At 44.7% G+C, this 125,558-nt stretch overlaps 3 protein-coding genes and 1 long non-coding RNA gene across 9 annotated transcripts; 2 read left to right on the forward strand and 2 right to left on the reverse strand.

The window, feature by feature from the left end:
* The first annotated feature begins 10,307 nt into the window (after positions 1–10,307).
* On the forward strand, positions 10,308–25,732 carry PPP2CA (protein phosphatase 2 catalytic subunit alpha). The gene is made up of 7 exons (XM_056502694.1): positions 10,308–10,640; positions 21,765–21,974; positions 22,476–22,649; positions 22,786–22,875; positions 23,163–23,324; positions 24,049–24,167; positions 24,908–25,732. The coding sequence occupies exons 1-7, from the start codon at positions 10,539–10,541 to the stop codon at positions 24,978–24,980; spliced, it is 930 nt and encodes a 309-aa protein (XP_056358669.1). The 5' UTR covers positions 10,308–10,538; the 3' UTR covers positions 24,981–25,732.
* LOC130258943 (uncharacterized) lies at positions 25,433–35,249 on the reverse strand. Its single transcript, XR_008841556.1, has 2 exons — positions 34,841–35,249; positions 25,433–33,277 (listed from the first exon to the last, which is right to left on the reverse strand). It is a non-coding gene; the product is annotated as an uncharacterized LOC130258943 (long non-coding RNA).
* Positions 35,250–35,262: 13 nt separating this feature from the next.
* SKP1 (S-phase kinase associated protein 1) lies at positions 35,263–44,637 on the forward strand. Of its 2 annotated transcripts, none has more exons than XM_056502695.1 (6): positions 35,263–35,572; positions 38,163–38,259; positions 40,511–40,584; positions 41,759–41,902; positions 42,558–42,698; positions 43,431–44,637. In XM_056502695.1, the coding sequence occupies exons 2-6, from the start codon at positions 38,163–38,165 to the stop codon at positions 43,464–43,466; spliced, it is 492 nt and encodes a 163-aa protein (XP_056358670.1). In that variant the 5' UTR covers positions 35,263–35,572; the 3' UTR covers positions 43,467–44,637. The 2 variants fall into 2 exon arrangements, with proteins under 2 accessions (XP_056358670.1, XP_056358671.1); XM_056502696.1 differs by lacking the exon at positions 35,263–35,572 and adding an exon at positions 35,749–35,976.
* Positions 44,638–46,368: 1,731 nt separating this feature from the next.
* On the reverse strand, positions 46,369–116,796 carry TCF7 (transcription factor 7). 5 transcript variants are annotated; one of them, XM_056502693.1, is made up of 12 exons: positions 116,051–116,796; positions 115,883–115,949; positions 115,389–115,495; positions 68,123–68,255; positions 65,015–65,105; positions 60,473–60,559; positions 58,682–58,792; positions 58,308–58,470; positions 57,931–58,038; positions 55,404–55,452; positions 53,813–53,885; positions 46,369–50,078 (listed from the first exon to the last, which is right to left on the reverse strand). In XM_056502693.1, exons 1-12 carry the CDS (start codon positions 116,246–116,248, stop codon positions 49,787–49,789), a joined length of 1,479 nt encoding a protein of 492 aa, XP_056358668.1. In that variant the 5' UTR covers positions 116,249–116,796; the 3' UTR covers positions 46,369–49,786. The 5 variants fall into 5 exon arrangements, with proteins under 5 accessions (XP_056358668.1, XP_056358667.1, XP_056358666.1 ...); XM_056502688.1 differs by lacking the exon at positions 53,813–53,885 and having other exon boundaries at positions 49,494–50,078; positions 115,389–115,498; positions 116,051–116,794; XM_056502689.1 differs by lacking the exon at positions 53,813–53,885 and having other exon boundaries at positions 49,590–50,078; positions 116,051–116,794.
* Between the last annotated feature and the right edge of the window lie 8,762 nt (positions 116,797–125,558).

Genomic DNA, 125,558 nt, shown 5'->3' on the forward strand with positions numbered 1-125,558 from the left:
GAGGGAAAATGCTGCACCAGCTGTTGGAAAGAAAATAGTTATTTTCCTCGTGTAAGGCTTTTGGACTCATTGGTTAATTCTGTCCTTTGTTCTGTTGCATAGGGAGCTTACACAGGCTGTGATGAGACAAAATTACATCAGATATACAAACATTCTGTTAAAATTCAGACTTGCATCTCCCCTGGAGTGCCCTGAACACAGCTGCTAATTATCTCATGGAATGTTTTCTGCTGTGGTTTGAAGAGCAACAAATTATGCCAAAGGAGAGACTGCTCACTAAAACCATAGGTTCGCTTAAATGGTGTGAATATTTCTCCAAACCAGAAGTGCTTTTCAAGGGGAGGAAGGATGAGGTTATAGTTAAAAGTAGGGAAGTGAGAAAGAGCCAGATCAAGAGCCATTCCTCAGCTGAGAGCTACAGAAGTAATAAATAAAGGAAAGCAGGAGAAAGGAAGTGACATATCCAGTGAAGATCTGGGCACCACATAGCAGGTTTCCTGACAAAGCCTGCTGCCATTTAAAGCAATGCTCTGCTTTGTTCTGAGGGAAGGTGAGGTGTGTTCTGTTCTGAAATCATTAACCATTTTCAGTTCCTTACACCAGGCAGAGAAGCTTCAGTACATTCAGTAGTTGAATACTGAAAATTTGAGATCTTGGTGACAGATAAATATGCACAGTTAAAAACCATATTGTTCTTTCAAGGCCTATGGGCAAATGCAGCATTACTGAAGATGGAAACAATTTGGTTGATATCAATGGAGCTGAACACACCTACGACAGAATGCAACATAAATGCTCATATAATCCCTTGTGACCTCTCAAGTATTCCCATGCAGCCTAACAGTGATTTCACAGATCACACTGATGGGAAATATAATTTAAACTTTCTGTGCTATGTGTGCTTGTCCCATTAACTTCCTTACTCAGTAGTCACCAAGAGCAAGTTAATCTGTAGGATAGTTTAGTTGGAGTTAAGGGCTGCAGCAGAGACACTTGAGCCCATAGTGAGCCTTTGTGCTCATTCTAGTACTATTTTGCCTGATGATTTCATCCCTATCCTAGTGACTGATTATCAGAGGAGTAGCCTTTGTCTGCAGGAGACAATGTATTGATTGCTAGCCATGGTGAGCTGTGTGGGAGATGGGCATTATGCATCAGCAGCTGGAGCTTGCTGAGTAAAGAATCACTAGCACAAGACATTTGCTGTAGCTTTCCATAGATAAAAAACATTTCAGGAATAAAACAGAAATTTCCCAAAGTGTAGCTAACACAAGTTTCACTCAAATATTTGCAGTTAAATATAAATATTTTACTAGATTTAAGGAAATCTAGCAGTGTCCACTGCTGCATATAAAACTCATTAATCTACTTTTGGATTTTCTTTTTCTGTCTTAACTGTAGAAATTAAAACCCCTGTCTCAACAGAAATAAGGAAGTTTGTTCTCTGAATTTTTGAAATTGTTTGTTATCTCCTGGGTAGCATCCTGATTCCTGGAACTGGCAAGATATTCACTGCTTTTTACCAGAATGTTTGGTTTGGATTGTCTGCCTTAAATCTACTTACGAAATCATGTCAAACCCAACCCCTCTTGTAACACTATTCTTAATACTAGACCAGCTGGCTTGTGCTTCTTGGTATCTACTCCTTTTTTAAACACATGCAGACAGATTATATTGTCCCCCTTTGCTGCCACATAAAATCCACAGGTGAACAGCCAAAAAAAGGCTCAGTGTAGGGTGGCATGTGAAATGTACTGGACATGAAGAAACACCCTTATCTAGCTGGCTTGGTCATATGATTGGTATTTGGCAGAGAGTCATAGCATGACTCAGTGAAATCTTTTCAACAGTGAAGCTGCTCATATAGTAAACATTCCCAAGCACTACACTGTAGAGTTTTATTGCACTCAAGTAAAATCCCATTATAAATTATAACATAGAGAAATTCTCTACATTAAATTAATGGATGCAGCTCTTCTAGTTCTCTCCATCTAATCTACCCTTTAATTACAAAAGCAAAAAAGTACAATTCACAATCCCATGATAAAAAAGGGAAGTAGAAAGGATTTGGATGCATAGGGGCTACCAGCATCTGCTACATACATGGTCTCACTTCACAATAAGCTGCACTTTGCTGGTAGCACCCCACTTTAAAAATATTTATTAGTAGTTTCACGTGGATACATTCAGTCACTCCCTCACCTAGAAATCTTACTGTCCAGTGCTGTGATTGTGCCATCTTATACAGAGCTGCTTTTCAGACTAAGTGAAATTTTGTGTCTGCAAGACACTGAACACTGCAGAATTTCCTGAGACAAGTGAAAAGCCATGTTACACATACCCTCTGTCAGTATTTTTTAGAGAAGCTACCATCTCTACAAGGAATGTGTATATGTGTATATATATTTCTTCTGGATTATATGTAGAAAGCATTAACATTGGAGCAGATGAACAAAATGCAAGTATTTGCATTCAGTACACTGCCCAGAGGCTTTTTCATAGACTTAATAACAAATTTGTTTTCCAAATATGACTTTACTCTTTAAGATACCTTATACTTTAGAAAATCTGTTCATATAACTAGCAAAATTAATAGTAGGTATAACACTTCACAGAAGTGGAAGTGGGAATTGAAATGGCCTTGAAGATCCTTAAACAGATACAAGAGACATCTCCTGTCTCCTGATTTGTTCACCAGCCTCCTGCTAACTGGTTTCATAGTACAGAGTGAGAAGAAGAGTTATTTTCCTTAGCACAGAAGTGCATTAAATAGTCCCATAAAACCAGAAGAACTTGTTTTGGAATAAGTCAGCCCTATCTCAAGGCTACTGTAATGTACACACCTTTATTGTGGAAATTCTTTCACTTGGTATATTAATTACACATGAGTAATTCCTGGTAGATTTTGGTACATTTCCTGACTGTCTTCAGCTGGACACTGTCAAAAAGTAGAGCTGTAGGAACTATGCCAGTGAACTTTTTCTGCCTACTAGAAAAAAAAATAGAAATGATTTTCTGTTGAAAAGATAACATTTGTTAAAGGAAATGTAACTACAATCAGGACAGAGAGGGCCATTTAAGAAAAGTTACATTGAGAGTCTTCATATAGGAACAGCTCCATCACAAGAATGGTCAATTTAAGTGTCATATTGTTGAGAATGACTTGTAATGGATCTGAGGACTGGAAGGTGATGATGTTTCTGGAATAAATGTTCTTCTGAGGAGGTTCAGATGAATTTTTTTAAGATTATTTTTGATAGTAAATCAAGATTAAACTTGCTGGGCAGTGCCCCACAGCATGAGCCCAGTGATTCTGTGCTGGGGAGCCTCCCTTGGGGAGGTGGAAACTCCCTCTCATTCTGCATGGCTGAGATCAATCACTGCTGTGACAGGCCCTGAGTGCCTCTCATTCATTCAGTCCTGATACAGATGCATTCACTGTGGAACTGAAAAATTGTAATTGCTCAAGTTAATGAAAGTTTTCTGAAACCAATTCTTCTCTCTGATAATACACCTGATAAACGGCCTTAGCTACTAAAAATGGATATAATACTTTGTGAATGAACACCGTGTTACTAATGTCACTAATGAGAAAGCTCAGGTTTATCAAGTTCAGTTCTATCCATCTGGAGTTACTCTCTTTCTAAGTAATTTACCATTGTTATTACATTTTGCATGTTTATATATTTACTATTATTACACTCACAAATATTACACTATCATTGAGTTGGAATGACCAGCAGCTTCTGCTTAGGCAATTTATCTAAGGATGCTTGTGACAGACAACACCAGATTTTGTAATTCCAAAGCTCAGGCAGTCTACACATTTTGACATTAATTAATATCTTTATTTTGATTAATATTAAAATGGCTCCTCAAAAAAAGAAGAGACAGTTCTATCTAGACTCTATATAACCCAGCTACCCAGTATTGCAAATAATTTCAGGTTGCTACAGCATGTTCTTCCACCCCACACTTAAAATAAACGTCTTGGTGAGAACACTGTTATGTAAGGCTGCAAATGAGATTTGGAACAATAGGAAATATCCAAATTGCCACCTATTTTTAATACCTAAGATGGAAGGCACTGAAGTTCTGAATGAGATTCTTCAAAGAGCAAAGCACAGCAGTGAACCCACCTATTACAATTAGATCTGATTCAGTATTAGGTTAAAAATAAGGTCAGGTTCTTATTTGTAACTATCTATTACTAATAATATACTTGTTAACCACAGTGAAGTGAAATCAGGATCGAAGTGTGCCTGTGCAGTGAACTTTTCCTTAGTCCTTTAGCACGTACAAGAGATTTCAGAAGAAAATTTCCCTCCCCAGGCTCTCTCTTCAGAGGAAGCATGAAAGCAGCAGCTAGCACTGGAACTGGGCTTGAGAGCTGACGCTGAGCTGGAGGGCAAGGCAGCAGTTTAGCCAAGCCATCCTTAGCAGGTTGTGTTTGTTTTGTCACACAAGACACCTACAACATCTCCAAACCTACATGGATATCTTATTAACTTGCACTAGAACCCACAGGTGAGTTTATGCTTCCTTCACTGCAAGACAGTGGCAGTGCTATGAAAGAAACATACATTCACTGGGCAAGAAAGTAAGGGAGCAATAACTCAAATTTTCTTGCTGCAATTCTTTTTGCAGCCTTTCTGTAGCTTAACTGCTAGGCCCAGCCCAAGGTCATTATGAGAGTAACTGTAATATTGTATTAACTGATGAGTAAATACCGATATAGGAAAAAAAAGAAGACAAAAAAAGGAAAAAAAAAAGGAAGAAAAAAGAAAAAAAAAAAAAAGAAAGAAAGAAAGGAAAAAAAAAAAAAGAAGCAACACTTATAGTATGCAGAGAATCTCCTTTATTCACCCAAGTAAACAGGGTAAACAGGTACAGAATGGCTCCAACAGTCAGATTGCCCAGCTAAAGTGTAACAGAATCTCCAGTACTAGACAGAATAAAGGTAAGAATGGTTGAACTACACAGTGAACTACTTTTCAAGGGCACAGTTAAAGGGTAGAAATGTTATGATAATCCTAAACAAAATGTCACCTGAATTTATAGACATTTAATAGGATAGCAGTCTCATTCTAAGGGAAACTATCCTCATTATGGCCCAGAAGCCTCCCCAGCTACATTAGCCAGCTGCCTTCTTTTGGATTAATTGCTACATTTTGGCAGAATTCCGTGGACCAAGATGAGGAAAGAAAATACATCCTGCGAGGTTTTAGCCATAATTTGGATGTTGCATTGTGTTTGAGATTTCACAGAAGTGAGCAGTCTAGCCCATTGCTAAGATTTTTGCAGCTTAAAAAACCCCATGTCTAAGAAGTCCTACATTTTTCATATTCCTAAAGCCAGCCATCTGAAAGCCAGAAGCAGTGGCTTCTCCATTGGGTGTGGGCACAAAAAGCACAGATATATATCTATCCCATATATATCTAACACAGGAAACATTATAGAAATTGTCCATAGAAGGCATGTGTGGTGTGCCAGGTTTGTGCCACTTACAAAAAACGCACTTGGGAATCACATTATCTCCATGACAACTGTTGTACATATTAATAATTTGTTGTGTACTTAGACATAGCTTATGGAAAGGAATAATAGGAGTTTTTCCAAAGAAAGCACTTGTAACACAAGCTGTGCTGATCAGAGCATTACACCAGCAACCAACAAGCCTAAAGCCTCCCAGCATGAGCTGACAGGACATTTCACAGATGCTTATGTTATCTGTTTAAAAGGAAGGAATTTAAGGATGGGCCAAAGTATCTATTGAACTGGTGTCTCTACTCTCGACTCTCAATGCTTCTGTCATGTTTGGAAAGTGAGTTAATTTCAGTATCTGTTTCCTTATCGGGCTGAAATCACCTATTTGTCCATCTGGCAATAAAGAGATAGTATTTGTCCTGGCAGAGATGGTGTTTGTCAAGTATTCTAGGGATTAAAGCTGGTAGATGATAGGTAGGAGGAACGTGGCCACGTGCTCAGGTGCACAAGGATGTACCCACTGCCCCAGAACTCCTATCCAGCCAGGCTGGACACAGAGAGTTCAGTGCCATGCTCACAGAGAGAGAGCAGGACATAAAATATTTGCAAAATATTAAGCTCCTAACATTGGAGAATCAGGACTCAATTCCTAGCTTTTAAAAGACTCTTGACTATGAAATATCTGTAACCATAGTGATTTGAAATGTGATTTTCATGGTTACTCTGTAATTTCTTCTTTCAGTAAGACACTGCACTTCCTGCTTTATCTACAACACGAGGGTGAATGATGAACTAGCAGATTTCAGTAATATGTTTTGTGATATACATGGTGATTAATGAGATTCCATCTTTTACAGAAGCCATTCAGTTGAAGTGAGTGGGCCTCTGTTGATAGAAGTATTACTGGTGTCACTGATTTTGTCATGTACTATTTGGATTCTGAAATCAGTCAAATACACAGAAATAGTATTTGTGGTGATGTAACATATCTGTTGTAAGTGTGTTCTGTTTTTCTTTCGGTCTTTTGCAATGGTTCTTAAGCTGACAGGCTTATCTGATTTAATGGGACTATTAAGACACAAAACATATATTTCACCCAGTAGTGACCAGTATCTGAATTTGCATGAGATTACATGATGTGTACTTCTGAATTTACTTGATCAGAAGTCCTTTTCCTCATATAGGCAGTTGACTGCCACACAAATGTACCAGTGTCTATATTCTTTGCTTGCAGAAATACATGTATTAACCAAAGTTGGCAGCCCTTCTTCTAAAGGTGACAGCTCATTGTTACACTATTGTATAGCCTTTAAATCATATAGTATATTCTTTATATGGTATTGCATAGCCCTTTAATTCTGCATTTAGTATTAAAACACCATAGCAACAGACACTTTGGACATGCATTGATGGATAATTTAGAATCACTAAAATATTCACAGAGAGTGAAGTGTGAAGAAAACTAATTTACGTGTTCCTTACTCCACAATGCTAAGTTGATATTACGTTGTATAGCTGGATGGTGTGATATAAATCTGCATAAATCTCCATTTAAATATTGATGTCTCATAGTACAATTGAGATGTTGGTGCTACTGCTTAGATTATTGCAGTTGCTAACATGCTCATCCACGAGTATGAGATTAATTTCAGACTAGTACAGAATTAGTTGGCACTATAGGCTAACAGCTGAATAACCTACAGTTGGATGTGTATAAGTGCAGTCAGCCTGACCAGTTCACCTCTCTCCAGAATGCCACACAGGTGACACATGGGTCCCTGACTCAGGTGTCAGCACATGGTGTGGCCTCCATTCCCCTGACTCATAGGGGCAGCCACACCCAGACAGCTCCTTAGCTACAAACCATACACACATCTGGCATATATTCACATAATAAATACAGTTTATTACTGCCATCTCACAGGTTACAGTTTAATCTTACTGTGTATCTGAAGTCCTGACAAACACCCAACTTATGCAACACTGGACATTATTACCTTTCATTATTACATTCTCCTTTGAAGGCTCAGATAAATATCTAAGAAGACAAAAGCAACTGTGATTCTCTAAACTATTGATTGTCATACTCAAGTCAGAGGAAGATCTGATTTCTGATCCACATATAGACAATGCACAAGTGTATGAGGATAAAATACAGAGCTAATGCTTGGAATGGAGATGGAAACCAAAGCTTCCCCCTTCTCTTTGAGTGTCCAGATAAATCAATCCTGAATTTCCTTTGCAGAGTCCTGGAATCTCCTATAATGAGTGGCCCAGCTTTAGCTTTCAGCAGCAAGCAGGGAGTGCTGAATCACCTACCCCTTCCCAAGTGGAGTTTGTCTGAAAAAAAAGCTATGACTGAGTCTTTTCAACCATTTCTTTCTTTGCCATTATGCTCCTGGGAACCAACAGTGGGGTTGGGAACCATCACAATTGCTCTGAAAACAACAGTGAATTTTGATCTGTGAAGTCTGATCCACAGTAGCAGTAAGAAACTATTAACCTGGCTTGTTTCCCTACAAAACTGCAACTGAAATCCTGCCATGTTTTATCTGGAAGGTGTGAGGAAATCTGGAAGGTGTGAGGTGTACAGCTTGTGTAGATGGTTTACAGTGTGATCCTCAAACATGTAACTATGCCAAAAAGTCAACAGTTATTAAAGAAAATGAACTTTAGCTTGGCAAATTACACAAGAGTTATTGCTTCATATTTTTTGCATATATTTGCTCAAGACTATTTTGGGAAGATGTGCTACAGAGTGAATTCTCAAACCCTATCACTTCTCAATGAATGGTATTTTTCCTTCTACAACTTTAAGCACAAAACTAAGGTCATCTGAAGATGGGAACCTGTGTAAGAACAGCAAAATTATTTTGGAAGATAAACAAAACCTAAGTTAGGCAATTCAAACCAAATGACATCTAGCAGGAGAGTATGACAACAAGAAACCGAGACTGACCCATGAAAGCAAACATTCCTTACCCCTTGCTCACTATGGAATTTCTAATATCCTTCAATAGTAGGCAAAGAATTTAACAAGTCAGGCTCCGCATTAGGCAAGTGATGACGAAGACAATTAACACTAATTAACTAGGAAAAGTCATTGTGCTCTCTTGAAATTAACAAATGTATATTTTATCAACATTTTGACCCATTTAAGTGAAAAAACTTTTTCAAACTGATAATTTAATGCCTTTTCTAAGTTATTTAAGGGAAATCTTCATCTATAATGTAAGATGTAGATTGCAATAAAATATAATTGCAATTCATTACAAATTGGTTCTGAATATTTCCGACATTTTTAAAATTGCAACTTATCTGTATCTCACTGATGTATTTTCCCTTATGTAGCAAGTGTCTGAGTACAATAAGGTAGCTGAGGTCACCACTTAGTTTCCTGAAAAATACTGCCTTCCTGAAAGGTCCACCACTAATTTCCTTTACTGAACACTTACACTGCACTTCATGCATTACTTCTGTCTAAAAATGTCACTATAAACTCCGGACTTCCAAGAACTCTTCCAGTATAAATTAAGAAATACACCACAGCCTTTTTAAGCTAAGCACTACGAGATGGTACAATTTAGATGGTATTTAATGCTCATGATTTAGAACTGAAAAGCTTTATTTCAATATACCCAACACCAGTAAGCACTCTTCACTTTCCTCTTCTCTGCCGGACACAGTAATTGGGCTCAGGACCTCAGAACTGATGGGGTTGGAACAGATCTCTGGGGATCACCCAGCCCGACCGTGTCACCTGCAGCAATGACACAGGAACGTGTCCGGGGCGGGTTTTGAAGACTCCTCCCCGGGCAGCCCCTTCCAGTGCTCTGCTACCCACAACGTTAAGTTCCTTCTCGTGCAGAGGTAGAACGTTTTGTGTTTTAGTTTACAGCGAGCGCTCGTCGCTCCGTCACTGCAAAGACCCCGGCACAGTCTCTGGCACTCCTCTCAGAGATACGTATAGGCACCAATTGCAGGGAGAAGCACAAACACTGGGGAGCCGCACACAGCGCTCGGAAACATCGCCTCCCTCCCCACCCCAGACAGGAGCCTGGCGGGCGGGGACCCTGCCCAGCCCGCGCCCCGCGAGGAGCCGGCGCTCAGCACCCGGCACAGAAGGGCTGTGACCGGGCGAGGCTGCGCTGCGCCCCTCAAACGGCCCCCGCCATGGGTGAGGCCAGCGCCGGGAGCCCAGGCCAGCCCAGGGAGCGGGACCGGGCCGCAGCACACACACACCCGCGGCCCGCCGGGAGCCCAGGCCAGCCCCGGGAGCGGGACCGGGCCGCAGCACACACACCCACGGCCCGCCGGGAGCCCAGGCCAGCCCGGGAGCGGGACCGGCCGCAGCACACACACCCACGGCCCGGCCAGCCCCGGGAGCGGGACCGGGCCGCAGCACACACACCCGCGGCCCGCCGGGAGCCCAGGCCAGCCCCGGGAGCGGGACCGGGCAGCAGCACACACACCCACGGCCCGCCGGGGCCCGCCGGGAGCGGGACCGGGCCGCAGCACACACACCCGCGGCCCGCCGGGAGCGGGACCGGGCCGCAGCACACACACCCGCGGCCCGCCGGGAGCGGGACCGGGCCGCAGCACACACACCCGCGGCCCGCCGGGAGCGGGACCGGGCCGCAGACACACACACCCACGGCCCGCCGGGAGCGGGACCGGGCCGCAGCACACACACCCACGGCCCGCCGGGCGGGCGCGCGCGGTCACTGCCCTCACCCACCCCCTCCCCTCAGCGCGCACTCGCGGCCCCGCCCGGGCCCCGCGCACGCGCTCTCGGCTCCCGCGGCGCCCCCTCCCCGCGGTGGGACGGTGACGTCAGCAGCGGCGGCCATTACACGGTGCGGAGCGAGGAGCGGCAGCGCTGCCGCAGCCGGAGCGCCCCGGGCCGCCCTCTCCCCGTGCCCGCCCGCCCGCCCTGACGCTCTGCGGCCGCCGCCGCTGTGGGGAGCGCGGATCGCAGGGGCCCGCGGGGCGGTGCGGCAGCAGCAGCAGCCGGTGAGGAGGAGGCGGAGGAGGAGGAGGGGGAGAGCGGGATGGAGGAGAAGGTCTTCACCAAGGAGCTCGACCAGTGGGTGGAGCAGCTCAACGAGTGCAAGCAGCTGTCCGAGGGGCAGGTGAAGAGCCTGTGCGAGAAGGTGAGGAGCAGAGGGGCTGCGGGGCGGCGGCGGGGCCGGGCAGGGCGCTGCCGGCGGGGGCGGCGCCCTCGGGCGGGCCGGGGGCTCGGCGCGGCCGGGCGGGGGCAGCGGCCCGGGAGCCGGGCCCGGGGCCGGGGCCGGGGCCGGGGCCGGGCGAGCCGCGGCCCCTCGGCTGTGCCGGAGCCTCGGCTCCGCCTCCCGCTCGCTCAGCGCCTCCTAAAATGGCGCCGCGGCCGCGATGGATCCTTGGGAGAGACCCCCGAGAGACCCCCCCTCCTCCCCCAGTTAAAATGCTAAATCAAACCCCAAAAGCCTGAGTTAGTACTGAATGAATTAATGAAAATAAAAGCTTGTGGTAAGCACTTGGAAATTACACGCGGTAAAGAGCTGGTGCTTTGATTTTTTTTTTTTTTTTATTTTTCATGATATGAATAAGCAGACATGTTTATAGCTAATTAAAGGGTAAATTAGCTTTGAGGTTTTGGTTTTCCAGAGTTTCTGAGTTTCATGGAATTCACAGATTAAGCAGTCGAGATCCTATGTAACAGCATATTTTTGTGGTGATGGCTTGCAAATGTTGAGACGTGGATGTTACAGAGCAGTGTGTTGATTGAGACGTTCATAGCCTAGAAAGGTTCTAAGCTTTCTGCAACCCAGGACAGATTGCGTTTTGGAAATTCAGGAAGATTTTGTTCTGGTACCATCCAGAGGCATTTTCCAGTTGAATTCTAATTCTGGATGTGGCTTAATAGCTGAGGGTTGTTGGTGTTTTTTGTGGCTTTTTTGTGTGTGGGATTTTTTTTTTTTTTTTAATTATTGTTATTTACTGGGTTTTTGTATTTTTGTTTTTAATTACTGATATTCCTGTATTTCTAGACTGAAAGATGGAATATTAGTGAATTTTTTGGGAACTGGATATTAAGGAGTACATGAAGTTACGGATGTACTGGCTTCTAAAGAAGCTTATGTACTTGCCACAGGAAGTACCTAGAATATTTTAAAATTGGGGTCATGCTTTCAAATACTTCATCAGGTTGTTTTGAAACAAAATTGTTTCGAGAGGATTGTCTGTGAATAAAGAACTTGCAGTGCTTTTGGCCAGACCAGCTCTTGCTCCAGTACAGATTTTAGTTCACTGGTAATTCAGCAACTCAACACTGTTTCCATTTGATCTGGGCTGTGTATTTTACAGGATGTTGCAAGTGAGTGACAGTGTCACTGCCTCCCTATTTCCATGTGTGTTTCCAGTGACAGCTTCTTTGTTTTGCTTTATGTGAGAGGCAAGTATTTCACTTGCCGTCGTTTATAAATTAATGGGTACTGGGCCCTGAATCCCAGGGTGCACCCAGAGTAGTGAGTGCATCTGGCTCCATTTTGTGGGGTTGTGTGGTAACTTGCAGGACCATGAGGGATATATAATGTACAAAAAGCTTTCAGTGTACTGGGTGTTTGGTTCAGTGAGAAGTAGGCATACCACTAGAAGTTCCTTACAGAAGATACAAATAGTCCCAGTCGTCAGTGTTGCACAAAATGACATTTTTGTTTTTTCGCAGTGAAGAATAGAAATCAGCTGTATTTGTGGATAAATGTGTAATGCTCATCACCAAGATAATGGTAAAGAAGAAAACTGTGTCTGACTACTGTGTGCTGAGATGAGAAACCATGAGAATGTGGAAGAGAAATCTGCTAATCACAGTATTATTTAGTAGCAGCATGTTGTGTGTGGTCAGCACTGTGCAGAGTCCAGCCACAGGGCTGGTGATGTTAGGGAAAGTTGATTTGTTGCTGATAACTACGGTGGATTTACTTGGAATTTCTAAGAGTAGTTAAGTTTCTTCATGGTTGCTGATGTAAGGAATTGGAAGTAGACTCTGAGGCTTGGAATAGGTCTGAGTTTCCCATTTTCTTGTTTCTGCTGTGTTCATGGAAGTGGGGTGAGAACTCAGTTCTGCACCTTCCTGCTGAGGGACAGCACTTACTTTAATGTGTTTCCATGTTCCCAGCACTGACTCTCAGAAACCTCATTGGGTTGTGCTTTGTTTGGACTGTTTAAGTAGTTTTGTGCATGTGATGACATCAAAAGGCTGTTTTTCCATCAATAGTTTAAGGACAGTGTCAAATACAGCTCTTGTTCCAAAGGACAGATAAAGACCGTACTAGGTATAAACTGTTGTTCTTCACCACATTGAGTTGCAGCTAGGGCTAGTTAAAATAAACAATTTTGAAAAAAATGAGGGCTTTTTCCTGCTAAGACTGATTGGATTATTTCCTTGATGAGTATTTCTTGATCTTCTGGGGTTTCATGTGTGCAGAACTGGTGCCTGTCTAACAAGAATAAGCTTAAAGACTCTCTTTTATTTCAGTATTGATACCTGAAGAACATAACAGCTTTTTTATAAACATGATAATTGTGCAGCCATTTGTGCATCCCAGTTTCTTTCTTTGTGTGTCTGTCACTAAGCCTGGTTACCTGGGTGATGGTGGTGGTGGGAACTGGGCAGAAACCTCTTCGAAGTCTAGAAGTAATTTGTAGCCATGAATAATACATTATACTTAGACAAATCATTTGAAATAATCAACCTCTGAGTGACAGTTAAATTGTTCTAGGCTTAGTACGTGCTGTGTGTTTAGTGTTACATCAGTTGAGTGACCAATTACGTGTGCTTTGCTTCAGCATTTGAGAAGTGCAAGTTCTAAAAAATGGTCAAAATATACCCAGTCCAGTTACTGTTACATTTCAGCACTGTTTGTCCCCTTAGTGCTGAATTTCTTATTGGCAGAGGTGAAAGGAAGGCCTTTAATGCCAGGTGAGAGTTTTTCCACTGGCCATTTTGAATAAAGGTTTAGAGTTTCTTTCCCATACATTATGAGGATGGAGGGAAATGGTCTTGTCTCCTCTGTGTATAAATGCCCTTTATCACAGGAGCTGGGGGTGTGGTACATTGCTGAGAAAGGTGGGATGGCAGTCTAAAATTGCACAAAGGAATGAGGTAAATTTTTGGATAGAGTTTACTTTGGTTAATGCAGAAAGTATCTAGTGCAGGTGGAGGCAGAGGTGTCAAGAGTTGCTCCCCCCAAAACACTACTCCATAATTTAGTGAGTTTCACTGTGGCATCTCCAGTTTTTGGAGAGAGAGAAGATTTTTTGGTCATATATACTGTATAGAGTGTTCAGGATTCTTCAATTGCTAGTAAAAGACCTTTGAATGGATAGTGCAGTTAATCAAAATATTTTAAACTAAGTGAAGGGTTGATACTGGTAAAGGCATTCAGGAAACCTTGATTCAAGTTTTGACTGCACCTTTTGATCTGTAACAATGATGTTGTTTACATTTGTTCTTTGATTTGTCACCATTGCTAATTTTTATTCTGGGCCAGACTGGCCTCTGGTATGGACCTTGTTCATGGTGTATATTTCTCTTTTTTTTTCCTGTTGTAGAATTTTCACTTTAGCTCCTGATCTTCCAAGTCAGATGCTTATACCTACTTCATCTGTGTGGGTTGCACAAACTTAATTAGCTTACATTAAGTGACTTAATTTTGAGAGGACAAGTATATTTCTGATGTAGCTTTATTTTGGGTCAGAAAACCCCTGTGCAATCCAAGTTCAGTTCCTCTAATGCATAGGACTTGCATGTTCTGTGGATCTCACTCCTGTGTTTTAAGCTGAGTTGTCTGCCCAATTTCTTTTTCAGACACAGAGGCACATGTTCCCTTCTGCTTCCTATGCTGTCCAGGAGTTGCCTTTCTTAGCTGCTTATTTTTGGCCAGAAGTGGATTTTTAAATTGTTTCCAGCTGCATTTGCAAGGACTTTTCCATTTGCTAGCTTTTGCATTCTCATATCCATCATGTATAACTAACTATTCTTCAGACTAAGATGATTGTGAAAATTAATATTCCTGTCTGAACTTGCTGTAAATCAGCCAAGAAACCTGCCCCAACAGAATTGGCAAGTAGTAAAAGTATGGTGTGCCCTATGTGGTGGGCTGTGCATTGGGCAGGTTTTGTGTCCCTCCACCCCAGCCCTGGCAGAAGAGGAATGTGCAGCATTGCAGTTCTGCCTTGCCACTGCACTGGCTTCTGGATTCTGTAGCAAGGGAACTGCTGCCAATGGTGGGAGGGCCCCTGAGTAGCTGTTCCAGGGGCTCTGGGAGACCGGAGGGTGGTTTAGGGCTCCTTTGCTGCTTTGTTGAACTACTCAGGGGTCAGGTCATTGACGGGGCCATGTAGTTACACCTTCTCTCTCTGAAGAGTTACAAGTGTAGTGACAAAGCCTTTTGTAACATTTAAATGACTGTATTTTAGATTATTCTGGAACACTTAAAAAATCGTTTCATGCCCAGTGTTCTGATTTGTTGTGGTTTGTTTTTTTTTTTTTTTGTTTTTTTTTTTGTTTTTTGGGGTTTTTTTGTGGTGGTTTATTTCATTTTGTTTGTTTCCTTTTGGTTTTTGTTATGGTTGATCATGAAGAATGGAAATTGTTTCTTTCCACAGAAGGCATTTGAAGTGTCAACCTCGCCAGCCTTCTCACCTCGTCCAGATTTACATACAACATCTTGATGTACATATAAAAATTTAGTCTTGAACGTGCCAGTGAGTGTAGCATCAGCAATTTTCTGTTTTTTGGGGTTTTATTTTTTTTGTGTGTGTTTTTTTTTGTTGTTGCTTTTTGGTATTTTGGGTTTTTTTGGTTTTTTGGCTTTTGGTTTTTTTCTGTTTTGTTTTTTGTTTTGTTTGGGGTTGTTTTTTTTTTTTTCTTTTTTGTTGTTTTGCCTTTTTTTGTTTTTGTTTTGATTTTTTGTTTATTGGTTTTTTGATATTTTTTTCCCATTATAGTAAGTTCTGTAAAAGCTGAGTTGTGCTTGCAGTGAGATGTTTGGTTTTGGTTTTTTGCTTTTTAGTTGCAACATTAATTGTGTTCAAGTAGGAGTGAAAGATGCTTGTGCTGTTTTGAGCATAGCTTAAGCTAACAGCAGGAAGCACTCCTAAGTCAGAGCAGTTCCTCTTTGAGTTCTGCTAGTTTGAGACTAAAGACACATATGAGGCTGCAAGACTGATGTTCTTTCCAAATGTACCTGTGCTGAGGCTGTTGCCTCCTCAGGTTTCATGACGGTGCTGCTCTGTGATCGCTTCTGAGCCATTTTCAGTTACTCACCTGGGTTGCGTTGCCCAGCACAAAACCCAAACTTGTCTGGCAGGAGTTCATACAACAGAACTGTGTGAGGGGAATCACAGGAGCAGGGATCGAATTTTCACTCTTGCTTAGGGACCCTTGAACACTACACCTGTATTCAGTAATGCTATTAAGTTTTTTTTTCTTCAGATAGTATATATTAAGCTGGAAAAAGTTTATTCCTGACTAAAGAATAAATACTGGAGCTCAGTTACTCAGTAGCCAGGTCTCCAATATTTCTGCTGAATATTTTGAACATGCCTTCCAATACAGATGTTTCTTGCTTGCTGGTTGGTTCTAAACTCTTTCTTGAGTTTTGACATGCCATCCTCCAACTGGTGTCCTGACCTGTAGCATGACTGTGCCAAGCTGTGTTGAAGTTACTGGAACAAAAGGTTTGAGAACTTTTTGAGTTAATTGCACGAAGCTGGACGTGTTTATATGAGGCACAACTAGTTTGAGAATAGGTTTAGGCTATTTCTTTTTTTAACATCTTAAATGATTCAAAATAAATACAGCTTGTTCTACAGAGAGGACTGAAAAACATCCTTGTAAGTGGTCAGCCTTACTGCACTGCTGTCACTGCTGTTTCTTGGAACTTCCATGAGGCAAGGAAGGCCAAAAGGGTTCCTGACTTTTTATGTTTTTGACTTTTTATGTTTTTTAAAAAAGCTTTTTCTTGTTTATTTTTCTTCAATTTAAAGTTAAAGATACTAAGATCTTTTGTATGAAGCAAAATAATGACACAGTTCTTTCAGAAGACCCTCTTCCTATCCCCCCTATTCCTGCTCTTGTCAGCTACTGACTGATAAATAGCCTTTCCCCTTCTCCCAGATTTGCCTCTGAGGGCAAGAGCACTTATCAGTTACTCTGAATGTGTTATACCACTACTGATCTTTTCAAATGGAAATGTTGAGGTCGCTATCAAGGTTTCGAATGGTGTCAGTCCTTACTTTTGTAATACAAAGGAAGAAAGGGTTATTTTGCAGGAGTTTGCTGCTTGCATGCTTTCTTGTAGACCTAGAACTTACAGGCAATAAGGGAAAGTGGTTGTCTTATTTTAACCTTGCAGCAGCCCTGGCATCGGGGTTGCTCTTTTGATTGGGTAATATCTTGTATTTAAACTGGTCTCTCACTGAACAGCAGAGATTAGAAATAAAGGTTCACAAATCACAGAGAAAGCAGATGCATTATCTAATGTCCTGGCAAAAGAGTATTTTGCTGCTCAATATTTCTATGTGGATGGAAATCCTGGTTTTACTTACTTTGGAATACTAAATAATTAAATGTCAGTGGGGACCTTTGAATTTTAATTTTGTTCCTGCTTATACATTCACACCGAACTCCTTAGTGCATTGCAGAGTTCAGCATAAATCAGTTTCCCATTTGTATGTGTAGTCTGACTGCCATGCCTCCTTCATAGAAGGGTGTTATTGGAGGCTTCATTTATCTAGTTTTGTTTAAAATGTCAGACAGTGAATGAAAACACCTTTTGCTTAAAAAAATAAGCCCATCTTTTGTCTGACCCTGCTCTCTTCTTCCCAATGTAAGGAGTGGGGGAAACTCTGTAGAAGAATTGCTGACTGTAATGGATGACTTTGCTTGGAACTGGAATCTTTTCCAGGTCATGGTGTTTGAACAGCTAAAACCAGTATTCATTCCAATTAGCTGATCACTGTGCCTTTAGTCACATCCTGTGCACCTTGGTGACAGGAAATTATGGGTGTGGTTGAAGTCTTCAATCTCATCAAAATATATTTATGGTAACTACAAACAGCTATTTCTTGGTTACAGTGGATGCTTCTCATTACACACTTTACTAGACAGCATGGTGGGCTGCAGGTGTGAATTCTGTCTGCCAAGAATGACATGTTACCATCTGCAGCCATGACTTTGGGGCTGTGTTGTCTAATTAAAATAATGGTTGTATTTTTTTTACTGAGTTAGTAGTGGTAATCATTTGATGAGTCCTTCATAGTGCTGCTTCAAGCATTGATTTACAATTCTACACAGACACAGTGATGTTTACAGTTGGATTGGGTCTTACTGTTTTCTTTTATGTGCCCCAGAGCTTTTCAGGGTAGATAATTGGGCTGAGTTTTCAGAGCTGATGCTAGAATGTAGAAACCTAAGAATGGGTTGGAGTAATTACAGAATATCTGGTATATTCTAGAAACACTGAGTAATTTGGGTACAGATTAATTCAGAGGATTTTGCAGAAATGGACCACTGGAAATTATTTCTTTGAGACAAGGTTGATGATGTACACTGCTCATGGGGAAAAATTGCTTATCCTCAGAACAGAGTAAGTTGAGGGAGTAAAATGGATTATGGCTTTTACGGCTTTGACTCTGAGCCTTAATTTGTGGCATGTAGGATAAAAATATTTGGAGGGAGCAGGGGAAATAAGAGATATATCTGCATGCATACAACCCATGCATCTCATTAAATAAACTGAGGATCTGAGAATCATATGGTAGTGACTTTAATAGTCATCTTTTCAAAATTCTTATCCATGGCAGTTAATCCACTTGGATCTTGTACTGTCCTAAAACAACAAAACTTATCTTTGTGTTTTGAGAACAGCGTTTTGCAGAGATGTGCTTTGTAAACAGAGCCACCAAAGCAGCTTGGTACTGTTCAGCTGGGCCTTTGAATGGTGTGCAGCAGGCCAGGAATCGTTTAATTCTTAAGTACTAGGTTGTGGTTTTACGCAGTGCTTCTCTTTTTATAGTAAAGTGACAACTGTTTATTTTCTTGTGTGTTTAAACCAATATTAGTTTTATTCTTGTTGGGTTTTGGGATTCTACAAGTTTTCTCTTTATAGTGACTGAGTAAGCCAGTATAAAGTCAGAGTGAGTTTCAGTCACTATGACTAAGCTGAAATGTATTTGATATGTGCTTATTGTTTGAACTTTGATATTGTTCTGAGTAAAATACGTGACTTTCCACCTCAGCAGTAGTGTTTATGACAGCATTGCACTTGGTTTTTCTTGTATTCTTCTTGTGTAACTGTGTCTCACAGCTGTTTTTTCTGTCTTTGACTTCATTGGTAATTGGCTGTAAAATTAGCATTTATGAACTTGAAGTAACATGTTCTTTGCAGTCTTATTTTGTGTGTGTTTGCGCTGTATTTTGAAATCTGAGAGTGTAGTGCTGAAAAAATAAACTGATTCAGAGGCAGTTTTGCAACTGTAGGTTGTTGATAACAAGTTTTTGCTCAAGTACCACGGAAGTTTGATTTGAGATGGTATTCTACTATGTAAAAAACATTAATTGGGTGTTGCAGGTGTAAAGAAGTTCAGGGCTGTCTTAATAGTAGGAATTGTTAAGAACTGAAAAAAGGCAGAGATACAAAAGAATTAATAGGTGCTTAAGAAAATCTGTTTCTGAATTTTATCATTGTTTGTCCTGATGATAGGCAGTGAAGGCTGGATGTTTCAAAATGTTGATATCAAAATACTTTATTGTTGCACTATTATCCTTTTTGGCAATAGGTCCCAGGGTGTTTGAAGTTCAGGGGGTGGTGTGTGTGTGTCTTACCTAGTTCTCCTTTGTTAGATTGGATCAAGGAGTTTTCTGCCTTCTGCTGAAGGATGCTGAAGAATGCTCTACTGCTTCCTCTTTCTGTCTCTGAAGTGTAGGAGAGCTGCTGGTGGGAAGTCCATTTGTTGGAGGGGAGGATGGGTATGGGGGATGGAGTTGTGTGACTTGGCAAGTTAGCAGCACCATCAAGAATCAATAAAAAGAGGGAGTGGAACCAGGTGGAGTTGCTGTGTGTGATCCAGTACAAGGTCAGGGGCACAGATACTGCAGGAGGAGTATTAGTGATCACTTACCTTTGTGAAGTTGCAGTATTAAATGTGCTGTTGTCTCTCGAGCTTGTGTTTATTGTGTTACAGTATATTGAAAATACTTTTTTTCTTTACCTTTTTATAGGAGTTTATTGTGAAATTTGGGATATAGTAGACTGCTTGTTGGTGACTTGTTTTCAGGATGTTATTTTTATCTACTGTCAGCTCTGCTGAAGTTCTTTTATAGAGCCATATAGAGTGTTTAAGCACTTGAGTATGTGCTGCTGCTAATACTGTGGGACATAGGACTGTAAACTAACTAAACAGTTCATAACACAGTGTTGCATGAAACTGGTTTTAGAACATGGAAATGCACCAGCATTCCTCCACTGCAGGATTTAAACAGAGGTTGCTGGTTTTGCAAGTTGACCTGGAACAGTCTTTTTCCATCAGAGTAGCTGTCTGGCTTGTCTACGTGTTTGGTCATGTGCGTATCTGTGTGATTTAATATTTAAGAAACTGAGGAAGCAACAACTCAGTTGCTGAAAACTGCCATTCTCAGCACAAATGCTGCATACTTTTTGATGAAAAATGAATGTTGCATTATTTGTGCAGTGCTTCAGGTGTGTTAAGAAAATCCATTGGTAGTAGAAACATTCTTATTAAAGAGCAGGTTTTTTTATATCCAAGTGCCATAAGCATCTGTGATGTTCTCTGTCAAAAGGAGAATTAAGCTGGCTAATGCTTCTGAATGTAAGACAGTATTAGAAGAGGCTAAGGCTGTTAAAACACCTTCAAAACATCCGGTGAGTATCACTGCATTAAAATTAACTCACGTTGGGCTATCTTAAAATAAATCTGCACTTTTAGCATCGACCACAAGCTAGGAATGACCTATCTTTAGTACTGGGCACAGTGCAAGTGGAAACTGTTATATGAGACTGACTTTTGATGTAAATCTGTCTGCAGAGTGACATCTAAAGCTTTGTGTTGTGCAGGGTGCTTAGCCATGCTGTATTTTTTGCATTTCTTTGCAGTGAAACATTGAATTTCATTAATTTTCATCATTAAACTTTTGTGTTGCTTCTGTTTGAAGTGGTGACCATGGTGGTCAGCCAGGATGATGTGTGGGACAGTGACACCACTTTTGGGTGGGAGTGTCAGCCACTGTCTTGTAGACAACTTGGGTTGTAGACTAGAATATAGTTTTTATATATTCTCTTGTCATTTAGGTAATGAGGTGAAAAAGGATCCTTTTTGAATAGGAGCATTGACCCTTGGAAAAACAGGGAAATCTTAGTAGGTGGTAACTAGTAAACTTGTTACTATTTATATTTCTAATACCTTCTTGGTTTCACAGATCATTGTGGCATGTATCTGGTGACTGTTTTGAGAACAAACTGTAACAACTGTCTTGCATTATTTCAAAATTACCTTTTTGGTGCTATATTTAGCCTATGCTTCGTCAGACAAATTACCTTTGTCTGCAACTTCTATATACACTTTTTTTTTTTTTTAAAAAATGGTGATGGCAAAGATCTTAGCCAGCTTTGGTTTGTGAAGACACAACTTGGTGTTGTTCGTCTGTATTTAATCACAAAACTTCCTGAAAAAACTTGTGCAGGTAATGACCTGCTCTGTAATTGCTGGTAGCAGTGGATGTTTGGTCTCATTCTGCTTCATGCAGGACTCCCTGCCTTTGCAGGTCAGTTGAAGGTATTTCTACAGGTGAGTGCCAAAGTGTTGGTAGTATTTGACTGTGTCTGAGTTTGGGCTTTTGGAGGTAAGATGTCAGGACTTTTAATATTTCAAAATATTTAAAAACTTTTTAAGTTCCAGTAGTGATGATCATTGCTCTATGCTTTGCAGAACCATTTTTGTAGAAAGTCTGAAGTTTTACTTAAGATACTGTCCTCAAGGGGGAAAAAAAGCCATATAAGTAATTACTAATACGGGGTTTCATAAAGTGAAATGCTGTTTTAAGATAAACAGCATTTAAGTAAAGATAAAATTTTACCTCAGGTACTTCAGAGAAGGAAGGGACAGGAGCTCCTGAAGAGAGCAGGTAGTAGAGTTGGAAGTGGTATAGAGTGTGCTTTGAATAAAACTGCTCTTCATAGACAAACTCATATTTTATGTGCTTTTTTGCTTTATAGGCTAAAGAAATTTTGACAAAAGAATCCAACGTACAAGAAGTGCGATGTCCAGTCACAGTCTGTGGAGATGTCCACGGACAATTTCACGACCTCATGGAACTTTTCAGAATTGGAGGCAAATCACCAGACACAAACTATTTGTTTATGGGGGACTATGTTGACAGAGGATATTATTCAGTTGAAACAGTCACATTGCTTGTAGCTCTTAAGGTAACTTTTCTTCTCCACTTTAGTTTTGTATAAAATATGTCATTACTATCCTGACTCAATATCTATTACGATTTTCACTGCATTGGTATCAGAGGTACTGAAACTGACTTCTTGGCTGTCTTAGTTTTCTAAGTCACTTCTTAAAAAAAAAAAATAAAAATGTTCAGGTGCAAGCCTGAGCTTTATCTAAAATGACTGTTCATTTTTTTTTACTTGCCTAAGTAGCAATCTTTAAGAATTTGCTTGGAGAGTTTAGCTTAATGCACAGGTGTAGTGAAGTCCACTAGTAATAATAAATACAACTTGTAATTAATCTCAAAAGTATTCAGCAGTTGAAGATTGAAAAAATCATTCCTTTCTTTTACCTCAAAGGTTATAATTAAATCTTCAGAATGTTTGGTTTTAATTGCTTTATTGATGTATGGCAGGGATTGAGGAGTGCAGATTCTGTTCTGGGGAAGAGTTGCTCACTGATGTGCTAAAATAAACTGTCCTGTTTAGGTCCGTTACCGTGAACGTATCACAATTCTTCGAGGGAACCACGAAAGCAGGCAAATCACACAAGTTTATGGTTTCTATGATGAATGTTTAAGGAAATATGGAAATGCAAATGTTTGGAAATACTTTACAGACCTTTTTGATTACTTGCCTCTAACTGCCTTGGTGGATGGCCAGGTATGTTGACATTTGATGAAGTTGAATGTTTTGGATTGAAGGAATCTCATGCAGATTTTTCTCATAATCATTTATTCCAAACAGTTCCAGCTGCACTGATGATGCAAATAAACTTCATATTTCTTAACTTTTGCAGATTTTTTGTCTACATGGTGGCCTCTCTCCATCTATAGATACACTGGATCACATCAGAGCACTTGATCGCTTGCAGGAAGTTCCCCACGAGGTACTGAAAAATAATTTTCTAAGCCAATGAGATTGATTCAGCATGTATTGGGGGGTAAAGTTGTCAGGCTGAAAATGAAATTCAAATCAACTTAGCAGTGTTAAAGTGCGTGTCTTCCTGTTTTGTATTTTTTTAAAGGAAAAATGGGGGGCATGTCCTTGCTTAAGGAAAGAAACATATTAAATCTCAGAGTTGTGCAGGGATGGTGTGAGTGCAAGTTTTTTGGGTTTTGTTTGGTTTTGATTCTTTGTACTTCACCTCTGAAACATCATCTACATGTCTTACAGGGTCCAATGTGTGACTTGCTATGGTCAGATCCAGATGATCGTGGTGGCTGGGGAATTTCTCCTCGAGGTGCAGGTTACACATTTGGACAGGATATTTCAGAAACCTTTAACCATGCTAATGGCCTTACATTGGTTTCAAGAGCTCATCAGTTGGTAATGGAGGTGAGCAGGACAGCCTGTGTGTTCAAACTTTGGATTGTGTCCTTGGCCCATTTATTCCATTCTCTGTGTGTCAGAGATGTGCATATGCTGCTGTGACAGGTGATCTGGCTGAGACTCTTCCAGAAACTTGATCTTGACAGTATTCACATGCTATTAAGGAGTTTGACAGTGGAGTAACCTTTATTTTGGCCTTGTTTTCTGGAAAATTTACAGTAATATCCCAAATCGAGTGTTGATACTGGATATAGTATTGCATTTCTTTGTAGATAAAAAGGTTTTTAAATATGTGTAATTTTTCTTTTTAGCTTGGATGTGTGCTTTTGTTCTTGGTGTCTAGGTATTCCTAGCAGTTCAGATTTTTAAGTGTATGTCTGGACTCTGGTTTTGGTAGTCACAGTTGAAAGTTCAGAGTAGATTGTGTACTTCAGAATTGCTGTTTTAACTATTAAATGCGAATGCAATGGAGAAATCTTGCTCAGGTGGTTTGTTTTGTTTTTCCAGTATCTAGCTCATATTTGCTAGTAGGAAGCAACCTTTGAAGGCCAAAATTCTTTTTTACCCTTTTTTTTTCTAGAAGAGAAAAAAGATACAGCCTTAAGCTTATTTAAAGTAACCCTACAAATGCCACTTAGGGCTGTGTGCATTAAAAGGTCGGTTTGTAGTCAGGCTGTTACATGGGGTACATTAACTTGGTTGTCATAATTATTTGTTCATTCCTCTCCAGGGGTACAACTGGTGCCATGATCGGAATGTAGTAACAATTTTCAGTGCTCCAAATTATTGTTACCGTTGTGGCAACCAGGCTGCAATTATGGAACTTGATGATACTCTAAAATACTCCTTGTAAGTATGTTTAAAAATGAGAATTACGTTGCCCATGATTTTAAGATACCACTTAATTGTGTTGAAGTATAAGCTTTTTCCCCTTCTCTAAGCTTTTGGGAGGTGGAGTGAGTGTGGAATTGTTGGGGTAGTCACATTTAAAGTCTTGGAGTCAAGCCTCTGGAACAGTTGCTATTGAGTTCTTCTCTGTCAGATTGAAGTGAGACTCCTCATTTTTGTTTTGTATAACTACCTGGATTTTAATGACTTACTGTGTAGGAATGTGATTTGAGAGCAGGAGTAGTGTCACATCTAATGCCTTCCTGTCGGTCTCGGGCAGGAGACTTTTGGAATCTTTGAATTCTTCAGGTGTTGGGATGTGAGCTTTTTGAATGAGATTTCTAATTAACTATTGCAGCAAAAACTTTACTAGTAAATGAGGCAAAAGTACTGTGCAAACTGCCTCTAATAATAACTGGAGACTAACTTTTCTAATCGATACTAATCTTTGACTAGTTTGAATCTTAAAGCTAAAATTAATTTATCTCCGCATCTTTATGGTAAGAGGAATTTAAAATGTCATGGTTTCAGTACATACTAATAGAAGTGGAAGAGATGGAACATTTGTAGAATACTTAACTTGGTTGATAAACCTTGCAGAGACTGACCTGTGTTAAACCACTGCTCCTGTAATTCATGCCTAGAACATACCTGAATGTAAGCTGAGCTCTTGTGTTTTCATTGATGTCTGTGCTCTTCAGTTTGCAGTTTGACCCAGCACCACGTAGAGGCGAACCGCATGTTACTCGTCGCACCCCAGACTACTTCCTGTAAAGAGATTTTAGACCTGTACAGTATTGCCATGAACCATATGTTGACCTAAAGAAAATGGGAAGAGCAACAGTAACTCCAAAGTGTCAGAAAAATATTTAACATTCAAACTTTGTTTTCACATGGACCAAAAGACGTGCCATACTCAATACAAAGCCTCTTGTCATCAACAACTGTGACCACTTTAGAATGAACCAGTTCATTGCATGCTGAAGCAACATTGTTGGTCAAGAAACCAGTTTCTGGCATAGCGCTATTTGTAGTTACTTTTGCTTTCTCGGAGAGACTGCAAATAATAAGATGTAGACATTAACACCTCGTGAATACATTTAACTTTCCATTTAGCTATAGCTTTATTCAGCATGACTGTAGATAAGGGTAGCAGCAAACAATCATTGAAGCTTAAAGAACATTTTTAAAATAAGTACCAAGGCCTCATATTTGTTCTGAAACTGTTTGTTTTATTTTCAGGGAATACTGTTTAATTTAATTGTATTGATTTTTTTTTTTTTTTTTTTTTTTTTGTCTGCACTCAGTTCCCTTTTCCACTCTGCCCTACCATATTGTCCCTTGTAATTGTCCAAGGATAGTGAATTACTTTGAACAGAACTGTTTTTTTTCTGTAAAACAATGTTACTGCAGGAGAGAGCTGCAGTGTTTTTCATAATAAACTTGTGAACTAAGTATGGAAAAATGTCAAAATTGTAATTGCATCTCAGGTCAACTGTGGTTTAATAAACTAACATGTAGCTGGATGGGTTTTATAAACTTGCATAGAAGTTTCCACTCTATAAATAACTAAAACTGAGGTGATTTGGAGTGTGCTGGAAAACTGACCTTTAGAATCCTGTCCCAGGAAGGTGCCTGGGCCTGTGTCTCACAGCTGAGAACAGCTTGCTGGTTACTCACATGTTGCTCTTTCCCTCTTGGTGCTCTACTGAAATACTCAGAAATGGGAGAATATAGGTTCACTTAACTGATTGTGTGTTGCTTTATTTCAAGTGTAAATCTAAGTCATTTACAATGTAGGTGCTAATACTTAAAATAATTTTTCTGAAAAACTAAGAATAAAACCAGTTTTGTAAATATTAAAGGAAACAACTTTACGTTTAGTGCTACGTGTATTTGCCCAGGCTTCCATTCTGAAAAACAGTGGTGTGTGGTTTATATTAACTTCTGTTTAAGTATTTCCTTTCTGCTAACATCTTCAAAATTTGAACCCAAATTTGATGATTTGGTTCAAAGCCAAAATTCATATATTATTCCGCCTTACGGCTTGTGCGTGAAACTTCTTGAGTACATCTAAATGATGTACCTGGCTATTGACTTAATAGAAGGACTCGTAATATTCATATTGTTTGAGACTTGAAGTTTCTTGGGCACAGTGTGGATTCTGTAATAATGTGGAGGTTTGTTTTTTACACTGTTTCTAAGGGAACACACAGAAATTTTACAAATGTCCAACTCACCTGGAGCTTTAGTCCTAGACATGCATTTTGGTACTTTCTTGCTTTTCTGAAAAGCTGGAGGACCACTTAATTCTTTAACTTGCAAAGAAGAGTCTGCATTTCATCAAGCATTACTTCATCCCCTTTCAGAAGGGCTCAAGTGATTGCTTTTCCTTCAGCAAAATTTGAGCCTTGTCCTGTAGGTTGGGTTCCAGATGGCTTCTGGAGAGCTCAGTCTGCTGTAGTTTCATCTCTTACAGGAAGAAGTGCATGCTAAAAATAAGTGCATCTGAAGTGGCTTTTTTAAATTATATTGGGAGCTTTTGCTTTGATCACTATTAAAAAAATCCTTTGCTGAGAGCAGTTCATGTTCCATTCCTGTCGCTTGTCTTTCTCTTGTGTTTGTGTAGATGGGACTTTGTGCTTTCATTGACACCATTCCTTCAAGAGGAATGACTTTGCCCTATTTTCTGCTTTCCTTGTTGCTTTAATTGGTGTGATTCATCTGCTCTGGTGAGGAGCAGTTCTTTCCTTGCTTCAGTTTCTGTACATAAATCCAAGTGGTTGTTAGTAAAGTCCATGGACAATGTTGGAGTCACTCCAGTTTTTGTGCTTTCCTCTATAATTATGTTGTGATGGTCTGTGTGAAGATTCCAGTGAGAAAACCACACTGAAGGAAAAAAATCAGTTGCTCTTATGAAGCACTAACCAGCTGAACCCATGTTTGGAAGATGCAAGAGAAGAAACAAAGATACAGATAATTGGAGTTTGATTTATTGGTAGCTGATTGATTAGTTTACCTGCACAAAATGTGTTTTACTTCAGCCTCTGACCATGGTGTCTGCAGAGAACTGAGTGGGTTTTGGAGATTACTGGCAATTCCTCCATCTCTACAATGCCTGCTACATTCCATGAAATACAAAATAGAGGCAGAGCTGAAAATTCCATATTGTTTAAGTGGAAATATCACACCCAGCTCTTAGTGGGGAGGGCTGACATTAGGGTTTAGGTTATCAGAAGCAGTTGGGAATGAAATGGTACTTTTCCATGTTATTTCTCTTTTTTTCTTCTCAAAGCCAGTAAAAAAAAATACACATGCATACATACAGAGGTGTATGGATTTGCTAGATTTTTTTCCCCCTTCGCCCTCATTCTACAGCTTTCTTCTCATTTGCACCCTCTGCTTTGTCCCTCTGCTTATGGCGCCCTCTTCACAGATCCCTGGAGCTTGGGGCTGGCTGCTGCCCCTGTCCCTGCTCCATTGTCTCTGACCAAGCTGCTGCTGTAGATGGATGTTTGTCCAAGGTAACCAACGTGTGTGACTGTCACCTGGTGCTCATTTTGGATTGTTTCTAGCTGCTGATCCTTCTGTACACACTCAGTATCCCTGCTCCAAGTGCTTGGGCAATGGTACCTTGTTTAGGTCTTCTGATAATACCCTGGCAAGAAAACTGGATGCATGGGAGAGCGCAGATAGAGCCTTAACTCCTTACCCATGTGTCTGGATGGTAACAAATTCTGTCCTGAGTAAAAGGTGATGAGGGACATCCTGCCAGTGGAAATTGTGACATTTCACCTGCCTGTGTCTTGGTCCAGTTCCTGTCAAAAGCTCCTCTAGTAACAGAAAAAACGGCTGACAGGTGCCAATACCTACCAATCCATGTTGTGTGGGATTTATTTTGATTTTATAGTAGTAAACTGAAGCACTGAGCCCTTTTTAGGAAGCAATTGTGTTTCAAGGGCCTTGGGACAAAGTCTTTGACAATTTAAAAATTTATCCCGACTCCTAAAGGATTTCGTCCTGTACAAGACAAAACCAAACCTGCTATGATAGTGCTGGGTATATTTTGGGTCTTTTTTCATAGTTCAATAAATATTCATTTTCCCCTCTCACCTCTTTGTTTCCTTAGTATTACTGGAGTGCAGTTCCTGCTCTTGCAGGAGCTGTGACCTTGGGAGGGGCTGAAGAATAAGTACTCTTGTTCATTCAGGAAAAAGAGTTGTAAGAAGATGCAAGTGTGATCGCAGTTTTGAATTTCAAATTAAGAGATGCTCCAAATTCAGTGAGTTGAAGGCGTGGCTGCACTCTCATTACCTCCTTACACACCTCTTCCACACTCATTTATTGCTCTAATTGCTACTTTCGTCTGGATGCAGAGCACTCCTGGAAACTATTAATATGTTTTAAGGGTTCCTATGTAGGTTAGACCAAATTTTGCCTGAGAAATGGCTTTTTACGTGTTCCATGTTTTTTGCAACCGTACTAATGGTTTGTATGAGCTCGGATTTTTGGAGCAAAATGTCTACAAGCAGTGATTTTTGAAGCCTTGTAGAAGGCATTGGATGCCTTATGTGTGCTACAGCAGTCATAACAGAGTATTGGTGTTCTGCAAGTTCTTCTCGGAGAAGGTTGGAAACAGGTAAAGTGTTAAATAAAAATCATACTGGGCGGTGTAGAAATCTTTCAGTACCCATGAACCCACCAATAAAACCCTGCAGAGTCAGCAGTTCATGAGTCAGCCTTTTGTAGTTTTACAAAAAGTTATTTTGGTGCTCTAATTCATTTAGCTGTACTCCTTTTGGATGGGAATAAAGGCAGGCTGCTTTCTTGAACAAGCTTTGGCATATGGACAGGAAAAAAAGGCTGAAGCAACACTTTTGGTTTTAAATTAAACAGTGCTGCATGTTTTAGCCTTCTAAAACCTGTGCTGGAGCTTAAAAGCTTTATTCTTTAAAATGGGCTGAACTACTGACCTCTTAATTACTCTCTGGTAAACAGAACTTTGGGATGGAGACAAATAATTGCTGCTGGAATAAATAATGTTTAAAACATCAGTTGCTAATAGTACCTGGACTGGTGATGGAAGAGGAGCAGTGATCAGGATGACATCCTGCATGAGAACTTGCAGGACAGTGATTTTGAGAACACTCCACTTTGCTGCTACGTGTATCATTGCACAAGGTTGTATAAATTAAACTAAATCTTTGCTTTTGGTTGTCTTAACTTCTGTATATATCTTCCTCAGTAAATTTCCCCCAAACGCATCTGGGTTTTTGGAGGTTAGGTTCTTTTGGTTTGTTTTGTTGCTTTAGTTTGTTTTTTAATTTCAATAAATCTATAAGCTGTTTTCCAGATTATGCATCTAAAACCGAAAGTGCTGAACTGTAAAAGAGGAGTGTCCTGTTTACATTGATAATTGCATGATCGATTGGGCTGAAAGGCTTCAGCCTGGCTCTCAACTGCCTTTATTTTTCAGGAGTTTGAGAAAACACCCCCCCAACCCTAAACCTTGCTTTGAAAAGCCTTCTTTATCGTGGCCGTCAGTGCAGGAGTCGGCAGTGATGGCTACTCTTTTCTGCTTCTTTATTTTATTAGGAAAATGCGGGGTGGGGGGCCGCGAGAAGCCCTGCCTGGGAGTACCCTCTGGTGGGTGTTTCGTTCCATGCTTGACCCACTTTCCAGGCAGCTCCGCTCCTTTTCCACTGCTGTGTTTGTCCTCGGGGAAGAGGAACACAGCCGGCTGCTGCTGGAGCAGGGACAATGCCCAGGGGAGGGGGTGTCACTGCTTCCTGGGAGAGAGGAGCTAGTGATGGGTTCTGTTTGTCTGCTCATGAGCTTTTGCTCAGCCATCTCAAAATGTTACTGGACTGTCCCTTTCCCCCCTGGAATCTCTTTGTAAAATGCTTTGAATGCATTTTAAAATGCTGACTTCTAAAACACACATTTATTCCCATGGACTTTGAAACCTCAAAGTAACTACTCATCATTATTTGTGGCATCAGAGCCCAAAATCTGCTTTTTGGACTTCGAACGGCTCCAGCATTGGAGACCAGTGCCAGGGACCCTTGTAAAGTTAACCCAGTTCCCTTCCCCTCGTACTTATATCAAGGATATTTACAGTTTTATACGGTACCACTGAAGGTCGTTCTCAATACCATCTACAGAAAGCGTGCACTTTCCATTCTCTTGGAATGCCCGGGACCGCATCTCTCCGGCGCTGAGCTCGCTGGCGGCTCCCGTCCCTCGGAGCGAGCCCCGGCGCCACCGCGTGACGCTGCCCCGCCTGCCGGGACCGGCAGGGCCGGCAGCTGCTCTGCTCTCGGCAAAGCTAAGGGGGCTGCAGGTGCGTGACCCTCACCCTCAGCAGGCAGAGGATCAGGGCTTGGCTCCTCCAGAGTGCTCCAGATGATTTCAGAGGATGCCAGGGCAGAACTGGTACAAAAATCACTGTTTAAATATGGGGAGGTGGAGTGAGGGTAAGATTAGGAAATAGGTGCTGCAAATAGGTTTGAGGTAGGTATTTCTATTTTCAATCTTCTTTCTCTTCATTTTTTTAAACTATCTTGAATCCCTGCTGTTATGTAAGGGAGTGTATGTGTATGAGAGTGCTGTTGGAGGAAGAAATAGAAGCTGATAAAAAATCTCACTTGGTGTCTGCTTGACAGGACTTGGTTACTGGATTTTGTCAGTCCATTCGTGTCTGCTCCACTCTGAGAGTCCCCACCTGCTATGCTGTGTCTAGCTCTGGGATCCCTAATATCAGAAGGATATTGTGGACCTGCTGGAGCAAGACAGAGGAAGCCATGGAGATGCTCCAAGGGCTGCAGCCCCTCTGCTCTGGAGCCAGGCTGCGAGAGCTGGGGGTGTTCACCTGGAGAAGATTCTGGGGAGACCTGGGAGCCCCTTCAGTGCCTAAAGGGATTACAAAAGAACTGGAGATGGTGTTGGGACAGGGACCTGGAGTGACAGGACAAGGGGAATAGCTTTAAATTGAGAGAGAGCGTTTATCAGACTTGTACTGAGAACAAGAATTTTCTTCTGCTGCTGCATTATTCCAAGACTGCTTTAAAAAACAGTGGCTCAGGCCTTTGAGCTTGGCAGTGTCTTTCTACCATCTCTCTCACATTAATAATTCTGATGTTTTCTGGTCTTACACTAAACCAATCAGTTCAATTATTTTCATTGTTCCATTTTGATGTGGCTGCTTGTTTTAAAAAATGTTCCTCATGTTTTTTATTCCTGAAAAAAAAAGGGATGGTTTTTGCAGCAAGTCTCATTCTCCCCCACATGTAGATTAGGTTCTTTTTCAGATTCCATGGTCATACCTGGCTCTCTCTCTGTCTTGGTCTCCCTAATTCATCCAGGAGTGAATCCAGGATGAGTTCTATGAATTTTTCCAACTTGTCAATGGAGCAAAGCTGAGCTCTTTCAGCCTGTCATTGACTTTGACAATCCCACATCACATTCATATTCAAAAATGATCAGTGTGTTATCTCCATAGTCTCTAAATCACCACCAGCAGCTAAAAAAAAAATCCCATTGCTCTATCAAAGTGGAATGTTGAGGTGCTCTGAAGAGTGGGGGGCACATTTTTTTGCCTGAAACATCCAAGGAGGGAATGTGAGGCTGTGGAGCAGACACAGGGCTGTGTCCAGGCGGCTGCTCCCTCGGGTTCAGCACGTTAAACCCTCTTCCCCCGCGGCTGTATGGCTGCTCAACTGGCTGTGCCTGCAGCCCAGGGATGCTGTGAGTATGTAGGTCAGAGCTCTTCTGGATCTGATTAAGCATTAAATCAAGCTCAGTTGCTCCAATCTTTTCAGGTATTTGCTTTGGTGTTAAGCTGATCCCTTCCTCCTCCACGTTCTCAGTGGTCAAAGGCCCTTAATTGTAATTTACCCGTGGTTAATACATGGTGTGATTCTCTGCACTCAGGGGAGCAATGCTCAGCTTTAGGATTATTTGCAGTGCAATCATTACCTATGTGCAGAACAATTGAAATTAGGCCACCCCTTTTTTAAGCAGTCTTGTTCTTTGACTCACAGTTTTAGCCAGGGATGGGGGTTTTGTGCCATTAATACTGACTGACTCACAGTACCTGGGCTATCGCTGCTGCAGCAGCTGCTTTTTCACAACAGATAATGGGAAGCATCTGGAGTGGCTGGGGAGGTTCGTTGAGCGATATGTAGGGCACAGTGGGAGGTGCTGTTGTGTGATTATAGCATATCTGTGACAGCCATCTGCCTCTTTTCGGGGTGTGGGGTGCTTTTGCTGTTTTAACTTTCCCAGACTTCTAATTCAACAGTAGAATTCAAAGTCCACTGAGGATGGAATTTTCTCCTTTGAAAAGCTGTAGAGAGCTGTACCAAGTTTAAAGCTCATCCACAGTACAATTTTTAATTAAATTTATCCACAATTATAATTAAGCATGGAATTTAGCTTTCTGCCTGTTCCTAGATTCCATTAGATTTGTCTTGTGTTGAGAGCAAACCCCATTCCTCCTCTGCTCAGCCTGATTTGCAGTCTGTGAGCTTGTGCATGCTGGTCACGAGCCAGATCAGAAACCTTGGTCTTTGGCAACACTGGGAAAGGGGATTTAGAATTTGTAGATATGTTTTCTGTTGGCCACCTTCTGTTATTGTCTGATTCTCTAAACCAAGGAGTTTTAATATAAATAAAAAATAATAATTTAAGGAAAATAAAGGCAGTGGTTTAGTTTAGTGCACTGAATGTGGTTCTCAGCACTGGAGTATGAGATGGTGTGACTGAGGAAGAAAGAGGTAAATGCAATGCTGATAAATCAAAAAGTCACACTAGATGTAGTTTGGAGGCTTCACACTATATGAGACATATAAATTAAAAATGAAAATTAGGTCCCAATGGTGAACAAAGAGCTTATGTGGTTATCAATACCAGGATCTCCTAGAACTTCTGTTAGTGTCCAAGTCTGCTGCCAAGCATCACCTGGCCCCCCCGGCTGCTCACTCACTGTTAGAAAGAGTTGCAGGGGAGCACGTTACAGAAGCACACAGTAATCCAGGCTGGAAGGGACCACAGAGGTGACCTGGATCCACCTGCAAAGTCAGATCAGGTTGCTCAGGGTTGTATTCAAGTCTGCTCTGACTAACAAGCTGCTCAGCATCCTACAGCCCATGGAACAAGCTTCCCAAGTCAGGCAGTCACCTCCCACAGTTCTTTGGAATTTTATAGAGAAGCCTGTTCTAAGTGATAGGCTCTGATGTAGAACAGGCTGGCTATCAGCTGAGCTCTAGGAGGTCCTTCCTGGCTGAGAATCTATTCACATCATCCATATCTCCAGAGAATCAACCCCAAACAAAAAGGTCTTTAATATTAAATACTTTTCTAATTGTAGTCTCACTTGTTATGTGAGATAGATACTGGCAAAGACTGCCCAAAGAATCTGTGGCTGCCCCAGCCCTGGAAGTGTCCAAGGCCAGGTTGGATGGGGCCCTGAGAAATCTGATCTAGTGGAAGGTGTCCCTGCCCATGGCAGGGTAGGTGGGACCAGAGGAGCTTTAAGGTCTCTTCCAACCCTTCTATGATTCTATGTCTACTCTCAGATGGAAGGAAGTGAGCAAAGGAGAGATGAGTAAGGAGTTCTTAACACTTTACTGGCTTGGCTGCTGAACTGAGGAAAACAAGATTCTCAACTAAGAAATTCTGAATCCTGGGAAAATTCTTCATGTTAGAAGATATTTTCAAGTGGATCTGGCTGTCATTTGTTCCTTAATGTGTGGGGTGCACAGCCTGAGACTCTCTGGGACCCCAAGGGAAGGGAAACCTGTGGCTTATCACAGAATCATTAAGGTTGAAAACATCTCCAAGACTACCAATTCCAACCCTCAACTGATCAGCACCTTGTCAACCAGAGCAGAGCACTCTGCTCTGAACACCCCAAGGGATGGTGACTCCACCACCATGCCAGTGCCTGACAACCCTTCCAGGGAAGAAATCCTTGCTGATGTCCAACCTGAACCTCCCCTGATGCTACCTGAGGCTATAAATGATGCTGTACTCTGCAGTGTGGTGCTGTTGCAGGTATCAGTGTGCTTACAGGCACCCTGGCAGTGTCTGCATTGGAGTGATATAAAAACATATTTTTTGGTTCTCAAAACATTTTTATTTTGGATTGGAAGAAAAGCAAATTGTCAGAATCCTGCACTGTCACTGTGTAAATATCTTGCCTACTTGAAAGCCATTTTGCCACGGAGAGTTGATGCAAAACTGGGTTCAGCAGCAGAGCATGGAGTGCGTGCTGTGACAGCACAACAGTGTTCCAGACACCTCACAGCAATGTGAGGGGTCATAGCCTGCCCTTCCTCATGATGCAAAACCCTTCACATACTCTTTTTCTCCTCTGAAAACCCCAGTACCTGTCGCTTTCTAGCATGCACTGGTGCAGTGCTCAGGTGGGGCTGCGCTAACACCAAGGCCTGGGCTGTGTCTGGGTGCCCAGCTCTGCTCTGCTCCTCGGCCGGGGGCTCCTCGCAGAGCTGGTGTCTGCAGATGCCGAGCTAGAGCTGCCTGAAATTCTTGACGGCACCTAGTGTAGATGTTCTGTGAGCACCACTCAGAGCCAAATCCATTCCCAGATCCAAGGAAGGTCCCGCACGTACTTCCACTTGAGGAAGGCTGTCTGATGTTGGAACAATTTCAAACTAGCCGGTTGTTCAATGCTGTTTTTCCTCTTCCGCACTGGAGCAACCCCTGACGACGGGGTTTCACCGTGTTTACCTGCGGGACGCCTCCACAGATACTCGCAGCATCACCTCGCTCACCCGGGGGCCTCGTGAAGCAAAACGCGCACCGTGGGCGTTCTGGGGCGAGCCCGGGTTACCCTGAACGACCGATTTCATCACACGACCTGCCAGCCGGGCGGGCTGGAGGGCACCGAGCCAGCCCCCGACACGGGTCCCTCCGCCGTCACGGGAGCCCCGCGCTGCCCTCAGGGCCCGCAGGCCGCTCCCCCCTCACCGGGCCGGGCCAGGCCCGCGGCGCGCCTCACCCGCGGGGAGGGGCCCTGCCCTCCGTCTATTGTGCGGCTTCTGGCGCGGCTCCGGCGCTGCCTGAAAAATCCTCCACCGGCCGCTCCTTCCCCTCAAACTCGTTTCGGCTCCGCTCCCCGCTCTGCACCTCGCGGAAGGGACGCGACTATCGGTTTTCACCGTTTGGGAGCCCCCGCGGGGTGTTTTGCTCAGGCGTTCGTGGCGGGCAGCCCTGGCGTTGCGAGGCGGTGAGGGGCGGGTCCTTCCCCCGCCCCCGCCCGGTATAAAAGCGCCGCCGCAGTCGGGCCTGAACGCCGCCACCGCCTCCTCACGGTCTGTCCGCGAAGCCATCGCAGCCTCACGGTGAGGGCTGAGCGGGGCGCGGGGGCAACAGCAGGAGCTGTGTGGGGGCGGCGGGCCCGGCCTGCCGCGGACGGAGGGCTGGGAGGCCATGGGGTGATGGCGGGGGCCGGGCCGAGGCGGGCGGAAAGATGAGCGCTCCTGGGCCGTGCGGGGCCGGAGCTCCCAGGGTTCGTTGGGGCCGAGCCCTCCCGGGCCGTGCGGAGATAAACCCTCGGGGCGGTGTGCGGAGCGGTGCCCGCGGGGGCGGTGAGTGCAGCCTCGCCCCCGCGGTTCGGGCGCTGTGCCTCCGCTCCCGGCCCGCCCAGGTGTGCGTTCGCTACCTGGCTCCTGGTTACCGGCGCTGACGCGGGAGGCGAGGGGGAAGCAGCGGGCACACATCCGGAGTGGTGCTGGGAGGCGCAGCTGTAGGTAGCTGAGCTTGGCCTTTCAGGCTCAGACATGGAAATTACCGCTGTAATTCAGGTTTGGCTTCAGCCCGGCTCCCAGCCTGTTGTGCTGTTGTCAGATAAAGCTTTTAGGACTCGTTTGCTTAGTCACCCAGTGGTGCTGCTGCCCAGGACTGTCACCTGCCAGAGCTGCACTGTAACTTGCTAAAAATTACTTTTTTTTTTTTTTCTTCCCCTCCCCCCCCCCGCTATTTTCTAGGAAACCGAGTTCTGTGGTATAAAAAAATAATGATATTTGGGTGAAATTCTGATGTGTTGTAAATGATAAGGCAGTAGTTTAACTTCATTCTACCTGTTTCAGACCCTCAGCAATAACTAAAGGTCTTGTTAGAAGTGAGTTTGGGTGATAGGAGGGAAATATCCTTGCTGGGGCTCCCCTGACTAAGGCAGCATCCCTGGCTGGCTCTGCTCTGTGCAGCATTATGTAAGCCTAGGCACAGGGAGACTGGAGATAGATCTGAGTTTGTTCTGGAGTGCTCCCAGGCAGTCACTGCAAGAACACATGCATTAAATTTAAAATGTGTGCCTATAGCACTTTTCCCAGAACATAATTCAAACTGCTAACCCAGAACTGTGCTTTAATCCAGATTTTGGTTTTGTGTGTGTATATATATATATGTATATAGATATATATATATGCATATACTTGTTCCTTTGGAACAATCATGGCTGTGTTCCTCCAGAACACCCATCTTAATTAGAAGTAGCACTGTCATGTAGGGTTACATTGCTGTGTAAACATTAACTAGCTGCTCAGTGCCAAATGGAAATTAAAGCAATGAGGTGAGCTGCTTAATAACACGTGTTGGCCAAGCCTCCCTTGGCCTGGGTTTGCAAAGGGCTGTCAGGCTCAGCTACACTGCACTGGTGGGCTTTCAGAAAGAAGTAATGCAAGTTTGCTTCAAGTGATCCAGTTAATTAACTGTTGATAGCTCATGTACTACTGTGAGGAGCTAGTGTCTGACGTTTATAAGTTGGTGGGGGAAGAACACTCAAAATTTAATTGAAATTCTTTGTTTCCAGAGCTGTTCACAGTAATTGCAGGCTGTGCAAACACATGCTTCAGTGATCTTGAAGCAGGTAACTTGAGGACCAAAAAGAAAAGGAAATTGTTGCAATGGTTTGCTGCTAACATATTTTGAGTGGTAAAGGAACTTACAACACATCCTATTAGCTGATTGCGAACAAATTTATGAAATTTGTGTGGCTAGATAGTTGTGTTTATAGTGTCCTTTAGTTGCCTCAAGAGCAGTGATACCCTCCACAGTCTGCATGTGTAGTTTCAGACAGAAGTAGTCATTTCCTGGCTACTGTGTTATGTGCCTTACTTCTGGGTTTGAGTTGTTTCATATCTGGAATAATGTGTTCTTGTAAAATTTGATTGTGTTTTGGCTGATGAGATCTTTCAAGCCCGTTGCCTCTTTTTTGTAGGTGTTACTACAGTTTGTTTGAGGAACTTTGTTAAAATGCATGGTCATCTCAGATGCTAACAAGTACTGGTCTTGCTTCCAGCTTTGCAAGGGCAATAGTGAGTGCTGAAGGCCATCCTTGTAGGAGTTCATTGTTTTTTAATCTCTTCAGAAAACCAAACACTTTTCTGGAGGAAAGCCTTTGATCTCAAGTAACCTAGTCTATTTATCTGTGTTTGGAGCAAGGGAGGACTAGACTCTTTCTAGGGGAATTCCTTCCAACCTGTTATGATTCTGTTCCAGAGGCTATAATTTGAAAACTGCTTTTGAGATCTGACATCATTTGAGCAGCTGAAGTGAGTAGCAGTTTGGCTGTGAAGGCAAGTGGTGTCTTGGAAGTCTCAATTTTTTCAAGAGACAGATATCTGTAGTGTTGCACTGGGAAAAAAAGGCACTATTGACTAATCTGTCTATTTTATGCTTTCAAATTAGAAAAAACCCCACAGAAATTAGTGTTAGACTTCAGTCAGTCATTGTTTCTTAAACATGAGGATTAATGAATTTAGGGCTGTTGATTCAAGGAGTGAATGATCTGAGTGCACCTTAAAGTTATCTGAGGCTATCTGCTGTGGGGTAGAAACAATTTCAGCAGTAAAGGTGATGCACATCTTTGAGTCAGCTGAACTTGTAACAGCTGCTGAATATTGTGTGGAAATAACTGTCCTTCTCTTGTAGATGCCTTCAATTAAACTGCAGAGCTCAGATGGAGAAATCTTTGAAGTTGATGTGGAAATTGCAAAACAGTCTGTGACTATAAAAACAATGCTGGAAGGTAAGAGTGTGAGATCCTGAGGAAGACTCTTGGACAGTAATTGAGACAAGCTGGTACTATTCTGAAAAAGGGTTCCCAGGTCTATGGAGCAGCTTGCTGTCTCCTGCCCAAACACCTGGAACTCCTGCTGTTGTAGCTGAAACTGTTTAGGATGGATGTGCTCTTGTAAAAAGCTGTGGTTAAGAGTACTTGTAGAGAGGCCAGTAAAATACAAGCAGCCCACTGCCTTGCTTACAGTCTGTTTCAGTTTTTTCAGAGTTAAGCAAACAGAACATCAATAATATTTAAAACTTGAGTTTATTGAATCACACAAACCAGTCTTAGAATGTAAATATCACTTGTATGGAGTGGGAGATAATAAATCACTGCAATAAGGAGCTGAAGTTAAACCTGTATTGTGAGCTTGTGAATACTGTTAAATTATTTCAGCTAAATACTTAGATCTGATCTCCTGCTGACATAAATGTGAAACAAAAGGACTCGTGGCGGGGGAGGGGAAATCTGCCAGATGGCTGGGATACAGAGCAAACTGATCCCTCTAGTGCAAATCCTCATTGTTTACTGGTGTTTTTTTCTAGTTTTTGGATGTATTCATGAACTAACTTAGCAACAATTATTTCTCTACATGTAGTTAATATTATATTCTTGCATGTAAATCTGTTTGGCTGTGACACCTTGTAAAAACAGTAAAAATAAGGCTGAATTATGTCAGGCATTGAACACTTCTGCTAATAAAGTGCTGTTTGAACATGGCTGGAAACACAAACAGGAAATGGAATGCATTAGGGTGCACAATTCTCAGTTTTCTCCTGCAGGAGCTGTGTCACTGCTGGTGTTCAGTGGCACTCAGCTGGAGATCAGGGAAGTTACTCATGGGAAGTGTGTAAGCTGGCCACCATAAACTTGCCTCTTTCTAACCTGGGAGAGAACCAGTCTGCTAGTACAGGTGAAATGCATTTTCAGTGCAGGTGGCTGAGCATCAGTTAATGTTTTGTGTTTTGGGTGCTGCAGCTGAGAGGGGAGGAGCTGAATGTTTGGGCTGTACTGAGCACCACGGGACCACCAATGAAATATCAGTTTTCTGCTAACAGATGAACTTGCTGGTTCAGAGGTGATGGTGACAAGTCAAGCAGAGTTAACCAAACTTCAGATATTGCTTTAATTATTTCAGTATGTTTTAATGGCAGTGTTTCAGTTCTGAATCTGTGGAGTAATTTCAAACAAAATAGTAGTGTTAATTAGCATCCCACTGATAACAGTAACGAACTTGTCTAAATACAGAAGTACATTATTTTTATAATGTACAAATTTGAGGAGTGATGATGGTCATATTTTCTTAAAAATTAAGTTCCTTGGTGATGTTGAATTGGCTCATCTGCATGTAATGAGTGGAGGTCTGCATTGCTACTCAATTACATAACTGATTGCAAGATGTCTTTGACAGCTAGGGTGTCATCCAACTGTTAGCATTTGGTAACAAAAAAACACATTCTCTAATCAAAGATGGCTAACATGGTATTTGTTCTGTGTATCAGGTTGAAACTTTATTTATATTTTTCTCTTAATTTTTACATTGATTCCTTGATCATATCAAGGGGACAAATCCAAATCTGTCTGGAGCATGGTGATTAGTTTTTAAAACGGGAGTGTTGGAAACATGCTTTATAAGTGGGTTTTTTTTTTCCCTTTTTGGTGGAAGGATTTGTGCTGCTATCTTACCATGTGAACTTCTTCAGCTGATACAGGATCAGTTACAAGTGGTTCAGAGCATGAGCACTTCTAGAGTATTTCCTGCTCATGCAGAGGACAAGACACTGTATCTATTTACAAGGGTAGATTCGAATTTTTGTTTAATCATAAGTGGAATGGGAGCCCTCAGTGAGAACTTGTTGGTAGAAACTGTAAGTGGTAAAAATACACAAATGTTTGTCATGAATTCAGATCCTGAACATTCTATGCAGATTCAGAACAGTTAGTTAGCAAGTGACTGCTTAGCTGATGGTTTGTAAATGCTCTCATTGGATGAGGCAAGCCTTATCATCCACTTAACCTCAACTTGATACAACCTAGGATGTATAATGCAGCCATAGCTCCACAAAGCCTTTCAAAAGCTCCTGACTTCACAGTTTAGAGATCCTTTGTTACCAATCATTCAGCCTCAGTGTTGTCAAAATAGTGAAAAATTGATGAAGCATCCCAGTTCAGTACATAGTTTTGTCTGCCAATTGCTCAGTCATCTTTCCAATTTTAGATTTGGGAATGGATGATGAAGGTGATGATGACCCAGTCCCTCTTCCAAATGTTAATGCAGCCATTTTAAAAAAGGTAAGATGATGAAAGTGGTTGTGCTGCATGGCAGTAAAGAATTGTGAAATTTATCTTGGAGTTGGATATTATGAACAATTAGTTAAAAATATTTTTCATGTGCTACAAACCTAACCAAATCAAGGTGCATGAACATGGGCACGTGGGTTGAGGCTGGCAGGCCAGTAGTGGCAGAGTATGTACAGGGGTGACCTGGAACAGCAGTTGGAAGCCAGACAGGCTCCCAGTGGGCATCTGTGCACACTGGCATTTCATGGTGTTAAAGCACTGATTTTAATTGGATTCTGTGAACTGAGGTGGCTGTTCATGAGATGCAAATGTTTGGAGAGAGGATTAAGGGACTGGCAGTGGTGAGAGTGATGTGCAGTGACAGTGCTTAAGAGACACTGTGTGCACTTGCTGGTATTAAATTCATTAACAGACCTGGTCATTGGGTCAAGGGAGAAAAGTGTAGTCATGTGGTGTCCAAGATTCTTTATGCTTTCAAATAGAAAAAGTAGTGCCCAAGCAAGCACCAAACTGTTGTGCCTGTTGGGGGGTAAATACAGGGTTAGGAATTGTTTCCTAGTGAACAGACCCATACCTTAAACTCGTGAAGTCTCTCAGGTTGGTGAAATGGAGCAGGGCTTTGCTTGCAGTAGATCCCTGTTCCTTTTATTTGTCTGGGTCATGAGATTGCATGTTTCCAAACTAAAAAAAAAAACAAACCAAACCCCAAACCACCACTAATCTTGCTGGCTGAACTTTGTACTGGGGTGAATGTGACCTGCTGGTAGCTATTACCACTCTGCACTCTTCCCCTGTGTAGTGGTCTGTTTAATACAAAGTATGTTTCTGCAGACAGATTAAATAGAGTAAAATGAGGTTTAGGTTTTCTTTGTTCAGCCCATATATGTTAGCACAGGGACTAATAACTTCATAGCACCAGCAGCTGGCTTTTAATATTAAGTAACATGCTACTAACTCAGTTGGGATTTCTGAAAGCTGTTGTATTCTGGGATTTGGGATCAATTGTTCTAAAATGAAAATATTGGGGATTTGAGCATGTTCATGTTCATACAGGATTTTAATATTAGTCTAGAGAAAAAGGTACATTTCTTCCAAAATTAGGTTGTAATTGAGGTTTAATGGGAGAATCACTTGGATAAAACTCTAATATCAAAACCATAATTAGGTGATTCAGTGGTGCACCCATCACAAGGATGATCCACCTCCTCCTGAGGATGATGAGAACAAAGAAAAGAGAACAGATGACATCCCTGTGTGGGATCAAGAGTTTCTGAAAGTAGACCAAGGAACACTTTTTGAACTTATCCTGGTGAGTGTCCTCAAGAAGTGCAAAGGCTGTGCCTCTGAAGTGAAGCTCTGCTATGCACTTGAGAAATAAAGCCTTTATGCTTCTTGAGTTACTTCTTCATTGGAAGGAGGGAGGGCAGGTGGTTCTGCAAGTATTGGCTGAAATTGCTGAGTTGGAATGCTTATTAGCCTAATGCTGGCATTAATCTATACTCACTTATCAGTCAATATCCTTTTCTGAATAGCACTGTCTTTTATTTTTGTGTCTCTCAAGTCCAAGTTGAGGGCTTATTACTAGCTATAGAGTTCTGCATAAAAATGAAAATCTGACTTTGACTGTGAACTTTGTACTTTGTATGGACCTGCAAGTGAACACTGTCTGCCTTGGTTAGTTAACAGTAATGCAGCACTGAAGATCTTGGATGTTGGCAGACTTCTGAAAGCTATTTGTAAAAGCCAGAGCAGGAGCAGTGTTTCTCATGGTACAAATGACTACCTTGTGTTTGACAAGCAAGTTTTAGGTACTGTACCTTGAAGGTTCTAGCTAGAAGCTTCCCAAAGTGGAGATGATTTGTTTGCATACAGTATTCTAACATTTCAGTAAAATATAACTTCTGTAGTGGATCTACAGAGGCAGAATATTGATATGGAGGCTTTAAATCTGAAAACTTTTACAGGCTGCAAATTACTTGGACATCAAAGGTTTGCTGGATGTCACATGCAAGACAGTGGCAAACATGATCAAGGGGAAGACTCCAGAAGAAATTCGCAAGACATTCAATATTAAGAATGACTTCACTGAAGAGGAAGAAGCACAGGTACTTGAGCTAGGTTTAATTATAATTTAGCTGGCTATTTGTGGCTGAATTACAGTGTGGTGCTTCATAACTCAATTTGTGATGCAACAGACTTGTTACCAGTAAGTGTAAACTAAAGCATCAACTCCTCATAACTGGGGTGCTACTAGAAAACTTTTTGGTATCTATCATGCTTGCAGCCCATTACCTGAAAAGGTCAAAAAGTATATTGATTTTTCTAGTTCCAACATGTCTAATAAGAAAGCATGTAGGATTGTTTGTGGCAGTCTTAGTTTACTGGTCTGGGGCTTTGGTAGGAATGCTGAAGTAGTATTGCTGCATGTGGCTGGAAAGGTAAGTTTGAGTTATCTAAGTAACAAACTCTGTGATCTTGAAACTTGACTAAGAAACCAACTTGAAGATGACAGAGTTGGGAAAAAGCAGAACAGGCTGCCTGGTTTCAATACAAGCTTTGGGTATTTTTCAGTGCTATCTCATGAAACAAATGGCTTGGACTTAAGATATTCCATTTGCTTTACTTGGTTGGAAAATTTAAGATTTGATCAAACCTAGGCTTACATTAATAAACAGGCCAGTTTGGAAGATGGACTTTTATAATTGCAGCATCTGTGTGAAAAATTAAAGCTGTTCCAGGTTTGTCTCTGCAGTAAATAATCCTGAATGCTTATGGGTATTTACAGCCAAGGCTTAGAATTTCACTGCAACATACTAACAATTAAACTGCTCTTCCAGGTGCGTAAAGAGAACCAGTGGTGTGAAGAGAAATGAAGTATTGTGCCTGACACTCAAACACTGTAAGGATTGTTCCAAATACTAGTTGCACTGCCCTGTTCATAATTGTTAATATTAGACAAATGCAGCAGCAAATGAAGTTGTGTTAGCAGGATGTTGTTCCCTTTGCATGTGTAGTTTTTTTTGAGTACAGATCTAGATCTGAGTTTTTACTAGTGTAATTGGATGTCTTTTTACTTTGCAATGAATAAAACAGAACTAAGTGTGGATTCTGTATGGGAAGTAGCACTTAAGGTTATCATTTTCATTACACTTTTAAACTGTTGAAGTCCAGTTACAGTGCTAAGGATTGTTGTAAATAAAAACATCTATGACTTCTTCCTCAAGAAGAGCAAAACACATGTATTTACAGGGTATTGATAACTTCAGAAAGAAAAACCAGAATCTGTCTTGGGGAACTAGATAATGTAAAAAAGTTATTGGATTTCTTACAAAAACATTGTGGAGAAAAGTTAAGTATTACTTAAAGCTGTATAATTTTCAAGATGGTTCTTGTCCTGCATTTAAAAAAAAATCATTTGACCACTTTCTTGTCCTTTTAGTCTTGCCTTATAGACTAGTGAAAATGTGATTTAGAACTAAACAAGCTCCTGACAGTTGAATTTGAATACTTCAGCCATGTCTTGAAGATCTGCCTCTAGGTGATAGCAAATAAAGTGTGTTGCTTTATGCACAGGATGGGTGTGTTTTTATACATGTTACTGTTTAAAGTGGAATCCAGATTTGACCAAAAATGACTGACATTACCAAAGTTAATATTATTGACCTGTGCATACCATTAGTGGCTGGTGTTAAGGCAGTTTTAAAGACCCTTGTGATGTAGCTCTAGGAAATATGGTTTCATGTGTCCACAGGAAATCTTATGCCTCTGTATGTGCTACTTCAGCTTGTAGAGACTTAATTATTGCATACAAAGCTAATGCAATATCAAGCTTATCTTCTTTGGACAAAGCCACTTGCAACTAGTTAAACAGTAACTGGTTTTCTGATTTTTTTTTTTTTTTTTTTATTTACAGTTCCCTTATAGGGAGTAGGGGATGGTTGTGTGGTAGATCTTTGAGGTGTGCTCTTAGCTTGTATTGCATTCCATTCTCTGTATAAACCTTAGAGTAGAATGAACCTTAATAAACATACTTATATCACTTGACATATTGGTGTTTCACTTCTGAATTAATAAAGGGCTTCTGAACTTGGGTTTGCAAATGGTTCTAGTTATTTGGAACAATTTTACTGCCACTTATTACTGAGTGTAGAAATAATAGCACTGAGGCAGTGGCAAATTGAAATAAAACAGATGTAAATTTTTTTAAAATGACTAATGAAGGGTAATAGTCAGACACAGTGGGCAACTTTGAGATGAAGTTGGGTGATGGCTGAATATCCAGAGTTTTTTTGATGGCTTACCAGGATTACCTAAATTTTGGATGTAACCATTATGAAAGCATTCAAACCCATGCTTTGGATACAACTGCTCCTCACATCTGGTTGCTCAGGAGGTTGTGGGGCTTGCCTTTGTGCTGCTGTGCATTATAGTGGGTGTATTAGACATTGTCAGTGGGCATAAAATATTCCACTGCTACACTTTGATATGCTGAAGCCCATCCAGCAGCCTGTATTACAAACAATTCACCTCAGCTTGAAAGTGCTACTAGAGGAAAATGTGATGTCATTTCTGTGGCTATGTTTGTAGTTAATATTCAGCTTATGCTGGATTCTTACAAGAAATAAATCCATCTGTGTGTGCAGTGTTCCACAGTACACTTGTTCCCCTTCAGAGTGCTGTGGCTAATACAGAAGCCTGGTGTAATTGTGTTTGGTGGCAGCAGCCTGTGTAAATTCCTTTGGGTGCTTGTCACGAGGCCAGTGTCAGTGTTTGTCAGCAGCCACTGCCTTGCACAATGCCTCATGCTGCTTTTTAGAGTGAGGGAGAGACAAAAACACAGTTTATCTTCCTCATTGCACTGTTCCAACTGTGCTGTGCCTGCATAACCACACCTGGGATAAAACTTAGTAATTGTGAGAGCAGCTGGCCCAAAGCCTGAGCTGTATTGGTCAAATATGGAGTGGTGGAGCCTTTGCTGAAGGCCCAGGTTGTGGCTGTTGACACTGAGGCACCTGTGGAGGTGTAGTGGAGGGCTGCTCTGTGTGCTCAAGGAATTGTGTAGCTTTGGCAGATCTGTAATACTCTCATTAGTCTTGGTAGTTAGGATTGCATAACTTACTTTCTCTAATTGAAATTCCCCTGTAGTACGGACTCAGATTTCATCCAGATTCAAGTACTAATAGCTGCCTGGCAGGGATGTCAGCAGGAAAAGACTTTTTTCTTGTGTCTCTCAGTTGTCTTACCCACTTCAGTACTACTAGTGCTCAGCTGTAGAGAAGGATACTGGGGAAGTGCTGAGAGTTTGGGCTGTCATGTGGCTGCTGTCTGTGTTCCATGCTTCAGCTGAACCTGCTCCTTGCTGCTGTAACAGGCACTGGCTGTGTACTCTGAAATTCCAGAAAGCAGGAGAGACTGACTTCCCACTGTTAAATTTTCTGTTGCTGTTTAACTTCTATGATCCTTCCCTAACTTCTTTTTTTTTTAAAGTCAGTGTATGATCAGGGATCAGGCTTCTCTTGGATAAAGACATTATGTGTGGGGGGGATAGGTAGAGGGAAAACTGGGTGTCAGTAGGAATTGCAGAAAAAAGTATTTTCTTTGTGCGCTTTACTTACTATTTCAGTCTTACCCATTGAAGGTTATTGGCAGTTACTCTAAAAACTATTCAAACATACAAATGCTGAAGGAGAAAAACAAAAGCAAGCAGGAATCCTCTTGAATGTTAAGAAAAAGTTACTTAAGAATTTGATAGCATTATAACTTCCAGTGGCCTCTTTTGAGCAGCCAGTCTGGCAATTACTTTATTTATAAAGCTATAAACATACTTTGAACATAAAAGCCAAAAAATACAAACTCAGTGAAGTAAAAAAATGACAACAAGTGATGGATAGTCATTGGACAAATGAAGGTACAGCTGCAAAACATTTATCCCTACTACATCCATACAGTGGTTTTACTTGTTTTAATGAAGTGGTGCTTCCATGACTTCTACATTCAGACTGATTCCAGGAATTCAAATATGTATTTCAGGATGAGTTAAAACTGATGCAAAATAACTAGGAAAAAAAAACCAACTTGCTGAGATAAAAACTTTAGAGCAAAGTCTTCTTCTATTTAAAAAATGAGTATTAACACAAAATAGCAACACTTCATACGGCAATTCTAAAGACACTTTTTTTGGTATTAATAAGAAAGAACAGCTTTGTTTTGGCATTGGTTATCAGCCGTTGGGCCATGGAACAGAAGTTAGTCATACTGTTTTGTCTTCGAAAGGGGCAGCCTAAAGGTTCTTTTCTGGGTTTTGAAATAAAAATAATGAAATTTTCTCAGTTACCCCAGTATAAACTGAGTGTGGTATATCGCAAGTTGATATTCTGAGTTTATCCTGCAGTAGATGGAAGCACAGGGTAAGGTCTGGCCATAAACCTGTACGTATAGAGCAGAACACAGGCAGAGCAATGCTGTGGATGTGACTGCTCCAGCTCTGGGGCTCTGAAAACACTTCCAGTGCCACTAGGGCACAGGAAAGGGCTCCTGGAGAGGTGTTAGGTGTCATCTAAGGAGCTTTTGCAGGAATCAGTTGGAATAACAATGGTGAGAGGAGGCTAAAATGCAGATGAGCCTTTTGCTGGTCGAGGCAGGGACTCACAAGTAGAGGGGCCAGAGGAGCCTTGAAATAAGTGGGTGAAAGTCCCAGGGTGTGAAATGAATGAGGGCTGGTCTGGGTGCCTCGGCCAGTTTAATACTGATCTGGACTTTCCCTGAAATTTCCTCTGGTGATATTTAGACACGTCTGCTTTTCCTTTTCTACCTGCCTTTGCTTTGCTGCTAAGTTACATGTGTCATCTGATAGCAATCAGGTGTTAAGTTACACCAGCCTTACACCCAGTACAGGGTACAGCAGGCGATGGTGGCTGGTCTGTCATCTGCCCTGTTTCCAGTAGGTGACACTTTTACAGCACCTTACAGCAGAGGTCTGAGAGTGACAAAGGATGAGCTGAGACACAGCCATTTTTTTAAAGCTGTTTTTTTTTTTGTTTGTTTGTTTGTTTGAAAATCAAGTTATTAAAGAAACCATGTTAGGTCTGGCAAATCTACTGAGTTCCTCTGTTCAGCACTGGAATATGCTGTTGGCTAAGCTTGCTAAAATAATTTAAAAGGAGCAGATTGCATATTGATCTAGTGCTATGTAATTAACCCTCTGAGTGCAGTCAGAGTGTACATGAGTGTACAGTTGGCATTGGGTCAGGTAATGCTACTTCTCCAAGGGTTAAAATGATTGATTCAAACTTCAAAATGACTCTCTGCAAACTTGTCAGGTTTGTGCACATAGCTTTCTGTCAGTGCTTCTGAAGTTACATTTACACAGGAGATGAATAAAGAAATAGGTTTAGATCTTCTAAACTAAAATCAGAAATAAAAAATCTACACTATTATAAGCAAAACTATCTAAATAAAGGGACTAAACCCAAAGCTGGTCTACACACTAGTTAGTTGTTTTTTTTTTTTTTTAAATTTTAAATCTTTGAGGCATACACTTGGTTAAAAAGTTACGCTTAATCCAATGTAAAAAATTATGGTTTGTGTTTTTGCATTAAGAAAAAATATAAAAATAGTTTGTACATTATAAAGGTCATCTTAAATTTCCTGCAGTTCTACAATAATATTACTACATAATTTGTATTCAGTACTCCAAAACCCATCTATCAAGTAGGAAAAAAAATAGTGCTCCCTCTACCTCTGTGTGGTGTCATTTTTCTCTTCAGCAGTCTGGAATAGATTTCTTTCAAACAGGAAAAAAAGTCTGCACTGGACTAGATTGTGAAGACTGTAAACCTGAAGTAAATCCAGAGCTTGGAAGTATTTGGGGTTTACATCAGTTCATGGAGATCATAATTCATGCACTGTGTTTTGTTTACCAGACTCAAAGTATAAATACAATGCCAGAAACTGGTAAACATTTTAAAGCTGGAGAGAATACATTAACATTTGGCATCATCATTGGGGTGGAGAGAGAATCTTTCAGAAAAAGCTAGAATAAGTTTTTTTTTTTAAAAGTTCTACACTGAATCATGAAAAAGCAGGTTTTTATCTCAGTGAGGGTATGTACAGACAGATGCCTACAGCCCAGAGCAGGGCAGTGAGTGCTACTCTGCAGCACACTCAGGAGACAGGAGAGCTCACCCCTCCCTGTCTGCTCAGAGAAAGCAGCGTGTGATCCTGGGCCACTGGCCGGGCTGCTGGCTCCCCACATGCCCTGCCTGCTCACTGCTGTGGAGGTCCAGAGCTCAGTCAGAGCCTACAAGACCAACAGACTGAGTTCTGAGGCTTTGGCCAGTCTGTCTTACCATCCATATCTGCAGAGAGTAATCCCTAACAGCAGGGCAGATGCTGCACCTGACTGACGCCCTGGGCAATGATCAGCCCTTCCAGCAGCCAGGCCGTGCTCCTTTGCCTGGCTGCTGCTCCCTTTGTGTCACTGTACAACTGGGGAGTGGGGCATGTCTGCCCAGAGACCTGTTACCTGCAAACAACATCTTTCTGTTCTCAAACAAGTTCAAAAAATTCACCTCACTGGTTTAAATATTTCTCTTTTCTCCTAGTCAGATCAGAACGCTGGCATCACTTCGTTTCCTTTTCAGACATATGGGCTTTTAAAAAATGCTCCTATTCCAACTTTTTCAGCTCCCTGGTGGAATGGCTATGAGAGATCTGTGAGTGACTACACTTTCAAACAGCTCGGAGGGCAGGGAGTGGAAGCCAGGGTTAGACTGACAGCACCTACCACCTACAGCGGCAAGCAGGGGACATGGCTCTGCTCGGTGCCACATTTGGAGACAATGCAGTAAAAAAGAAACCAAAACAAAACCCCAAACAAACAAACAAAAAAGCATCACAGGGGAGGGACAAAAGGCTTATTTACTCATCAGCACTTTAAATTTTGGCAAGTACTTATTTTTTACCTTTTTTTTTTTGAAATTGCTTTTTTTATCTTTATCACCCCTCCCCTCCAAAAAAACCCCAGCCCAGTGAGTTTTCAGTCATCATTACGTCATCCTTAAGTCATCCTGTCGCCAAACTTCGCATGTTTTATAGTGATATGGGTGTTTGGCCGGACCTCTGGGCCTCGTCCAGGGGCAGTGGAACCAGGTGGGCGAGCGGAGTGCCGGTGTGGCCAGCGGCTGGCGAGGGACTATGTCCCCGAGGAGGCGCGGCTGTAGGCGGGGGGCGCCGAGCAGCGCCGGGCGCCGGGTCTGGAGGGGCCGGAGGCGGGCGGGAGGTGCGCGGACACGGGGCAGGGGTCGGGCTGGTCGCGGTGCTCGGGGTCGGCGGGGGCTGCGAGCTGCTCTGACGGGAAGGCGGAGGGGATGCATCGGAGTGCGTCCGGTGGGGATGGAGGGGAGTCTATAGCACTTCCATCGGAAGAAACTGGGCTGGCACAGCGTCCTTCTCCTTGTAGGTACCGAATGCACTTCTTTTTCCTCCTGGAACAGCGGAGAGAGGTCTCTGTGAGTAACGGGAGGGTCCCGGCACCCGCGGGTCCGCCGAACCCTTCCAGAACCCCGCGGGGCGGCGGCGCTGCAGCGCTGCGGGGACACCGCCAGGCGGCGCCCGCGGGCCGGGAGCGCAGCCGCGGGGAGGAGGAGGGCATCAAACAGCAGCAAAATCAAAATGCAGTAATAACTAAACAGCAGGAAAAAACACACCCTCAAAATAATAATAATTATCAAAGAAATGAAATTAAAATAACAAAAAAGAGAATAAAATTTAATAATAATGATAATGATAATAACCCAAAACAATAAAAAATATCAAAAGAATAATAAAAGTCCAACTCGTGAGGTCATTCCTCACCAGCCATCACCCCAACTACTTGAATTCTGTGTGGGTGCTTGGCTCTCATGAGTTCAGGCCTAAAGCATTCCCCCATGGGTCCCCTTCCCAGCTGCAGAACCCACGCAGGCACTGCAGGACAGTTGTGTGCACTGGTGTCACAGGGCACATCAGCACCTCTGTGTTTAGCAGTGCCAGGCTGGGCTCTGCTGGACACTGCCCTTCACCAGTCTTGGCTTTTCTCATCCCAAAATCTGAGGGTTCCAAGAGCCCATTTCCCAGCACTTTCCTAGCCTTGTGCACAGTATCATCTACTTAGAACCACAGACTGGTTTGGGTTGGAAGGGACCTTAAAGCTCGTCCCATTTCAACCTCCCTGTCATGGGCAGGGACACCTCCCACTAGACCAGAGGTTGCTCCAAGTACCATCCAACCTGGTCTTAGCTCTCAGCTCTTCTTTTCTGCTCTGAGTTATCTCTGCATCTGAGTGTACTTCCCATTCATCCCCCCACTCCAAGGACAACTCAGTGATACAGCTGAGCAGAAATGTGCTCAGCAACCATTCAGGAAAAGGGAAGGAAATGGCCTGGGACTGGCTGGAGGGAGATGGTCTTGAGAGTGTCTCCTTTGAAAAGTTGGAACAGTCCTGAGGCCTTCACAGGACTTATTGCTCCTTGGAGGGCAGATCACCTTTAACCTGCTCACTGAGCTAAGGGAAAATCAGCCTTGGCAGAGCTAATCACACTCTAGCCCATGGAGCTCCTGGAGAGAAAATGTTTGCTGTGACCTCTCCCTTGGGAAGTGGAGTATAGGTGCAAAATGCAATGTAGGCAGACATTAGGGAGAAAAATTTGGCAGAAGGGTATGAATGGTTGTGCAGTGGTGACAGACTCAGTTCTGTGCTTCCATTTGTGGAGTGTGATAGAGCTCATCAGCAGGGGATGGCTTTACTGACCCAAAGGGGAGCAGTTCTCCTCCCCAGCTGTGCTCTTCTAGAAAAAATCTGTTGAGACTGGAAAGGTCCCTAAGGCAGCAGCACCTGCCTTAGGGAGAAGGGACCAGCCTCTCTTTATCCTTCTTGGAAGAAACACACAGGTTCTCCACTTGTTTGGATGTTATGATTTGGGGGTTTCAAAAATACAAATTACGTATCATTCTTGCTGTAGCTGGGTTTGGCCATGATTCCTTCACATCCTGTGACAATGCTGTTCAGTATTTATTCAGAGTTCCAAGTGTCACCTTGTACATCCAGATTGTTTTAACTACCCCTGGTTGTCCAGAGTTAGTCTGTCACACTATCTTGTGTTCACTCTTTGTTTGCTGGTTTTCCTTCTCTCCATGAGAAAGATCCCTCATGTCACCTGCCTTGGGTCCTTGAGCACCTCAGTATAGGTCCTCAAACAAAAGAGCTCTCAAGATGTCACCTTAACAGTATCGAAGGGACAATTCCTCTGCTGGAGCCTGTACAGCTAAAAGAGGTGAAAGAACATCTCCCACCTGGCTCCCAGCCTTCTCAACTGAGGCAAACGATCAAATGGAGAACTCACTAATCGGGCACATGCCTTTCTTTGATCTTCCTAATGAAAAACCAGCGGTGTGAGAAGGTGTATTAGCTAGTCCAGTATTAAACATGACTTGCACTGAATGTGAACAAGAGCAGTGCTATTACTGCTGTCAGTGCCATCACCAGCCGTGCTGACCCAATTAATGCAATAGGAAACACGACAGCTCAGCTGAACTGAGAATTTAACTGGGGGTATTTTCCATGGGTAGCAATTCCCCAGAGACAAGCCCGAGGAGGAGCTGTGTTTCCCACAGACATCTTGGGAGTAGCTGCAGGATAGAGTTTCAATGACCTGTTTAAGACGACAGAAATGTGCCCATTGATTTAAAGTAACAGGGGGAAAAAGGCAGATGTGATACTACAGATTGCTGATAATGACCCAGCCCATGGGTTATGCTGAGGTGGCTGTTACACATCTAAAGGGGTTTATCCCTTCTAAGGGAACTTATACTTTTCCCTTTGGAGAAGGGTTTATCCAGGGTATGGGGAGGAGTGTGAAAGCTCTAGAGCAGGAACACCCTGTCTTAACCTGTTAACCTCTCCTGTGGAGTGGAAATCCTCCTGGGGAAGTTGTTCTCCATGGGTGAGCAGAGCACGTTGGGCAGGAGCCCGAGTGGCAGCAGTGTGTTAGTATGGGAACTGAGAGCAGCTCTGGCTGACCAAGGCTTGGTTACACAGGGTACACAAGAAGAGCATGCCAAGGTGTCCAGACACTCCAGCAGCCTGTGTTAATTGGGAAGCTGTGCAGAGGAGAGCTGAGTACAGAGCTGAAGTGGAGGCAGAGGGAAGGTGGAAGAAGTGTCCATGGAAGAGAACAGGGCATTCAGCCTGGTGGCACAGCTGCAGGGGACACGGGGCACTCCAGCAGCCCCCTCTGGACATTCAAGTATTAACAAGATACTAAGGGAGCTCTGTCTGGATTCCTAATCAATTGAAAAATGGTGCTTGATGACACTACCCAGGGAATAAAAGGCAAACAGGGAGCTCTGCTGTTGTGGCATGCTGAGGTACAGGAGGGGAGCTCACATGGGGCTCAGACACAGGGACTGGAGCTTGGGGTGCAGCAAGGTCTGGGCCCGATTTGGGTCGACGAGATGGCTTTAGTCACTTCAAGCTGAAGCGAACACATCAAGCAGTAGTTTACTTCCACCCTTTTCCTCAATGCATTGGTGTAAAACTGCAAATTGCAGACCTCTGTCCAAGCTGGAGTCTCTCTGTGCTCCAGCACCCAGATCCTTCTCTGCCTGGCTGCCTTTGCAGACCCCCTGAGCCAAGCAGCACTTGGTTGATGTGAACTTTACTATTGCCTGGCCAAATCCATCTCTGAGAGCCTGAGGAACACAGCACTGCTCTGTTTTGGTGCTCGAGGTTGTCCCACCTCACCCATGGTAGGTACTGCAAAATTTAAGGCTCAGGAAGAGCTGGATCTTGAAATACATGGTTAGTCCAGTATAAATAGGAAAAATCGCCCCATCAAATCCTCACTGCAGGCCCTAGGGTGCTGGAAAGCACTAATGGAGTAAAAAAAGCCTAATGTCAGGGTCACAGAGGTCTCCATCCTGGAAATAAGCTTTTAAGACCAGGAAAGTCTATCAGCTGAGGAATATGTACAGCACTAAACCAACACTGCCCTGGAAGGGATAGAGAAACCCCAGAGAACAGCCTGTCCCTTGCAGCTCAGAAACTCCTGAGAATGCCCAGAGCACACCCCATCCCTGGCTGGACAGAGCAGCCCCCGTGGTGCCAGGTGCTGCAGCAGGACACCTGGAGCTGAACCCCCTGTCCCAGCACACCCAGCAGCGAGGAGATGCCCATACACACCTGCACGGGCCGCACCAGTCCGTTTGTTGGTTGAGGCCAAAGCGAGCTCTGCATTTCTTAGGAGAAGCAGGATCTGAACACAGAAGCATGCGCGGCGCAGAGCGGGCAAGGCAGAGGCACAAAGAGGAGGAGGAGCACGAGGAAGAAAAGAGGCAACATCATTTTAGCCACTTGAACACACGACTAACAGACTACAATCCCATTATTTTCTGCTACAGAATGGCACTGGCACCACCTGGAAAAAAGTGATCGTTAGGCAAGTATCAGTGGTCACTGCTGGCAGCTGGAGGCTGTTTGGGAAGCGAGGGCAATTACAGGGAAATTTACAGCTCTTCAAATTTCTTAAGTCTGGAAAAACTGCCAAATCCTGGAGGGATGCCTTACTCCTGTATCTGCATCCTCACCAGCTCCCTGCCTTTCCAGCGAGCTGGGACTGTGCAAGGAGAAAAGAGGAGGAAACGTTGCAGAAGCAGGCTGAAAGCAGAGTTAGCACCAAGGAGACCTAGGCCCAGGTATTCCACTCTGCCCCCCACCATACCCCTTCCAGTTTTAATGGAAAAACTGTTCTCCTTTCCTAAAACATTGCTCTTTTCCTGTATAATTAAGGGACTCATTAGTGTGAAGCCCTGTTTGCTTTCAGGCACATCGTGTTTTTCTCTGGTGTTGTAAATGAGACTGGAATAGCACAAAGCACATTTGTGTGCTGGATTCAGCCTCTCTCTTTCAACCACCATCAATCTCTCATTGTGTACAACCAGTAGTTGGTTTTCAATCTGTAACAGGCAAAATTATCATTTTTGTATCACACAGACAAGACATATATAGGATATATAAAAATATGTAATGCACTCTACATAAAGGTCTAAAAGCCTGTATTCCTCTTATCAGACTCACCACTGAACGAGATCAACAGTGTTAATTAAACTGAAGGTGTTACTGGGACACATCTCTTGATAATGATTCCCTTTTTAATGAATATTTATTGGTACAGATAATATTTATTCCTGATATGGCAGAAATACTTCTGAAATCAGCATATGAATAGCCTTGGATGATGGGAATGTGTCTGTGACCAGCTGAAATCTGTTGAAAGGACCTTTTCTAATCAGCAGGGTGGTACAGGGAGGTGGGGTTTAGTATGGCTGCCTCAACTCTACATTACTTTGAAATGACAACCAAACTTGGAACAGTACCATGAATGATCTTCAGTCCTGCTGCTACATTTCATCCCACACATAATATGCACTTGAGAGGAGTTTTCTTTAGTTAATGACATCTGTAGGTCTGATGGGGACATTCACCTTGGATGTTTTCAATAGATAAAGTTTAGTGATAGTTTATATGAAGTTATTATATATTTGCCAAAATCCAAACTTTTCAATCTTCACAGACTATCCACGTTCTAAATCAAACATGTCTATTAAAAAGCCACAGAAATGTTAATTTAGCATGGCTTAAAAAAAATAATGAATGTGTATTTGTCTAGTTAAGATCAGGAGAATAAAAGAAAACAAGGTAAAACCCAACAACTGCTTTGGATTCTCCCATCTGAGTAGGAAAGCAGGAATGGCTCCAGGCTGCAGGCACTTACCTGAGTTGGAATCTTGCTGCTTTTCCCGTGTTCGTCTCTTCTTTTTCCCCTAGGAAACCAAAGGAAAGGCTGTTACCTGTGCTCCAGAAAACCAAGGGTGCTGTGCAGGGCTTTTGGGGCTGGAGTGGATGCTGGGGATGGCTGCTGCCTCCCAGGTAAGATCCAGTAAGAGCCAGCTGGCTCAGCCCACTCCAGGAGGAGATGAACTGGAAAAGGCTGTAAAGGGACTACTCAGGTTCATCTATGAGGGTGTCCCTTTCCTTTCCCCTCATCCTATTCCAATGCTCCTAAGAAGAAACCCAGGTGGAGCTCTCAAGTGAAGCCCAAATGTGTTTTTGTGCACTTGCTATGGCTTCTGTGCAGCACAGATTCATTCTGGGCTTGTGCCTTTTCTTGGGGATTAGCCCTCATTTCCAATACCCCCAGATCAAGCATCACAGGCATTTTGGCTCAGCACTTTGCATGAGATCTGTGGATATTTAGAAACTGCAATAAACCCAAAGGCCGTGGCAGCCATGTCCCCACTCCTACCCCCATGTCTGCTCCAACTCCTTCCCAACACACTGCTCCATGCGCTGGTTTATGAGCTCAGGACTAGGCTGCAAACACAGCTAAGACCAGGGTTTGTGCTGCAGGCTGTGTCACAAAGTGTGAGGGAAAATGTCAATGGATGTAAACCAGCTGTAATAAAGTCAGTGCCTCTGCCAGCTCTTGCCAGAACTCCTCAGCCCACTTTGGTGCATCTCACCTGGGGATCCCACCCATTATTGATTTAATGAATGAATTGATAATTTAATTCATAAGTTTAATGAGATTAATAGAATCAAGCAAGATTTGTTGCATGCAGTGGAGAGAGTATGATCAATAGCTAATGCTCCTGTCATATTCTTATTCCTCCTCCTTATGTTTCTAAAAAGCACTTGGTCCATTTGAGAACCTTCCCTATTTCCAAAACATGCTTTAATATGGTGCCTTACACCCAAACTGAAACTGGTTCTTGATATTCCCTGATTCCAACCGGGAAAGAAAGTTTCAGGAAATCCCCAGAAATTTATTTTTAAATAATACTAATCTATTTCAGTGCTTTTGCAATTCTGGACCCATCCCTCATTCTTCTTTCACTAATAGAAAAGTCCTATTTTATCCCCAAACTGCCTCTCTGATCCATGAGATGCAGCACCTCCCCTTGTTCCCTAACGAGCTGATTAATGAGGGCACAGCAGCATGGGAGCAAATCTGGCTGTGTGGCACAGGCACCTCCCAGGGCTGCCTGTGACCTGTGACTTCTTATATGACTTCTTGTGGTTTGAGTGAAGGTGGAAAGCTCAGAGCTGTGGTAAGCTTTTTCTACAGTGGGGGAGCAACTGTATTTCCTGCCTGATATCCGCATCATGTGCTGCACAAGTGACCTACATTCCTCCTCCTCCTCATCCCTGCTCAAATTTGGAGAGAAAAACATTCCTTCCAAGAACCACAACACCCAAACCAGCTGGTTTACAGTGGGAGGCCCAATGTGCACTTCTGGAGCCCACCATCTATCTTCTGGAGGAAGGAACCAACCCTTGGTTCCCCAAGGAACCAGATGAAAATGATACAGGACTGGGATTTCCATGGAGGATGTGCTTGGTGGTGCTATACTCTCAGCAATACTGATGCCCTCCAGATGTGTGCCCATCAAAATGTGGGCCAGGGGCTTCCCATCACCTCCTCTTTTTCTGCATCATCTCTGCCCTCTGTTTTGGGGGGAGTTTGGGGTGGTTTGGGTCTGTTTACAGGTGTTTTCTTGCCCTTGGAGGAGTTCTATCATTCTGGAAGGAGGGCTAGAGTCAGAGTGGGAAGGATGGGCACTCACTGAGCAATTTCTAGGGATAAGAAAGTGCCTGTGAGGGAACTGATGGAGATGTGTGGCTGGACATCTGAAGACTCATGTGTGCTTTGCTTCAGTTCACTAATGAGCTTGTTAGGCATGTAATATCAGAAGAGTCGTGAAAGTCACAAGAAAAGACCCCCTACAAAAAGAGCCACTATTTAAAATCACAGAATCATAGAATTTTTTGGGCTGAAAGGAATGTCAAACACATCCTGTCCCAAGCCCCTGACATGAGCAGGGACACTTTCCACTATCCCATGTTCCAAGCCCTGTGCAAATTGGCCTTGAACACTTCCAGGGATGGGGCATCCACAGCTTCTCTGGGCAACTTGTGCCAGAGCCTCACCACCCTCACAGATTCCTTCTGCTGCTGACAAAATGCACACAGCATTTTGCTTCCATAAAATTATATTTTCAAAGCACTTAAAAGCTTCTCTTCCTTCCTATTTGTATTTGCCTGGACAATAAGCAAATAAAATGCTGGGGTATCATTCATCTTTTAGACAGACAATAAGCCTAGAGGACATTCAAAATACTCCTGAAATGTGAATTTCTATGGCTCTTGTGCTGCCATGGAATGGCATTGCAGGAACCAGCCAGCCCCTCAGGCCATTGTGGGCCATGCCACGGGTGGGGGTTGGAGAAGGTGGCACTCACATAGTTGTCTCTGGCAGACCAGCCGGGGTAGAGCTGCATGTGGAGCTGCCGTTCCTTGCGAGCCAGCTCATAGTACTTGGCTTGTTCCTCTCGGGACAGCGCGTGCCACTGCAAGGACAGAGAGCAGTGAAGCATGGCCCTGCAGGGCCCTCCAGCCCAGCCCAGCACGGCCCAGCCCAGCACGGTCCAGCCCAGCCCAGCACGGTCCAGCCCAGCCCAGCCCAGTCCAGCCCAGCACGGCCACCCCGTCCCGGCGCACTCCCGGCCCCCTGCACTCATTAAGAGACCCAGATTTGGAGCAGGTGCTTGTTATGTACTTAAGAGCAGCTGCAAGGGGCAGGGATGTGGCACTAGGTGATGACACTGTGAGCTCTTACCCTCCTTCCCAAGATCTGGTTGATGGCAGCGCTCTCTTTCAGGGTGCACTCGGCGATGACTTTCGCCCGCATTTCTTTCATATACAACATGAAAGCATTCAGGGGCTTCTTAATAGTGGGCTTCTTGGCTTCCTTCTCTCTCTTTGGTTCTGGCTGAGGTTTCCTTAGCGGGACAAAAGGAGGGGCTGTCAGCATCAGAGCCACCAGCAGACTTGACCCCAAAATAACCCAACAGCATGAGCAGGTGGGGGTGCCTGAGATTTGCTCCTCAGATGCACAGCTCAGTGTTTACCCATCCTTCCCCCATCTGAGCACTGAGATGAACGAAATGGGCGCTGAGGTGCTGATGCTGTGAGCCAGCACTGCTCACTCACATGTTCCGGTCGTAGTGCTCCATCTCTTGCTTGCCGGAGTGGGGCACGATGGCGGGGTGCGGGATGCCTGTGGTGTGCATGCCAGAGCCCAGCATCAGCGGGTGAGTGAACCTGCAACAGAGAGCGGGTGAGCCGGGCCGGAGGGCAGTGCCGCGGGACACTGCGGGTGCCGGGCTGCCAGGAGCCAGTCCCTCGGAGCGCGCTCTGCAGCAGACGGAAAGCGAGGACACGGAAAGCACGCGGGTGCTGCCAGGCTGGCGGGGGCAGGCAGTGCCCACCGCTCCTGGGCACCCCTGTGGCATGGCTGCTTAAACCACGGGCATGTGGATGGGAAGGATCCAGCGAGGGAACCCACCTGCAGCAGGAGCCAGCCTGGCCGAGATCAAGGGTGCTCTCACCCAGCAGTTGTAGCTACTCAAATCTCTGCTGTTGCAGTATCTCATTAGCACTGCAGAACGGAACAACAAGCTCAACCCGGGGTTTGGATGGGAGAGATTAGGACCACCCCGCACCTTTCTTTTAACAGAAATAGACTAAGTCTGAACATGAACCCTACTGCAACTCTAGGAGGTACGCCTTGCCTAAGCAATGCTCTCCACAACATGGGCTGAGATCATGAGAGGTCTCATTAGCTCTCAGGCTTCATTAGCTCTCTCCGGAGTTTTGGAGGATAAAGCCAGCTAAGTCAGCTTTGCCAAGCTTGCCACTTTATGACTGCAGCTTGAGATGGCAGAATTGCCCATGGGAGATGAACTGTTCATTAGATATGCTGGCACGAAAAGAAAAGCTGTTTAATTTAATCCACCAGCACAGTCTGATCCTTATCTGACCAGGTGTACTTTCTCAGCTGAAGCAGTGCTGCAAAATCCGCCACGAAATCCTGCAGGCAGGAGCTCAGGGAGGCTGCTGGGGCTCCACAGGGAACCGTTAGCTCCTCTTTCCTTCACTTTTCAGGCTGTGCATGGGTGATACCTTGTGGGAAAGGAGGGCTGGCAGCACTCCCTTCCCTCTTCTGCAAGGCTAAGGGGCTCCATGGATCAAGGAATGCATGGATCAAGTGTTGTTTGGATTGAGGGTTGCATGGATCCAGGTTTCTGCATGGCTAAGGGCTTGCATGAGCAAGGGTTTGCATGGTTTTCCTGTGGGAAATCTCCACTAATAGCCCTTCAGGACAACATAAAGCAGAAGCAAAAGCTGGTGTGGCCCTGGCATCCCTATAGAGCAACAAGGGCTTTGCCCAGCAGCACAGCATGCCTGGAAGAGCTGGGCTCTGTGACTCCCATCCACAGGGGATGTATTTTGCTCACCCGAAGGCAGAAACTGTGTTTATATCTCACAGAACTGACTTGTACTGATAGGAGGGCAGCAAATCACTGTCCTCTCCTGTCCTGCTTTTAAAGCTGAGATCAAATAAACCAGATCCATCTCTGCAGAGCAAAGCGGCGGTGGCAGAAGGGACATATTCAGGATTAGGGTTAGTGACACAGGAGCAAAATCCTGAGCAATGGATTCCATCCCATTTTCCCAATGCTGAGCTGAAAGCTGGAGTTTTTGACTCTCTTTAGAGTTCTGCTGAATAAAACCCAACCATTGTGCATCTTTCATCCTCAACATTGCCCTGAGCACCCTCTGGACCAGACACTGCTTAGAAGCGCCTTCTCTTGCCACGGCTGCCCTGGGGAGGCTGCGTGGCTGTCCCTGGGTGGCTGTGGTCTGCTGCAAGCTCCTGCTGCACAAACTGCAAGCTGCATGACCAGCTGAGCTGCCCTGTCTGGCACAGCTCATACTCACCTGGAGAAAGAAGCCCCAGCAGAGAGCGCTGACGAATACGGCTGTCTAAATCCACATGACGGGAGCGGATAGACAGACTGGCTCTGCCTGGGATCAGGAAGAAAGAGTCTATAAAGCATCCACAGCCACGTGGTATTTCCTAAAGATACTCTTTGCTAACAGGACTCAGAGCATTTATGCCCCTGGCAGGATGGACACTCAGTGTCCCTAAGGCTTGAAAGGCAGCGTGGGCTTCGGATGTTGTTTTGAGAGAACCTGCACCTTCCTATAAAAGTTGGATCCAATTCTGATCCCCTTCTACCCCTGATACTGACCAACACTGCAGCTTTGAGTTTACCCAGTAACAATGCAAAGTGCAGAGATGAGCTGAAAAATCAGGTGTTGCTATTGCACAGAGTAAGTTGCTCAAAAGAGCACAGTGTGACCAAAAAAAAATAAAGCCTGCTCAGTGTGGTGCATAAGAAGCTGCACCAGGAGGATAAATATGAGGAAAACTTCCTTACTGTGCAGTGACCAAGCACTGGAATAGGAATTGCCCAGAGAGAGTGTGGAGCCTCCCTTACTGGAGACATCCCAGTACTCCCTTACTGGAGACAATCCTGTGACGTGCTCTGGAACAACTCTGCTTGAGCAGGGAGGTTGGTCCAGATGACCCACTGGTCACTTCCAACTTCATCTACTCTGTGACACTGTGATGCCCCAAGCACAGGAGACTCCTGGAGTCTGGAGAGAAGGTACCTACCCTGCCTTTGTGCTTTAGGAATGCTCTGATTTCCCCAGCACATCCTTTTAAGGACACCCATCAGTTTTAAAGAAGCCAAAAGCTCAGTCCTGCATTGTTTTTGAAAGTTGTTTCATACTGAGGACCAGGCATGTATCAGACCTGCGGCTGGAAATTAATTTTGAGATAGTAAAATAACTATGCAGGAAGTTCCTTGTTGTTCCCAGCAAGGGAACCCCCACATTTTCATATGGAAATATCTCAAAAATACCTTGGCTTGTTCTGCAAACCTGCCAAAAAATGCTTCTAGCCTAAAACTGCATCTGGAAACTGACATCATAGAATTACAGAATGGTTTAGGTTGGAAAGGACCTTAAAATCACAGAATGGTTTAGGTTGGAAGGGACCTTAAAGCTCATCTCATTCCAACCACCCTGCCATGAGCAGGGACATCTTCCACTAGACCAGGTTGTTCCAAGCCCCATCCCAACCTGGCCTTGAACACTTTCAGGGATGGGGCACCATGGGGTGCTTACAACTGTGCTGATACTCATGATCCTCTGGCCAGGCTGTACAGAGCTCTACCTAACCAAGGACCAGCTATTTTCAGTTCTAATGATGAAAAAATCCACAAAAATGTCCATTATCATTAAGTGTGGTGCACTGTGAAGGACCCAAGCTCCTGGATGCCTGGAATTTTTCAGGGCTAAAGACAAGTTTCTGCTCTGGAGAGGAATAATGACAGCGTGGCAGCAGTCAGACCCTGAGCTGCGCTGGGCAGGAGGGAGGCTCCTGCTCCTGCTGCTGTGTGTTGGCTTGAGTGAAATCAGTGGGATCAGTCTGCAGCAAAGGCAGCCAGGGCTGTTTACACCCTGGCAGGCAGAAGCCCTCCCCGACCCCTCAGATGTTGGCGGGTATAAACACAGCAACAGCCAAGCGCTGCTGCGCACCAGGAAACTGAAACAGCCTTTGAAGCTGGCGGCTGCCCCAGGGCCGAGAAAACACTTGGAGCTAATCCAGAAGTGACCTGTGTTACTCCAGAGGCTGGGATTTTGGGATAAGAATGGAGTCAGGCACTTGCAGCTTCATCTCAAGTCCCTCTGACATGAAAATTAAAACAAACTGATGGTTGGGAGTGCACGGTTACAGCCCGTATCATGGATTACTGGTTTGGGTTGCAAGGGACCTTAATCTCACCTCACTCCAAGTTCTTGCCATGGGCAGGGACACCTTTCACTAGATCCAGCTGCTCCAAGCCCTGTCCAACCTGACCATGAACACCTCCAGGGATGGAGCAGCTGCAATGCCTCTGAGCAACCTGTGCCAGGGCCTCACCAGCCTCTCGTAAGAACTTCTTCCCAACATCTAACCTAACTCTCCTCTTTTAGTTCAAAACTGTTCCCCTTTGTCCTATCACTATCTGCCATAGAAAAAGTCCTCTCCTTCTTTTTTATAAGCTCCTTTTAGGTACAGGACTGGGCTCTGAGGCCTCCCAGGAAACTTCTCAGGCTGAACAACCCCAGCTCTCTCAGTTTGTTTCCAGAGGATCACCTGGAGGTGGGAGGGTGGCTCAGAAAAAGGCTGTGGGATGGTGGAGGAGAGGCTGCCATGGCACCACTGTGCTTGGCCCCGGGCACAGGTGAGTGACACGATTTGCAGGTTCCTGGCTAATGTTAACTGTCAGGCTCCCATAAGCAAAACTCACTTGACTGGACTCTTGGAAGCTTTTATCTGACTGTCATCCCAGCTTAATTACAGAGAGAGTGATTGCAGCTCCTCCTCCTGAAGCGCTCAGTGAGAACAAAACCAGTTTCTGCCCAGCTCCTGCCTGCCAGGAGCAGGAAAAGTGGATCCCATCCTTTTGTGGAGGAAAAGTTGCTTCTAATGTGTATCTGCCCTGGTCTGGCTGGTGGCACCAGCACAACTGTAGAATCCTGTAATGGTTTAGGCAGGGAAGAACCTTAAAGATCATCCAGTTCCAATCCCCTGCCATGAGCTAAACTCCTTCCCCTAGACCAGGCTGTTCAAGATCCCATCCAACCTGGCCTTGAGCACCTCCAGGGATGGGGCAGCCACAGCTTCTCTGGGATGCATCCCCAGCACACCCACCCCTGGCACACAGCCCCTGCTGCTGCATGGGGGGATGCTGCCAGAACCTGCCAGGCTCCAGAGCTTCTGCACCCACCCAGCACTGTGCTGAGCCTCCGCTGACCAGACACTCCTCAAGTGGGTCTGGGGCTCTTTCCATACATTTTGAGCAAGGAAAAGAATGAGAAAAACCTCTTAGACAAATGTGCCTCAAGGTGCTGCTCTCTGCATGTCAGGCCATTTGTTGCTTTACCATATCTGCTCTATTAGCCATTAATGAAGGCATCTGATGAGGCTGCAGGAGGATGCCAAACCCCACGGATGCTGGAGCAGCTCTCAGCCATGAAAGCTCTCTCTGCCACCAACTGCCCCACAAAATCTCCATAAAAAACCAGACTGCTCTCCCTTCATGAGCCCAGGGCTGTCTGAACAGCATCATCCTAACCCAGGAGAGGACCTTCCATTTGACAAGCAGGCTTCTTTCTCCCCACTCCAACTATTTTTTCCATGTTACAGCACAGTCCTTGTTTTTCCTGAGGATGAGTTACATCATATGAGGAGTTAAATCATCACCCAAGAGCAGCAGACTTAGCACAGAAGGCAAAATGTAATCTCTTTGAAGTTAAACTCTATCAAAGGCCTCATCCTCTGTTTCCTTGTAGTTAAATATCTGGAAAATGCAATTCAAAAACAAAACAAAGCAAAAGCTAACATTTTGCTTTGTGTTTTAAGAAGCTTCCCCTTTCTCACTCTGCAATCGTTCTTATATTTGAAGCTCTCCACCAGGCTTTGCCAGGGTTTTATCCACCAGCACTGGGGGAATCTGGCCACTGTCTCTGTGATCACCTGCCCTGCAATTCCTCCTCATCCCAGCTGAATTGTTACCTGCAGCCATCAGTCTCCCTGTCAGCCTCTGCAATCACCTACCTCACCCCTGGGGATTAAATATTAATCTGAGGAGTGAGGATGCCCACATGGCACACCTGCCAGACCCGCTCTCTCGGTGTGCTCACGGTCACGGGGACAGAAGCCAGTGGCAATGACCACAGAGAACACACTGGTGTATTTTTAACTTGTGTCCCTGGGGCAGGCTTACCAACAGGCTGTGCTCTGCAGGATGCTCTGCAGGGCTGGTCCATGCAGGGGGTGCATTTTGGGAGTGCTCCAGCTCATGGTCTCTCCCACACCTGCTGGGGCAGTGCTTACCAACTGGCTGAGCTCTGGCCAGGCTGTGGGTACCTGGGCTGCTTCCTGGCAGGTCTCTGCCGTGATTTGCTTTTTCCCTGTGTGTCAGATCCCAAGAAACACCATGGCCTGGCAGATGGAGCATCCCACAGGACCACTCCATACTGGTGGCATGCTCAGGGAAAGCACTGTTTGTGCCGAAAAGACCAGTGAGGGAGAAAATTACCTCCTACTCAGAAAAGAGACTTTTGCTGTGATTAGGAGGGGTGGGTAGGAAGCTCTCTCTGGGTTTCCTAAGCCACACAGACAGATGTAAAGCAGGAGGCAGTTTTGAATTGGGCAGGTTGCAACCCCTTTCCAGGGGTGCCTCAGCCAGAACGAAGCCTTCAGCCTCTCCACAGGTCTGCTCCCACCTCCAAGGCAGGGCTAAGTTCTCCTGCCTCTTCAGAGCACACAGGAGGGGTGAGGCTGGGGGCAGCACGTGGGGGTCACGGAGAGCAGCAGTGGTGGCTCAGTGACCCAGCGGGGCTGGGCCCCTCCGCACTCACCAGCCCATCGACGGCGTGATCTGGCCCACTCCACTGGGGGGCAGGGGGTAGAAACCAGGGATGTCTGAGGTCTGGGAAGGACGGTGCACTCCTGCAAGAAGGGAGAAGGAGAGGAGTTGAACCTGGCACTGCACTCCTTGGCTGACCTGGATCATTCCCAATCCCCTCGCTGCTTCATCTATGGTCACTTGTGGACAGCTACATTAAACAGCTGTCTGCAAGTGGCAGTGGTGCTTCCTGTGGTTCTCTCTGTGGGGATGTGGTGGGTCACCCACACTGCTGCAAAACCATAAACACAAAAGGGAATGGAGGAGGCAGCTTGCTCCTGCACAAGCATCATAGCTGCTCCATGCCTGCCTGAGGCCAAGCAGCACTGTGCTTTGTTAAGGATTGGGCTGACTCCAGGCACCTCTGCCTTTCCCAGATAGCCCACTCAGGTGCTCAGTGCATGGTCAAAGCCACTCCTACACTCCTCTCCATCAGTCATCTGCAGGACCCCCCGTGAGCAGGCAGTGGGGATGCTCCAGCAGGCATCACTTCCAACTTCATTTTAAACAATTTGATTCAAAACAATTATCCTGCAGCTCTGTGGGTGCCAAGGAACTGTGGAGGTGGGTATGGTGCCAGCTGGGAATTCACCCTTTGCATGGGGAATCCCTGTGTGATCTTCAAAGCTGCTGGCATGGGCAGCATGGCCAGGGGACACAGCTGCAGCATTGCTTCGTTCCTATCTGGGCTGGAAAACATCCTGTGGTGCCTGGGGCTGCGGGTGGGACTCAGACAACCACGGTGCTGCTGGCAAAAACAGCCACCAGCTGACCCCTGGGCTGGGAAATGGGAGGGGTGCTGGGGCTGAGCTCTGGCACGGGGTGGTGTAGTGATGGCTGCTATTGAGCCCCAGACAAAACTGGGAACAGGGATTGTCAAGTGTCCTGGATGGTAAATACATGGACTAAACTGGTGATGAGCTGCGAGCGGTTACAACTGGATTTATCTCCTAGATGTATGGATGATACATTATTAATTAGGAATGGCACCAACTAATTCTAAGCATTTTATTAGGAGTCAGCTAAAATAAATACACAACTGACCTGACAGGAATGTATAACCTAGTAGGAGATTTGCTCCAGGTGGGAGTCAGTGGCCCATGCAGGGTCAAACAAAACCAGGCCTGCACAAGGCAGCTGATGGAACACCCTCAGACCTGCACCCCCAACAATTCAGGTTGCATAAGTCAGAGCACAGGTTATTCTTGCTGGCCCAGTGGTTGGGGCACCAGCCACTGACTCAGAATTCCTGCTTGTATTTCCTTGTCTGTGTGTCCTTGGGCTACTGTGAGAAACTTTAAAGGGATGCTGGGAGAATGAGTATGAGAATGACTCTCAAGGGCTCACACTGGGTGATAATGGGAGCTATGTCAGTGATGGAAACAGAGATGGGGCACATCCAGGATGCACAAAGAAGAAAACCCTTGCCCCAGTTTTGTAGGGATGGGGCATGTATGGTCACAGCTGCACCACAAAAGCAAGACCCAGCTGAGGATGACTGGCTGAACCTTTCCTTGAATAGCACATGGGGGAGTCTCTGGGACAAGCAGACTCCCTGTATCTGCAGAAATACAGGCTAAACAGGAAGGGGAGATTGGACAGTGCCTGCACTGAGAGCACAGGTGGGCAGCACAAGGACAGTGTCCTAGAATGACTCACCCACTGCACAGGTGAATGCTCAGGGACTGTTTCAGTGCAGTCATGCCTCCACAGAGGGACAGAACCAGCTCTGCCCCTGTGTGAGCTGCTCTTGTATCACAGTGAGTCCCAGGAGCAGCTCATGGCAAGCAGCTCCTGGAGGGGCAGAGCTCTGCCAGGTGCAGCAAAGGGGAAGGTGTGTCAGGTTTCCTTTCTGCACACTTTCCGTCAGACTCAAACTCAGCCATCACCTAAGCTTTTAGCAGGTTTATTTTGTTATCCCTTTCTAATTTTCTGCTGAGTTTATTATGCTCTGATGGCTGACAAGCAGGGTGCTGCCTGGAAGACAACCAGGATGTGCCTGGGTATCTCTTACACCAGAGCTAAATCTTATCCATCTGCATCCCTAACGAGTCCAGAGTGACTCCAGGTTCAGACCAGGGATTATTCAGGGGGTCCTCCAGCCAAGAGCATCCTCAGTAACCCATTGTTTTATCAATGATGTTAACTTGTGAAGCTGATTCCTCTAGGACAGTTTGGGTCACTCCTGGGTGGAGGCCTTTGCCAAATCACAACAGCTGGTTTTGTGCCTCTGTTTTGGCACTGGATTCTGCACCCTGATGGACCCTGACCTCCTTCCTGAATGCAGTTTTACACAAAACTGTCTGTTTGCCTGCTTTCCCATGAACTCAAGCCCAGGTTTGTGTAAAAGCCTGGGCAATCTGAGCAGATGTTCTGCACTAATGTAAGGTTGAGAAAAGTTTGATTTTACACTCAGTTTGTCAGGAACTCATGAAGAATGATGGAATGATGGACTGGGGTGAATTCCTCAACACATACCTGCATTTACAGTTTAATTTAGAGGGTTTAACCTCAACACACTGTACTTTATTCCAGAGCCTTATGAGCCAATTGACATAGCCTGTCCTCACAAAGGAACATAAAAAACCAAACTGGGTGACAAGCACGTAACATGTGGCTACGGGAACACGCATGTCAATCCAGTCAACTATCAGACACTGATCCTGTTTAGTCAAAATATTTCCTGTTTCAAGCGTTTATTTTCTCAAAATGACAACCTGACAAGAGTTTAGGTATGAGTCAAAGGAAAAATAACTTTCCATTTTCTGGTTGACTCTTGTGCTTCATCGTGCAGGCTCCACTCTGGTCTCAAGGTACAGGACAGCTTGTACAGAGAACTGAGCACACTCCATCAGCAGGGCTGGCACTTTTGGTATCAAACTGCTCATGGCCACATCACAAAGCATTGCTAATAAGCTAAATAACCTCCTACTGCTGAGCAACGTCCCAGCTGACTAAAGGTCCTGATTTTTCCTATTGATTTGGTATCAGGAAGGTGCCAGCCTCAGTGGCTCCAGCTCTGTCGCCCCTCCCAGCAGCCAGGTCCCAGTGGTGCCATTACCTTGTTTCTGGTTGATGTCAGCGGGCAGGTGGGGCGAGTGGGAGCCGTGGCTGAAATGGTCGTTGCTGTAGGGGATGAGCGGGGTCAGAGGGTGCACTCCGTGCGACGGCTGCACCACGGGGACTTTGTTGGACTGCAAGACACAACCATGGACAGCACTCAGAAGTCATCAGGACCCACCAGCAAGGAGGGCCAGTGCCCTCTGCACTCCTGCTGTTGCCAGCAAGGGAATAACTAAAAACACTACACAAGCACTAAACAAATTACTGAATAAACACTGCAGTGTCCTGCAAAAAAATCCATAAACCAAGCAGGGAAAACAGCTGGAGATGATTTCTTGGATAAGTGGAAAACAGATCAAACCAGCATAAAGTTTTCAAAGATCAAAATTTTTTTTCCATTCACTTCCAGTCTCTTTTATTCTAGGACGAATGCTCCAAGTGCATTCTTGCACCCAATACACCCAATGCAAAACTCTTGTTCTCTGTCCTGGACTACAGGGTCTAAATCTGGACTTTCACAGTGAATCCTTCATATTCACTCCAAAAGTCATGTTTGAGCTTTATTAATCAGGGCTGTCATGCAAGGACAGGCACAGGATCGCAGAATCATTTAGGCTGGAAAAGAGTTTATAGAGATCATCAAGTCCAGCCATTAACCCAACATTGCCAAGGCCACCATTAAATACTGAGGGTAATTCCTCTGAAAACTAGTCACTAGTGAGCCCTTGGGCTGAAATCCCTGTTGGCCTGAGCTCCAGTGCTGGAGAAGGACCAGAGGGAGCTGAGGTAATGCTGGAGATGCAAAAAATCCAGGGAAAGTAAGCAAAGAAAAATCTGTCTTCTCTTGTAGCTACTCCTGGTTACACACAGCATGGCTGTTGGAGCCCAACACCTTGGAAAAGGCCCTTTTTGGTGAGTGCAACAGGAAATCCTCCTGCATGTTGGAGCAGAGAGAGGGGAACCTGTTTGGAAGAGCTGCACAGCTGTAAGGAACATACACACAGACACACAGACAGACACACAGACACAGACACACACTCTGCCATCTACGTGTCTCGTGCTATTTCCTACATGTCCAGTTTTGCCCATGGTTGCCTTTAAATCCAAACTGACTTAATCTTGGTGGTGGAATGTTAGGATTTGTCCCAGATAAATCCACAAAAAGAAACAGGACTAACAGCACTCCAAAACAGGGTGAATTTGGGAACAGAGCAGGTCAGAAAGCTCTCCAGGGCTAGGAACTGGCCATGCCAGCCAGTTTTCACCAGTCTCACTGGGATGTCTACACATGATTTGCTGTGTGACTTTGGACAAGTCATTTAGGATCCCTGGGCTCAATTCATTGGTGCCTTTCACTTTGGTAATGATTTTGCTCACACAGAATGAGCACAAAGCTCAGGCTGGCTTTGGTGAAGGAGGCACAGACAGTGACTCTGATCAACCTGTCCTGGACCTATCCCAGCTGCTCCAAGTGCCCTGGGAGCCCTGGGCAAGTCCTGTGTTTTGCATCCCTGCTCTGAGGAGGAAACCCATGAAGGAGAAAGGAAAACACACAGATGGAGACACTGCTTTACATCTGCTTTTCCCACAAAGGTTTGCTCATGCAAATTAAAACCAAGAAGCATGCAGGTCCACATTTGAGAATGAATGAAAGCCCTAATTCCTGATACAAACAGGTGTAGATTTTTTTTTGTACATACAATGGGGTACTGGGAATGTAACCGCCCTTCCCAGCACAAACTGGTGTGCTACTGGCTTTGCTGCAGCAGGGCCATGGGTTATGTGGTTTTCCCATCAAGAGCAGCACTGGGCTGGTTCCTGCTTAGTTAAACACATGTTTGGAGCTCTGAGCTCTTTCTATTCTTAGCCATCAAATGAGATGAAAAAGCGCTTTTCAGTGATATTTCTAAAATTAGCTATGGTTTAGTTTATTTAAGAGCCACAAAGCCTAAATGAGGGATGTGCAGTTCTACGTGTACATTCTAACAAGACACTGGAGCAGAACAAGCTCAGTGTGGAGCGGTTTTGAAAACCTCAACTCAAGCATTTCTTCTGTTCAAAGCAGGGCAGATCTTTCTTTCCCATTTGCCTCATGCCTGATCATGCCAGCCTTGCTGCCTGATGCCTGTGAACAGCTTTCAGAGCAATGACAGAAGACACAGACCATTCCAAAGGCAGATGAATTGTTCTGATGCTGATCTGCAGGATAACTCCCCAGGGAAAAGCAGAGAGTACAAGTGCTTAGAGTAAAGCATGGACTGTCCTCCTTCCCACCAAAGCAGAACATGGAAGTGTCCTTGGCCAGGTTGGACTGGGCTTAGAGCTAGTCTAGAGGAAGGTGTCCCAGCCCATGGCAGAGGATTGGAAAGAGCTGATTTTTAAGGTCCCTTCCAACCCAAACCATTTTGAAATTTAATGGTTAAGTGGTAACCTGGTGGTACAACAAGATTTGCAGCTCAATTACTCAGTTTTTCCATCAGTCCAGATGGATAGCAACATGCTGCACCAGTAAGAAGAACTGCCTTCCATATGACCTTTCTACATTTGCCCTTGCCTCACTCAAAACCTCTACTCTCTAAAGCCACAGAGATTTGATGGGGAAGGATGACCAGCAAGGAGACAAGAAAAATTTCAGCAAGGGATTATTTATCCCTCTTTCCACTTCCTCCATTAGGGAGTTTGTCACAGGAACCCATCTCCCAAAATTAAGAGAAGAAGGAAATGCTGCATAAAAATATGGAGAAATAGAGAAAACTCCATCTTGATCCTGGTTCAAAGATGCTGCTGCCAATGGTTGTGGCCATGGCCACGACTGAGATCTTGGTCTTCCCCAGCTGTACTATGAAACCATACCTGGCTTACAGAAACCCACATGCCAGAGAAACGAGATCAATTCCCCTTTTTTGCAAGGTACAGATTATGTTCCTGCAAACCAGCTGCAGCACAAGAACCCTGAAGAGACTTTTCATAGCCAGGACTCAGCAGCTAACAATGTTTTATGCCATAAAATGAACCTGATGTAAATGTTTTCTCCAGGAGGATTGAACTGACAGGAGGGCAGTGGTTTGGGGCTCTCTCAGAAGGTCTCCTGGGAGGACACTGGGTGCTGCTGTCAGGACATCACAGGGGATGTGCTGTGGTTTGGTAACGCACTGTGTTTTGTCCCCTGGGGTTCACACAGCCCAGAGCTGCAGTGACAGAGCTGCTCACTACCCACCCACCAAAAATAACCCTGCTGGTGCCAGACATCATGTCCCCAACACCAGTTTGTCACCTCCTGTCCTTGAGCAGCCATAGGGGGATGTGAAGGGGCTCCAAGGACAGCTTTGCCTCACCTCTTCCAGCACAGTCCTTTGAGGGGAATGAGCTCTGCAGCCACAACCTCGTCCAGAAATGAAGAGACACATTTACAGCAACCACAGAATGGTATTTCCAGAGGGGATCCAGCAGCAGGATGGGGTTTGCAAGCCTGGAGGTCTTTTTCCCCCCCTCTCAAATTTGCTAAATTGCAGCTCTGCTGAGTGCCCAGCTCCACGTGAGTGCTGCCCTCTCCTCCCCTGTGTGCTGGGCCAGGCACTGATGCTGCAGTGCATCCCCTCCCAGCACCAACCATCCCACCAGCCTCCCTGAGAATGACTGAAAAACCCAACACTGCTGGGGGAGGAAGATCCCTCCTTGAAGCTAAGATGTGACTTTAATAACTAGAGGTAACTGGAGGAACAAAGAGAAAAGACAGTAGCATTAATTATTAAGAAAGATTGATTGTTGGCAAGGGAAAATTAGATCTCCCCAACCACACCTGTGGGTTATTGTGATGGGATCTCAAGGCTAGAGAGAAAACTCATTTTCCTCTGACCACATGCAAACCCAGTGGATCCTGCACATAAGGATCACCCTCACCACTGGAGTTCCAGTCTATTTTGGCTCCAAGGTGCCTGATCAGGCTCAGCATCCTTTGCCCTTGCTCCTATTCTCCATCACACATGCTCTGGCCACAGGTAGCAGTGGGGTTATACAAGTTGCTGGTTGATCAGAACTATAAATGAGGAGTTTTCAATCAAAATATGGGGTTTTCACTAGAGAACAGTGTGAGATTATAATCAAACATTTTCTGGAAAGCACCTCATGTTAGCAAGTATTTTAATTCATTTTTAAAGACTGATCTATTTAGTCATGACATGCTAAAAATGAGTAGTTTTACTTTGCAGGTTTTCTGGAGGATTTTTCTGTTAAACCTTAAAGCTAACCTTAGAAAAATGTAACACAGAAGGTCAAAAGTCAAAGTTTGAATGAAATGATCAAACAAAAAATTTCCATGGCTGTAAAACTCTTTGAGTTTTTAAGAGAAAATACTGTAGAAATTTTATTTTTTTTTTCTTCTCGGATCAGTTTAGGAAAAGAAACAAATGAAAAAAAAAGAGGATGTTTTGGAACCTGTGAAAAGTATTCCTTGCTACAACTGAACACAGCTATTAAAAGCAGCAGTGGTCACACCACACTGCTGGGGGCTGCTGAGGATCCCAACATCCCACCAGTGCTGGGCTCCACCACTGCTTTTATGGATGAGAATGACTTTAATTTTCTGGTAGAAGACAATTCAGAACTAAAAAAAAGTAGTTTAACTCTACTGCCCCTTCCAATAGTGAAAAATGTTACATTTCACGCTGTTCAGTTTTCTTGGGGATGTGACTACAAGAGGTGCTGTGCTCCCCATGGAGGATAACAGGGGGCTGCCTGCCTTGCACAAACCAACCCAGGACACCCTGCTGTGAAGGGGAAGGCTGGGAGCAGGCAGGGAGCAGGGTCCATCCCCAGAGCACCCAGCACACATCCCTGGTGCAGGGCTGGTGCAGGGCGAGCTGTGGTTTCCAGCCTCGCTGGGGAGCCCCGCCGCAGTCACCTGAAATTACTCACATCACTTTCAAATTTTCCCACACTGCCAGCCCCAAAGACAGAGAAATGAAGAGCCCAGCCCAGAATGGCCTGTGTGTAGAGAGGGGTCTGGCCAAGGGAAGGGAGCTGGGGCTGGCAGCTGTGCCGTGCTGGTGGCATCACCACCATGGCAGAGGGGGCTTGGGCAGTCTCAGAGCCCTGTGTCAGAGCTGTGCTGCATGTCTGGCTGCTGGGAGCATCCCCAAATCTGTTCTCAGCCCAGATGCTGGGCTGAGCTCCCAGCAGGTCTGCTCTGCCCCGTGTGGGTGCCTGGGTGCAGCACAGGAGCTGCAGGCTGCAGTCCAGCCCTGAGCTGCCCCACGTGTGTTTGCTTTGATGTCACTTCTCAGAGAGTGAGATGAGTCGATGTGTTTGCTATGAAAAGCCAAACATACCAAGGTCTGCTGTTGCTGATTCAATGAGGAATTAATTCCTCTTCACTGCAAAATTAGTCATCATGCCACAGAAAGAAAGGTGTAAGGTCAGGCTGCATGCACCACTCAGGGGAAGCTACCTGTGACTGGGGGCACTGTGCCTTTTGCACTTTCTCCTACAATCAGTCCAAATTAGCAAATGATTAGGGATGTATTGGGGACATCAGTCCACCTTGGATGAGCCCTGGGCAACCTGGTCTAGTGGAAGGTGTTTCTGCCCATGGCAGGTGGGTTAGAACTGGATGATCTCCTTGCAACCCAAACCATCCTCTGATCCTATGATATGATGAAGGACATTATTAGGCACACCCCACAGCATCAGATGCCAGGAGAGCTTTCAGCAATACTGTCCCAGGGAATACTGCCATTGGGGCAGCAGGGACCCAGAGCCCCTGACTCCAAGGCAGCCCAGCACACCCCAAGTTCTGGTAACACCTCCCAGCTCAGGGCCCAGACCTTGTCAGCAGACACCTTTGTCCCTCATGTCCCCGTGGTGTTACAGCAGGAGATGCTGTGATAAAAGATCACCCTGAGTATCCACTGCAGAGTGTTTCTGGCACTGACTGCATGCACTGGGGCAGGAGCCCTCAGCAGCCCACAGGCAAAGGCAGCACTGACTCATTTCTCATCTCAGCACACTTCTTTCTCTTTTCTCACTTTTGCTGCAGTCCCAGAGCCCCAGCCCGCTGCCGCAGAGGAAAGGAAATAGGGAAAGTTAAAGTCACCCGTGCTCAGGCACTGCCCTCATCCAGCCCTGCTCCCCTCCAGCACAGCCAAATTTGGGCTGCAGCAGCAGCAGCAGCATCTTCCTGGCCACTGCCCAGGTCAACCAGCGTGGATGTGGCACAGAGAGCTGGGTCTGGTTCTTACCCTCGGCACCACCAAGGGCTCCTCCAGAGACCTCAACCCCAGGAGAGTCCCACTGCCCTGTGCACCCCACCTCTGGCTGGCTCTGATGTGCTTATGAGCAGATGGAGAGGAAAGGAATAATTTGCAGTTATTAATTCTTGCATTAATTCTGCATATGAATTACAACAAGGAGCTGATTGGTTTAAGAGACATATCACACATACAGGCAAATATCTTTGCTCAGGTTTTTATCTAAACATTGCCCTCACTCTTTTTTATCTGTGCACTCTACATTTTATGGTTGATGGAGCATTCATTTCCTCAACTCTTCCCTTTCCCCCTGAATTCTTTCAGCTTCTTTAAAATCCAGCTCTGCTTTGAAAATGCTGATGAGGCACCTGGGTAGCCCTGATCTTCTTTGCACATTCCAGGGGATGTGCTTGCCTTAGTGGCCAAGCTCAGCTCCCCTCATCTGGATTCCCCTGTGACTGGGATGCACATCAGAGAACAAGTTTCCTGACATTTCACACCATCTGTGTCCCAGCACTCAGAGGGGTGACCAAGCTCCAGACACAATGGGGACAAATCATGGACTCACAGAACAGTTTGGGTTGGAAGGTACCTTAAAGACAATACAGTTACAACTCCCTGCCACAGGCAGATATACCACCCACCAGATCATATTGCTCAGGGCCCTATCCAACCTGGCCTTGAACACTTACAGCAATGGGGGAAATACAGGGAAAGAACTTAAAAACCTTCCAAAATTTCTCAGTGGCCTTCTGTGCTGCTGCTGGTTTCTGATTTTGAGCAATAATGGTTATTATTTTTCAGTAAAACTCTGCAGGGGAAATAAGCTGAGTTTTTCACCATTTACGGGCACAGGAAGAGCTGTTTCACTTCTCAAGTATTTATCTTATAAGAGAAAGATGTAGGTGGCTCTTCCTGAAAAGAAAAAAAAAGAAAAAAAAAAAAAAAAAAAAAAAGGCATGGAAAAATAAAGATGAAAAGATGTAAAGTCCCTCCTAGAGATTGCTCTCTTAGGGCAACAGGGGTCAAGTTTGGGGGCAGTGACACCCCATACCAGAGGGGTGGAACCCCCAAAAAATGAAATTTAGACATCACCACCCAATGTTCACAGCTCCATTCAGCAGAACAACCACCTCCAGATGCCTCCTCAAACCTGCAGAAAGTGCCCTCATGCAATGCTTGCCTTGCTTGGGAAACACTCCTGCTGTGATGCTCAAAGGATCTGGTCAGGAGGGGACAGCAACCCCCTCCAGCCCCAGTGTGCCACAAAAGGCAGTGGTGACATTTGGCTTTGTGGACCCAAAACTCTGGGGCAATATAACCCAGCAGTACACTGCAGCACCAAACCCCTGCTGGTCTCTCCCAGAAAACAGGGCAATTTAATTCTGGGGCTGCATCAAACCCCCAACTTGTTCTGCAACATCCATCCCTAGCTATTGGCTCTCTCATGTTCTGGGCTACAGAGAAAAAAAAAAATATCTCTGTCCCCATCACGTCCTGTGGTTCTGAGAACTTGAATCAAAACCTGCAAACCCTGGAGTTACTGGTAACGCTCGAGGCTTGAAGGCAAAGGCTCCTGTTTGACCTGTGGAGGCTGATAGCATCTGACCTCCTTTATCTCACTGCACTTCTCCAAGGCCAGTGGTTGGTCCAGTACCCAGAATTAATTAGGAAAATGTCCAAGAGAGCAAGGGAGGAAAGCAGAACAAAAATGTGTCACTTGCCCTGTGGCCAGGCTCGAGACATCGTTTCCCTAAGGACCAGGGATGTCCTCCTCCATGTGCCTGGCAGCACCAGGTCAAGCCAAACCTCAGGGTGCAAAGGTTTGGTGAAACACAGGGTCTGCACTGGGAGAGCCATGTTGTGATCCCTCTTGCTGCAAGTTTCAAGGATTTTCATTTTCACCTGCTCTGAGAAGCCGTTTGCAAACCCCCGCCCCAGCTGCGTGCTGGATCTGAACTGAGATGGCTTTGGCACATCCCTAAATACAGGGAAGAAATTATTCCCTCTGAGCATGGAGAGGCACTGGCACCAGTTTTCCAGTGAAACTGTGGCTTCCCCATACCCCAGAAATGTTCCAGGCCATGGATGGAGCTTGCAGCAACCTGCTCTAGAGGATGCTGTCCCTGCCCATGGCAGTGGAGGTGGAATGAGATGGTCTTTAAGGTCCCTTCCCTTCTGTGATTCTAAGATCTCTCCTCTCCAAGGATGTGCTTGCAGCAGCAGATGGAAAAACCTGCAAGATTTCTGGGGCCATCTGCCAGCAACAAGAACCCTCCAGGTGCCAGTGTTGTGCAGTGTTCTGGAGGCAAATATTTGCTTACAGAATCCCTGGGCATGAGGAGAGGGGTCCTGACTGCTGGCTGTGTTTTCGTTTCCATTTATAACAAATACAAAACCAGCCCATGTACCTGAAAGTGTGTGGGGGAGTTTACAAAACACAACCCCTCAAAAACACTGGTGTGATTTAAGACGTTTCGATTAACCAAACATCAGAGGGGTGAAACCTGCCCCTCCACATCACAGCAGTGCCAGGGTGCAAGGCCACCATGGGTGACACCATCCTGCTGCTGTCCCCCTGTCACACTGGGACCTGGGCAGGAGACCTATCACAGGATGTTTGCTCTTGTCCGTAGGCATGGGAAGGGACAGCTGTCAGCCCCTCCTGGCAAGCACTATAGTGCCTATTTTTTTTCCCCACCTTTTCCCACCTTTTCCCACCTTTTCCCTCTCCTCTCCCTCTCCTCTCCTCTCCTCTCCTCTCCTCTCCTCTCCTCTCCTCTCCTCTCCTCTCCTCTCCTCTCCTCTCCTCTCCTCTCCTCTCCTCTCCTCTCCTCTCCTCTCCTCTCCTCTCCTCTCCTCTCCTCTCCTCTCCTCTCCTCTCCTCTCCTCTCCTCTCCTCTCCTCTCCTCTCCTCTCCTCTCCTCTTTTTTAAATCTGCTGACAGCTCACAGTCTCATAGCTCAGCTTCAGGGGAGATCTCATTATCTGACAACATCACTGGTTGGAAGAAACAGACAACAAATCCAGGTTTCTCACCCCATCTGGAATCCCCAACTCACTGACAATGCTAGAAAAAACCAATAGTAATAACAGGAATAATAAATAAAAATAAAAATGGTACTGCCATGCTGCTGCCTTGTCCAGAGGGAGCTTCCTCATGGCATCCAATGACCAAGCCATGCACTCTCACAGGTGACACCAAGGGAAGGTGTTTCACCACGTCAGAGGTGGCCATGTCCAAGCCCAGGCCACAATCCAGTAACAGGCAAGTCAAAACAACCAGGAATGATAATATGCAATATTATCATCCTCCTCGAGTGCACATTTCTCTACTATGGTGAAATCCCTTCAAATTCATACAAATATCAGGCACATTTCCAGCATGGATGGCCAGGAATGAATTAACCACAGATGCTCTGAGCCCTGCTCAGGGTCTCTCCCAGACCCCTCCACAGCACCATTCCAGCCCAGGGTGGGGACAGATGTCACACTGGCTTTGCCTGCCAGTGAACCCGAAGGGTGGGGGCTGTGGTGAGGGGTTCCTTCCCCACAGGGACCCCAAATGATCAGGGAGAGAGGCGAGCTGCCCGCTGCCACCCCCACATTATCCTAATCTGACTCACATTCAGTTCCCAGTTTCCATGATAAACGGCTCTGAGGGGGCCAGGGAGGGATGATAATCCCCTCTGGAGCCAAAGGGATGCTCCATGGACACCCTGCAGCAGTAAGGCGATAGCAGCTTTCCTTGTTGCTCACTTTCAAGGGTGACATGTTTACAAAGAATGCTACAGCTGCTAATCCTGGATGATACCCTGTGTCTGCCTGAGAGAAATCCTAATTTTCTTGATAGGAGGAATTAGTTCCTTTAATGCTTAATACCCTTTTTCTCCTCTGAAAGCAAGCAAGCATTATTGTGCAGAGTGGAATAAACATTTTAATTAAAATGTGGAATTTATCTTCCAGTCAAATTCGTACGAGCCCCCGATGACACGTCAAACTCTGCTTTCCCATTTTGAATCTTCCTCTGATCTCTTAATGCAAGCAGCTGAATTAAAACCTGGGCTTGGTGGATTTGCATATAATTAGAGAGCAAGGGAAATTAATAGGGAATTGAATGGGTTTCTCCTCTGCCCATCTGATGTTTTTACCAGATTAAAAAGAGTTGATTTTTTTTAATGACTGCAAAAAAGTATTAAATATTATTTAACCTTTTTTTGCTGGGGGGAGGGAAGCAGACAGACTAAAGAAACAAACTTATACATATGATAATGAACAACTCCTATCGTGGGAAGCAAATATCATTGTAATTAGGATTAGAAAGGAATCCTAATTAATCTTGTCCTGCCACTTGACTTCTAGAAGTTCCTTAAATGTTCCCTCCTATGAGATGTAAAACAAGGAGCTGTTTAAATGCTCGACAGCTAATCCTGGCAGCCTCAGCAGCATGGGGCAGGGGCTCCTGGATGAAATGCAGGATGGAGAGGTCTGATCCTGTGAGCTGGACTCAGACTGAAGGGGAGCATGCAGCTTTGCTGCCTCAATCTCCTAATTCCTCACAACAACTAGATAATGAGGGCATAGTGCTGGGACTAGCAAACCAAGAGAGGTGTGATGTACTAAGCACCACAGCAACCCCTGACTCCAAACAAAGCATCTTTACATATATTTTTCCATATTTTAAAATTGTCTATTCATAAATAATTCTGGGTCTCATTTTCAGAACTGAAGTTCAGGTAAGAGGTGGGAATATATGAGGTAACCCTGGTGCTGTGCATCCCCACCCCATGCCTTGATTTCATCTTCTCCACACTCGTGAAGATAAAGATTACCCACCATGCCAGTACTAAGTCATACATATTTTAACTCAGCTCTTGTCATGTGTCATCAAATCCTGTTTTTCAGGTATTGAGATTCACACATTTAATTGCAAAAGATTTTACTACAGGAGTGGATGGTCATGAGATTATTTTCATCTTTGTGTCTCAGTATGGAAAGCAGCTTGGAAAGAGCTGGTTTCAAAACTTCAGGGCCTGGATGAAAGTCTCATTTACCAAATACAGCCAAATACAGAGCCAGGAGGTGCCATAATGGGGGATTATGACTTGGCCTATTAATAAATGCAGCAAACTATTTTTTTTTTAAATTCCAAAATAAAAATAATAAATGAATCCTGCTATGGCTGGGCTGGCTTCTCAGCATATTTTTACCAAGCACTCCCATCAGTTTTTGGCTATGGCTTTATGAAAGTGACTGCCAGCCATGGCCCAGGGACAACCTGGTTAGGTTGGATGTGAAAAATTGTCACTCCGAAACCAGAGACCACACAAAACATTCTCAGTCTTGGATTTCATTTTAACCCCAGCTAATCATACATTCACAAGGCAGGACTGATCAAAGGCTTCACACCGAAAAAATAAGAAAGTCAAAATTTCATATGGTTTTGATGAGAAAAATAATTGATGAAACCTTTCTCTTTCAACCTGGTTTTGCTTTGAGTTTGGGGTTCATGGGGAGTACAAGAAGCAACAGATGGAAAGCTGAAAGGGCTTAGTACAGTTCTGATGATGCAGCTCTTATTGGGGAGCTCATCACCTGGTCAAGGACTGCACAGGGCCAGGAGTTTCAGCCACATTATTTACTTTTCTCAGAAAATCCACAGCTCTTCACAGGGAACACCAAACTTCACCACAGTTTTACTGGGAGAAGTTTAAGTGCATGACAGAGTCCTGGCTGATGCACTCACTTTTCCAGGAGGCAGAAGACCCAGGTATAAGCCACGTTCATCCCAAACCTCTCTTTGTATTTTCATGCTCTGATTCTCATCTCTGGTGACATTTGCAAGAGCAATCTCCTGCTGGGCTGCACCCCTGGCTGACCATGGAGAGGATCCTGGTGGCCTGACCCTGACCAGGAATGCAGCCCCAGGGAAGTGTCTGCTCCCATCACCCCAGTGTGAGATATCACCGTTCCACAGAGGTGGTGAAGAGCAAAAATGTTAAAGTACCAACTCTGTGGGCTGAGGTCAGACTTGTTTTCCAGCACAGCCTGCCCTGGGAGCTCGCCCTGCCCTGCAGTCAGCTGTGACACGGCACTCCATGGAAAAGGTTTTCCAGAAAAGCCAAACAAAGCAGGACTGAGCAAACAGAAGGGTGTGTATGGAGCAGTCCCACGGGAGGCAGGGACCAGGGTGGCTGATGTGCAAGCCAGCACATCCCAGCACATCCCAGCATGTCACTGGTGCACAGGTATCTCTGCAGGTCTGCTGCACCAGGAGCCCCCGTGATGCCACCACGGTGCCACCAAAATGCAAACTGCTTCCACAAAATGCAAACAGATCCACAACTGCCCCAGCATTTACACCCATTTAGATGAAAAGAAGAAGACAAAGATTTCAAGAAGGAGGAAGAATGGATGATAACATGAAGCTTCTGGCATAGATTTTTCCCCAACCAGATAATTAACTAACTCAACCCAGCACCAGAGTTCAGCTATTTAACTGCAGGTCATTTTGCAACACAGACTTTTTTTAAACTTATTTGTCATGGTCTCTGATCTTCAAGTAACTGACAGCTGTATTTGCTGAACGATGGAATTGAGGCTACAGAAAACACTGATTATATTAGAAAAACCCAAAACATCTCCCACACCTGTATGCATACAACCTCCACATGCCTATAATGACATTTTTAAGCTAAGGTATTATTTAGGGTTTGAGCTGGAAGTCCATGTGTCCCACACCTGCTTTTGAGAGAATCTAGGAACAATAACCTTATCTTCCCACCAGGACAGTGATACACAGGCAAAAGAGTTCTTGCTTCAAGACATTGTCATATGATTAAATCCTATATATTAGCATTGCCTTTTTTATAGTAAAAGTTCTCTTCATTACCCATGAATTGTACATTTTCTGAAAAAAAAAACCCCAACAATTAAAACTTTATTGCCATTGGGTTAGGATTTCCATTCTTCCCAGTGAAGTTTGCAACTAAAAAATAAGCTCATCTATCTCCTGGTCATAATCTAAACTCCTTAGAATGCAAAATGTAAAAATCCTGTGGATTACAGGGAATTACACTTTTTTATACCTCTTGGGTTTAAGTGAGGTGCTACACAGATAAAGCAATTTCTCTCAAAACATATGCTTAATACAAAATCTCCCCTTTAATTCTTTGGCTGGCTCTGTCCTCTATTTCAGGACATAAAGCAACTTGGGACTTTCTGAAGAAATAAAGCCCCAGCTGATGGGATTCATAAGGAAACACCATCACAGAACAAATGACTCTGTAAGTCCCCAGCTGAAGTGTTTGGGGCATTTCCAAACATTTTTAGCAAAAGATTAACAATTTAGACTCATGGAATTGAAAATAAGATACAACCCATGCCAAAGTCAACCAAGTTTTCCCACTGATTTATCTCACCTAAGGCCAAAACCACGACATTATCTCCAGTGCTGGCAGGTGTTCATTTGGGTCTTGAATTACAGAACCATTTAGGCTGGAAAAGCCTTCTAAAATCATCCAGTCCATATGTCAACCCAGCACTGCCAAGGCCACCACTAAACCATGTCCCCAAGTGCTACATTTACATGTTTGTTAAATCCCTCCAGGGATGGTGACTCTACCCTGAGTGCCTTGGGCAGCCTCTTCCAGGGCTTGACAACCATTTTGGTGGGTATTTTTTTCCCAATAATAAATCTAAACCTTCTCTGCCACAACTTGAGGCTGCTTCCTCTTGTCCTATCACTTGTTTATTTGGAGAAGAGATGGATCCCTCCCTGGCTTCACCCTCCTGTCAGGGAGCTGCAGAGAGCAAGAAGGTGCCTCCTTTAGTCCAGGATGAGCCCTCCTAGCCCCTCTCCTCTTCAGAGTTGTGCTCCAAACCCTTCCCCAGCCCCACTGCCCTTCTCTGTAAACTCTTCAGCATCTCCATATCTGCCCTGGAGTGAGAGGCCCAAAACTCAACACAAAACAGAATTTCAGATGCAGCCACATCAGTGACTGTAGAAGTAGGAGAGTCAGAGTTTCCCACAAGGTAAATAGTTGTTTGTTGTGTTGGAGGAGTCCAGCCATAAAACTCTGCCTTTAGTCCATCTCTCTTATCATCACATCCATCTGCCTTGTATTAGCCTGCCAAGGCTATATTTGGATCAGTAGTTTAACAGAAACTGCATTTCTTAACTGTAAAGTGTATTTTAGGGTGGAGACTTGTTCATGTCCTGAATCTGAAAAATATGGAGCTCAGCAGACTCAGTTCTGCTGGTAATGGGAGATTTTATATAAAATATTTCTACACATTTGATGCAATGGCATAATAACAACTACAAGTGACTGACCAAGGTCTTACAGGCAGCTCAGGGATTTTCTCTGTTTGCTGGCTGACCCCAGAGGAAGAAGAGGCATAGGAAAATTACTCAGGAACAGAGGCTAATGAGCATTTTTCATTAATTTGTCTTTATGACAGCAAAAATTGCCACTGATTTCAAGAGGAGTATTGTCAGCCACTCTGTAGCCACTAGCATAGAAATCTGTGAGCATTAAAAACTCAGGTTAGCAAGGGCATAAAGACATGCACACACATGAATGTCCAGGCAAACACATGCACAAACATGCAGGCCAAGGCTCTCCTCCTGCACCAAGGAATCACAGAATCAGGATCTTGGGATGATCTGGGTGGGAAGGGACCCAAAGCTCACCCAGTTTCAATCTCCCTGCTATGGGCAGGGACCCCTTCCACTAGAGCACTGTAGTGGAGATGTGCACAGACTACCAGGTCCTGGAGACACAAGAGACAAACCAAAGGGGGGAAGCCAAGATAACAGCACCAAGTCACTGCTCACCAGCCCTCCTCATTAATCTTCATGCTCATTAGGTTATCAGGACCCAACTACCCCCACTAACCAAAATCCACTTGCATGTTCCATTTAAAAAAATGTATTAGCATTTTAAATTACTATAATTTGTGCTTGGGACTAATAGATCTTAATTATTCAGCAGAAAACAAATTGTAGTGTGGGATTTAATCCCTATGTCTACTCTGCCTACTACAAATGAGCTACCAGTGATCTACGAATGAGCTACCTGGCAATCAGCAATTACATGATTTATTTATTTATTTTCATTCTCCATTGGGTATTATCTGAGTAACTGCAGTGTCTCTGTTCTCACCTGACATGTACCACACTGTGCTGGTTGCAATGACATCTGCTGGTGGCTACAGACCTTCTCAGCTGGCCTAGGTGACTTAATTCACCATAATAAAATAAGCAGCTATGCACTCCTGCGCTTTTGGTTTTGTTATGGAATTTTTTCCTCCAACTCAGTACAGAGCTATGGAACAGTATTTAGGTGAAAAGGAGTAATTCTGCTACATCTGAGCAAACTCAAGAGGTAAAACCCACCCCAGCAGACCGTGGAGCACAATGTTGCTCTGACAAGTCTCAGTGGTTTCTCTAATAATCTCATGGGTCATGGGTAAAAAAGGAAGGGGTGGGTTTCACTGGAATGGTAGAGCTAGTGTAATTATAAGTTATGGGATCATGGCAAAATTCAGATCAAAGAAAGGCATTTCCCATGGCAGATCTCCAGCAGTTTCAAGGAAAGAGAATTTCAGTTCTGTCTGGGTGGCAAAGAAATGCATTGGCCACTACAGCAAAGGACCACACGACTGGAGTACTGTAGGACTCTGAGCCCACAAACTGGCCAGTGTTTCCCTTTCCCCTGCCCCAGGGGCTGGCTGACACACATTCCCTACGTCCCAGCAGGGCTGCCACTGAGCTGGGTGCTGCTTCCCACAGAGCCACCAGCTGCCCATGGAGGAGAGGCTGTGCCACATCAGGTGGATGTCAATGCCAGGTGGGACAGGGCTTGGAGCAACCTGCTCTAGTGGAAGGTGTTTTTGCCCATGGCAGGAGAGTTGGAATGAGACAATTTTTAAGTTCCCTTCCTACTCAAACCATTTTGTGACCATGATGGACTGTGTGCCAGCAGGGCTGCAGGACAGTCCCATGTTCCCTGAGGTGCCATGCTGCACATTGGGTGCCCTTTAAAATAATAAGCATCTTTAAAATAATTCCTCATGGGTCTCACTGAAAGCTATTTATCTTTATGCTAATGGATAATTCAGAATCTGGTTCCCTTTGTACTGGGATTCCCACTACCAAATCTGAAGTGTGAGGAGACACACCACCAAGCCAATGCATTTCAAAATCCAGAGGCATACTGCAGGTGCCAATAGGTAATAAAAATTGCTGTAAACAATCCGTAAAAAATCCATAAACAAATGTGCCAGCACTCATGGAGTGGTGGTATTTGATGGCATCTTTCTGCTGAGACTGAATTCCTCGTGTCCCTGCACCAGACTTGAACTCTTATTGCAGCAGCCCTGCACCAGCCAGGGTAAGGACTCATTGGGAAGTATTTACAGTCATCCCTGCTGCTTGGGATTTTTTAGAAGGTACATTGCTAGAAGAAAAATGCTGCAAAATAATTTTAAAGATTTCAAATAAAAAGTTATTGCCCTGAGGAGAAAGAAGGGAACATAGCCTGATACCACAACCACTCTACATAAGGGAAATACTTCTCATCACCACTTACTACACCTGATGGGATCTCTATTCTATCATATTGAAACAAGGTAAGAGTTTATTTAAATTCTGGAGATAGTCACTTAACAATTTTAGCTAGGAGGAGGAGGAGGCTACAGGCAGATTCCTTTGTAGGGAGAAACCTCTAAGCCCAGCAGCCATCCCATGCCACAGCACAACCCAGCCAGAGTCTGTGGACTTCCAGACAAGTAAGATGATGGTGAGATCAGAGCAGGATGGAAACTGAGGGACATGAAAAGCTGTTTTCATGTCACCAAAGAGTACCAGTCCATGAACTTGGAAGCTTTGAAGAGTCAGATTTGTAAAAGCGAAAGAAATGAAAATAAAATAATTAAATAAGTCAGATGGCAGCTAACAGACTGCTCACCTAGCATTTTCCCACCTCGGGCAGGAGCTCTGATTAATGCTAATTAGCTTATCTTCACATTAGATCCTGATGATTCATCACTTACTACCCCAGGAATTATGACGCACTGGGGAGAGATATATTTGTAGATTCCATGGGTGTATGCCATGTCTGGAACACTTAAATGATTTTGGCATGAAAAGGGACCAACCACAAGCCCAGCTAATCAAACCAGCATTTCTCAACCTACACCTTCCAGTAGTTATAAAAAAGATTCAGAGCAAAGACAAGACTATGGCACTGAAGACAAATTTATCTGCCTCATCAGTGGTGTAGAACCTTTGCAGAACAAAGGGCTTCATAGGCAACCTGCCAGGAGCCTGTGGCTGCTCCTCGTTTGCATATAAATTTAAAAAGAATTTTAATAAGTGTTAAATGCACACGATTATGTCTTATTTATAGCTGAAAGTAGGTGTATGCAGTGCTTTATAAAATGTAGAGAAAAGAAAACGTACCTTTGGAAGTCTGAATGGAAATCAACGGAAAAAGCTGTGCCTGCTTCATTGAACTAACTGTTGGATATGTGGCTTTGCTCCCCTGTGGCCACCTGCACAGTGGGGCCAGCTTGGAATTCCAGCCTCGTTCTTTCACATGTGATGCATCAAATGAGACAGGATGTGCTCACAGCTGAGTGCTCCTCCCTGGAGAGGTGCACAGATGGCCAGCTGTCCCTGTGCCACCAGGTGACTGTCACTCAGCACAGGCTGCAATGGAGCAGTTCATCCTCACACAGCTTTGACAGGGTGGTCTGCAACACTGGAGGATGCATTTGGGATGGACTTTGGCCTCAAGTTGCTCTGCATTCAGTTGTGAGCAAGCATGCAAACAGCCTGGAGCTTTTCTTCTGATAGCTTTTGAACTGTTGATCACATAAATTCCAAGTCATGTTGTTATATGTAAAATAGCAGTATGGGTCATACTCCTTCCAACTGAAATTCCTATTCTATTCTATTCTATTCTATTCTATTCTATTCTATTCTATTCTATTCTATTCTATTCTATTCTATTCTATTCTATTCTATTCTATTCTATTCTATTCTATTCCTCTCTCTTACTGAGCTGCAATGAAGGGAAGGTCATTCCCTCACACTCATCAAACCACCAGGACCTGCCACCTACCCGTGTTTGTTGTAAAGAGGATAAAACAAAAAAAAGCTGGATTTTACTGTAGGGGTTGAAGTTTCAGCTGTCTTTCAAAAGCAATGTGGAGTCATGAAACAGAAGAGATCAAAGACTTATGTGTGAACTTGAGAGTTATTATTGGATACAGTCCCTTCTCAGTCAAAGTATCTTGATCTCTTCTGGAATTCAGAAGAATTTCCTCAGAAATAGATTCTTGCACCACTGTGGAGCTGAAGTCCATCAAACATTATATTTACAGGTTAATTAAGGAAACTGTTCCAGCCCAGTCATCTCCCAGTGATGACATCAGATATTCTTCCTTGAAGTCTATTTTTTCCAAGGAAGACTTTTGTCAGACCATGCACCTATGGTACCAATGTTTGCTTTATCCACGTGAGAGCTGGCAGGGAAATCTGGGACAGCACACTCCTGACCTGCTCACTTGTGAAACCAGCACTAGTGACTGGAGACATGCCAGTGTCATCACTTTCCCATCTTTTCCTAGCTCATGGCTCCTGTAAACATGAGCCTAAAATAAATCCTAAAGTTCATTTGGGGAACAATATTAACCTCCACCCCAACCCCAGTCCCAAATCATGGGATTCTGGATCTCAGTGTATTTTCTACCCAAAAAAAGCATTCTAGCAGGTCTACCTGGATTTAAAGCAGGCTGTATATAGCTTCCATCTTTACGACTTGGGTGAGAGTTTTGATTAGGATTAGTATTGGGCAAGGGGAAAACAATGGCACTGAAGCTGAAGTAGGTGTTAGGATCATAAGTCAAGTCAGGAAGAACAGATAAATTTGGGTCATGAGAAGATTCTGTGGAGGCAGATGAGCAAAGTACGGGGAGAGGACATGAAGCAGATCTCAATTTTTTTGCTAAACTGGACATTGAAGCCAAATCCTCACAAAATTGTCTCCATGTGAAAGATGATTATATCTCAGCTTTGCCTTCCCAGCTGGTGTTCTGCAGCCAGCTCATTCTAGGCCTTAGTACTAATGAAGAATACGAGGAGTAAATGAGAATGAGAAACTACACCCAAAATCTCTTTCCTCCAGGACAAGCTGACTGATCTGTGAAACCCACATGTTTTGTGTTACAGACTGTAAACCTTCAACACTGCAGGAGAAATCAAAAGTAAAAGGAATTATGGATGTGGAAGGCAGTTCCCTCACCCACCCCATTAATGCATGATAAACACAGACAAGTGTCCTTTGCATAGATCTGTGCTGGGAGGTCTCTTTTTTTTTTCAGTCCAAAGGTGGAAACAATCCATTTCAGATGATGCATTATAAATGCAATGTACCATACTTTTCCCCCTGACTTTTTGAGTAGCAAACAAATAAAACCATGAAGTTTCACATCCTGGCTTTCCTTTCACGGGCACAAGTCACTGGAAATCAGACAGCAGCTGTAACTGTGCTGCAAAGAAACAAGGTATGAAAGGACTCCTAAGCCTCCTTGTATTTTTGGGTGTTGCTACTTGCATCTTAATCCTTAGCCTGCTTGAAAGCAGAGCAGGGGCAGCCTAAATGAGTTCTGTGCACAAGTAATTCTTCCAGCTCCAGTGGAAAGGCCATACCCTGCCACCTCCAAGCTGGAAAGATGTGTCATCCATATGAGATGCTGAAACACATGGGTTTTGTAGGAGCAAAAGTAAGGAAGATTTTCATGCAGTTACAAATAAAAGAAAGACTTGAACTTGTTTACAAAGATTTGTAAAATCCTAGAAAGGTTTGGGTTGAAGAGACCCTAAAGCTCAACCAGTCCCACACCCTGCCATGGGCAGGGACACTTTCCCCTATCCCAGGTTACTGCAAGTCCCATCCAACCTGGCCCTGAACACTTCTAGGGATGGGGCATCCACAGCTTCTCTGGACAACCTGTGCCACTGCCTGCATTCTCAGGACTAAACAGAGGCTAAATGTGTGTCCAGGTGCGTATGGAATACTGCTGAGGTCACATCCATGAGGTTGACTCCCAGCACAGCGTCCTTCCCAGCACAGAATCTTCCTTCCCTGGCTCAGGAGGCTGGAGCTCTGCTCAGCTTCTGCTGACACAGACAGAGTTGCCCACGACAACCTGACAGCTCTGCAAGCCAAAAAGGCACGAGGACATCACCCTACAGCAGTCTGGGTGGGTGTGTGCCTTTATCTGCACTTGTGTGCACAACGAGGAAGTTAATTTCAGTTTCACATCTGAAATTCTTCACTGCTTTAAGCTACACAGTCTCCTCTGTCTTCAGTCTGTGTGTAGCCAAGTTCAGGTGAAAAACACAGTGTCTGTATTTTCCATGGTAAACCACATAGGGTTTAAACTCACATCACTGTATTTGCAAACATGCAACTTCTGCATGAGCTGAATCCTGTTTCATTTGAAACCCTCACCCCCAAAGTGTCTGATGCTAGAAAAAAGAAAGTTAAATTCTTGACCACAAACAAAAACCTCATGTTGGCCCCACTGTATCCTGTATACACCATTAGAGAAACAGGAGCCTGTGTTTTGATTTCCATGCCATGTTGTCTTTCTGGTCTGGCTAGGGTTGGTCTAAACTGTATTCTGAGCAGAAAGAGAAGCTAATCCTTCACCACCCTTCTCTTGTGCCTTCCTGTGATACAGGCACAGGAGCAGGGATAATCAACATCCAGGACCACACTTAATTTATTCTGCTCTGCTCCTAAATTCAGTCTTTCTGCTTCAATTATCGCTCTTCTTTTCCATGCAACCAGCAGCATGAGATTTTGCAGGCTGGGTATTTCAGTTTCTCCAGATCCTAATTCCTTATTCCTGTTCCTGGTTTCCCATGTTATGGGAGCCTTTTCTTTGCTTTATACATTACCTAAAGAATGGGAAGCAAACCCAGGGCTCTAAGAACACTTTTTACCACCCAGACACCTCATTATATGGCTTCCTTTTTAGCAGGTGCTTTAAACAGAAACATTTCACTGGGGGAAAAGAAGATTAATCCAGTTGTGAATGACCAGATACTCTCATTAGCACTGGCTGACAGGCTTTTCTTTGGAAAGTTGCACCACTGATTCTTGCTTGCCTACATTCTTTGTAGGTAATGTAATCCTCATTTAAAAGTTTGTGGCTGTCCAACGTCACTTGTTACCTCCCTTCCACAGAGGAAGACAGAAAATGCAGAAATTAGACTTCATTGTTGGCTTGTACTCCATTACATGTCACAGGCTTAGTTTACCTCAATAGAAATGAACTAAAAAATCAGGAGAAAACAACCAGAATTCCTCGTCCCAGCTTCTGCAGCATCAGCAGTGTGGCAGCTCCAGGCAACAGTGCCCAGCATCCAGGGACAGGATGAGTCTGGGATTCACCCAGCCCTCACCACTGCTCCAAGTACCTCCCTGCATACTCACTGTGAGTAATGAGCATTATACCCTGCTGACTCATCCATTATTCACAAGTAAATCCATGTGTGGTGGCTTGGAAATGAAACATTCGAAGAGGATTTTTATATAAATTTCTTTCTAAACATGTCACTGAGTGTATCAGCCAGACTGAAAAAGAAAGTACTGTCAAAGGCCAGAGCAGCAGACATTTGCTGTGAGGGGACAGGAGTCACTCCCAGCATTTCCAAGGAGTGGCCCACTGCTCATTGATGGATCAGTTCCAGACATTTCCACTCCCACCTGTGATTACAGCAGCTCAAGCTTCTCCCCTCCCTCTCTCTGGGCACATTTTTGGGTGACCCAGCAGCTGCTTGGATCTCCACTGCTGTTGGCGGACAACACTTCCCTGTGCTCTCTCCATCAGGCAGCAGAGCTGACTCCCTCCTTTTCAGCTCATTCCACCCATCCTTGTTGCAAAGGAAAATCCAAATCTCTGTGAGCCTGCTAAGGGAGCAGGAAAGCAGAGATCAACACCCAGCAGCTCTTGGCATGCTCTGCCCGTCATTTAAGAAGCTGAGTTTTAAAAAACATATCAGAGTAGCAACACTTTGTTCTTTTTCTGTTCTCTCCTGATCCAGTGTTCCCAGAATGTGTTGTCTCAACCAAATGCCCTGAGGGGCAGAGCAGTGCACCCCAGTGAGTCACCCTAAATAGCACCTTAACATGCTACAGCTGAAGTGATGAACCCAACAGCCACTTGTGCTGCACATGTAAGCCAGGATATTTCCACACATGTGAAACAGATTTACACAGTTGATACAGAACAGTCCTTTCCTTAAGCTGATCAAGAACAGGCTGAGCCACAAGGCAGGGCAACAGGTGGTGCTGTGGGAATAATGGTGCCCAGCACGGTGCCCAAGGATGCTGCTGTCCTGAGGCACCAACCTCATGGGCTCCCTTGGGAGTCTGGTACCCAGGACACTGGGGTTGCTGCATTAATTTCCTGTTTCACAGGCACTCACTGTACTGCTGCATCTCCTCCCTCCCTGTGTGATCAGTCTGCTGTCAGTGAGCCAGGAATGGGAAAATGGAGATGACAGGGGGCCCAGAGATGCTCCCTGAGTGAGGACTCAGCACCCAGGTGGCACAGGGATGCAGGGGAAGGATGCACTGGAGACACAGTCCTCTGCCCCAGGAAGAGTCAAACAAATACCACACTGCCACTCCAACCTCTATCTTCCCCCAAGGAGGGAATTCCTTTGAGGACTGGGGAAATCCCACAGCACCACTAGATTTTCTGGGAAGGCTGGAGGATAAAAAAGGCACCTGCCTCCATTCAAGTCTCTAAAGCCTTAGAGGCCTCTTTGCCAACAGAACATCAATGAAATAATACTGGGTGGTTTGTGGGATTGGGATAATTTTATGTAGAGGCATTTTGAGAAAGGCTGGATCACCACCACCTGGCAAGTGTGAGTCAAAGGTACTTCTGAAATCCTCCTCAGCTGCAGAAGGAGTGCTCTTAACATGGCAAAGGTCTTAAGAGGAGAGTTGCTTTCCAAAAGAAAGCAATTAACTCTTTTGTCTTAAAGGTGGATGAGCATCAGGAAGTGACTCTGAAAAATGCCCATATTGGGCTCCAAGGCTGTCAGCCTGTGAGTTCATGATGCAATTCCAAGACTGAAATTATATGGCTGTTTTTTTAGTGTTAGTCATGCAACCTTTCTCTGGGATTTGAATGTCAAGCTGGGTCAAGCTCTCTCCTTCCTCCACATGGTGACCAATTCTAAGGAATATATAGGTCAGATTCTATGCAGACACTCCTGCAAAGCTATTATTTCAAATTATAGGTCAATTATATGTGTTGAATTTAGCAACTCTTCCTTTTAAATGCAAGCTTGTTTGATGACTTCAAAACTCTTGGTATCTGCAGTAAAGTATTTTGCCTTAACAGTTGTTGTCCTGAAATCAGACAGGACCAGCAGATCTCAGAGAATCTCAGCCCCACCATTGCCCCTAACACCAAGGAGAAGGCATAGAATTGAATTGACAGAAAATACATTTCACTGTATTTCCATTCCTGACTTTTCATTTCACTTAATTCCTCAATTTCTCATTTCACTTCTTTTCATGAAATAAAAATTCTTCATTTTATGAAAGGAAATGAAATCTCAAGATTTCAATGAAAATAATTTCATTAAGCTTTGGCTCATTTCACTGCACTTCATTTAATTTTATTCCATTTAATTGTTTTCACTTAATTTCAGAATTTTCTTTTTTTTCCACACCAAACTTTCAGCAAGCTTAAGGCTGCAGCTGAGATTGCTTGTTTTGTGAAAAACACCAAACACCTAAAGCACAGAAATAAGCATAACTCACTTTCTTTCACCTAATCAGGTCATCTGTGAAGAAACATGGGTAGCATTACACACATGGCAAAACAAAAATGTAGGAAGCCAAGTGCAGCCAAGGATTCCAAGAAGTAAGGGAAGAAATTCAAGCAGATTGGGATGAAGATGCAAGACTTGGTGAATGATGCTGTCAAGAGCTGCCTGCAGGCCTTCACAGCAGCCTGGCTGCCTCCAACAGCAGGACATGAGATTTTACCACTTCCCTATTTTTCCTTCATAAACCAGAGATTATAGATTTGTGGGTTGATTAAGCAGAACTAATTCGCTTTAATTGTTGAAGCTCAATACTGACAAAATGACAGAAATCCACGAGTGATCCAGCAAGAAAAGCCTCCTGTGAAATGCAGATGGAGTCAAACTGGGGGGCCAAGGTGCCCCCCAACTCTCCAAAGCAAGATTTCACTTGGTGTGACGCTCTAAGTGCCCACACTCAGAGCACAGCAGATTCAAGGCTCCTGGAGCATCTGGAGAATGCACCACAAGCCCTGCCAGCTCCCAGACCACATGAATCATGCCTCAGGATTCTCAAATTCAAAACATGCAAGAAAAATGCTCCCTTTTGATACCACAAAGGTCCTAAAATGTCTTTGGGACTGGGATTCAGCTTTCACCGCTCTGTCTGTGGATGAGGTCCCCTCCCAAGAGCCAGTCTGCAATGTCTGGAAAACCCTGTCCCATCACAGCAATGGGGAATACCAAGGTCACTGCCTGGGAACACTTTGGACATGTAATGATAAAAGGCTTTTTCCACATCTGTCAGAGGTGGAGGTGCTGAACATGTGAGGAAGCAGAGAATTCACAAGCTAATTTAGCAAAGAAAAGGAAGTTTGAGAGGCTTTGTGGTAAAGTCAGTTAAAGCAATGGTATAGTACTGAGGTAAAATAACTGAAGATACAAACCCCACATCACCCTAATCTCTGTTTAATCAATGCTATTGAAAGAGGCTGAGAAAAAAAATGTGTATTTCATTCTGTCAAAACCAGGCATTTTTGGGCCTTCATTGCTGGTAACACATCACTGGAAATGTGGCATCCTACAGTGAGCTGACCTGATGAAATATGCTCCAGTTTATAATAAATTTGAAAATTTTGTAAATACCTAGGTCTGCTCAAGAAAGGCATACAAGTGGTTTTTATTGAAACTCAACAGGATTTATGCAGCAGAGACCTCTGGGTACACAGTCAGCAAAGCTTTCATGTAGGAAAATAAAAAAAAGAATTTACAAGTCCTTGATCTTGCATGTATAAATCCAACACTTGCAAGTACAAATATATACAAATAATTTTATGCACCAATTGTTAGGCTGGTTTTGACAAGACCATCCATATATGTGAAATCATTTCCCTACGTGAGCATCTGCAGGTCCAAGCCTAACACCCAGCAAAGACTTTGGGAACGCTGCCCAAGGAAGAGGCAGCAACCATGAATTTAGAAAAACAAGGCATTCATGGCCATAAACCTTTGATATCCATACAAATCAGACAAGACTCAAGTTTTTAATAATTAATAAGTTTTCTGTGCTGTTTGGCACTGGCACAGGTTGCCCAGAGAAACTGTGGGTGCCCCTTCCCTGGAAGTGTTCAAGGCAAGGTGGATTTGGCTTGGAACAACTTGGTCTAGTGGAAGGTGAGAATGGAATGAGATGGTCTTTAAGGTCCCTTCCAGCCCAAACCATTCTGTGATTCTGTGACTTTGGTACTCTCTCTTTTGGACTCTGATAGCCTGGATTCCTTATTTGAGGGAATAACAGAACTGAGAAGGGATTGATCCAATGTAATATGCAGATATTGAACAGCTGCCTGCAGAATTTTATCTAGAAACCTACACAACTTTCAGAGAATGATTCATTTAGTCGTGCGCATGTTGATCATGGTCTGGAAAGGAGTGAAGAATTCTATTTCTGATCTTTATTAGAGAATTACACTCCCTACACAGAAATCCATAGAAAAACCATCCTAAAATGATCTTACACCCTCTGGGAGTTTTGCACATGGGCACACAATACCTGTAAGTTTCCTTGGAATCTGAGGACATGGCTGTTTTTTGGGAATAATTTATAACCAACAAGAATAGCCAAAAAGTGGGAAGACTTGCTGCTGGGGAGAGAGCACAGCAGTGCATCAGACAAACCAGAGGAAAACGCAGAGCCCCAGGACAACCAAAGCTTCAGGGCTTTCCCAGCTGCTGCCAGTACACAGAGCATGGCCCTGCCAATTCACCAGCTGAACATCCAGCCCTAGCTACAAAGACAGCTACCCAACACTGTCATACTCCACCTTCAGAGCTAAAGAAAACAAATTACCCACCAGCAAAGAGATAATTTTTGCTACTAGCGTGTTTTGCAAGTGTAGGATACAGCACTCCCAGCTTCTGCCTTTACTTGTCATTTTGTGTAGAGAGATAAAGCATTTCTGCACAGCCCTTATAATAAAGGCAAATTGTAAATGTATAATTTATTTATGTACATTAGAAACTAGCTAGTTTGCACTAGTGACTAGATACCCTACTGGAGCTTTTCATATTTTATGAATCAGCAAGCGAGCTAATGAACAAACAATTAAAGAGTGAACAAAGAAATGTACTTTCTTTGTTACTCTTAGTGAGCTCTAATATCATATTAGTGAATACATTTGGTCCAAGTGATGCAGTCTAGACAGTAACCCACACCATGTGCTGTGATATTTTAGAAAAGAAGGGAAATGTTTGTGCAGGGCATGATAATGAGAAAGAAGGCAGGGTGCACAGCACGGTGGTGGGCAAAGCCAAGGCAGGCAGTGAAGGTCTGTCTGATGGGATGAGAAGATGACCAAAAAGGAGCAATGCTGCTCTGAAAGATCTGGGTTGATATCCTAGAATGGTTTGGATTGAAGGAACCTTAAAACTCTTGTTCAAACTCTTTTACCATGGGCAGAGACACCTTCCACAAGACAAGATTACTCCAAGCCCCATCCAACCTGACCTTGAAAATTGCCAGGGGTGGGAATCCTTAAATACAGCTGTGGGTCAATAAACATGCAGCTGTTAATTGCACAGAGAAAATCAATATATTTAGAGGAGGTAGAAATTAAAGCAATCAGTGCTGCCCAAGTGAGTGCAAATGCTGCCATCAGTTGATGAGGGGCAGGTGGTGGGAGGACTGGAGCTCTCAGCTCCCAGGAAAGAGAAGTGAGGTGTTCCAGCAGCACATTCCCCATTTTCAGACCAGGCCCTCTCATCCCTGGCAGGGAGTGTGCATCTGCACCCCACTGGTCTTCTGCTACAGTGCCACAGTGTGCAGGCAGCACAGGAGATGTGTCTGCAGCTCTGGGCTGGCTGCTGAGGGCACCTGGCCACCCCAACCCTGCTGCCACAAACTGGGTCCGTGGCTGTGTGCTGACAGCTCTGCTATCCTGCCATCAAACAAGCCCAGCAACTCCACAACTCCACCAGCAACCAGCAGCTCCAGCTCTCACTGGCTCTTTTTAGGCCAGCTACAAAGCTGGTAAACACTTGGACTTGTCTGACAAAACATTTGAGCAGGAGGAAATGGGGTGTGTGCAGAAATACTCCATTACATATTGTAATGGCAGACATTAATTCAATGTTAATAACACTTTGCACTTTTCAATCACATATTCTAAAACCCTATAGATAGGTGGGGAAGCATTTGGCTGATGATTACTGGGCAGAGCCCAAAGGTGTATTTTTCCCTTAGGCACGAGGAGATGAAGTGACTTGTCAAAGTGGCAGAGCTGGGAAGGGAATCTACATTTACCCATTTCTAGACCTACATTCCCATCTAGTTGCCAGAAAGAGGAGTTAATTTAAATATTACCGTTTGCTGACCTACTTACAACGCTACCATCAAATCCTGGAAGCCGTGATCAAGTACATTCCTCTCTATACTTGGGCTTTTTTAGGATAACAGTATCTTTGAAGTATGCCTTTCAGCTGCATTAAACATATGGATCATTATTATTTGCTCCAGTTTCTTAACGAGTCCCTGTTTGCTGCGATTCCGCCGCTGCAGACTCTGAATAGACTCCAGCTCAGCTTCACAGCCCTGAAAACCATCTTCCCAGTGCAAGGATTGCTCTCTGCTACTGTCACCCCATGGCCATTCTCACACTCTGCCCAAGGAGCCTTCCTTCAGAAAGAGCAGAAAGTGACTGTTCTGTACCTGCCCCTGTTTGTGCCCTTCTCTTCAGTTCTCTTTCTGAACAACCTTCTCCTTCCTTAACCAGCCTGTCTTCAGTACTCAGCGGGACATTTTGTCACCTTTTACCATCAGCCTTCCTCCCTTCACCAAAACCCCAAACCCTTTCCTGCTTGCAGAGAAAAGTACAGGCATAACCAAATGTCAACAACCACAGCATGCAATGTGAAAGACAGACTCTCAACACACTGGGACTCTTCCCTGACAGGCACAGCACCCACCAAGGCTCTGCTCCTGCAGTTCCTGGGGTTCCAGTCCCCCACAGGCCACCAGGCATCTCAGTGCCAGCCAGCACAAACCCCCAACGGAAGCTTAAGCCACTGTGCTAGATTAAAAAAGCTGATAGCAAAAGTTTGATTTAAGAGAACAGAGGAAATGGTCAGCAGTGAGCCCAGTTTTGAGGGCTGACCTTCCTAAGTAGGTCACATTGTGAGGAGCTGAAATCACAGCTGCCTGACCCTGCTCGGTGAGAGCCTCCTGGGCACAGCCACCTCTGCCACACTCTGCTTGTCCCACACACTGCTGGAAAGCCAACCTGCAAAGCTGCCTACGGCCATGGGAGGGCAAAATCCCCATCTCCATCCCCTGGGCAATCCCACCCAACCAAAAGGTGATCCCCAAACCTCGGTGTGCCTCTCCCTGCATCTCCTGGGGCCGTTAGCTGTCCTCAGCCTCGCGGTAACCTCACTCTACCAGACTGTTTACAGACATTTTATCGAGGTGCACCAGGTGTGGATGCAGTTACCGACTTTGAGACTGTTTACCTCATCCTCCCTCTGCATCACATTGTCACCAGCTGTATGTAAAAATCAGATAATGATGGTACTTTGGTCACAGCCAGCTCAGCCTCTGCACCTTCCCTTCACACATGCACTGGAAGACGGTGAATGTACAGTCCTCTTAGCAAACCACACACGAGCTGTTGCAATCAAATATCTGCCTTATCTATTTTTTTGCTGAAGTAAATTACTCTGAAATATTTTTTTTTACCCTTTTCAAAGCTGATACATAAATGACAGGATGTTGTTGAAGGAAAATATGAGCTTTCATAAGCTATTATTATTAGCACATGTGCACCTCTCTGCTGCTTTGATCTTACTGTAGGTTTGTGTTTATTCCTCCCGACCCTGTACCGACTGAACTCAAACCTGATGTCTGCTCCAATAGGGATCATGAACAATTAAAGTTGGATTTGTTAGCCACAACATTGTGGAGCCAGAGCTATGGGATATAATTACCAGGGTGACATTCACCCAAATACACTATATGCAGTTTTCCCAAAGTCCCTGGGCTGTGACAAGGTGTTTGCTGTGAAACGGAAGGGCGGTGATGTGTACTGAATGAGCGCTCCTTGATACTTCACATGTAACTCAGAGCACGTTCAGGTTTTGTTTGCAGCGGAACTGTGCTGCTTCTATTGTTTTCTGACCAGAAATAAAAAAAGCAGTGTTCAAAAAACCTTTACAGGCTGCCTCAAGATTGGTGTCAAGGATTCACAGCCATCTCCGCTGGGTCAGTGACCAAAATAAGTTTATATATTAGTATATATAGGGTTTTTAATACTTCAGCTGGCAGCATGAAGTCAACATTGCTGCAGAAAAGGAATTTCCAGGGTGGTTCTGCTTTGGTCATCAGGGAATCCTCTGCTAAGCTCCAATCCATTACACAACCCCAATCTCTCTGAAAGCAGAGGAGTTGTACAGAGCAGTTGGATGGGGCCCTGAGCAACTTAATCTCTTGGGTGGCATCCCTCCCCATGGCAGGGAGGATGGAATGAGATCTTTAAGGTCCTTTCTGACACAAACCATCCTGTGATTCTGTGACTCCAGTTAGGCCGGATCCATTTGTTCTTGGTACTGAGCAGGCTTACAGGAGTAGAGCCCTTCAGCTGCAAAGGCAGCTGGAAACAACCACACTTACCAAGGCAAATGGAGGGAATGAGTTAAAGAGAATAACATAACAAGAACAGGACAGGTGCTTTTAGACAGTGGCTTCATGCACAATTAAACAAAGGTGGAAGCCCAGCCATGCTCTAACACATCAACAGGCCATGGAAGGCACATGTGGGGACAAGCTCTGCACTGGTGGGAGACTCATGTTTGGAGGCTGGACTAAGTCTGTCCATGCTTCCCTGCATCTGTGGTGCTACAGTCCCCTTCTTTGTCCCCACAGGGCACACAGAAATGCATTAAAAAGCTCCCTGCAAAATGGGGAGGGTGATGGATTTCTGGAACCCTGCTCAGCCCTTTAACCTCCAGAGTGCCCCACCAGTGTCTGCAGCCCCAGCCATGCTGCTGGCAAGTCAGGGCTTGTGCAGAGTGATGCCACCAAAGCCTCAGTGAATGCCACCAGGTTTGTTGGTGACACAGGTGATAGATGGCCTGCAGTGCTGGCACAGGTCTGCTGCAGGACCAGATGTTTGTAATGAAAGGTGATGGCAAACTGTGACAGCAGCATCAGGAGAGAGCCATGGGAGGTATACAAGAGGGAAAAAAGTACACCAAGAAACAAAGATATTCTTGAGGAATGGGTCTGTGAAAATTCTGAACCTCCTGAAAAATGTCACTTATTCAACAAACGGAGTGAAAAACAACCACAGAGCCCAAACAGTTTTTGAAAAAGACAAGAAGTGCACAGAACTCTGAAAATTCCCCATCAGCCCTAACAACTGTGGAAAAGGCATTGGGAATGGCAGCAATCACAGGAGACAGCAGCTGCCAGCACTGCTGAGTGATATTTACATCAATGTCCTGCCAACAATACCATTACTGGATTATTAGGGCGGATTAAGCGTTTAGCCAATTACCCTGACTGGTAAATTGTAGATTGTCTAGACTTTTTCATGTTCAACAATATGCATGAAGTTTCTCTTTATCGCTACAGCATCACACGATGCTGCTGTGGGATGGAACCCTGCGCCTCCCCGGGAGGTTCAGGTGAGCCACGCCTGCAGCTCCGGGTTGCCTCAGTGTGGCCCTGTGCACAGACAGATTTATTTCAGACAGGATTCTCATAAATTCAGAATGACTTCCAAATTTCTTGACTAGGAGATCAAAGAGGAAAGCATTTGCTTCGTGCCATCTGGGGAGCTGCTTGACAGGGCAACGTAGTCTGGAGAGGGGGGATGAGAAGGGAAAAAAGAAAGTCTTGGGGATTATGCCCTCAAAAACAAACTCAAATGCCACCCTCACATTAAAAAGCACTGGTTGGCAGTAACAATTAATTTCTTAACTGAAACCCGCCCAACTGTGTCCAAGTGTTTTAATTTGCCTATTGCTACAATATGCAAGGGAGCTGGCAGTAATGGATTTGCAATTAAAACTAAAACTGGCAAAGAAATCGCAAAGCTGGCAAAAGAGCTAATCTGCAAGCCATGATCACAAGATTACAAAGTGTTTATGAACATGCTAATTACCCGAGCACATTGCTGAGAATGGCTTGTACGAGAGAACACTGGGTTTGTGTGATCTAAATCCCTGGATCTGCATGGCCAGTGCAGTCGGTGTTCTACCTACTTCCCACAGCTCCCAGGAGCTGGGGGACGCAGGTGGGCCCTGTGTGAAAGCAGGAGGAGGGACAAGGGACTGAGAGACAGAGGTTCCCTGTACCCTCCTGCATCACAGCAGGGGAAGCACAGATGGCAACTGCCCCTCAAGCAGGTAAATGCCAGTGGTCACTGGGACTTGACCAGAATATGGAGACCATCAGTGTGAAATTAAATAGTACCCTATTTACTTTCATCTTGCTATCTCTTGGCTTTATAAACAGTAATTCCAGCAGGTCCTGGATATTGCCGGTTGCAGAGCACATGGCCCAGGCTGCAACCTCTGAGAGCAAACTGCCACGGGCATGAAACCTTCACAAATTACCTGCAAGGGACAGGATGGGAAGGGAAAAAGGCTTAAAAAGTGATCAAACATCCGTGCAAATAGCTCATAACAGCAAGTGACAGTGGTCAGGGGCACCGTGAAGAGCAATTCTGAACCACAGGAGAGCATTTCAAGGAGAAAACAGAGTGGAAGAGTAGTCCCAGAATAAAGGGTTGCTGGGAAAACTGAGATTCTTTAATATATAGGATTAAGGATTGCCAGTATCCTCAGGGAGGAAATGCAAATGGGGTTCAGACCATTTTTTCCATAAAAATTAGGAATGAGAAAGAACAGACTTTGAAGTTCAACATGTTAGCAAATGAAAGCAACAGCAAAGGAGACACAAAGGGAAAGCAAGCCCTGGACGCCTGGAATTACGTCTTAAACACTTAGTACCGAAAGACAGAACCTGAGGTGATGAGGAGACTTCCCTTAATGCCATGCACAGATCCCAGAAAATCTCTAGATTAGAAACTGCCTGAGAAAAGAAGTATTGCACAACCAAGGCAGGATGGAGTACAGCATCTGAATGGATTCTCCTTGTTTCATTCAGCCAGACTGGGACGATGAGGCTGTGAGGAGCACAGCTAGGAGACATGATGGGTATGCCAGGTAAAGGATTTCTGGATGGTTCTCTTTGCTCTATGGAATGGTGGCTGGACTTGGCATAGAAGGAGCTGACAGACATCTATGGAGATGCCAGAAATCCAACAGGCACCTCTACAGAGATTTGCAAGGCTGGCTGCATTGATGGAGACCGACCATTCCCAACACCCTCATGAAAGAAAGGCAGCTAGTCCAGGCTGCAGAGAGGTGGTGAAGGACCAGGAGGGCACTGAAGGACACACAGCAGCAGCCATTGCTGGGTCTGGCTGAGGATGGATGGCCTTTGTGGTGACTCCTCAGAGGCATCAACGGTCCCAAGGAGATTGGGGAGCTGGCTAGGATGGCACTTTGTATTTGGCTGACGGTCATCCCAACCTGTGTACTTGGGTAAGGCAATTACAGAGTGGGCTCAGCCCATGGTTACTGGTGGCCGTGGAATGTCATGTGTCAGGAAATGCACCCGGCCATCGCTGATGCTGATTAGCGCTGTGGAGTTAATTGGTGCTACGGAAAGGGTGGTGCAAGGGAGAAGTGCTCCAAAACTTGGCTTGGAAATTAATTTATCCTCCAACACACTGTCAAGCAGCTAATGTATGTTCAGATGTGGAGGTAACTGAGTGCAACTTGAGAGTTCATGGCTAGAGAAGATGGTGGATCAGGATAGAGCAGAGGTGAGATCACGCTGGGTCCTTCAGACTATGAACACTGTGGCTCCACAGCTGCTCCTTCCTCAAAGTGAGACGTGGGAACTCTTGAAGTTTAAAGATTGTAACACAATCACAAAGTCTTCAGTTGTGCTTTTATTTTTCCTTCTTTTGAAAATATATTTGGGACAAATGTTTCCTAACATGGAGAAATTTAGTTAGCTCCTCTGTATTTTTTATCCAGCCTCTAAGCCAGGCTCTGCTCCTGCTGGGCTCTGCCATTCTGCCTCTTGCAAGGAAAGCCCCAGATACAACTGTTGCCTATTTAAAGTCATCTACAAACCAGTTTAATAAAAGCTGACTGCATCTGCTTCCATGTTATTAGTTCTGCCCCAAAACTCTGTTCCTGGCAACACAATGTTCCACGCTAATGAGCCAAATCTTCCCCTCCCATGGCAGTACTCCTAAACCTCCACACCATTCAGTTCACAAAGTTACCACCCTGTTTTTCCCTCGGGGGAGGGAAGGATTGCAGCTGCAGAGGGGGTTCTTCAAATAATATGAAGGCCAAAGATCTGTGGGAAAATCTGCTCTCAGACAAATAGCACTTGGGGGCATCTGCAGAGAGAACCAGCCCCTCTTTACTTCTGTCTGGTCCCACGTCCTTCTGGCAGCGGAGTTTTTTATGAACCAGGCTGCCATTAATCCCCTGCCAGTTCCTACACCCTACCATCCTCTGTGGGCAGACAGCTCCGAGTGGGAGATAATGCTGCAGGGAAGTGGCATTTAACTTCAGCTGGATTTTGTGGCCTCTTTGGAGAGTTTCGACCCGGGGCAATTATTTCTCACCCGCACCTGCTGCAAAAAGGAGGGATTTGGTGTAGACCAGGGCAACTTTTCTCAGCTCCTTTTCCAGTGAATTTTCACCCATTCTTGCCAATTTTCTTCCTGCAGCACTGATCGTGAGATAAACAGCGATTCGAGGTTATCGCGCTGGAGCGATGCTGCCCAGATTAAAGGGAAATCAGATAACTCATTACCTAACTGAAACTCACTGCTAGACTTCTAGAGAGAAGCAGTAACTTCTGAGAGCTGGAGGACTCTGCTGCCTGGCAGACACCCTGTAGCACCCCAGCTGAGCAGGGGGGGCTGTGCCCCGGCTCTCCCGCTTGGCTGCCTCTGCACCTGGGATGGGGAGATGGCCAAGGATGTGGACACACCTGCAGAGATGCAGATGCCCAGGAAGGTGAGATGCAGAGATGCCCAGGATGCAAAGATGTCCAGGACACATATTCAGAGATGCCTGGTAAGCAGAGATACAGAGATACCTGGGATCCAGAGATGCAGAAATGCCCAGGATGCAAAGAAGTGAAGGAGTGAGGCAGAGCCTCAGCCACCACAAACACATGTGGTTTTGGTCTCCACACACTCACACCTGGAGCCTCCAGTAAGGAAAAATTAGGCTTAGAAGCTGACATGGGCACAACTGATGGCTTTCACATTCTACACATTATGTGCTTGCAAAAGCCATCTTTGCCCTGTTGTGCCAAGTCTCCTCATGATTTTAAAAGTTGGACTGAACTCATCTGACCGCCTCCTCTCTTGCTTTCTGCTATAAACCTTTCTGCACCCCATGCAACAGCAGCATCTCCCTGGAAAAGTTTTCATCCACTTCAGACTTTGCCTCAAGCCATTAACTGACAAACTGGCAGCAAACTACTGTTAAATGATTTCCTAGAGATTACTGTTTAAGTATAGAAGGTTCCAAAATAAATAGACTGATTCTTCATGACAAAGAATTTGAATTATGCATCCAGAGGTTTGGTACATGTGTCCAAAAGCTATGCTGTGTGATCCTGGAGGTTGTTCTCATCACCATATTACAAGTGGGTAAATAAATGACATTTGTTCCTGGTTTAGTAACAAGGATTTGTGTATCATCTGTATTTCAGATGATGTGTTGGACTATGCCATCATAACTGCCATCCAGCTAACGCCACTCCATGAAATTATCAATTAGGTTGAAAAAGTGATTTTTGCCAGTTGCCTTGAAGGAGTTGGGATTTTAGGGCCACCTGAAACTTCCTAAAAGATTATGAAATTGCAATTTGTTTAATACCTTGAAGTAAGCGGTCTAATAAGCAGCACAGCTTACTCTTTTAGGCTAGTCCTTCTCTGTTTCTGAAACATCCCCTCTTGGAGCAGCCCGTGTGGGATTTATGTTCTGTTTCAGTATCAACATTGCTGTGCTCTCCAAACATCGCTCACACATGAAATGACAAAGCTCCACAATGTTCCTGGGGGAAACTGAGTCACAGAAGAACAAGCTCCTGTGGGATTGGGAGCTGAAGGCTGGATAACACCGTGCTTCCTCTGCCGTGGCCGTGCACGGCAGTTACAAGACTATCCGGTTCCTCTGCTATAAAACTTGGTAATATGCCTCACTTCTTACCTGATTTTGAGAACATCCTGTGTTAACACATAAACAACTGGTGCTACTCATGTCTGTTTATCTGGCTGTTTACACTGTCTGCCACAGCACCTGGTGCTCTCTGGTAAGAGGATTGCTTGGCTCCCAAATCAAACCAGCTCCCGGGCACAGGCAGGAGAGAGACAGCTCCTGCTCATGGAAACAGCAACACACCCGCCCCACAGTCAGGCACTCACCACTGGTTTCAGCAGGAAATTTGGATGAAGAATGATGCTTTTGGATATGGGAGCTGATCTTTCAGGGATTCATTGCAGCCTGCCTCATCCATCACTATGCACTTATAAGCAGATCCATGTGCTAGATCTGTACAAATATTGTAATCTGAAAACATTCTATTTTGCTGAGTTTGAATACATGCATGTAGTTATATACTAGTTTCAGTACATGTCAATAGTCAAACAATTGGCACTAATATATCAGGTAATTTTCTGTACTCTTGAGTCAAGAAGTTAAATTTTCTCTACAACAACTCTTGCATTCAAGGGCTGTCAGAAGTCCCAGTCAGGAACATTTGGTGCTTTTACCCAAATTCTGCTCCTAGCAGAAAAACCTGAGCTTGCCAGAAAAGTAAAAAAATTGATGCTGCCAGATATAACCCCATTTTCAGCCACCCAATTAATTATGGAAAAGAGAAAAGGGCTTAAGCATGACACCAGCTTCAAGCCAGAAGTATTAATACCTTTTAGCTTTTTCTAAATGCCACTGTGGCATTATAAAGAGCAGAATGCCAAAGGAGCCAAAATTTCTCAGCCCTTGGTTGGAGAGACCCTTCAATTACTGATGACTTCATGCAGGAATTAATGCATTTACACTATAAAACTATTGCCTTGTCAAGGTGTTCCCATGTCCCCTAGTCCAGCTGTTGTAGGGAGCTAAATTAGCAACAGGAAACCCACTTCTGTGATGTCATTTTACAGCATTTGATTCTTCACAATTGTTAACAGCCTGCAAGAAATCAACTGACCAGGGCGAAAACTGGAGAGCCTGTTTGCCTTGGAACAGGACCCCCACCCTGGACAAGGGACAAGCTCTGCCCTGCAGTTAAAACAACCTGGAACAGCTGTATCTCTCCCTGTAAATCTCGTGGAGTTGCATTGCTGGGCGAGTTTGTGTCCTGCCCCACAACAACCAGAGCTACATCTGATTTGAATGAAACTTCAGACTTCATGATTTTCATGCCAACTATTCCAGAAGCAATGTCATTTTCTTCAACACCCTGTTATTTCACTCACCATCTCCACAGATTTTGCTTCAGTTCCAGAAGCAAACTTATTTTGAGGATATAGACTGTTTCCAAGTGGTTTTAGAAGGGCCACACACTTAAAATCCAGGACAGGCTTAAATCACAGACTTCAGCCACCCTCAAGTGAAGGTGTGCATCTCCAGCACCATCATATTACTTACAAAAGAAAAATGCAAACAAGAGATCAGCACTGAAGATTCCAACGTTTTTCAGAAAACCATCCCCATAGTAATGCTTTCAAACAAATAACAAATGAAAACCGAAACACAACAGCAATAAAACCAAATCTGATGAGCTCTTCAAAAAGATCTGCAGCGATATCAGCTGGCAGGACTCTGTTGTCTGTCCCAGAGCTACGGCAGCTGATCCCAGCCAGGGCTTTGCTGCAAACACGCTGAAGGCAGGAGGCTGCAGCCTTTCATATCCAAAACAAAAGCCAAGTTCTGATCGCTGGGACAAGGAAGAAATTTTTTTGTTGTGGATACATTACTGTGTAATTACTGCAGATTTCATTTGCTTTCTTTTGAATACTACACCAGGTACAAAGGCTGCATAGAGGTGGCAGCTTCTTTTGTTATTATCTAATGCTCTAGGTTTACATTTTAACAGTTAGTTCCCCAAAATACCAGGGATGTGTGTATCTATTGAAGGAAAAAACCATATATTTCCCTGCTGGGAGACAGGGAAATACAACTGATATTGCTAACCACTGCCAAACTGATAGCAAGGAAAGACTTTCACATAAAGTCTGAAGAAAAGAGTAGTGTACCCATTTTCTCAATAAAATCAGGGTAAGAAAAATGGGAATAAGATCAGAAATTAATATTCCTGGATAAAGGACTATCCACGGATGAGATGCAAAATTCCATAAAACACAATGTTGCTAATATCCAAAAGTTAAAGTCTTCTGTGGGTGTACATGCATAGTGATGTCAACACAACTATTTCATGATCATGAAATTGCTACTAGCCTCCATCCTCTCTGAATGGCTATTTTTAGGATCTGACCTTTCATGTGGTATAATGATGTGGATTTTACAAGAGCATTTATAATGTGTTTCATATGGTGTACAGTCCTGGAGAAATTGCTTTGTATCAGAGAAAGTGAAACAAAAAGGTTTGGATGTCTATTTAATTTTTAAAAATTTTATTTCTTATGTTATTGATTCTGTTTTCAATTTTGGGTTAATATGCATATTTATTTTATCTATTTATTTAATTTATCTAAGCACTCCAAGGAATATGCAGCACAGCATGATGCAATCTTGCAAAACATCACTTGGATTTCTAAATCCATATATATTTTTTGGATGGTGAGATTTAAAATCTGGCAATACCAATTTTTGAGCTAGGGTTTGGTGGTGTCAGGGGTTGTGCTGTGTCTCTCACTTAGAATCCAAAGACAACAACTCTTCCTCACTATCCCAGCTCCCATAGCAGTAATTCCAGGGCAGCAGCAGGTAACAAGAACCACCTCATCAGCCTCTCCACACTAAGAACAACACATTTTCATGTGGTTGATCTTACAATGGTTTATTTCCTAAACATGAAAGCAATCTCCACAGTGCCATATCCTCAGTGTCAGAACAAAAATTCCACATTTCTGACCCTTTTTGAGCATTTTGCTGCAGAGTCTCTTCCCAGTGCCTCAAAGAGTCTTTTCCCAAGTGCCTCTATAATCACAGCCCCCTTGTGCCCAGTCAAACACACTTTATGACCTTGGGCTTCTACATTTTACTTTTGTGTGGGCCCCATCAGAGCAGAACCCAGTTTGTGCTCGTGTACACTACTCCTCAGAGCAAACCACAGCAGAAAACAAATTCAACATAGAGCAGACAAGCTGAATCACTTAAAAAAAACAAAAACAAAAAACAAAAAGTAAGTCTTTTTTTGGTCAGTCTGTGATTACTATGTAGCTCTTCAAGGCAGACGTGTACTTTGTATATTACAGTTCCAGATTTTTCAATGGAACAAAGGAGATACTGTTAAACCTTTTTTTTGCCTATCATTTAATCAAATGCAAAGTTGTTATAACCGGAGGGGAAAAGTGCTCTAGATTCTAGTATCCAGTTTTACTTTGGTTTCAAAAACTTACCACAGCATTGTTGAGTTTATTGTTTTCTTTCACAAAATACTAATTTTGGGACCCCGTGAAACACAATGAAACAGATTCCTTTCATGGCAGCTGAGCTGTGTTTAGCACAGAGGTGGGGAACAGGAGAGGAACAGTGGTTTAAAGCCACTTTGGTGACCTCCTGCCCAGCTCCAGCCAGCAGGATGCTCTGGATGGGAACAGCTGATTTTGTCACATTTTTACTAACCCTTTTACTGACCAAGTGTCCTATTTTCTCCATGAAGCCACTTCACAGAGGGGGTGGTAGTGGAGGACCACTGCCAATGAAGAATTCCCATCTTCATTGGGAATGGTTATAAACAGCATGTCCAGGGAAGGGCAGTGGAGCTGATGAAGGGTCTGGAGCACAAGTCTGATGGGGAGCAGCTGAGGGAGATGGGGGCTCAGCCTGGAGAAAGAATGTTCAGGGGGGACCTCCTTGCTGTCTAAAACTACCTGAAAGCGGGGTAAAGCCAGATTTTGGTGGGGCTTCAGTCTTTTCTCCCGAGTAAGAAGCAATAGGACAAGGCAATGGCCTCAAATTGCTCCAGGGGCCATACAGATTGGATGGCAGGGAAAATTCCTTCACTGAAGAAGCTGACAAGCCCTGTTCAGGGAAGTGCTGGAGTCACTATTACTGAAGAAATTTAGAAGATGTGTACATGTTGGACTTGGGGAGATGTTTCAGTGGTAGCCTTGTCAGTGCTGGGTTAAAGATTAGACTCAATGATCTTAGACAGCTTTTCCCGCACAAATGACTTTATGATCCTCAATTATAAAGACTCAAAGGCAAAAACCAATGGCAGAACAGTGCTAAGTTGCTCTGTAAGGAAGTGAAGGTAAGAGCTCTTTGTCCAAGATCACTGACCAAGAAACAGATCCTGCTGTAATCAAGCCTTAGAGGCACATTGTGCTGCAAACCCTTCCTGCAGGGTTTGTGAGCCACCAGCATGTGCTGAACTGGCAGTCTCATGGTGAGAACAAGACCTTGGTTGATGTTCACAGAGGGTTTGGTCCAGACTTTGCAGGTTCTTTGGACATCCACCCCATGAAACACTCACACTGCCTGGGGCCCGAAGGGAGCTGTGTCCTCTCGTACAGACCACTGGGAAAGCCAGCAGACAGAACAGGCACCCAGTCTTTACTGATTCAGCTGGATTAAAACCAGAAACTAGGAAGTGAACAGCTCTGTATCCTGTATCCAACCCTCTGAGTCACCTGTTCACCTACCAAACCTTTGTTTCATCCTCCAGACACAGAGACTAATAAGCAAGTATCCTGTTATAGTTGATTTTTTAAAAAAAGAAATTCAAAGAACAGCACAGGAAAGAGCCAAGACGGGGGACTTAGATGTCCCCGCTTGGAAGCAGCCTGGGATTTGATCAGGCTGAGTTGTCCCTGCTGCAAAGAGTTCAGGAAGCAACTTGTACCTACTCTCCTATTGCTGTGCCCTCCACCCACCACTGGTAAACAATGAGGTAAGAGCATGTGTACATCAGGCTGGCAGAGATGCTGACATAAGCCATCTCCCTGAGCAGTGAGGTGGAATGGCAAAGGCATGGGAAACCAAGGGCCCTGAGCAACCTGGTCTAGTGACTGGTATCCCTGCCCATTGCAGGGAGCTGGAATGTGATGATCTTTAAGGTCCCTTTCAACTCAAACCATTCAGTGTTTCTATGAAATGGGCAGCAAACAGGAGAGGGAGCTGCAGCAGCTGTGGCCAAAGCCTCAAGGAGTGGGATAAGGAGGTGCTCCCACAGTAGCCATGCCTTCAAGAAGACAGCTCTGCCACCTAGTCCCTCTTCAAATCAGTGGAACAGACAGGGGAAGATAATCCTTGAAGATTTGTTGAGGAAATTGTGACTCCGACATGGTGCAGGAGATTTTAGTAAGTGAGGAGCAGCACATGCCTGACTATTGTTCACCCAAACCCACTCTGTCCAGCACAGCCTCTCCCTGAGAGTAACGATGCTCCCAAGTGCTCAGGTCCTTCCTCACCTTCTCTGTGGTGAATTGGCAAGGGGGCCCAAAGGCCAACCCATAGGAAACAAAGACTAAATTTGCACTTGATGAATCACAGTCAAAAGGCAGATAAAGAACTGCAGATGTGAAATAAATGGCAAGCTGTAGATGCTTCCTCAAAACTGTTGATATTTCTCAGCACTAGGCTCTGCTCTGCCCACAACCACCATGCCATGTACACAGACACACAGTCCACACCAGATTGCCATCTTAGGTGTGCAGCTCTCACCAGCCCATATCCCAGAATCCTGCTTCCCTTGCAGATCACGCTACAGATAGAGAGGGTTCAGCCTGTGATTAGGATCTGGCCCTGTGCAGATCTCAGAGAGTCATCCCTCGGAGCCAGCAGTGTGTTTAGTCACAGGAACACACGCGGCGCTACCTGACCGGGCACCTGCTGCAGCCAACGCCAGCACACCCCACTGCATGGATCAGCCAGGGCTTGCACCCTGTGCAGGAATTTAATGTGCCAATAGAGCCATGGCAGCAGAGGGACCACAGGCTGTGAGGCAACACATGAGTGAGCACATTGCACAGCCCCTCCTGCTCCCCCTTCTCTCAGTTACAGCTTTGGGTATCAGAGCAGCTCTGCACTTTTCATCTTGGACATGCCATGTGCCACTCAAACCCAAACCACTTTGCTCTTCACAGTTAAAATTTCAAAACCACTAATCATTAACATGGATGAGATTCGGGAACTTGAGTTGATGTTAAGTTTCTGCTTTTCTCTCCAGATTCTCAACCGGTCAAGCCCATAAAATTTCATACAAGCAATGGTTGGAAATTTGCAGGAACAGTGCCTTTACGATACATATCTCATAGCAACTCCTCGCCAACAAAGCATCCCATGCCTGGGAAGGCAGTTCCAGGGCAGCCTGTGAAGGAATCCCAGTGGGAGACCAGATATTGTTGAACTGTCTGAATCACGTGCACACTTATTCACATGCCCAGATTTACATAAAACTTGCTTTTGTTTCCCTGTGACATTTTGCTTTCTCTTTTTTCCATTCCAGACAATTTTAAAAATAAGGTTATATTAGACCACACACATCCAGTGCTGTATCATGTCGCTGCTTCTTAAGTAGAACTCTCTAATTTATTTCAAAGGGAAGTTGTGCTTCAAAATTGAGGGTGTGATATGAACTCAGAAATTAACACAAGAATTTTCCTTGGGGGAAACCAAGACTGAATCAGACATGCAATAAATGACCTCGTAAGCCCTGTGCCTTGGTATATCCACATATCCAAAACTGTGCTTAAACATAAAATATTATTTTCACCATTATTTTATTTCAAGGTAGTAGAGCAGAAAGAAGTGGATTTGCTTTCATCAGGAGGGAACAAATTATTCATGTGTCTGCCTGCCAGGAGGTCCATCAACAGCCACCACAGTCCGAAGGCTTTCTGCTGGGAATGTAACAATTCACAGGGACAGGGAACCATCCTGGGGAGGTCCCACAGTGCCAGCCCTGCTGCCAGGGAACCTGGCTGGGAAGCTGCTCTCCCACAGCAGCAGCCACTGCTGGGAACACACAGAGCTACTGTTGGCTCCAGCTGCCCTCCTTCCTCCCTCCACACACAACATCTGGAGAGGGATGGGATGCAGCAGTCCTCTCACAGCGACAAATCCCCATCACACGGTGACTCTGGGGAGTTTTCCCACTGGTTTCAACAAGATCAGAACTCAACACAGGAAAAAGCAATACTAAACTATTGCCCTGACAGTGCAAGTCAGGACAGAAAGGCAGAGAAGCAGCTGAGCTGCAGATTTCCTTCCGCCAGCTGCTGTGGGGCCACAGTCTCCTCCTGCAGAGGGATGGAGCAGCCTTGGGGAAGGAGACACAGCAGAAGCAGCCATGTCCTGGGGCTCAGCTGCTGCTGCTTCAACCTCTGTCCACTGAAGAGCAGCCCTAGACTGTAGCTCCATGCTTTTTGACCTCGTGCTAGGCATTTGGGCCCTGTGGCCCCAGGCCAGCAGTAACTGCACTTTCATCTTGCCCTGCTCAAGGGGACATTTCATACCCTCTGAACAAGCTCAAGGAGCCCAGTGGACCACGGGGACCAGGCTCTGAAAAGCAGCATTATTTGTGAGTCTTATTTGGGGACTTCAGCTGTGTAGGGCTTGGGGAGGTACCCCCACTCTTCTGCTCCCATGTAAACTCTGGTTTGACAATTTTGTAATTAAGAAAATGAGCTAGTGTCTGTTTTCCAAAGAAAAATAGGCTCTTGCACTTCTGTTTCTCACACAGACAGAAAGTCCAGTGCCTCAGCTTCACATGCAGAGCATTTCAATTCTGCTTTTACACTCCTCACACACTCACCAAACACATCTGAAGTGCATAGAAGGTGTGAGGAGCTCCCATCACATCTCTCCCATCAATGGGAGCAGGGAGTCCTCGTGCCCTATATACAGGGCAGCACGGCTCATTCCCGTATTTTATAAACCTATTTACAAAAAGAACTTAAAGGAACTTATAAGAGCTCCTTTCACCATTTAACTACCACATAGTACAAGATATAACAATGTTCAGAAAACCCCCTCAGGTCTAAACTCAATTATACAACTGTAGCAAGAAAAATATTTTAATCTGATCAAAGTGTTAACATGTTTGACCATGTCTGACCTCTAATGTTTGTAACCACCTAAAAGGCTGCTGTTCTTACTAAGGATGTACCTTAATTTGATTTAAAGTCATTTGTACTATTTAAAAAAGGATATAGTTTTATGATTTTATATTTAATTTAGAAAAACAGTTCCTCAACTTGTTCATATTCTTTGGAAGTTTCTTGCAGATTTTTAACCCGTAAGTCCTATATATTTCACTCTGGGAAAAGCTGGACTTTGCATAAGATGTGATAAAGTGGAGCCTTTAACAACCATACACACAGCACCTGAGAGCCAGGTGAGAGAGCTCTCCTGGGCCTTGCAGAGTGTCAGGATTCCAGATGCACACACAGGCTCTGCCAAGATGCTCTTAAACACCCTTGGCCCGGCAGCTGATGGGATCCACAGCTCCCAGAACAAGGGACATCTGGGCTCAGCCCTCTGCCTCGTCCTCAGCTCCAGAAGCACCTTCACCCTGCCCATGCCCCCAGCAACAGCTCTACTGCCAGTCCAGGAAACCTGTGCCTGCCCAAACCAGCAGCACTCCAGCTGAATCATCCCACACTGGCATCTGCCACCTTCAGCCAAGGAGGGCCACCCTGCTGCAGGAAGCTGCTGCCACCCTCTCTGCTGCTGGCCCTCAGCAGGGCCTGGCCTGGCTGCTGATGGCAGTACCCAGCCATCCTCAGAGCACCACTGGAGCAGCAGCAGAACACCTAAATAACACGGCTGGGCTTGTTTTGGTAAAAAGAGGCAGTTTTGGCTGGGAGATGTGGGGACCTGAGCAGGATGCTCGGGTGAGCAGCATAACAGTTAGTGGCTACAAAGCCTTGAGGGAAACAAAGCAAAAGCAGTGCTGCTGACAAAATCAGAAAGAAAATAGGAAAGCAGCACCCCAGTACTGCTGGTAGCAACACACCCAGCCAGGCAGGTGCTGGAGCCAGTCCAGAGCCACTTGCAGCTCTCTCACAGGGTTCGTGGGGAGCCCACTGAAGAAAATGTGGTTTTCTAGAGCGTTGCAGGGCAGGGGTTTAGCCCCAGCCTCAGTGCTGGCTGCTTTGTATCTTTCAGGGAGTTATACTCTATTTTCAATCAGGTAGATTACTGTTTTCACTGTAAAGCCCTGACAGTTTGCCAAAGTACTCCTGGCTTAATTTTTTAATTGATTTTTTTTTTTAAGATTCTAAAATTAATCCTACTTGCAAACAACTGTTTCCAGGAAGCCTCATTAACCAAAATACAATCTCCACTATCAAGTGCACGCATGATTGTGATAATCCTATTCACTCACACAACCCTCCTCCCCGACTCTACTTGTGCTAAAGTGTTAATTAAACACACTTTTATGGATGGTTAAGTATCTGCAATCTTCAGTCACAGATCTGACCACCTCAATTATTGGAAGCAGCCACCGGATTATAGCCCACACTTTATATAATGTACACAGCAGCAATAAATCTATATGAGAGCAATCCGTAATTTACCATGATAATCTCTGCATGGTCAATAGAAACACAAGACAAAATTGCCCAGAATAATATATTGAAATAGTTATTGCAGTAAGTTGAAAAACAGCAAGACCAGGTAACAGATTTTTAACTGAAAACATCAAATCAGATCTTCATAAACTATGGAAGGATTCAAACAGGCCTAAAAGAAGCTGTTTGAGGCACAGGATGATTTTGGTGGCTCTCAAGGGGATGGGATCATTCCTTCTTTGCTACTTGTGTCTTCTCCCCTTCGAGTTCTGCACAGTCTATTTGCTCCTGTCTGCTGTTCTGACAGCAACTGCTTGGATTTTATTTTGTTACCAAGGGAAAAGGTGATTCCTAAACCACAATCTACTCTATAGCCTAGCTGCTAATAAATAGTCTATTGCACTTTGCTGCCCATCTAGGATGAGTTTAAGATTAAAAAAAATATTCCACCATAGCAAAAAGATGCTGGACTAAAGTAACTCTGGACTTACCCAGATTCTATTTCAGGGAGCAAATTAAGTATATTTACCTAAGACAAATTTAAGAGCATTTAAAGTTGATCAGGAAGAGAACAGCTTAATATTTTGGGGAATGAGGAGGATACCTGGTACCTAGATAAGGTGGGAAGCACCAGAAGAAATGCTTATTTGGGTTACAAGAACATAAGTTGGCCCTGCCCTGCAAACACATCTTTTCTTGCTGTAAAATGAAGGAAGACTTAAACATTTAGGGATAGATTCTTGATATCTGCAAATTTCAGCAAAGTTCCAGCAGTCTGCAGCTAGGAGAACCGAATCTCCTAGGAAAAGCTGTCTGGGGTACAGGCAGGCTCTTGCAGGGACCTGTCTCCTGCTACCCAGGCCAGCTGGATCAGGTGTGAGGGTAGGGCACTGATTTACACAAATAATTCTGAGTTTCATACGCCACAGTCCATCAATTTTTCATAACACCAGTTTTACATCCTACCCCCCTTGTGAACAAATGACTGGAATTAACGACAGGTTAACATATTCTTTTAAACTTTATCCCTTTAGAAGTTAAAACCTGAACCTGAAATAAACCAAATTACTTTCTGTCCTCACTTGCTGATGGCTAATGCAGAACAATGTCTGAAACAAACGCAGCAGTGCCGGGCTGAAAGTGACACCAGCATCGACTGTCTGCTGCAATGCCAGAACATTATTTTCTGAAGTTCTGATCAAGATGGTGATGGGAAAAGACAGCTTTTGTAAAGAACACTTCAGTTTAATCATTCAGATAGCAAGGCTTAGAAACATAAGAACATACAGAATTACTAAAGCTGATTTAAACTGCGAGGGAAAAACTTTACAGGAAGAAGATGGGAATAGTCCTCCAGCAGCACAAAGCCTTTTCCTAAAAACCACTATTGCCATTTTAGAAGCACAAGATCCATTTTCTGGGCCATCATCCACAGCAGAGCCCTAACACACAGCATGCCAGAAACTGGCTGTTTTAGCAGACTCAAGCTTGGCTGTGGGACATATCCCTGAACACAAACACAAAGACCAGGAGCTGCTCCTTCCTTCTGTGACCCCAAAAAAGGAAGGGACATTCTTCCATGAGATATTAGGATTTGACTGCTGGAAGAGTAAAGCCAAACCTGGAAAAGCAGCTCCTCCAGCAAATTCAGAGCGAAGCAGGCGCTTCCTGCTGAGCATCTTCCCCTTCCCCACACTGCTTCTGCTTTCAGCTTGGACAGAACAGTGTCCAGGCATTTCAGAAACTGGGCTCCAATTTGTCAGGAAAAAAGCATGTGTAGGTGCCTGCACAACACCTGCAACATCCTTCAGCAGTGAGAGGTCACAAAACTTCTCCATTAGGAGAGGAGAAACTCACCAGAGGTGACATAGATCCATTGGGCAGATACGGATCTGAGAGCATCAGGAAAGGGTAACCAGAGTAGGCAGATCCTTTATACATTCCCGGGTCCTGATGTTTCATACCTGCTGAAATCAATGTTCCCTGTCAAAATTCGTCCTATGACAGGTGACTCCACTGCCTGTAAGGGGTCCCCAAGGAGGTTACAGTATGTTGTGGGAGTCTTTTTGTCCCATACTCCTCAGAGAAGGTGCTGGGGAGTGCCAGGGTCCCCCATGGGTGCGGATTCCCTGAGTGGGGACACCGGGAAGCCTCGGTGCTGTCAGGAGTAGCTTTCCCGCTGGGGCCTGTGGTGACCAGGCTGGCACCCCTCACTCCCAGGGGTGTCAGGGTGATGGGCTGGGGAACCGGGGCCTCAAGCACTAGACGGGGCGCACTGGCGAAGCCCAGCGGGAACCGGGAATGGGGAAGAGGGGGACACACCGAAACACGCGGAGATTGCTGCGACTAACCATCATCCATGTGGTCCGGGAGCTTCTCCTGGTACACCCTCTGCGGATCCTGCACTCGGCGGAGGGCCTGCACGGGGAGGAGAGAGAGGGGCAGCGCGGGGGCGTGGGGCGGGGGCCGCGCGGGGCGGGGGGCGCGGGGCCGAGCGGGGCCGGCCCGGCCCGGCTCACCTCGGCATCGGCGGCGGCGGCGCCCGGGCTGCCGCTGCCCTCCGACTCGTTCACCAGCGAGGACTTGAGGTCGGCCAGGTCGCGCTCGGTGAAGGCGTTCTCAGGGATCTTCTCCTCCTGCTCGCCCTCGTCCTTGAAGGCCAGCATCTCGTCCGTGGCGCCCAGGTCGTCCCCGCCGCCGCTGCCCAGCTGCGGCATTTTCCTCCCGCCGCTCCCTCCCCGCCGCGCAGCAACTTTCCCGGCGAGTATTGTTCTCCCGGATCAAGCCCTTCGCAATTATTAGTTTTTTTTCCCCTCCGTCAATTTTTTTCCCTCCTCTTAAGAAAATAAAAAATTAAGAAAGCTCCCTCGTGAATTTTTTCTTTCTAAAGTTTTTTTCCTCCTTTCAACTTTTAAACTTTTTTTCCCCCCTTTTAATTTCGTTCCCCCTTTCCAAATTCCCTTTAAATCCTTCCTTTAAAAAGAAAAAGATTAAAAAACTAGAACAGCTTTTCGCTCGTCTCTCTTTTCTTTGCCCCCCCTTGTTCCCTCCCCGCTCCGGCGGCTCGCGGGGGGCTCGGCAGGCTGCGGGCGGGCAGGGTCGCGGGATGCCGGGCTCCTCCACGGGCCCCCCCGTGCCGCCGCCGCCCCCCCGCCCTCCGAGCCCCAGGAAGTTTGGCTGGAGCAGCGGGCGCCGGCGGCTGGCGGAGCACGGAGCGCCCGGTCCGACTGCGAGCGCGGCGGCGCGGCGGGCGAGCGCTGCGACATCAAAGCGGCCGCCGGGTGATTGGCAGCGCCGGGGCGGGGCCGGGGGCGGGCACACGCGGGGACACACACACGCACGGACACACGGACACACACGGAGCACGCGGGTACGCTCGCTGGCACGCACGCACACGGGCTGCCGTGCCAAGTCCCTGCATTAAAGGCACAGCCAGCCCCACGCCGTCCCCCCGACCTCGGTGGCCCGAGGGTGGGCAGCACCGGGGGCTCGGTGCAGCCCCGGGTGTGTGTGCACATCTGTGACACGCAGGGGTGTGCTGCTCGCACATCTGCACTCGCACCTGTGCCCACCTGTGTGCACACATGCCTGCGCACATGGACACGCTTGCACACACATCTGAGCACACACGCTCATGCCCCGTGCGCATCCGTGCCCGTCCAGATTCCCGCACACGCTTCTGTGCACACACATCTGCGCACAGACCGTGGCACAGCTCACCTGCACCTACTCCTGCGTGCCCAGAGCTGAGCACGCAGCCGCACATGTCGGTGCTTACTCACATGCACACAGCACGCACGCATCCCACATGTGCACACACATCAGCGTGTGTCAGTGTCTGCACCGCCCCACGCGTCTCTACAGGCGCGTGTGTGTGTGTGTGTGTGTGTGTGTGTGTATGTGTGTACAGCACACGCACTCCTGTGTACACACACCGCACTCACAGCTGCACATCTGGCACACACAGCAGCACACACCAGTGGGATCCACACACAGCCCCGGACACATCAGCACAAAAGGACATGTAACTGCACACATTGGCATGCACAGCTACACATCTGGCACGCACAGACATCTGCACACACACATCTGCACGCACAAACACATCTGCATGCTCGCATTCACCTCTGAATCTACAAGCAGAGATCAGCAGCACATGACTAAACACAGAGGACAGAAGGCCATACATGGTACTGCTGACACACATCAGCCCATGTGTGTGCACACAGACACGTCAGCTCCTAGGGAGAACGCATCAACTCGTGTGGGCACACACTGAGACGTGTGTGTGCACAGAGAGACGTGCATGAGCACGTGTGTCCACAGTAAGACACCAGGATGTGTATGTGTGCACACAGACACACCTCAGCTCGTACACGTGTGCACTGAAACTCACCAGGATGTGTGTACAAACACACACTGCAACACCGGGACTGGTGTGTGTGCACAGGCAGACATGAACACACACATGCACACACACACTGAGACACATCAGGGCACACATGTCTGAGCACAGGCACACACAGCACACGTGTACCCACCCACACACCCCCCCACACACGCACTCCCCAGCTGTGGGTGCAGACACACCCGTGTCACACGTGGGTGCCGCTGCCACCCGCCCTGCACACCCCAGGCTCAGGTGATGCTCCCACCATCAGCCCCTCTGCAGCACAGACGTGACGTGGGGTGGCAGAAAATTATTGGTTTTCCTGCCTGGCCCCGAGGGTCAGGAAACAAGAAATTACCATCTTCGCAGCCCATTTTGAAGGCACTAGACACTTGTGTGTCGGCGTCGGAGGGTTTTTTAAGCAGTTCCCATGGAAAAGGAAACTCCTCATCTCTTCTGATCACACACGACAGGTCCTGTGCATGTCTCCAGTAGCTTAAAACAACACACCGATATTTATTTTCCTTAATTAAGATTGCATAAGATAGCCCTGGGTCCTGGAGGCTTTGCTACAGACTGTAATGACGCCATGTAAATTGTTTTTTATGACCCAATATACAACATATTGTCACATTCAGCCCTTGAATAGGAAGCTAAAAATCTTGGTCCCTATTTTTCTTGTTAATTAGGGTATTATTACTAGGGATATAATCTCATTACTTTTTGGGGAGGAGGAGAACTAGTTGGAGCCACTTTGAAAAGTACTTGAATATATTTAAATGGAGCAAAATCTGTCTTTCTGCTAATTGCTGATTTTGCATGACATAGAATTATTGTTCTGATTTTGGGGTACAGTTGATGCCGGGCTGAAGAAGATGGGAGAGGGGAAGGATGCTATTTGCTTTTTTCCTGCTCACTTTTCTCCTCCAAATGAATGAGCTGCCCCATAGGAAACTCCGTCGGCAAATTTCCATTCTTTTAAACATCCCAAAAATAAAACAAGATGCAGCCACTTTGAGGAATAATCATTTGAATGAAATATTTGCTACTTTAAGATTTTTTTTCCTTCTTCTTTCAGATGATCCTCTTGTTTTGCATGTGAAAAAAATCGTCTGAGATTTACAGCCCTCCCAAATGGAGATAAAGCCTTGGCAATGAGTTGGAAACCTGTTGTAATCTGTGATCCAGGAAACAAAGAGCCTCATTAATGCAGAGACTTTGGTGAGCCTTTGATGTTAGCTAGCATAGCATTCACTCTCAGTTCCATTTGCATTTAAACATTCATAAAAACATCATCTCTGCTTCCTTTGCCTTAAGCAATTTAGGAGTAAAGTATAGCTTCTATTTAAAGAAACCCACTGTGGTGAGGCTTAGAATACAAATATCACATAATCTTCAAGCAGAGCAAATATTTTATCCTACATTTTTGGTGGGCACATTTAATAATATTATATGTAAGACCCAAAATAAAACATCCATCTTATTTTCATTAACCTTACACCACATATTCTAGTCAAAAGAGAAAACGGGCCCTGTTAATTCTAAATATACTACATACCAATTTGTGGAAGGAAGAGAATCCACAGGATTTTACATTATTGACAAGAGCTGAATTTTTGAAAACTGTGTGCCTACAGCTAGGTGCCTAAATCTGTATTTAGGCACACAACACTGAAAACTGTGAACAAGGTCAGATATATATATATATCTATATATATATCTATCTATCTATCTATCTATATATATATCTGGAACTGCAGAATATTCATCCTGGTTTAAAAATGGAACAGAAAAAAGATTATTTTAATTTTTTAAGTTTTATTTATAACAGAATGAAAGAAGTAAAAACATAAACAAACAACCCCCTAACACGTGAAGATTTTCTTCCAAGGGAAGGCACTGTTGCTTCCAGATGGCATCCTGAGGGAATGGCAGTATGTGGGGAATTTGGGAATCACTTAGAAAGCAAAGGCCTGTCTCTATTACTATCTTCATAAGTATTATTCCCCAACATACATAGAAGAAGTGGAACAATATAAAAAATACTGGAGTTGGTTTGTCTTGGTATTTGGAAATATTCAGCTGGGGTTGTCAATGTTTTCTGTATCTTTAAATAACTGAGCAATGGAAATTGATCCTGTGTCACATGGGGAGTTCTTGATATCCCCCCTCTTACAAGGCAATCTTTAGGTTTTGTGCTGTAAGTCATTGCAGCCTGGCTGGTGTTTGAAGCATTATAAGCAAGTTTCCTATTTAATGAATATTCAAAATTAAAAACTGACATGGAAAACACTTAAAACCAACTTTACCTTGGATAAAATATTTCTGGAGCCGGATCAAAGGGGAAAAAAAAAAAAGCCTGGCTTACTTGTCAGATCATATCTGCACTGAACTTCAAGGTTTGATTTGTATTATTTACATAGAAAAGGTCCCAAGAAACCAATTTGGCACTAAATATCTTCATTACGTTTTTTCGCTTGTATGGGTGATTAAATCAATCTAGGGTTCCTGTTTTAATTTTTTTAGAAAGGTGCAGCCATCTGTGAATTGAGGAACTTTTCTGATGTCATCTTTCTGCTTCAGACATACTTTTGCCCCCTCCTTTTATTATTTTTAATAAGGAAACTTTTAAATGAGCGTGTTTGCTTTACTATTAGAGTGTCTAGCTGTCCTTCCAGTAACTGCTTAGAATTAAAGGTATATAGTAACTTTTTGGAACATTTTAACTGTAACACCTGCAAACCAGATTAAAATATAACCCAGTCTGTCTGTTAGTCTGCCTGTTCCTCACCCTGCATTTATCAACGTGTTCCCTGAATGCTGTGTGTGAAACTCAGCACATGCATTTTGTACCATGCTATGCACAGCAGCACTGTGTGGTTTTACACGTTAGAGTGAGCAAACCTCTCTTTTAAATCAATGTAAATGTTGCTGCTGACATCTCCTAGACCAGGGTTCCACCTTCTGTGCTTTAAAAGGGCCTTCCTGGGATTTATTTAATTTAGGGGATTTTTTTGGGTTTTTTTGAGTTGATTTGTTTTTGATTTTGTTCATTTGAATTGATCAGTTTGGAGTAGCTCCATTTTACTGTTTGGACACATTTTGTCCTCGCCCACAAGTTCATTTAGTATGGATAAGGGACATATCTACCCTTGTCAGGTTAAACATCATCAATATTTCATTGTATTTGCAGCAAACATGTTTCCCTGATGTGCATATACAAATCCAAAAATGCTTTGATTTAAACCCAGATTTATTTCAGCTATTTTTAATTATTTTTTTTGGGTTTTTTTTTGCCTATTAATCAGTTCTCCACTAACAGAAGAGCCTTCTAAATATTTACCATTCTTTTGGAGAAAAACATTGGCACAGCCATCCCATAAGGATGGCTTGATTGATAGATTGGCAGTGCCAACGTTTCAGATGAGAGGGATGAAAACTTCTGTGTGGGATTCCAGCTGGGAGCAGGAGCTCCTGGAGGACAGGCTGGTACCAGCTGAACTAATCCTGGCAAGTGACCAGCGTAAATCAGGCCACTGAAAGCTCTATTTTGCCCAAAGGGGTTTACACTGGTGTAATTACCTCAGCATAGTCATAGCAGGAACATTTCCTTAGTCTAGACAAGCTCTAGTACATAAAATAGATCTATTGCAACTGAAACATCCCGACCCAGCTGGGGCCAGGACAGACCTCCTGCTGTCCTTTCCTTTACTGCTGTGTGCCCAGGTACAGCAGGATTTGGGGCTGGGCTGGAGCATCCTCCAGGTTGATTGGTCTGTGACAGAAAAAAGGGTCAAGCAGTGGCTCAGCCATTTCCTGACTGGATTCACTCTTAATCTTGAAGGATTTTAAGTGTTTATTTGACTTCTTGCATTGATCTAAATGTGCTTAAAGGATTCCCTGACAGCTGCCAGAAGTTTGCTTTAAAACTACCAGCAGAAAATTCACTCCCTGACACTGACTGCAATATTTAGGTCACTTTTGAATATCTACAAGCTCTTCTGGAAATGCTTCCAGGTGTTAGGACTGAAGACTTCTTTTTTGCCCTTTGGGAGTCAAGTAGCAAAGGGAGTGCACACTGCTGACTGAGGCCAGCATCCTGCTTTCTCCAGGAAAAGAGGATAATCTCTCTCAAAAGGCTTCATCAGATGTCAAAACCCATAGTGTGAAATCCATTTTGGAGCCTGTGATGTTTGGATCACTCCATGTGTGTTCAGCCCAACATGGCACTAGTTATCATCAACTCTCCCAATTTTTGTTTTTTTACCCTCTGTTCAGATTTTGTCAGATTGTAAGACCGTCTCTTCTGGCAATTTTCACTTAACAAGACTTTTCTTTGTTCTTGATACTGGTAACACTTCAGATTATTAAAGTATTTCAAAAGACTAATCTATTTTTTATCCTGTGTGTTTTGTTCACCTCTTGCTGTTGGAACTGGACCAAGCAACTAGCATTGCATTTAATATTTCTTATTACTCTCACTGTCAGGTTCTCAGGCTCTTGCCCAATGCTGAAAGATCTGAGTTTCAAACAGGAAGGAACATGTTTATTTGTTTACAAAAACACTTTTCCAGGGCTGCATCCTGTGGTCACACAATCATCCAAGGAGTCCCTGCTTCAATGACTCATGCCTCTAAATTAAAAGGATCCATGAAGATGGATTTGCAGAATCACACTCATTTTTTCCACAACAATTTTTATGTAAACTACAGGGAAAAGTATGTTGATTTTTGGGTCTATAAAACTTGATTTTTTTACTAAACCAAGGTACAGGGCTGCTTTTTTCCTCTTAAAGTGTCCTTTTCATTTTAAGAAAATCCTTACAAGCCATTGGAAGTAGCCTCTTGCTGCACATTTGCTGCAATTCACACAAAGTACACTTTGTCCTGGGATTCCTGTTTGAACATTGTATGGGACAAAGTACAGGAGGAATCCAAATATTGTTCTTTTAGCTCAGGCTCTGCTCAGACATGCTGTCCAGGCTGCAACTGAGCCTGGTTAAGAGGTGGTGATCCAGACCATCTTCCAACTGCTTCCTCTTTTGTGTATCTCCCACCAAAGGTGTTCCATCAGACAGAGCAGTGTCATTTCCCACATAGGCACTTCCCAGCTTGCTTTTGGCTGGATGAGCTCATTTCTAAAGGACAGCTCTGGTGTTAAAGGAGTTAGTGGATGGGAGTGGTGGAGTCACCATTCCTGGCACCTCCTGTTCAAAAACCAAGTTAATGGGACACTTTGGAGTATGATTTAGTGTGCATGGAAGTATTCAGTTGAAAGTTGTTCTTGATGATCTTGGAAGCATTTTCCAACCTTAATGATTCCATGTTTCTATGATTCACTTTGAAATTTTAGGAATTATTTGGAAAAATCTGGATTATTGGATCAGAATGAGAATAATTGCTGGCAATGGGGCTGGATGGCAGCAATGAACTGCTGAAGTGAGTGGCAGACAGTGAAACTGTTTTTTATTGTGGTGACCTGGGGCATCTGAATGGAAAACTGCTCTCTCTGGATGCTTGAGAGGGCAGTAAAAGGAACAAGACCCAAACCAGAGGTTTGCTTCACCAAGAGGTGCCTGCAGGGACTGGTGCTTCTGAGCAAAGGGGAAAGGGTTGGCTGCACTCTGATCCCCACACCAGCACAACAAACTTCTGCAGGATGGAGCTGGAGGCTTTGGCAGCTCCTTCCTGACATGAACACCCAACACCAGTTTGAGTCCCATGGCTGGAAGCCCCCCTGAGTCTTTGCAGTCTGACCAACTCTCCCCCCCAGTGCCAGAGCCATGCAGAAAGAAAGTTAAATGGAAGGGGAGTTAAATGGAAGCAGCTGTTGGAAATGAGAATAAAAGGAAATTGTCAGGATAATGGTGGTGGGATAGAGTGTCCAGATTAGAAACTAAAGGAAAATTATTTCAATGTCTAAAATCAACCCATGTGACATGGGGTGTATCGACCTCTTCTGATACATCCAGCATCACTTCAGACCCACACCAAAAGATGAGTTTTTTCCTGCACTGTTTGTTTTGGGTTTTGTTAATGATTGTTAGTGATTGTGACAAAGAATAAAATAATTGAAGATATGAAGGAGGAAATGAAGCAGGAAAAAGAATATGGAATTAGGGGGATACTGAAATTATAAATGTTCACACCAAAATTATTGAAAGAAAAAGGAGGAAAAAACTGAACTTTTTTTTTTAAAAATCTGAAGTCATCAAGGCAGAGCTTTCTCTTAATGAATGCAGAACACTTAATTTCTGATTTGGAATATATATATATATATATATTTATTTTGCAGACATTATTTCCTTCAGATCTTTATTGATGACTTTCTCAAGGCACACTGACAATGAACCAGGGTGAACTTGTCAGCATCGTGCTTTTTTGTAATTGAGACTGAAAAATGAAAGGAAAATGAGGACATGTGAAAGAGAAAGAAAGGATTATATTCCTGTATCATTTATGACATCCCCTCTATCCTTGATATTTCCCTTTTGCCAACAGGTTCATCACTTCCCCAGCTCAAATTAATGTGAAGGACCTTGAGCAAAGCACAGTAGGGCTGCTCCTACCAACCTCTCAGCCCTTCCAAAGGGGCTATAAAGAAATCAAATTAAAGCAGCACTAAAAGCTGTGCTACAAATCCTACCATATTAAGCAAGACAATTCTAATAGCTCTTTTGGGCTAACTGAACAGAAGGGGTACCTTGGAGTTGAACTGCATGTTTCAACAGTATGTTGTTCTGAGAAGTGTTGTATATGTGCCGACATCCGCTGCTGGCATGTGTACAGACTGAAGCTTGCCAGCTCCTCCTAATCTGGAAAGGGGAGACATGCAGTGTTAAATACATGTGTCATCACTAGTCATTCCCTCCCTCCCCCCAAATTTTATCATTTGGTTGTGCAACACATTTGAACCAAGTCAGCCCATTTAGTTTAGATGAACTTATGCCAAGTAACTGTACTGGAGCTGACTTCAGAGGCTTGAGAGGAACTGCTAGTGTAGCTCTGCCATAAGTAAATGCAAACACTGTGTTATACTCCTTATTCTACTCCTTAGACAAAGGCCTTTTGGTGGGGCTGCTGTTGGAAGGAGGGAGAGCCCCTGAGAAAACAAACAAACTGCATCTCATTGCATCGTACGACTTCTGACTCCCATCGTGTCAAACCTATATGTAGGCAAAACAGGGTCAGCTCTAAGCAGTGCTTACAAAGGGGACTGCAAGGAAACCCATGCTGCAAGGGGTGGTTTTGGTGACTCAGTAGGTGACATGGGTTCTTCTGAGTCAGGATTGAAGCAGTGTTCTCACATGACGTTAGCACACCTGAGCTTGGGATACTTAGCCTACTACTCATGCCAGGAAGGGTCCTGGGAGACTTTGGTATGGTGTTAGTCATTGCCCCCTTTAAGGCTGTGATCATGGTCCCTCCATGCCCTGAAGCACATCTGAGCTGCACTTCTGGCTCATCAGGTGGAAGTGAACACCTGGCACCTACAGCATCAGCTGCACAGTATTTAGAAAGGGGTCTCAGGGCTGTCTGATCCCTCTGATGATGGCTATAGCACCAGGGGTGAGTGAACTCAGTGGTTTAAACAAGCTTGGGTGTTGTCCCCAGGGGCTGGACACACTCCCTGGGGCT

This window comes from Oenanthe melanoleuca, chromosome 13 (assembly GCF_029582105.1).
Source record: "Oenanthe melanoleuca isolate GR-GAL-2019-014 chromosome 13, OMel1.0, whole genome shotgun sequence".
NCBI lineage: Eukaryota > Metazoa > Chordata > Aves > Passeriformes > Muscicapidae > Oenanthe > Oenanthe melanoleuca.

Excerpts from the sequence above, each read along its gene's own strand:
- SKP1 (XM_056502695.1), top strand. The coding sequence starts at position 38,163 with ATGCCTTCAATTAAACTGCAGAGCTCAGATGGAGAAATCTTTGAAGTT. Across the intron at positions 38,260-40,510 it reads TATAAAAACAATGCTGGAAG|ATTTGGGAATGGATGATGAA; the intron begins GTAAGAGTGTGA and ends TTCCAATTTTAG. Across the intron at positions 40,585-41,758 it reads ATGCAGCCATTTTAAAAAAG|GTGATTCAGTGGTGCACCCA; the intron begins GTAAGATGATGA and ends AACCATAATTAG.
- PPP2CA (XM_056502694.1), top strand. The coding sequence starts at position 10,539 with ATGGAGGAGAAGGTCTTCACCAAGGAGCTCGACCAGTGGGTGGAGCAG. Across the intron at positions 10,641-21,764 it reads TGAAGAGCCTGTGCGAGAAG|GCTAAAGAAATTTTGACAAA; the intron begins GTGAGGAGCAGA and ends TTTGCTTTATAG. Across the intron at positions 22,876-23,162 it reads TGCAGGAAGTTCCCCACGAG|GGTCCAATGTGTGACTTGCT; the intron begins GTACTGAAAAAT and ends CATGTCTTACAG.
- TCF7 (XM_056502693.1), bottom strand. The coding sequence starts at position 116,248 with ATGCCGCAGCTGGGCAGCGGCGGCGGGGACGACCTGGGCGCCACGGAC. Across the intron at positions 58,471-58,681 it reads GAGCACTACGACCGGAACAT|GAAACCTCAGCCAGAACCAA; the intron begins GTGAGTGAGCAG and ends TGTCCCGCTAAG. Across the intron at positions 53,886-55,403 it reads GCAGCAAGATTCCAACTCAG|ATCCTGCTTCTCCTAAGAAA; the intron begins GTAAGTGCCTGC and ends TTCTGTGTTCAG.